The following is a 144,179-nucleotide window of genomic DNA, read 5'->3' on the forward strand; positions in this document are numbered from 1 at the left end:
TTTGTGGTAGGAGAGGGGGGGGTCTATTTCTGGGTACAAAGGGAGAATTTGTTCCATGGGTCCAATCATCTGCCCAATTTATGTTGTCTTAGGGGGCTGGAGGGGAAAGTGGCAAAAATAGGGCTGACAGCTTCTGTCCCTCTCCCTTTAATAGCAGCCTAACATCAGGAAGATGAGTTTCCCCATCACCCTCTCCGTGGAAACTTCACCTTCTTGTCTTCCAAACTACCAGGTTGCTCTTAAGGAGCAACTTTGCAAATTTGGCGTAACAACCCCAAATTTACTACACCTCCATATTCTGGCATCTTTCCTCTAGACACCTGTTCTGATACAGGAAGTGCTTTGCAATCTTTGTATTCCCCTCCCCCACCCCACAACACCCTTGCAAGGTAGTCCTGCTATCCCCATTTTCGAAACTGCTCTCTCTGTAAAAGCGGGGAGGAGGAAGGTTGCCAACTGTTTCCCCTACAAGGGCGCCTGTCCTTCCAAATAGCTGCGTGAGGAGCAGAAACGCAGGACGCAGCGCTGAAGATAGGTTTGGAGCCTTGAGGAGGAATCCAGAGCTGCATTGCCTGCCACGGCTGATCATTTTCAATATTAACTTTTCGAGCAGCACTTAGGGGTTGCTTGTGATTGCTCTTTTTCTTTCTTTTTTGAACCCGCTTTCCAACAGAGTTTACATTTTCAGTAGGGTGAGTGGTTGCCTGATGGATGGAATAAACTATTTAAAAAAGTGGAGGGAGGCGGAAAAACTGGATTAAACCACCACACTGGCTTTTTTCACTCACCGCAGAATTTTCTCGCCCGCTCTCTGGCAACTAGGAGAAAGCAGAGGCATTATTGTTTTTAAACCATGTAGTAGCGCAGGCTGGAGCGTCTCTCCCGTCTCCCCGCCCTTTCTTTCTCCCCCTCCTTTGAACATAGAGACGCGGTTGGCTTACAGAAACACAAGCATTCTTCATTGTGCTGAACATCAGCCGGGACGGGGGGGGGGGGGGGAGAAGAGGCGTCAGAAACAAGGAAGGATACCCCGGGGTCGAGGGGCCGAACCGAAAACAAGATGTGAACCCGCCCCAGAAGATGGTGCAGCACTGAAAGGGGAGCCCCCGTTCCTCCTCCAGGGAAAGGTAACCCACCCCGCCACCCCCATTCCACGATGCCTGAACGAGACGAAGCCGGGGCTTTGCTTTTTGTTATAGCCTTTGGGGGTGGAGACAGATCGAATCGATTTATTCCAATGCAGCTTTCCCCCCCCCCCGCCCCAATGCGGGGACTGAAAGGGATGGGTGGGGACTGTCACAATTTGGATGGGGAGGTGGAAACAACAGGGCCTTTTGGATCCGGATCAAATGAGGCCATTTTTCCGACTCCCCTCCTGTCCAATCCCACCCCGCTTTTCTTCCTCCCTCCCTCTTCTTCTATGGCAGAGAAAAGCGCCCCCTTTCCCATTCTGCTTGACAGGGCAGTGATGGGTTAATGCCTCCTTCTCGCTGGCTTCCCTTGTCGCGTCAGGGCGAGGGGAGGGGGCGGAATCTCCTGGGTGCAGGTTGCATTGCATCTCTCTCTCTCTCTCTCTCTCTCTCTCTCTCTCTCTCTCTCTCTCTGTGCACCTCCCCCCACCCCCGATAGAACCATCTTCTCCTGGGGATTTATCCCAAGGAGAGCCATTGAATTGAATTACTGGCCGGCAGGTGCCAAGATGAAGCCCTGGGAGCAGGCCCCGAGATGCAGCCATGGCCTCTAAAAGAGTCCGTTCTTCGCTCAGACCTGGACTGAAGGTGCTTCTAGAGTCTGCTGGAACCATGGCCAGTCATCAGTCTCGCTAGGGGGACCCCAAATAAGGAAGAAGGTGCCCTAGGAGAAGAACACTTGGACTGAATGGCACTCAGATGATTCTCTGTTGGGCCCAAGTTCTGGAGAGGGGTGATACAGGCGGCGATTTCTTTTCTTTTTAAAAAAGCAATAAGCCCGGTTTCCATAAGGATTCCAGCACCAGGTACCACCATCACCACTCCCAAAAGGAATGGCTCTGATTCAAAAGCTGGGGTTGGTCCACTCTTGTTTCTTCTGCAACCCTGGGTGGATGTGACTCTTAAAAAAAGAAGGAAAGAAAGGGAAACATCTGATGTATCCTCATGACAACCTGTGAGGTAAGTGAGACGGCTTGACTTGTAACCCCACCCCACCCCACAAGCCTGGTGTGTTTTTAAATAGATGTTGCTGCACCCAATATGGGACCTTATGGTAAAGTGTGCATTGCAGCCTACGGCTGTGAATCTAAGCACACTGCTTGCTAAGGAACAAGTCCTGTTGTTCTCAGAGGTGCTTCCTTCTGAGGGTGCACTGCTTTTCTGTCAGTGTAGGTTAAAGAAAAGTAGGGTGAGGTTAAAAAGGGGGGGCAGGGTTTTCTTTTTTATGTTCAAAGGTTATGCTCATGTGCTTTTACACTGCTCGTTCTACTCAGAGGCCCGGTCAGGCTTAATCCATCCTCTACTACAGGACTTTCCAGGTGACACTGAAGAATTTTATACCAAGTTCCTCCTTGCTGATAGAAACCCCTCAGTTGCTAAATTCTGCCACTTGGCTATGAGAACACGTCATAACCTATTAACCACAGAGGACTGTTAAATCTCTGGGAGATGGGAACTAAGGATCTGTACTACTTTGTATGGTTGCTGTGGCTGAATTGATGTTGTGCTGGTCTCGGACCGTAATAAAGTGATTGATTGATACTATCCAATATAATAGTATCAATTAGGGGTGTGATCCGCTCTGATTAGGAGCGTAGAAGCAGTAGCGGATTGGCCTGCTCCGCCTTACCCAGAGGCGGAGTAGGAGCGGACCGTGGACCCCTAGAAGCAAGGCGAAGAGAAGCGACCATTTTTCGGAGCTCCTAGTTCAGGCGGAGCGCTCCGGTCGCCATCTTGAAAACATTTCGCCATAGGATTGCATTGCGGCAAATAATCACGGATAACTACGTTCTTTTTGAAGCTATCGTTCTGGAAATTCTTGTGCTCAGAGAGTCGTGGATGGGGGTCATTTTGAGACCACTCTCACCTCTCTGCGTTGTGCGGGTCGCGTGCTATCTTTTTTTGAAAATCGGGTCAACCGCGTGGCTCAAACGGTGTTTTCGGCTTTTCGCCCATAGGATTGCATTGAGGGAAAGACTCGGGCATAACTAGGTTGGTTTTTAAGCTATCATTCTGAAAATTCTTGTGCACAGAGAGTCGTGGATGGGGGTCATTTTGAGACTACTCTCAACTTTCTGCGTCGTGCGGGTCGCGCGCTAGAAGTTTTTAAAAAATTGGCAGGAAAAATACCTTTTTCAAAGGGCTGAGGGGCAGAGTCAGCTCCCGGTCATGATCACATGATCCCAAAGTTAGAGGAGGGCATAGGCAAAACAGGTAACTTGGGATTCTGGGAAACTTCTCTTTCTTCATCTGAATGGGCTTTTCCCAGTGTTTTTTAAAACAGTAGCCCAAGCAAATGCACAAACACAACCTGAAATCATATACTAAGCCAAGAATAAGAGATAGAAACACAGCACTGCTCCCCACCCTAACTTTGGGGAACAACTGAAAAGATGTGGTGCAAGGGGATGAGCTCCCCTAGGGCATCTCATCGTGGACGTGCCCCCACTCTCTCCTGCACTGGAAGGCCATTAGAGCCTTCCAAAGAGAGTAAAACGGTGGAGCAATGCCTATTATGAGTTGAAGTGAGTGTTTACTTCTTAATCTCAGAGCTGTTGGTGGCTGTCTTGAGTTGAACTGGCAGCTGCTTCCCCCTCCCCCGGGCACGTCCCCCTATTGCTGGTAAAAGACAGATAGATATAGCCTTTTTAAAAAAAATCTTCTTGCTGTTTATTGAGCAACACTGCTGCTTTTAATTCCACCCCTCCTTTGTTTATTTATTGATTTATTCCATTTTATATGCATTACTGGCTTATCCTTGGCTCACTTCCTTATGCCCCCAGAAATGCCAGCTGCATGCCTGCCTGCCTGCCTTCCCTCCCTCCTCCCCTGCCCACCTCGCAGGGATGTTGTGTGTGTGTGGCTTTGACTCAGGGGAGAAATCCTTCCTGCGCTCACTTGGAGTTTTGGAAGTTCCAAATTTTGCAGGTTTAAGCCCCGCCAAAAAACAGGGGATGATGGGACTGCCTTGAGTCTCGGCGTGCGGCGTATGTATCCCTGGATAAGCTGTCATGGTGGTGTGTTTGAGGGTTTTTTTTAACGTGCAAAATTGACGGAGCTATGGAAAGGGGTGTTGGATTTTCATAAATTCCCCAAAAATCAGGGGATGATGGGACTGCCTTGAGTCTCGGCGTGCGTATGTATCCCTGGATAAGCTTTCATGGTGGTGAGTTTGAGGTTTCTAACGTGCAAATTGACGGAGCTATGGAAAGGGGTGTGAATGGGGTGCCCGATTTTCAAAAATTCCCCAAAAATCAGGGGATGATGGGATTGCTTTGAAACTTGGCGTGCATGTGTATACCCCCATGAGGTGTCATGGTGCCAAACATGAGGTTTCTAACTTGAACAGAAAAAAAGTTGTATAATTTTTTAGCTTTCAATGCAAGCCTATGGGGGGGGGAAAACGGAGCTCCGGATCCGGATCCGGAGCTCCGAGCGGAGCGGAGCGGGGGCGGGGCGGAGCGGCCCGATCCGGAAAATGGCGGATCTGCAAGTGAAGTGCACACCCCTAGTATCAATAGAGCATAGTAAAGTTCTTTTTTATGTTTTGCATCTTATCAGTTCATGCCTCCCGATGGTGAAGTACGTGCTAATTCAAGTGGCAGGTATGTACGGCTAGCATGTGGGTATGGCGTGGGCAGGTTTCATGGCTGAGAGCATGAAACCTACATCATCCCTGAGCTGACCGATTTGTTTAGCTCCACAACGGATAACCCTTCCATCCAGTGCTCACCCTTTCACCTTCTGGAGGGTCAGAGAATCACCTTAGTCCCCTTTCCCTCTGGTTTGGAGTCTGCCTCCCTGCCAGGCCTTGCTCCACCACCACGAGGCCTGGGTACCATAGGGGTTGGGTGGGGTGTTCTCATGGCCTGGCATCTTTTTAACCCATTATCATCCCATAAGGCCTCTTGGCACCCTGCCTCGTCTGTCACTCCAGGCCTCAATGTGCAGCTAATCTGGAAGGAAGTGTATGTGAGTGGAACAGCAGATTGATCTAATGTGTGGCACAGGCTTTCCTAATGGCTGTTACCCTCATCATTTGCCCAATTTGTCCCTGCTTTCCATAGCAGTTGGAAGTTTGGGGCAGCTTTTTCCAGGAGCAGAGTCATTTATATGTTGTCTTTTGGAAATTATGTTTATCTATAAAGTTGCGTATTACATTGAGCTGTGGGCATTGCCTCTGTCACTTAAAGGTTCTTTGGAAATGGGGAGGGTGTTGATGCAGCTACTACCTTTGCAAATAAAAAAAGAAAGGGAAAAAGATCCCACAGTCCTTTCTGTCTGCCCCATGCCCTTTCAACTAACATGCTTTTGGCTTTATGGGGTGAGTAAAGTTCAGTCAATGCTGGAAGGTTAAAATTTAATCTCTGTTGAAGGACTAAAGTGCAATTTTACACAAGGGCTCCACATGGACAACCTACCTATTGGACTGCAAGATCAGAGAGGGGAAATTGTGTGTACAGTTCTTAATTGCACACATAGGTCTGTCTCCATCTGGCTTGAGATGTGTATGCAGAAGCCTTTTTCAATGCATACAAAATGGCCCCTAGCTGGACTGGGATATGTGTATATTTTAATATGCTAAAAAAAAAGAGAGTTAAATATTGATTTAAAACAAATGCACCTGCGAATTAATGATCTGGTTCAAACATCTTAAATTTACGATGAACACTGGGCAAGAAGTGCGTACCTTATATAATATACTGGATATTTTTCAACTATTTTTTAGAAAATGTTACATGGTATGCTGTTAATTAATATTTAACTTTGTTCATTATGTCTCATTACATACTGGGCAGAACTGATTTTTTTCATAGGGAAAGGAAAAGAAGACAAAGCATCCTTGTTTATAGAGAGTAAATATTTATAATTTGAGAAAGGAGCAAATTGAAGAGCTTGGGTAGTTTTAAAGAGCATAAAAACAAGAGTATGATTTTCCTCGTAATATTCAGCATGGCACCTCCTAGAGCTAAGGGCTGGATCTCAGTGCCAATGATGACTTGCCAATCCCTGGCCTCCTTTATCAAGCCCATAATAACAACAGAGTATATAACTAAGGCCGTTGCTAGATGAGGGTTTAGCCCGGGCTGATACCCGGGCTCACCCCTGTGTGTCCAGATGATGCACAGGGGATCCCGGGGTCAGCCCGGACTAAACCCTCCCTTAGCCCGGGATAACCGGTGCCAGTTGTGGCCTGGTATTTCCGCAGCCCCGGGCTGAGCTTGGGGCTCCGGAAGGTCTAGACGGTTCTGTGGCTTTTCCCGGCTATGCGGCTTACTCGTGAGTAGCTGGGAGAAGCCAAGCGCTGTGCACATCGGGCTGGGGGGGGGAATCGTGGGGTGGGAGAAATGGGGGCGGGGGGAAGAGCAGACCCGGCGGGAGAGATGGGGGGAAGAGAGATGGGGAGATCACAGCCGGGGGGGATCGGAGATCACGGCCAGGGGGGCGGAAGGGGCATCGGACATGGCGGGCAGGCGGGGCGAGCGAGCGAACGGGGGTGCGGGCGGGGATCGGACATGGCGAGCGGGCAAGTGAGCGAGCGGGGGTGCGGGCAGGGGATCGGACATGGCGGGGCAGGCAGGTGAACGAGCGGTGGTGTGGGCGGGGATCAGACATGGCGAGCGAGTGGGCGAGCGGATCGGACATGACAGGCGGGCAGGGGGCATCAGACATTGCGGGGGGAAATCAGGGACAGGGGGGAGCGGGGAACTTCTTTTTTTTTACCTACCTTGTCGTTGGTGCGCCCCTGCACACATGGCCCCCTTAAGTTTTTTAAAAAATGGCCAATGCAACGGGGCTTTCCCTTACCCCATCATGCGTAGACTGGGGCGACGGCCCGTGCTAGCTGCAGCGCGGGCTCGCCCCTACTCCCCACCGGATTAACAGGTAGGTCTAGCAAGGCCCATAGTCTGTCATATTTAGAATTCTTGATCTCAAATGTGGGGATTTTCTGGTCTAACAGGATAGGCCTGAGCTAGAGGCGGGTCACTAGATGGAACAAAGCTAATTCCATTGTTAGCTACAGTAAACTGGTAGAAGTTTACATATTGAGAAGGCCATGCCTCTATGCCAGCGCCACGTGCTGAGATGGATCAGGTCAACTTCTAGGATTCCAAACCTGGTATTTTATTTTTATTTTGTACTGACAGAGAGGTTCCTTGATCCTTGCAGTTGGCTCTCCTTTTCTGGAGTGGAGGCATTGGCTGCATTCAGACGACACTTTGGTGTGAACTGCAGCCCACGGACTGAGTGGTGTGGGCTTCTAGCACGTTGCTTTAAGGTGTCATGGTAAAAGTTGTCCATGGGGTGGAGTTCATCCATTGTGTGGGGTAGTCTTCTCTCCCCTCTCCACCCTCCCCACCAAATGGTGGTGCTGGTTCTTGCTTACTTTATCGGGGCGCCACCATTCCATGCGGAGGGGAGGGGTGGACCTGGGAAGAGAGCTGGAAGTCGCAACGTACCTGTTGCCCTAGCAACAAGCACCGCCACTGCACCTCCCTGGAAAATGGATCCATCCACCAAAGGAAGAAGGCGATGGCCTAGGCAGATGGATCCATTTTACAGTGAGACACCACCACTTGCTGCTAGGGCGATGGTTGCATCTGTCACTGATGCAGCCGACGCTGTAGGAAGAAAGGGGTGGCGGGTGGATCAGTCCTTGGAGGAAAAGTGATCTATCTGCCGCTTCCTCCTTTCAGCACAGGTAGAGCAATCTGCAGTGGGATGGACTCAGTAAGGACGCCCTGCTGCAGGTTTTTGTAGCTGCGTTGAAAGGAGGAAGGACATCTCTGGTGGTTTGATGATACACATCAAGCCATAGGAGACATTCTTCACCCCCTGCCCTGCAAAGCATTTGGAGATCAGCGTAAGGGGATGGAACAAACTTGGGCTCTCTCTTGAGAGCATCAGGTAAGCACTTTCCATCCCCTCGAGCTGACATCCACATGGATCACAGGTCTGGGGGAGGGGTGGGCGGGCGAAGGGATGTGCATGTCCCTGGGAACATTTGGGTCATCACGATAACAGCGCCCCACTCAGGGCTCCTCAAGTGCATCCTGGCATTCTTTCCCTTGCCTATAGAGCCCCGCTAGGCAAGAGAGCCCAGGGTTTCTGTCGTTCTCGCCTGGCAACTGTGTAGACATGGGGAAAAGTCCATGGAGCCCACCACACGACACTCAACACAACGGTTGTGCAGGAACTCTCGTCTGCACGGTGTTGATATTCTGTGTGGAGTGTTTTCGGGGGAAAAACCAACCCCTCTACCGTTGCATGGAGTTTTCCCACCAGACAACATGTTTCTCAACGGTGGTGTAAAAACTCCACCACGGAATTCTATTTATTTATTAAAACATTTATATCCCGCCCTATTATCACTGGGATCTCAGGGCAGCATACAGATAAAATCAGAACAATATATAAATAATTTACACAGCTAAGAGAAGTGTAGGAGGGAATCAGAAAGTGTGGAGAGGAGGGAGGGAGGGAGGGAGCACGTGAGTCTGAGGGCTCCTTCATCTCCTGAGCCACAAGCCCACATCTGAAGTGAGCTACTGAGTTGGACAAGGGGTTGGGCAGAGGCAGGCGCAGGACAAAAAAAGCTTAGAGATGGGTGAATAGGAAGGTAAAGGAAGAGCGGATTTGCAGAACTAGAATCAGCACAGTATCAAAGACCATGGTAGAACAGCAATGCCGCATTGCCGCTGTGAGCCCCCCAAAACCCACAGTTTCTCTCCTACGGGGTTGTGCCCCATTTAGCTTCATCCCACGTACCTGTTTCCCTCAAATTATCCCCTACAGCGCTAAGCTGTCGCCATTGTTGTTGTTAGCTAAATCACACCCCGGGCGGCAGCGCTCCTAAGATCCTTTGCGTACTAGGAAAAGGGTTTAAGGGGAGAAATGTGAAAAATCATAAAAAAAATCAACGGATGACCAAATCCGATTCAAATTTGGTATGCTTAAAGCTCTCCTTAATATCTATTACTGTGCCAATTTTGATGTCTTTATCTTTAAAACTTACGCAGATGTAAGCATTTGTTTAATTTTTCTTTAAACATGATCCTGCACACCCAGTGGCCGCTTGGAAAACAACAAATGATTTGCTTGAAAACTAGTAGCTAAATACCTCGATTCTTTTCCCTTTATAGCAGAATTAAAGCAGGATGCATGGGAGTACTTCACAGTCAAAGCATATTATAAACTGGAAAATACTTCAGAGTATTTCACAATAAAAGCAGATTATAAGCTGGAAAACTTCGGAGTCCTTTGCATGCAATTCACAGTGATTGCACAGTATAACCCTGGTGTGATTAAGCTCATTATCTCCATGCCAAAGAGTGAGTGTGCGAGGATCATGTTGGGGGAGAGCCACCACCACTGCCTGTCCCTCCATGGCTTCCCCCCCCCCTTACCTCATGGGGATTAAAGCCAATGGAATGGAGACCTTTCCGCCCAGCAAAAGGAAGACTCATAGAATTAGAATCATAGAATAGTAGAATTGGAAAGGGCCTATAGTGCCATCGAGTCCAACCCTCTGTTCAATGCAGGAATCCACCTTAAAGAATCCCTGACAGATGGCTGTCCAGCTGTATCTTGAATGCCTCTAGTGTGGGCAAGCCCATGAGTTCCCTAGATCACTGGTTCCATTGTTATATTGCTCTAACAGTCAGGAAGTTTTTCCTAATGTCCAGCCAGAATCTGGCTTCCTGTAACTTGAGCTCGTTATTCCATGTCCTGCACTCTGGGGTGATCGAGAAGAGATCCTGGCCCTACCTTTCAAGTACTTGAAGAGTGTTATCATATCTCCCCTCAGTCTTCTCTTCTCAAGGCTAAACATGCCCAGTTCTTTTAGTCACCATCAGCACTCTGCTGCAGTATCTCCCTTGTGGTTAGAAGGTAGAAAGCCAACAGGGGAGTGGGGGCTTCCCAGTGTACTGCACTGAGTGACATATGTTAGAGCAGTATAACAATGGAATCAGTTGCCTGGTGAGGTTGTGGCCTCTCCCGCACTAGAGGCCTTCAAGAGGCAGCTGGACAACCATCTGTCAGGGATGCTTTAGGGTGGATTCCTGCATTGAGCAGGGGGTTGGACTCGATGGCCTTGTAGGACCCTTCCAACTCTGCTATTCTATGATTCTATGTACAACTATCTGCCTGCTGGACAGAAGTCATGGGGGTGTGCTCGATGTAATGAGCTTCTGGCTCTCAGGGAACAAGTTTGTTCCCTTGAGGCCAAGGTTGCAGATGTGGAGAAGCTAAGAGAGGCAGAGAGGTTCAATAATAAAGGAATCCAGCAAGGAAAAGGCTCTGAAGTTATTGCCTGGTGGTCTAGGGGCAAGTGGCAGGCTGAGCAGGTAAGCTCACCCCTATGGTCCCTATGCCTGAGGGATACCACATGGTGTTAGAAGTGGGATATCCCCTTCAGAAAACCACTTGAAGAGGGTTTTTAGTGCCCACTGCCATATTGGAAGACAAGATGGAGCATTTTAAACCTCCTGGAACAGTGACACACCAAACTCCCTGCAGCAAAGCCCACGCCACCAAGTGGATGAAACAGAGGCCCCACCCAGGCCTTTGATGAGGACCTGGAGGCTGCAGGCCTCTTAAAGGTACATCCGGATATCACAGACCGAATAGCGACATCCCACTCCATTGGGGACAGCTCCTTGCAGTCATGGTGAATGCGGGTCTCCAGGAAGGAAGGTGTCATTCTGAGAAAGAGGGAAATGAGGCCCTAGAAGGGATCCATTCCTCAGAAGATGAGCAAATATCCTCTTGTGATGAGGATGTGCCTCTGGGGAGAAGGGGGCTTGTGGTAGTGGGGTATTTGATCATTAGACACATAGACGGGCTCCACTTGAACCAAAATGGAACCACACTGCTGGTACTAAACGTAAAAAGGTGGCAGAGTAGCTTTTAAACTAAACCCTTCCCAACAGGGACTGGGAAGCATCCAGTTCAGATTAAATCATCTGAATGGGATGAAGATGAAAATGTTTTTGATTGTCCAAATATAGAAGGGGAGCAAATAGATCATGAGGGACACTGTGTTTCTATGCAAATGCTAGAAGCCTCCGAGCCAAAATGGGAGATTTGGAGTGCTTGGGTTTAAAGGAGAAGCTGGACATAGTGGGCATTACAGAAACCTGGTGGGATGGAGAGAACCAGTGGAATACTGTTATCTCTGGATATAAACTCTACAGGAAGGACAGGGAAGGGCGTACTGGGGGCGGTGTTGCTCTGTATGTCAAAAAGGGCATAGAGTCGAGTAGGCTAGAGCACCTAAATGGGGTAGATTCTTCCACAGAAGCGCTGTGGGTGACAAAATAGGGCCCCCAAACTAATTTAGTGGTAGGAATGTGCTATCGTCTCCCATACCAGAATGCTCAGGGTGACCTTGAGATGGAAAATGAAATCATGGAGGTCTTCAAATGAAGTGTTGAAATAATAGGTGATTTCAATTACTCCCAGATTGACTGGATAAATGTGTGTTCCAGTCATGACAAAGAGGCTAAGTTTCTTGGTGCCCTAGAACAGCTGGTCAGGGAACTGACCAGAGGGGAGGCAACCCTGAATATAATCCTAAGTGGTGTTGCCCAGAACCTAGATGTAAATTTATTGAACCAATTGGTAACAGTGACCACAGTGCTATCAGATTCAATGTGTGGAGCTGAGCCTTTGTAACGTAACTTGTATCGCTGCCTTGTATACCATTGCTCAGTAGCATTACTTACCTTTTCTTGTAACGTTGCGGAACACACTGTTCGTTGCCCCGTTGTCTGTGTTGTTTCTTCTTCTCGTTTCTGTGATCCTTGCAATTCCCAGACTGTCCTTTCTCTGTGCCTCCCACTTCCTTGTTTTTGTATTTTCCGCGTGTCTCTAGCTAACATTCCTTTATGCACATGCTTTTAATTTCAAATCTTTGTGACGGGAGTTCTTCAGAGAGAGTGGTTTGTGGATTGTCGGAGATGTCTGTCTCTTGAGGAAAGTGTAGGGATGCCTGGTGAACGGAATGTGTTAAATCTTTCTCATTTTTAAAACATTATTTCCGTGGCATTACATGCAACCTACCTTGGGTAAAAACTTTATATATATATATATATATATATATATATATATATTAAAGGATATGCATATGCGCATTGATAATTTAATTTATTTTTATGCATATTTATGCTAATTTAATGCATATTTTTAAAAGACCCCCACCCCCTCCCCCTGCCCATGCAAATCAAGGCCTTTGAAAGGGCTCTTAATTCAAGCATTAAGAGGCTCTTTCAGAGGTCTCAATTGGTGCGGGTGGGGTGAGGAGAGTGGATGTCTTCCTGGTCTCTAGAAAGTGCTCTGATTGGCTACTCCGTTGGCATGGCTGGGATGATATTTGCATGTGCAGATATCGTCCCAGCCATGCCAACGGAGTAGCCAATCTGAGCACTTTCCGGAAGATGCCCATCCTCCTCCCCCTACCTGGTGGATGGAGGAGGGCAGGTGTCTTCCGGGCCCCTCTCCCAGAAGTCTCATGTCCTGCAAGACTTTCGGGATGAGTTGCCTAAAGTCTCATGAGATGAGACTTCTGGGAAAGGATTGGTGCGTGTCTGTGCACCAAAGAGAAAAACGCAAGCTGCTTGCTTGGCTGGCAGGCTGGGTGGCGGCGTTGGGCAACAGGCAGTGCCACCCATGCCAACAGCACCAGCTGTATGTGGTGGTGGTAGCAGTGGGCTGCAGCGGGTCGAACCAGCAGATCCAGCAGCATGCGAATGGGGGGGGGGCAGCAGCAGCAGCTCAGGTACCACGGCAGCCCTTCTGTCAGCTGGGTCAGTGAAGTGGTGATGATGGTGGTGGGCAGGAAAGGGGCCAGGACTGTCCTTGAGAAGGGAGGAGGGAAGGAAGCAGCGGAGCAACTGATATACTAATATGATAAATCTACACTTCTGGACTTCACTATATGCACATCCACAATCCCAGAAGCCTATTCCCCCCCCCGAAAAATTGAAAAAAATGAAGAAATAATGGATTATGGAATGTTTTATTTTAGCATGATGAATAATTTTTTTAAGACAAGGTGTTCAAATATTTACACCTCCAAATGATCCCTAAAAAGTATGTACAGTATCAGATTATTAGAATTTCTGTGCACTGAGGACAAGCAACTCCTTAACAAGGAAGTCCTTGCAAATTGAGTCTACAACTCTCAAATGCAAGAGCAAGATGCATTTCTGCCTCTAGGGGGCACTACCATTGAAGCTGAGACTGAAACTGATAGTGATAGCTATAGCCCTAGGGTGACCAACTGTCAGGATTTCCCCGGATTTGTCCTGGTTTTTGTTCTTTCCATGGTGTCAGGGAGGATTTTCTCTAATTTTCAATAATGTCCTGGAATGACACACCTTCCCCTTTAAGGCTGCCATTAGCATGGCAGGAGGGAGTGACATGCTTTCTTGAGGCACATCATTCCCCCACCCCGAGCTCCAATTGAGGTCTTAAAGGGGAAAGTGGGTCATGCGTGGACATTATAGAAAAGGCCCCAATTGGAGTGGATGGTGGTGGTGCAGAATGAAATCCTTTCCCCTCCTCCACTCCAATCGGGTTCTTTAAGGTGGCGGGGGAATAACGTACTTTCTGCAGGACTCAGAAAGCTGCTTCCCCCCCCACACACACACACACTCTAGGTGTCCTCTTTTTTGGTTTCCCAAATATGGTCACCCTCTATAGCCCAGAAAATGACTCTGATTAAATTTCATGCATATTCATTGAGTCTTGGATCCCCCCCCCCGCCATTTTCTCAATTCTTTTTATGGGAATGGGTGCTTTATGTCTGCTTGAAACTGTGGAGGACTAGCAGAGACATAAATAATTTTCTTTTTTACTAATGTTGATGGTTTCTTCTGTTGTTGTTTTTTAAAATTGCTTTTTGCCTATTCCTCATAAACTTGCAAAACCAAAGAAGTTCCTTATAGTTCAGGAGCTTGTAGCTCCATTTGTTTCCAAAAAAAGTCAAAATTTAAAAAAGTAAATTCAATTTGTAATAATTGTTTGAATACACTGTACTTTTAATATACCAAATGTAATAATTTTATGCCAAACCTACTGGGACATAATTACATTTTATGTTCCTAAAGTAACAAAGAGACTTTCAAATCTGTAAAAAGTGCTAATATTGCATTCCCCCCCCACAATTTCCCCCCAAATTTCCATTTTTTCCCAACCCCCCATGAGAAAAAATGGGTTTCTTTCTTGGTTTCAAAATTTCCAGAAATTTTACATCTCTGTTAATGACTAAACAAGTGCTAACGTCTTTACTGATGATGGCACTTCATGAATTAAGAGTTCTATCTGCCAGGTCTCTGGGTTAGCCAATTCCAGATGAGCCCTGAGTAGTTTGATTAGAATAAGAAATAGGCTATCAGACTTGCTAATTCTGTAGTTCTCATGCTTATATATCAGCAAGGGTTACTCTTAGACCCAGTTTGCATGATCAAACAACCCATGGTTTGTTAACTACAGGGTTGCTTGTGAGTGTGGAGGAATGCCTTCAATTAGTCCAGGAACCCCTGCTTTCAATTAGCCCAGGAGTGTGATATGCGAGCCCTGATTGTTTAGGAATTAAACAATCCAGAGTTAGTTCTCCACCAATTCCATAGTTAAACAACTCTGGAATTGGCCATGACATGTGAATCAGCTCTTAGTGAGTTGTATAAATTTCAGGTCAGGAATTGTAAATGGCAGTGTTCTTTCTGTAGCTGAGGGATTGGCAACTTGTGGCTTTCCAGATGTTTTGACTAACAACTCCAATAAACCCTCACCATTGGCTATGCTGTGCAATCCTAGCTGATACAGAACCCTTGCATCGCTAGGCTTCCTGGACAAAATAGAGATAGAATTAAGGTGTGTGAGGCATATACCTCAAAAAAGCAGTACAGCTGAGCTCTTTGGTGACTCCAGTCTTATTCTTTCGCTGCCCCTCCACCCCAATATTTTTGTCTGCTCAGCTCCCAAATTAGGAGATAGTTGACGTTCATTTCTATGCATGCAATAGAATTAACAGGTGCTGAGGTTTGCAGAATGTTGTGTGGGTAAAGGAATCGTCATTAGGAGCTGGTTGTTGACCTTTGGTTTGCATCCATCCGCTGCTTCCTTGCTGACTTGGTTCTTTTGACCGTAGAACCAAGTCCGGTAGCTCACTTGAATGGGGGAGGAGAAAGGGAATTGCTGAGTGTGCTAACAGGATTTGAATGACAAATATGTTAAGCAAATTGCCTGTTTCTAAAGTTGTTCCTGTTATGGGCTGGAGGAGGAAAGAGTGTTTTGTTTTTTACATTTTCTGGAGGCATCTGGCAAGAATCATGGCTTGAAAATGTTGCAAAATGTATTCTTTGTTGCACTCCACATCTCTCTCTGCTGATTATTTCCTTATGGCAAAAGAGGGCCCCAGTTCTTTGTACTCACATTTTGTTTGCCTTATTCCTTCAGTCATCACTGAGCACTTAGCAGAGACCTTGTGCCTGCACATCTACCTCCTTGCCATACATTGCAAGAGGATTTTTTTTTTCTGGAGGAGTAGGGGCAGTTTTTTTTAAAAAAAAAATGGATTCACATTCACAGTCTTAGACACTGCAGAGAGCGCATGTTCACTACCCCCAAGGGGCGGGGGTAAGGAAAAACAATGAAAAATCCCAGTTGCAGAAACTCACAATGAGCCAGCAAAAGAGAGGAGGGTCTAGTGGTAATTTAAAATGTGCATTGATTGCTTTTGTGCAAATTGTATTCAAAACCATTTACAATCAAAATAAAGCAAATAGGCTCTAGGGTGACCATATGAAAAGGAGGATAGGGCTCCCTTTACCTTTAACAGTTGCATAGAAAAGGAAATTTCAGCAGGTGTCATTTGTATATATGGAGAACCTGCTGAAATTCCCTCTTCATCACAACAGTTAAAGGTGCAGGAGCTATACTAGAGTGACCAGATTTAAAAGAGGGCAGGGCTCCTGCAGCTTTAACTGTTGTGATGAAGAGGAAATTTCACCAGGTTCCCCATATATACAAATGACATCTGCTGAAATTTCCTTTTCAATACAACTGTTAAAGATACAGGAGCCCTGTCCTCCTTTTCATATGGTCACCCTAAAATAGCAATAATAAAAAATGCATTAACTCTACTATCAAATAATGTGCTTGAAAGTGATGATACAGACGACCATCCCATAGGTGTTCATAGCAGTTTTCTACAGAAAGACAGGCTCAATCAGGGATGGCAGTAAAGGGTAGGCATAGTTGGATACCTGCCCAGGGACCCACTGACAAGAGCCCCCTCTACTTGTTCTTCCTCTTCACCATGGCAACCTGGTTGTTCACCTGCCTCTTGCTTTGACCCAGACAACAGTGGTGGTGAGAAGGAGGAGCAGGAAATGCCACTCACCCTGTTCAGAAGACCCCTTAAACCACGGGTTTAACCATGGTGAATAAGGCAAAAAGCCTTATTCACTGCGGTGGTGTGGAGTGGGCAAGACCCCCCCCCCCCCACAAACAAGGTGCTTGCCACCCCAGTTGCTGGACTCCTGTTATAATCACTTGCTTTCTAGGATGGCCAAGAAGGCAGTGGGTACAGGGGTTGATCCGCTTCCCAGCCAGTTCCAGGGCTGCTTGGTCAGCGGTTTCTAGGCAATTAATCATGTCATGGCAATTAATAGGGTTTGTTTTAGGAAGAGGTGGGGCAGGGTGGGAAGGTTAGGGAGTGATTGTGTGCAGGAGAGTGAGCACGTGCCAGCCAGGCTGGGGCTTCCCAAACAATGAGCAGCCTTAGTGAGTGGACACTGCCTACACCTTTCCTTTCGGCATCCCTGGTGGAGTGAGAAGAGAAAAGAAAGCAAGCCAGAGGAGGAAGGAAGGGACAAGGAGGGACCAGGGACCAGGTCTCTGCCTCTGCTTTGCTGCACCGCCAACTGTGCCCAGTTTAAATGAAGTATGTTTTAAAAGATTCTCCCCTTCTTTTCTTTAAGTTACTGATACCTTATTTCATTCCTTAAAACTGTCTGCTGACTTAACCTAGCATTCCATTTATATTTATTTCTCTCCCTTATAAAAAACACTTCCTAATATTGTTGGTCAGGAACATGCTTAAGACACTATTCAAATCTTCTGCACTGAAGAATCTTTAATTAACCCCTTGGGTTCTGTCAACCCACTTTTGCCTTTTTGTGAATTGAATCTGGTTGGTAGAATATTTCTGTGCTGGTTGCAAAAAGCTTTTAATGTTCAGCACATTGTCTTCCTTTACATTTTTTTTTTTTTTGGCATGTTGCTTTTTGGTATCAGCCTCTTTTGCCCAGTGTTTTGCCCAGTCTTTTAAGTTTTACTGTTTACTGTTTAACATTTGCCTATCTGGCCAGCTCAGTTTGAGCGAGGGTGGCTGGGTGGGTGGGGCGGCGGTGGGAGGCAGTTTTAAGAATATCACTATCCTCCTTCTCCTCCTCCTGGTATGATCTTATTATTATTTTTTAAACCTTTTTTGCTGGTGGAGGTTGCTGATATCCTTTGTTCATTTCTGGGTGGGTAGGGGATCATTTTTCTGCAGTGGTGGGGCATTTACCTCAGCACAAATACTTTTGTTTTAACAAAACCCATTCACATCAGAGTCCAGAGATTCATGTAAAAATGTTTTAATGAGGTTGTGACTTGTTAGAAATGCGATTTGAAATAAAGATTCAAGGACAATGGTGAAAGCACTCTGTTCCTTTTATTGATACAGAATTGCAAGTCTGGGTGCTCTAGCAAAGTAGGCACACCCTCCAAGCACATGTCAAGACATCTTAGACCCTACACCCGGCCGAAGAGGTCCCTCCCCGTCTCATTATTGGTCAGAGACTTGTGGGGTTACAGCCTATCCCGGCACGCAGCTTTGTTTACTTGCTACGCCTTTGATTACTTGCTTTTTCATTTCATTTAATATTCCACCCACCCCTATTTACTTATGTCCAAATATGGGTTTGATTGGTCTGGGCCTACCCACTTTATTGCTCTTTATCATCCCTCCACCCATCAGGTAACCACAAAATCACAAGTTAAGAAACAACAGATGTATGTTTCAGTTTTGTCACTTCTTCTGGCCACTAGTCTAACCACAAGTTCCGTATTTTTTTTTTTTTACTGTAACTGAATAGTCTAATGGCTAAAACTTCTGTCTGAGCAGTTTCCTGTCCCTTAACGATCTTTCAGTAAAGGTAACAGTACTTTAGCCTGGCTGCTATTTAGCTACATATTTTTAATTATATTATATTTGATATATATATATATATATATATATATATATATATATATATATATATATTTTAGCATAGCATTAATGAAAAAGTAACATATCTCTTTATTTCTCACAGACTGAATACAGAATGCATTTAAGTCTGTGCTGCCATGTTGTGTAAAAAATATTTGGGCTTGTGTGTGTGTGTGATTTGCAGATTGAGAAGTGTGTGTGTGTGTGTGTGTGTGTGTGTTTCGGCCTAGAATACATTTTGTTTTGCTGTATAATGCATCTCAATTATATTGTGAACATGTGGTTTTTAAAAAATCCTTTTTTTCCCTTTTCGTGGTACAAGTTAACACATATTCCTGGCTAAATTCCTCCTGTTTGATGGGGCACATCCCCCCCCCTTTAAACATGTGATTATGTAACCCAAACTCTCTCCCTTGTAGTCATTGACTCTTATTTGCCTGCTGCCTCAGTTTTCATATGTGTGAAACAGGTTTCCTTGTCTCCCATCTTCCTTTAATTTAAATGTTGGAGAAGTGGTCTCATCTATAAATGCCTTTCTCTGTGTTGTGACATACCCTGGATAAATTGTGTTTTTTCTAAGATACTTAAAAAGCCTGATCTCTATTGGTTCTGGGAACATACTGTGCTGCAATTATGTAACCGAAACTCACTCCCTTCCAGTCATTGACTCTTATTTGCCTGCTGCCTCAGTTTGCCTGTGTGTGAAATGGCTTTCCCACCTCCCTTTGCTTTCAATGAGTAGGCTCTGCCACAAACTGCTTTCTCTGTGTTATTTTGAAGAGGTTTCTGGGAAGAGGGTGACCCCCCTTGGCTCTGCCTCCAGTGAACCCACTTTCTGCCCCACCAGTTAGGGTTAGGTAACTGAAGTTTGGGGTGGGGGCACTCATAACTGCATCACACTTAAAACCCCTGATGCCTAAACTTATTCTTGGCAGTTCTCCAAACTATACTCCGGCACCATCAGCCAGACCCCGCTAGAAGACCTTTAGAAGAATTAAGCAGAACTCAGAGTTCCCCCCAAAGTTCTAGAGAGGTATGAATGAGGAAGACAAATAAAAATTGACAGTGAACCAAGTGCTTACTGTTCTTGAAGAACTGAAACAGTCTTTCAGTGAACTCCATAGACTGTGCCATAGCCATTACAATACCTCCAACAAGTGCTAGATGTGAACAAACATTTTCATCTCTGTGGCAAATTAAGTCATACCTGAGGAGCAGTATGGGTGATGAACATCTAAGTAATATTGCTATATTGGCAATTGAAAAGAAACTGTCACAAGCCCTAGAACTTGAAACTGTTGTCAGTCGTTTTACAGGCATGCGTAAGAATTGGCACATTTCCGCTTCTTTAGATCTACATACTTCTCCATTCCCTCTCAGTGAGTGACAATCTAATCACCCAGTGATGGCTATAAATTAGATACACAACAACATGCATTGGGTTTCCTAGGTGTACAGGGCCCAGGTGTCTCAGTTTGCTCTTACTTTCCATACACTAAAGACTCTACCTTCCTGGGTCTGCCTGCACTGGTTGAAAAGTAACTGTTTTCCAAAGAAAGTGTTCTGTCTGTCTAATCGGTATGTCAAGGAAATGCTTATGAAAGCCTTTTTCATAAGCATTTATGAAAGGAAATGCATTGAAAGCCTTTTTCCTTATTGCAACTTGAATTTGGCTAATACATGCTATATTTTTAAAAAGTAAATTAATCAATGTATGATTTATTTCAGAATATATGGTTAGGATGGCAGTTGTAGTGTGAGATATACTGTTATTTTTCTTTCAGAGATCTTAATGTGTGGGGCACAGCCCACCCACCTAGAAATATTTATTTATAGACTGTTAAAATGCTGGGAGAATAAAAAGGTCTTCACCTGGCGTCTAAAAGCTTATAACGTAGGTGCCAAGCGAACCTCCTTAGGGAGCTCATTCCACAGCAGAGAAGGCCCTCCTCCTGGTAGCCCCCTGCCTCACTTCCTTTGGCAGGGGCTCACGGAGAAGGACCCCTGAGGATGATCTTAGGGTCTGGGCAGGTACATACGGGAGGAGGCGTTCCTTCAGATAGCCTGGCCCCAAGCTACTCACGGCACCTTTTAAAAAAAATAATCCATGATGCCCCGCCACACAAGTGGCTTATTAAATTACTTGTGGGTAGTTTATTGAACAACTGTGCTTAATCTGAGTCTCTTGTCTCACTGAACAGTGGCGTTGTTTCACCCATTGACAACATTCCAGCATCACCCTGACTGGGTTGGGGTAGGGTGGGGTTGTGACTTTTTAATATGTCCTGAATCTCCTGGGCTATGCAGGCAGCGTGTTTCCCAGTTGCCCTGCACAGTGGGAGGCAATGAGTCAGTGTTCTGCAGTAAAAAACGGCACATTCTGTAAGGCTAGTTCAGCCTGGCTGACTGGTGAAAAGAGCTTGATAGTGACCCTGTTTAGACAACACACTAAGCCACGGCGGTTAAGCATTTTGAGCTAAACATTATGGCTTAGCGTGTTGTTTGAACCATGGCTACCCATGTTGTGCTGTGTGAACCATTGACTACACATGTCACACTCACTAATTTACCATTTGCTGCAAAAGGGTTAGTGGCCTAGCCATGGCTTTTAGTGGGCACGCCCCCTTGGGGGCGGCCATGTTGTCCTCCTTTTTGGTTTCTAAAATATGGTCATCCTAGCATGGTAGTCATCTGCTGAGGGCCCACACCCCAGCAGGGACCCACTGACAAAAGTTTCCTGGAGTTTATCCTCTTCACCATGGCATCCTGCTTCTTCACTTGCCTTTGGATCTGGCCCAGACAATGGTGGTGGTGATAAGGAGGAGGAACAGATGCCATGGCCTACTTGCTGTCTGGCTCTCTGCCTGTCAAGAAGGCAAGTGGTAGCAGTGATGAGGAAGGAGATGAGGAAGAAGACCAGCTGGTGAGAAGAGAGACTCACTGAGGGAGAGCGAGCGCCCAGCGTGTCTTGCCCAAGGACCTTCAAAAACCTGGAACCAGCACTACGTTGTGGTATTTTTTGGACAACTTGTACATGTATTTCCCTGGCATTCTGTGTGGAAGGAGGGGCTGATGCTTGCCATCCTTTTTGTCCTCCTCTTCCCTGACTTCACCTCTGAGATTCCAGTTGAGCAACAAGGCCAATTCTCCCTAGCCATCCATATCCTCCCTTGAAACATGGCATGACAAGTTATAGAAGCTCCCTGCAGCATCCACTCCTCTCCCAGAGCAGCTAGGGTTTTCACCTGGGGCTGCAGCATCGCGTTCTCCTTGGCTACCAGGTTGCTGTGCTCCTCCTGGTCAATCACCTTAGCTTCTGGCATTGGTTGCCTACACAGATGGGGCAGTTGCCACAACTAACAACACGGTATCTCCTCCCCACCCCTCTCCCAGGGATGAAGCATTCCAGAGTCACGTGCATTCCAGGGTCCATGAAGCATTCCAGAGTCACATTGTCTCAGGACTGGGATTTGCCAGGCATAGGAGAAAAAGAGAATGGCCCTCCCCTCTACAGTACAAGTACACGATGCAAGCTGATTTTGTGTACATGATGTTCTTTTCCACCCTGTGGTTCCTTGGGTCACTGGTGATAAAATTAATGCTCTTCCTGTTGTGACATGTGTCTCTTTCCCTCAAAAATGACTTTTCCTCATAATTGTGATGGGAGGAAAAAGAAGTTTTACGAAAGCAGACTGCCTCAAGTGAGAGGAAAGAGAGCCTTCCTCTTCTGGATAAGGTAAGCAAAACTAGCGTGGGGGACCAAAGCTCAGTAGCAGAGAGTCCTATGTTCAATTCCTTTCACTTCTAGGTTTGTACGTAGGGATGTGCTCCGCTCCGATTAGAAGCGGTGAATCAGAAGCGAATTGGCCTGCTCCGCCTTGCCCAGAGGCGGAGTAGAAGCGGACCGGGGACCCGTAGAAGCAAGGCGAAGAGAAGCGGCCATTGGCAGAGCGCTTCTCTTTACGCAGAGCAATCCGATCGCCATTTTGAAAAATTTCGCCCATAGGATTGCATTGCGGAAAAGAATCAGGGATAACTGTGTTGTTTTTTAAGCTATCTTTCTGAAACTTATTGTGTTTAGAGAGTCATGGATGGGGGTCATTTTGAGCCTACTCTCAGCTCTCTGCATGCTGCGGTTCGCTTGCTAGAATTTTTGGGAAAGTCGGGTAAACAAACGGACAGCTGGTAAACCGTCGGGTGGTTTTTGTTTTGTTTTTTTTAAGCGATGACAGGCACATTCAACTCCCAATCCTGATGAGAATTTATCACCTCATGAAGCATCCTCCAATCCCAGCGTTGGAGGGGGGGACTAAGGCAGAGGCACCCTCAGAGCTTTGAGCTCTCAGCGTCTTGTGGGTTTTGCGTTCGTGGGGAGAGGAGTTAGTTAGGTGCTGCTGCTGTGTTTGGAGATAGATTAGATTTAGCTTGGCATGTGTGTGTGTTTGTTTGCTTCTTTCTGACTTTTTGCTTAGTTTGCTCTGTGTTTTTCCCTTACTATGATTTAATATAAACTTTATTTTTAAATTTTGGAGTGTTTGGTTGGTTGGTTGGTTCCCCCCCGTTCCCTCTCTTAAAGCCTGACTGTGTTTCATCCTTCTTTCTTCTAAATACAAAAAAATACCAAAAAAAAATTATTCTCTATTTCTTCACTCTGTTACTTGGACTGTGTGTGTGAGACTGTGTTATTGTGTGAGTGTGCTGTGTGCACTGTTTGTGAAGTGCAACAGCCACAGATTGAGCATTTCAAATCCTGTTTGGCAAAGCATACACACTTCTTGTCCCATTTCCCTACATATAGTATTAGTAATATTCTTATACATATTATTATTAGTATTAGTATTATATTCTTATACATAATATTATAATTAGTATTAGGGTGGCATCTGGGAGGGTGCCCGCTTCAATTCTTTTTATCTGTCAAACCGTCAGAGAACAGCCCATGTCTGCAAATGGGGTGTCCGATTTTCATAAATTCCCCAAAAATCAGGGGATGATGGGACTGCCTTGAGTCTTGGCGTGCATGTGTATCCCTGGATAAGCTATCATGGTGGTGAGTTTGAGGTTTCTAACGTGCAAATTGACGGAGCTATCGAAAGGGGTGTGAATGGGGTGCCCGATTTTCATAAATTCCCCAAAAATCAGGGGATGATGGGACTGCCTTGAGTCTTGGCATGCATGTGTATCCCTGGATAAGCTGTCATGGTGGCAAGTTTGAGGTTTCTAACGTGCAAATTGACGGAGCTATCGAAAGGGGTGTGAATGGGGTGCCCAATTTTCATAAATTCCCCAAAAATCAGGGGATGATGGGATTGCCTTGAGTCTTGGCGTGCGTGTGTATACATCCATGAGGTGTCATGGTGCCAAACTTGAGGTTTCTAACTTTAACAGAAAAAAAGTTGTATACTTTTTTAGCTTAATACAAGCCTATGGGGGGGAAATGGAGTTCCGATCCGGATCCGGAGCTCTGCAGCGGACATAGGCGGAGCGAAGCGGCCCGATCTGCAAATCGCGGATCTGGAAGAGAAGCGGAGCGGGGGGTCCGTGCACACCCCTAGTTTGTAGGATCATATAGCACAGAGGGGTTCAACTTATGGCTCCCAGATGTTTTGGCCATATTTATTTATTATTATTGCATTTATATCCCACCTTTTTTCCTCCAAGGAACCCAAGGCGGCGTACATAATCTTCCTCTCCATTTTATCCTCACAACGACAACCCTGTGAGGTGGGTTGGTCTGAGAGTGTGTGACTGGCCCAAAGTCACCGAGTGGGTTTCCATGGCCGAGTGGGGACTAGAACCCAGATCTCCACACTCCCAGTCCAACACTTTAACCACTATAACACACTACACCACCTAGCCAACATAGCCAACCAATTGTCATGCTTTACACAATCAAACAACCTTTCAGATATTTATTTTTTTAGAATCAGCCAATCTCTCAGAAGAGAATTTAGCTTTGTGCGTTGCAACATTTTGACTAATAATTGGTGTGTCTTCATATTTTTGACTAGAATGAAATTCAACGTAAACACTACATGGACTCAAAGCATTTATGATTAAATTGTGAAATTGTTAAAATATTTTAACAGTTTGCTCTATGTAGACTGAGGTCTGCTTTTATGCATTGTTGTAATTTCCTGTAGCCTGCCCAATCCCAAGGCCTTGAGCTGGATATAATAGTATTATACAAATGTAAAGATGCAACTCTCTGTTCAGAAGATCACATATACAATTGGATAATGGACATAAGAAAATGGGACAACATAAGGAGCAGATAATACAATGGACAGAAAAAACACTCCCCTGTTGGTTAGATTTAACCCATCACTTGAATCCAAAAGCCAAAGGCCATGTTCTCGCATCCTTTAAACGGCTCCTGAAAGCATTTCCCCCCCCAGACAGGCTTTCCCTGGGCTATATTTTAGTTTTATATGGTGTAGAAGGGGGATTGTTTTTGGTTTTGTTATTTTGACTTGTGATATGTTACGGTTTTAATTGTAAACTGCCCAGAGAGCCTTGGCTATTGGGCAGTATAAAAATATAATAAATAAAAAATAAAAATGCTGCCCTGCGCTTTGGATAGCTCCTTTAGTTTTCTGACTGAAACTAGGCCGGGATTCATTGCCCCACAGACACCAGAACCACCGGCCTCCACTGATGAGGGATCCAAAATATCTGGCAGTTGCCGACTCTTCATACAGCAGGCGATGGGAAAAACTCTTCTCTGCCTGAGACTGTGCGAGCAGCTGCTGCTTGGGGTAGATGGATTCACAATCTGATTTGGATTAAGGCAGCAGAGTGTTTCTAAAGTGGATCGTAGGTTGGATCAATGACAATCAAGGTGTCATTTTTTTTTAATGTGGAATGCAAAAAATAATCTGGGAGGTGAAGGTTATAATCCTATGCACTCCTGGGAGTAAGTCCCATTGAACTCAATGTGGCTTCCTTCTGAGGAGATGTGCTACTGTAACTCTGTTAATTTGCTAGAAGTTGTGCTTCAAGCATCAGTTGGTGACTCAAGGTGAGTAAGGGGAGACATGATAGAGGTGTACAAAATTATGCATAGTGTGGAGAATGTAGATAGGGAGGCATTTTTCTCCCTCTCGCGTAATACTAAAACCCGGAGTCATCCCAGGAAGCTGTTTGGTGGGAGATTCAGGGCAAATAAAACGAAGGACTTCTTCACACAGCACATAGTTATTAGGGTGATCATATTTTGGAAACCAAAAAGGAGGACAACATGGCTTCCCCCCAAGGGGGCATGCCCACCAACATGGCCGGCCCCCAAGGGGGTGTGCCCACCCGAACATGGCTTTGGTCACATGTCTGATTTCACATCACACAGTTAAGACAAACCTGTTCTACATAACAGCTTAATGCTAAAATCACTGAAAAAAGAACAAGTGAAACATTCAATGTATCTGAAATTAACTTTACTCACTCTCCGTACTTTCCCTGCACTTTAAATTCTCCTTTTTCCATTTTTTGTCCATTGTTCTAGCTGTAAGGCCTCCATCCAGGAATTTTTTCTCTCCCTTACTATCTCCTTTATTTTCTCTTTATTATTCATCGTTTCCATCCAATCTTTTAATTTATTTACTTCTCTTTCCCTTAATTCTTTTTCCAACTCTAAGTTGTCAGGGAAATTTTGCACCATTACTACTGGAGTTAGTGGGGAGATCTTTGGCATTAATTTTCCCTTATATTTGGCCCAGATTTCTATAATATTCTTAAGTTAAAATATTCTCAATTTCCTCCAGATCTTTCCCCCCAAAATTATTTAAAAAAATATTCTCCAATTTATACTTCCTTTCTTGCATCTCCCACTCTAACCAATCTAAATATTCAGATCCTCTTATCCCCTCTATCAAATATCTTAATTGATTTGCAATATAATACCATTTTATATTTGGGAGCCCTAAACCTCCAATCTTTTGAGGTTCATACCATATCTTTTTGATGACCCTTGCTTTTTTATCTCCATTGCAATAATTATTAATTACGTTTGCCAATACTTCAATTCTATTTCCGACATTTTAATTGGTGACATCCTAAATAGGAAATTGATCTTTGGTAAAATTTTCATTTTAATAATCACTATTCTACCAAACCATGATAATTTTAACCTCCTAAAATCCTCTATCTCTTTCTTAACTTCTTGTTTCAACCCCTCAAAATTTTTCTCTCCCAAATCTCTTACATCCTTAGTTATATATACCCCGAAATACTTAATTGATTCCCTTACTTTGATCTTTACACTCCTTCTTAACCCTTCCTGTACCTGTTCCGTACTATAGTTAAATAGCATCATCTCTGATTTGGGCCAATTAATTTGTAGCCCTGTCATCCCTCCAAACTCCTCCAGATATTGTTTTATTCTTTCCATTCTCTCTAAAGGCTCTTCTATTGATAATAAAGTATCATTTGCGAATAGACTTATTTTATTCTTTTCCCTATGCCCAATTCCTTTAATACTTTCATCTTTCCTGATCACATTTGCTAAAAATTTCCTTTACTAATACAAATAATATCGGAGAAAGGGGACATCCTTGTCTTGTACCTCAGGTTAGGGAAATCCTTCCTGTCCATCCATCGTTAACCTGTACCCATGCACATTTTTATATATATATATAGTTGATTTATCACTCTCTTAAATCTTTCTCCAAATCCTAATCTTTCGATTATCATCTTTAATGCTGGCCATTCCATGCAATCAAAGGCTTTAAAAATATCCAATGCTATTAACCCTTGTTTAACCTTATTTTTCCTAATTATATTTGTTATATTTATTACCCTTCTAATTATATTTGACATCTGTCTCCCTGTTACAAAACCACACTGATCCCTTTTAATGTAACTAGATATAAACTTATTCAACCTTTTTGCCATAATAGCTGTGAATATTTTTGCATCTTGATTCAACAAGGAGATGCATTGAGCAGGGGGTTGGACTAGATGGCCTTGTAGGCCCCTTCCAACTCTGCTATTCTATGATTCTATACGATCCTGGATCTGTCGGGTCTTTATACGGTTTTAAAATTAATATTATCAATGATTGTTCCCAAGATGGCGGGATCCTTTCCCCTTCTTGTATTTTATTATATAATTCTTTTAGTTTTGGTATCAACATTCCCTTATATGTTTTATAATATTCCGGCCCCAGCCCATCTAATCCTGGGGATTTACCCCCTTTTAACCCATCAATAACCTCCTCTATTTCTCTACTCGTCACTTCTCGCTCCATCTCCTTTCTATCCTCATCCTGAATCTTCAACCTCCAATGTTCTTCAATATACTTCTTAATTTTTTCCTTAGAAATACTTTCCGACGTATATAATGTCTGATAAAATTCTTGAAATACTTTCAGCTTTTCTTTCATCAAATTACAACTTTTCCCCATTTTATCTTTAATCACCCCAATCAAATTTCTCCTCTTTTTTGATTGCGTGGATCTAGCCCGCCACTTAGAATTCTTATTACTATATTCAAAGAAATTTCTTTTTAAGTATATTAAATTCCCCTGTACTTCTTCAATACTTTTTTCATCCCATTCCTTCCTCTTTGCCTGTAATTGTGCATAACTTTGCTTATCTCTGTTTTTAATATACTTCTCCTCCAGTTCTTTAATCTCTTTCTCCAGCTTCTTTACCTTTTCTTCCTGTTGCTTCTTCATTGTATTTGTTTCCCGTATAAAAATCCCCCTCATAACTGCCTTCATCGTATCCCATAATGTTGCTTGAGTACATTGTCCCATATCATTAATTTCCCAAATCTCTTTCATTTCTTTCTCAATTTCCCCAACTTTCTCCCTATAATTAAACAATCTAGTATCCAATCTCCATCTTCTAGCAATTCTATAATCTCTTTGTCTTTTAATTTCTACACTAACTAAAGCGTGGTCCATAATTTTAATTAACCCTATTTCACTATTTAATAACTCCGGCACTAAATTTTTCTACAAAAAAATATAGTCTATTCTGGAGTAAGTTTTATGCACTGGTGAGAAATATGTATACCTTTGTTCTTGCCCCATAATCCATCTCCACGTGCCAACCATTTCAATTCTTTTCATAATTAATTACATTTAATTATATTTACATTTTATATACCGCCCCACAGCCGAAGCTCTCTGGGCGGTTTACAACATTTAAAAATAGTAAACATTAAAAGTATACAATTTAAAACCACACACACACACACACACACATAAAAACAGTATAAAAACAACAGTATCCATTTAAAAACAACAATTGTGGGGTCCATTAAAAACAAACTTAACGTTGTTAAATGCTGTTAAAATGCTGTTAAAAATAATTCTATATAACTGTTATATTTTTTCATTTTTCTTGTGTTGTGGGATTCGATTTATCTTTTAATTTATCTAACACCATATTAAAATCCCCAGCAATAATTGTTGATCCACCTTGTATACCCCCCATCTCTTTCAGTACTTGTTCAAGAAATCCCACCTGGTTCTCATTCGGAGCATATATATTTACCAGAGTGTAAAATGTTGTAACAGTCCAACCTCCACTCCCATGGTTGTTAAAATATATAATGGCAGAATGTAAGGCGATGATTGCCAGGGAAACCCCTGCCAAACCTACTGCTCCCAGCCACCAGGGCCCTTTTAAATTGGATTGCAGAGAAAGATTATTAAATCTCTGGGGGAAAGGCTCAAATACTCCAGTAAGAAGTCACCTTCCTCGGGTATTGGATTTCCAAGGGACTCCAAAACCTGGGCTCTGACAGGGTTCAGGCCATACAGGACTTCGCCGAGCCCACCAACCCACAGGAGTTGAGAGCCTTTTTGGGCCTCACAGGGTTCTGCAGGCTATGGATACCTGACTATGGGGAAACGAAGGAGACAGCCAAACTCTCCTAAAGAACCACAGAGTCTTCTTGTCAGGTACAACACTTCTTTATTCTGAGTTACCTTCAGCTGATCGGGTGTCTCCTTCTAGCTATGCGCCAGGAAAGGAGATCACACCACTGGTTATTTTGTAGCTCCTTATATAGTAGGGCACAAACAATTTACATCGTGATTTTGTGTCTGTACATTTCCGCAATAACAGGATGTAGAACCAGTTTGAGCTGCCTTAGTGGTTAGCTCATGGTGGGGGTTATTTGTCATCTCAGCAACTGAAATTTTCCAGACAAAAGGTTACAGAGTGAACAAAGATGGAGTTACTTTGGCTAACAGTTCCCCCCTTAAGAGTGTTACAAAGAGCATCAAGATTAACATTTGTCTATGCAAAAGCAGCGTCCTGTATACGTGAGTCTAAGCTAGTCTTCTCTGAGGCAGGGTGTATGTACAACTCTAGCACCGGGGTCCATGTTTGTCTCTTTAAGTTACACATTTCCCTAATACAAATCCCTCTTGTTACAGCCTTCATGGTGGCCTTGATGTACGGCAAGGCAAACTACTGGCCTTGCCGTACATCCCTTTTCATTAATTTTCCAAGTTTCTGACAATTCCCTTTGCATTTTCCCCACCACTTTATTATATTTAAATATCTTTGTATTCAATTTCCACCTAAACGCTTCTCTATAATCCTTTCTAACTGTAAAAGCTAAACTTACCAGTGCATGATCTGTTACCTTGATTACCCCCAATTCCATTCTACAAACCTTAGTTGCAAACTCCTTAGAGACAAAGATATGTTCTATCCTAGAATACATATGATGAACTGGAGAATAATATGTAAAACCAGGGTCCGCCCCTTTAAGTAATCGCCACCCGTCAACAAAATCTTTTTCTTTTATCAATTTATTTAATATGGTAATATTATTCCTCTTTTCGGCACTGGTGGGGTTTGACCTGCCCAATCTATTGTCCATAACCATATTAAAATCTCCAGCTAAAATAACATATCCCTCCTTAATTTCTTCTATTTCTCTAAATAATTCTTTATAAAATTCTCTGTCTCTCATTTGGGGCATAAACATTGACCAACATATGCTTTACCTTCAATTTGACCCTTTATCAAAATATATCTACCTTTCCCATCCTTTTTTATATTCTCCAAAGTAAATCCACTTCTTTTTTAAATCAAAATGGCCACTCCATTTTTTTTTGAAGTCCCCAATGACTTTTCATAATAGACTGACCATTTCAAACGAATTTCATTTACCCCATCCTTAACTTGGTGGGTTTCTTGCAAAAAAATAATGTCAGATCCTTCTCTATTTAGCAATTGCTCAATTCTCCTCCTTTTCACAACTGCCCCCAGACCTTTGACATTGAGCGTTGATATCCTTATGTTCTTATCCATATTCAGTTTTTTTATATTCTTTCCGGTCCCTTGTGCTCTGAAACTCAAATTCACATACATAAAAACATAAATCCCCTTTCAAACCCCTCCCTCCCACCCAACCATAACCCTCCACCCCCCCACCCTCCCTCCCACCTCTTTTCCCCCCACTAAATCCCTGTGAGTCTAACACTCCGGCCATATTTTACCCTTGGGGGGGGGAGATGAAGCCCACAGCCCTGAACCAGTAAGCCTTCTATTTAAAATTACTTCTATATTATCATCTCATTATCAAAAGTGTCACATCTTGGATGTTCCAGCTCCTTCTTCCCTTCCAGGTGCTTTCTTTGGACTTGCGCCAGCATTCAATCCCAGACTTTTCAACAACTCCTTGCCCTGATCCAGAGAGGTTACTCTGTGTTGCTTCCCACCATGCATAAACCTCAAAAAGACAGGGTAACCCCAGGAATAGTTTATTGCATTCCTCTTAAGTATTTCAGTAATTGGTTTGATGCTGTGTCTCCACTTAATTGTTTGCTGACAGAGATCGTTGTAAATTTGAACTGGAATGAATTGAAATTGTATCAGAGCCAAAGACCTTAATTTCTTCATAATTTGCTCTTTTTTGAAATAATTACCAAATTTCATCAGGACATCTCTTGTTACACTTCTGGATCTTATTCCTCCCACCCGGTGAACCCTATCCACTTCGTAAACATTTATTTCCAAATCAGACATCATTTCTTTAAACCAACGAAGAATTACTTTTCTCAAATCTTCTCCTAACATTTCCCCAAAGTTCTTAATCCGAATCGTAGATTGTCGGTTCTGGTCTTCTAATTGAATCAATCTTTTCTCATGGGCGTCAAACTCCAGGTTGCATTTAAGTTCAAACAGCTCCTGTCGCTTCTCCAATGAATTTACTTCTGCTTTCAGTGATTTTATGCTCTTGTCATTTTGAACAATCCTGTCAGCTAACTCATCCATTCTTTTCCCCGCCTTCTCTGCGTGGTCATCCATTTTTTAAAAAAGGACGTCGTTGTTGCTACGTATGAACTCCTTAATTTCCTCCATGGTGGCTGGCTGGCTGCCAGATTTTGCCGCCATGTTCGTGTCGCTGTCGGAATCCTCCTCCGAAGACAAAGACAGTTTCACGAGCCTAGCTGCACTATGATTTAAGGGACGATTGTGCCTTTGCCAGGTGAACTTATCTGGTTTCTTTTTTGATTTCCTAATATTCGGCATAAGGCATAAATCAACATTTATTTAATGTTCAGGGTAAGGATCAAAACAATTTTCAAATCCTTCAACATAAAAACAAACTTCTCTCTCACTGCTTCCCGGTGGTTAGATTTATTGCCAATTACTTGAGCAGCACTGATAAGGTGAAATAACCTCTGCTTAATCTCAGTTGTCGATGGAAGAGTTCCAAAAATAATACAGCTCAAACTCTTTCTCTTCTCTCCACTCCAACAAGCTGCTGTACTGCCCTGCCAGGCTGCGTTATTTACACCGCTCCGTGTACAAGCTATACTATCACAAACAACTCCAGTTCTTTCCCACCATTAGCCGAGAGAGTCATAAACAAGTATGTTACAAATTCTTGCCCATTTAATTGAGATAATTATGATTTCGGCTTCCCAATCCAGGAGCCTAAGAAGAGTTCCTACTGGTACATTTGGCTGTCAGGCTCTGCCCCCCATGGAACCTTATTCTTATATATAACGGCAGCAAGGCTAATTTAGGCACAAAAGTGGAAATGATCAACATTACCTACAATGGATGAATGGCTGTTGAAGATGCTGGAGTTGGCGGAGATGGCAAAACTTATGTCAATAATTAGAGAAAAGTCAACATCTAGGTTTATAATAGAATGGAAACCTTTTATTGACTTTTTGCGGAACTAGAAAAAATGATATTTTTTCCTGTGGATTCAATGAAGAAGAAAACTTTAAGATAATAGAAAGAGGGGAACTTTGTTGTTGTTTTGTAACTACAGAGTAAGAGAAAATATTGTTACGTATCTTTGCTGTGAAGAAAATCGGAAGCACCTTCATGTCCATATTCCCCAGCTTACTGCCTCTGATACAGCATCATGACTAATATCCATTAAGAGGCTTCCATTCCAGGAATTTGCTCAACTCCCTTTTTAACCATTCAAATCAGTGGCCATCACTATATCTTCTGGTAGTGAACTCCATAGTATAACTATTAAGGTGACCATCTGTACAGTTTTGCCCAGAAAGGTCTGGGAAATGGGGGGTGGGGATATTTCAAAAGGTATTATAATGTCGGGGAAATTTGACCTGTCCAAGCCCTTCTGGTATGGCCATCCAGGCCTTTTCTTGGCTGACGCCATTGCGCTGGCCACGAAAAAGCCCAGATTGGTGCGGGAGAGGACCTTGAAGGACGCATTTCTGGGCTTCAGGGAACGTGTCCCCCAGCCCTTCCCAGCTTCGATCTGGCCTTCTTTGTGGCCATTGAGATTGCGCCAGCCAAGAAAAGGCCCGGATCAGTGCGGGGAAGGGCATTGAAGGACTCATTTCCAGGATTCCAGAAATGCATCCCACAGCCCCTCCCAGCCCCAATCTGGCCGCCTTCCTGGCCTGCATCAACCCAGAAAGGATGTGGGAAACAGAAAGCCCTCCTGGTAAGGCAGTAAGATTTTTATTTTTTTATTTTTTTATTTTTACCTGAACTATCCATCGACCCTTTCTCCAACAATATTCTATATATTTCACTCATTAACCCTTTTGACGCTGTTCTTTTTCCCTTATCATTTTCTTTTTTAACTATTAATTCCTCAAACTTCATCAACTCTCTACAATCTTCATGGAGATTGAATAATAATAATAATAATAATTTTAATTCCAAAGCCGGATAAGGATTTGACTGTCCCTGATTCATATAGACCTATTTCGTTAATACATCAAGATGCTAATTTTTTTTCAACTATTTTAGCAAAACGATTAAATAAATTCATAGCTAAATATATAGGGGAAGACCAATGTGGATTTGTAACAGGTAGACAAATGCATAATTTAGTGGGAAGAGTTTTAAATGTAATACAGGTGATAAAAAAAAGTCAGTCTAAAGCGGGAATTTTAGCGTTGGATAGTTTTAAGGCTTTCAATTGTGTGAGCTGGCAGGCATTAAAGATGGTTTAAAATAAAATGGGATTTGGAAACAAATTTAAAGCTATAATAGAACAATTATATTCTCAAAATACAGCCGTAGTGGTAGAAATTATGGAGTTACTGATCAGATACGACTAGCCAGAGGGACAAGACAAGGATGTCCACTCTCGCCTGTCCTGTTTGTAATGGTAATGGAATTATTGGCAAATGCAATAAGAGATGATGGGGAGATAGAAGGGATAGGTATTATTAAGAAGATAAAATTGAATATGTTTGCGGATGATACTTTTTTAACTATTTAAAACCCAGTAGGAAAGATGGAAAGAATTAAACAGCAGTTGAAAGAATTTGAAGAAATTACTGGATTAAGAATAAACTGGTCAAAATCAGAGTTGATGTTACTTAATTATACTAAAAAGGAAGAGAAGGATTGGGAAGGAAAAGAAATAGAAATGAGAGTTAAAGAGCAGATTAGATATTTGGGAATTAGAATTACAAAAAATTTGGAGAGTTTAGAGAAGGAAAATTTAAATAGTTTGAAAAAAGAGATTTTAGTAAAATTGGAAAAATATAAAAGATTGAATTTATCATGGTTTGGAAGAATAGCATTAATTAAAATGAAGATTTTAGCAAAGATCAATTTTATTTTTAGGATGTTACGAATAAAAATTTCAGAATCAGAGTTAAAAAGTTGGCAGAATATTATAAATAATTATTGTAATGGGGATAAGAAAGCGAGGATAAATAAGAATAAATGGTATTTAAGCCAAAAAAAGGGAGGATTGGGTCTCCCAAATATTAATTTATATTATGTAGCTAATAGGTTAAGACATATTGCAGAGGCAATTTTAGGTGTAGGAGATTTAGATTGGATGGAGGATAAAACGACAAGTAATATAAATTTAAATCTGAAAAATGTATTTTTTAGGGAAGGAAGTAAAAAATGGGCTGAAAGTATAGGTAACCCACTTTTGAAGTTCCACTGGGAAATCTGGAATAAATATAAAGGGGAGTTGCTCTCGAGCAGCTCCCCTTTGTCACCGGTAATAATGTTAAAGAATTTCCCTGGGAACTTAAAGAGTAGATTAAGCAAAGTTCCAATAGAGAAAAATAAAATGAAATTAAGGGGATGGTTAAGAGGAATGAACACAAGAGAGGAGTTGGAAGAGGTTTTAAAAGATAAAAAAAATAACTTGGTTAAATTATTGGCAATTGGAACAATGGACTAAAAATTGGGTAAGAGAAAATGGAGATTGTAGAGAGTTGACGAAGTTTGAGGAATTAATAGTTAAAAAAGAAAATGATAAGGGAAAAAGAACAGCGTCAAAAGGGTTAATGAGTGAAATATATAGAATATTGCTTGAGAAAGGGTTGATGGATAGCTCAGGAAAATTGGTTTGGGAGACAGATTTGAAGGTACAGATAGGACAGCAGAGTTGGGAAGGACTATGGAGACAAAGAGTTTTGAGAAATATGTCAGTGAGAATAAAAGAATTATTATAAAATTATATGGAGGTGGTACCTAACCCCGATTAGATTAAATAAGATAAATAAGCAGCTCTCAGCAAATTGTTGGAGAAGTTGTGGGGAAAAAGGAACGTATTTACATATGTGGTGGGAATGTAAATTTGTGCAAAAGTTGTGGAAGATGGTGTTTTCTGAGATTGAAGAAATTGTTGGAATCATTGGCGTGCAGACAGGGGGTTCAGTCTGAGATGTAACTCTTGGGTTTTTTGCAATATCTCTGAGCATTGCACGGTCTGACCTTGGGGTGATTTTGCTATTGTTAGAAACACGATTTTGAAATGAAATTGCTTGGACAAAGTGGTGAAAGTTTAAACACTCTGTTTTATTGAGCAAACTTGCAAGTTTGGGTTTCTAGGCAGGTAGGCACACCCACCAGTTAGTGCATAGTCTTTTTATCCCTTAGCCCGGCCGAAGCAGTCCCTCCCCAGTCTCTCCATTGGTCAGAGACTAAAGGGGTTACAGCCTATCCCGGTACGCCTTGTAACTCCTCCCTTGCTTACTTGCTTTTTCATTTCATTTGATATTCCACCCACTATTATTTACTTATGTCCAAATTTAGATTTTATTCTTTCTGGGCACACCTTTCTTTATTCCTCTTCATCACGTCCCCCCCATAAGGTCATGAGTTCAAACAACAGATTTGTTTCTCTTCCCCTATCATAACCTCAAAAACATAAATTCTGACAGTTCACATAGTTATTTAACCTCAAAGTCATAAATTCTGAGGGGGCTCCAGTAAGTCTAACACACAATTCCGTTACTCATGTTATCTCTGTTATAATAATATGACCTTCCCTCTGCTAGGTCTTCTCCCCTTGCCCTTTGCCATCTTCACCATCCCAGCTGAAAATACCAACATTCCTTTTAGCTGACCCATTTCAGAAACTCTCACAAAATGTTTTAATAATGCATTATCTACTATATTTCCCTTATAACATCTATATAATCCATTGGTTATATCTCATCACAATACACTCATAACCCTGAAAAAGCAACATATTTTTCTATATATAACAATCCCTCCTCTTTTTTTATTCTGTGTTGTCTTTTTCACATTTGTATATAAAAGTATATTTTTGTCTGGACCACATGTTTGTAGGAACATTTCTCATTGCTGCGTACACGCTCTCACTGTTAAAGAATGCACACATGAGAGTAAATGTGCACAGAGTTGTTGCTATGGCGTTGTCTTAAGTTGTTGTTGTTGTTGTGTTGTTGTTGTTTTTCACTGAACAGCGGAAGGCGTACATTCAGACTTTTTCGTAGCGAGGATTATTATGCCTCGTTATCTCAGGAATATTTCTGATCCGAGTTTACAAAGACAGCCATGCTGATTGACTAGATGTCGTTCCATGGAGGGGGCTCTTCAGCACTCTCCTTCCACTGGACACCTGTCTTTAGTGCTCACATGGGGCTTTCCAGCTTCTTCCTGGCTGCTTATTTTGTCTTTTAACTTCTCGAACAGATCTGGACAATTCTCAGTCTCTAGTACAGATGGGTCATCTGGATCACTTCTATGGCATCCAAAGTTCAGCTTTTCACATGTGCCGCTTGGACCTTGGGCTAACAGTCTGTGTAGGCTTAGAACACAACAGATTATTTCCTCCTTGGTAAAGACAGTCTCATAGCTATAGACTCTCCAAACACTTTGTATATGTGTTGGGACAGTCAAATACTTGCCAATTGTTCATGTACTCGAACAATCACAGTGGTCAGTCAGGAACAAGGGTCTAAACTCTCTTGCTTCTAGCTTCTGTTGTCTTAGTTTGGCAGCACGTAGCAGACCTATGGAAAACTGATTTTGCTAAAAAAATTAATTATGCAATAGTCTTTGATTTGTTCACCACGTGACAACAAAGCTGTATCTGTATTAGCTTGCTCACTTGATTTGAGCTGATGAACTTCTTCTCTAGGTCTGTTGCTGCGAAAAACCTGTGAAGAAACTTTCTTATACACTCATTAGTTTGGGGTTTCTTATCAAATAATTTCATGGTTTTAATTATAAATCCCTCTGTTTTCTATTCAGTCTATTTCTAAGACTCATTAATACTCAGGGAAGAATTAAGACTAGTTCTTTAGATTCAAGGTAGTACTAAAAATGTGGAATTCCATTCTAATTCTTAGCAAGGTGATACTAAAAATCTCTTTGTACAAAGGTCCCTCTCCCTTGGCAATGTAAGGGAAGAGGCTTAGAGCAGAAGTTTACATTTCATTCTATACAGGGGGAAACATTGTGTGTAAATATTTGGTTGCTTGCTCAGATTGTCACAGCTGATCTTCCTCCCTGTTTTCTTGACATGCCCAGATGGGTGAGAAACCCTATTGACTTTGCAAACTCTATTATCACATGATTCTTCGTATTGAATCCTGGGACTTTCTTATCACATATTCTATTGTCTTTAACTAATTTCTCTGTTCACCACTATTTCTCTGGTTCCCCTCCCTTTTGGGGCTTGACATTCCTTTCAATGGGTGAGTTTCCCACCTCTTATTTCTCACCCCAGTTTCCCACTGAACTGTGGGAAATGAGAAACAAGAGGGGTGTGTGTGTGTGTCAAGCGCCCAGTGATTTAACCAGTGGTTAGGGCTTGTCTTTACCTCTGAGCAAGCAACCTTACCTAAATAGGTAAATGGGACTTTTTCTCTCCTACTTAGGAGTAGGGAGTCTATTCTACTCATCTAAATCACTTAGAAATCACCCAAGGGTGGCATTTTGGGAAAGGGAAATGAGGAATTTTTGGAAGAAGGACGGGAGAGAAGAGATGGGGCAAAGGGAGTAGTGGGAAATCAGTTATTTCCCTTTTAACAAAGGTAGCCAAGGTAACTGCTTCTTTTATTAGACATTTTACATTAAACTCTGCAGTCACGTTATTACAGGCTTTATAGGAAATGCATTAGTACAGATGTTTAGCTCTACAGCATTAGAAATTTCAATTACTTTTGAAAATTCTATACATGTTACACAATGATGCTTAACTAAGTCTCAGGGTGCAATCGGCTTAGTACTATAAGACATCCACACTTCATTTTTCAATTTTTTTTCTTTCTTTTCTTTGACAGCTTTATTTTTGAAATTAAGGTGTGTGGTTTTTTTTTTCTTCCCCCCCAAACAATTTCTCAATGAGAGGGCTATGTGGCTACTGGGCTTCTTATAGCTGTCATGAAATTCCTAGGTTTACAAATCAGTCTAGCTTCGCAGCAAATTGAAAAAGGAACTCTGAACACTAGTGTGGATATCCATAGATAAGCCCTTTGCTCATCAAAACAATCTATTTTATTCTTCATACCTGGACAGAACAAACACAGCTTCTATTAGAGAGGTTGTGGGCTCTCTCACACTAGAGGCTTTCAACAGGCAGCTGGACAACCATCCATCAGGGATGCTCCAGGGTGGATTCCTGCATTGAGCAGGGGGCTGAACTTGATGACCTTGCAGGCTCCTTCCAACTCTGCCATTCTACGATTCTATGAAAACTTTCCTATTACAAATATTTACTTCCTCTTTTCTGTTGGTTTTACATAAAATTACAACAACTTCTTGTTAAAATCCACCCCCCCCCCCCCCCGGTATTCTTTTTGTAATTTAGAGTTGTTAAAGCAACTGGGAGTGGCTAACTCCTGAGTTTCAACTTTTCAATCACCTGGATCTCAGATATGTTGTCTTCAACAAAGAAAACAAGATACTTGGATTCAAGGTATTCTCTATGCAACATTTATTCATATCAAGTCAATCTTTGATTTGATAGATTCTTTTTGCACACAAAGCAGATGCAGCACCTGCTCTGAGAACACTGTTCTTTCTCTCCCCCCATGACATTCCAGCACTTAGGCAGGATTTACAGCACTGCTTCCAAAGCGCTCTCAAAGCAGCAGTGCAGATTTCTCTCTAAATTTCACTGAGAAGCTCATTCAGTAGCAAATCAGTTATTTGCCAGTTGTTTGCCAGAACAGTTGTTCTGTGGATCACCTGATAGCACATTTCATCTAGATGTTTTGTAGGAAAAATAAATAATAAAAAGCACCAAATTTGAAACATAAGAACATAAGAAGAGCCATGCTGGATCAGACCAAGGGTCCATCCAGCAGCACTCTGTTAACACAATGGCCAACCAGCCATGAGCCAGGGATGAACAAGCAGGACACGGTGCAACAGCACCCTCCCACCCATGTTCCCCAGCAACTGGAGCACACAGGCTTATTGCCTTGAACACTAGAGACAGCACACAACCACCAGGGCGAGCATATAAAATATATGTTTTACCTCTAGGAACCCACCTAACCCTCCCCTGAAGCCATCCAGACCGGTGGCCATCAGTACATCCTGTGGCAGTGAGTTCCATAATTTAACCATGCTCTGTGTGAAGAAGTACTTCCTTTTATTAGTCCTGGATCTCCCACCACTCAGCTCCGTGGGATGACCCCACTGGGTTCTAGTATTCTGAGATAGGGAGAAAAATGTCTCCCTATCCACACCCTCCGCAACATGCATCACTCCGTACACCTCTAACCTGTCTCCTCTCAGCCTCCTTTCCCCCCTTCTTTTCTAAGCTAAACATTCCCAGTTGATGTCACCTTCTTTCGTAGGGGAGATGCTCCAGACCCTTCATCATTCTAGTTGCCTTTTCCTGCACTTTTGGCAGGAAACTTACTGGGGGAGCAGGCATTTCCTTAGTGGTGCCTGCCTCTCCTTGAACACCTTAGAAGGGAAAAGGGGGGGCTCTACATTTCCCTCCTACCCCCTACCCCTCCTTAAAAACAGAAAGAGTCACGGTGAATTTCCCTCACTCCCTAGAAAAGAATCTAACTCCTCAAAGTCTTGCTCTCAGGGAGACTGACAAGGGCAGGGGTGTCGGGCAGTGCCAGTCCCTTTGCCTTCGATCTCCGAAGGGGGCGTTTCCTCGGGAGCAAGCCCCCAGACCTGGACAGCCCTTGTTCCCAAGGAGACCAGCCTAGGCGTAGAGGGCAAGTGTCCCTCGCCATCCTGTTTCTTGCGCGCGCACACGTGGTGCCTTACGCGCATCTCTCCTCTTCCTCCTCCTTGTCGGATTGAATCCAGTGAGTTCCCCCCTCCCGAGGAGGCAGAGACGTGCAGCCAGCCAGCCAGCGTCTGCCTTGCGAGCCCCCCCTTCTCCTGCTGCATGAGAAAGGGGGCCAGGCTGGTGCACACAGACACACAGCGCTCCTCTGAGATCTGCTGCTCTAGGTGGCTGCTTCAGATCATTCTATCTTTCAACTTTCTGTAATTTCTTAGCCACGTCTGGCCAATTCTAAGTGACAAAATTGATTTTTTTTTTTTAAAAAAAGACCCTGTGCTACTGAATCATCTGGAGACAATCCAGAATATTGTCTCATTCTTTCTCTCAAACGCTGGAGAAATTTTGGGTTTTAGGTGTGGCATTTTTATTCTTCTTTTCACAAACCTGACAACTGATTTCTCTTTCTTGTCTTACCACGCTGGAGGTCTGCCTTTATTAAAGCAAGTTCTCCAGTGGGGAAGGGTTTTCTAGCTAGACCATAAGGCCTAAGTAATCTCTGTTCATAATTCTAATTATTAGCTAAATTCTAAAGCTGGTAAGCTCTGGCTGGAGCTTGATTTGGGGCAGCAAAATTTTAGCACAGGAAACAATTTACAGGGAGCATTTTTAATGCTAGAGTCTAGTAAACTTCTTACATGTTTTCTTTATAGTGTTTTTGCTGTTTCTGGACAGCCTGACTTTAACCTGGTGCTTCCCATTAATCTAGCTGTGATGTTCTCATGACCACAATCAAATCACATACAGGGCTTTTGTACATGGCAATTTCCAGGTTTTGGCACAGGCACACAGAATTTCCACACAAGGACTTGCTAATTAAAGGGTGTTTGTGCTTCTCTCGCTCCTCTAGCGGCTCTGTCCCTACTCAAGGGAAGGCACAAAAGATAGAGATTGATCAGCACAACTCATGATTGGAGGGAAACAGGAAAGGAGGTCCACTCATTCAGGGCAACTCATTCAGACATGTCACACTACACACAACACGGGTATGGACCATATAGGAGTCCTGTTATTTTACTTTTTCTTTGGCCATTCAACACAACACGACAATAGTTAATCATCATCATTCATTTCTTTTTATCCTTTCCCCTTGTACAAGATAAATATTCCTAGGATTTTAACATCCTCCCCAATGAACTATCAAGAGGTATGTTCAAGGACTCATCACTAGAAGGTCCTTTTCTATTCTTGGGCACTTTATTTCCCATTGTGGAACCCGGGGCTAAGCAATTATTACAAAACGTCTACCAGGGTTGTGGATTCTTCTTGGGGCTAAGTGAGAACTGCCAAATGTCTACCCAATACCTGGGGCTAAGCATGAACCACAAAACGTCTACCCAAGATGTGGATGTGTCATTCAATCAGTCAATTTCTCAATCACTTCATCTGTCTCCGCTGTCCTCCTCGCGGAGAAACAGAAACGCGGATCGAGACTACATTCGCTTCGTACCTCTTGGGCACGTCTCAAACACCAGTCAACACACCCCATTCCACAGTCCACCCCCCCGACCACCAAGGCAATACTTAATAGTCAATTTTCTTACCTTGGTTCGTGCACGAAGTTGCCTGGTCGGATCCAGTGCCTACTTGTTAATTCCCTGAGTGGTTTCACCAGTCCAAATGATCCAGGAATTTTTGCCAGTCACACCCTACTGACAGCCGGTGTCCCCAAGAGACTGCCAGAACTCGGCAGGACGCGTCTTCCCTGTGTCTGGCACCGGCTGCCAGCGGCCTATGATGGCTGGACGAGCCCCCAAATTGTTAGAAACACGATTTTGAAATGAAATTGCTTGGACAAAGTGGTGAAAGTTTAAACACTCTGTTTTATTGAGCAAACTTGCAAGTTTGGGTGTCTAGGCAGGTAGGCACACCCACCAGTTAGTGCATAGTCTTTTTATCCCTTAGCCCAGCCGAAGCAGTCCCTCCCCAGTCTCTCCATTGGTCAGAGACTAAAGGGGTTACAGCCTATCCCGGTACGCCTTGTAACTCCTCCCTTGTTTACTTGCTTTTTCATTTCATTTGATATTCCACCCACTATTATTTACTTATGTCCAAATTTAGATTTTATTCTTTCTGGGCACACCTTTCTTTATTCCTCTTCATCACGTCCCCCCCCATAAGGTCATGAGTTCAAACAACAGATTTGTTTCTCTTCCCCTATCATAACCTCAAAAACATAAATTCTGACAGTTCACATAGTTATTTAACCTCAAAGTCATAAATTCTGAGGGGGCTCCAGTAAGTCTAACACACAATTCCGTTACTCATGTTATCTCTGTTATAATAATATGACCTTCCCTCTGCTAGGTCTTCTCCCCTTGCCCTTTGCCATCTTCACCATCCCAGCTGAAAATACCAACATTCCTTTTAGCTGACCCATCTCAGAAACTCTCACAAAATGTTTTAATAATGCATTATCTACTATATTTCCCTTATAACATCTATATAATCCATTGGTTATATCTCATCACAATACACTCATAACCCTGAAAAAGCAACATATTTTTCTATATATAACACTGGGATGTCCTCTCCTGGGAAGATTGGCAACAGTCTTGAATGTTTTCCACTTTTGAATCATCTTTCTCACTGTAGAATGATGGACTTTAAATTGTTTGGCAATGGCCTTATAACCCTTCCCAGATTGATGGGCAGCAGCAATTGCTTCTCTAAGATCATTGCTGATGTCTTTCCTCCTTGGCATTGTGTTAACACACACCTGAATGCTCCAGACCATCAAACTGAAAAAACTTTGGCTTTTATAGAAGTGGTCATACTTGTGAAGGACATGGGGCTTTGCTGATTTATGGGCTGTACTGGCTCTTTAAGCGTACTGGCTTTTTAATTGTATTATTCTTTCTGCTTTGTATCTGTTCTGGTATGTGTTGTGTAGCCATGATGGCATGTTAAGTGGAGGTGGGAGTTTGGAACTCTAGGCGCCAAGACTCCAAGAGACTCCAAGGTCAGATTGGGCCTCACACCTGCAGGTTATCTCCATGGTTGTTAGGATAATTGGGTTTAGTTGTGAGAGAGAGGGCGAAGCCCTCCCTAAGAAGGGAGGGTCATTAAGAGCCAGGCCGAGCTAGGGGTTGGTTCAGTGAGGTCATGGGGCCCTATAGTCAAAAGGGGATAAAAAGGGTATCCTGTTTGGGAGGAGAATCTTCTGCTCTGGTTTTGGAGGAAGAACATCAAAAGCAGCCTAGGATGGCTGCTTGGAGTAAGCTAGGGTCTTTTTGTTTATTTTAAATGTCTGGTTTTCCTGAGACAAAGCTAGCCACTTTTATGGCTAGGGGTGGGTTGTGTCTTTGCAGGTTTTAAATGGAGCGCTGGCTACTAGTATCTTATTCCTTTGTAATCTCTCCTTTAACCCCCCTCCTTCCTCCCCGCCCTTTTATTCCTATCTGCTGCTACCTCTGGCCAAAACCTTACGTGTTAGTTTTAGCTGAATGGTATTAAACTTGTTTTGGCCCTTACTCTGAGTGTGTGCGTGTTTTATTCCAGGAATCTCTGGCTCATCCCGATTGGGAAAGGGTTAGGGCGAGGGGTGGCCGGGGACAACAGGACGTTTGGTCCGGGGCCTACCTTGCAGGAAGGTTGGATTGACTCCAGCTTTCGTCTACAATACTTGCTGATGATCAATTAATCACGGGCATTTGATTAGCAGCACCTGTCCGCTACTTAGCATCTTTTCCTATGGAAGCAGTAAGGGTGTACTTACTTTTTCACACATGGCTTCTCCATTTTGGCTTTATTTCTGTTAAATAAGTCATGACACGGTGTAATATGTCATGTGTTGTTGTTCATCTGAGGTTGTATTTACCTATTTTTTAGACCTGCTAAGGAACAGATGATTGTTATTATGTCCTGATATGTAAAATCATACAATTCCAAGAGGGTGTACTTTCTTTTTCACACGACTGTACTTTCAAAATATTTTTTCAGATTTGCGAACTGTTCAAAGCAATTGACATCGTTGATGACCACTCCTCTCTCTGTCAAGTACTGCACGGTAGTCTCCACATCAGCCCATTTTGGTGCCTCAGTCAGGGCAATCCATCTGAATATAGATAACTCTTTTAGGGGTCTCGTCCACTTCTGGAGATATTTAATGCACCTCTTGTACTGCTGTTTTATTTGGGCACAGAATGAGTCACACTGTGCATCAAGTCCCTCCTTGCGACTTTTCCCCAGGAGTTCCTTAACTTTAAGAGACAAAAAATTGTTGGTCTCCCGTTCATGGAGGACGACGTACATGACAGGGTCCAAACATTTCAACACTTCCATCACGGAGTTGTTCTCACGCTCCAGCTCCTCGATGTATTTTTGGAACATGCTCAAGAGTGTGTGCATGTGCCAGAGGTAGATCTCGCTGAAGCTGTCTTCAAAGAACTTCTGGAGCATAGGAGGTGGATTGTCTTGAGAAAGAAAGAAGGACTTCAAGGCTGGAAACATCTGTAGTAGCCTTGTGATTCCAGGGAATAAGGATAGCCACCATGTCCTGCTGTGGGAAAGCATCTGTCTATATTCAATGTCCACAAACTTGCAATATTCCTTCAGACTCTCTGTTCTCATTGTGTAAATGCTCAAGTATTGGTATATTTTAAAAATAATAGTCTCCACATCCACATCTAGTTTCTGTGTCCTGTGATGTACACAATTGTTCAAAATGTGTGCTGGGCAACCCACATCAATCAAAGTAGTCTTCTGCAGCAGCCTTTTCAAGTTTGCAAAGTCGTTACTCCCACGTTCAGCCCACCGTAGTCCACCAAACATGGTATTCCTGCCCGCCTTGGTCCGCCACCAGGCCCCTGCCGCGCTGCTTGTTCCACTGCTGCATCTTCTGCCGCCGCCACCTTGCGGCCCTTGCCGCTTGTTCCACTGCCGTATCTTGGCAGCGGCGGCACAAGCGGTGGCACAAGACACAGCGGAGGAATAAGCGGCAGTGCTTGTTCCGCCACCACATCTTGTTCCGCCGCCTCCGCCTTGCCGCTTGTTCCACTGCCGCCGCCTTGCTGCTTCTTCTGGAACAAGCGGCAAGATGGCGTCAAGGCCTGCGCCTTGGTCCACCTCATGGCACGCCACCTCTTCTTGCTCCGCCGGCCCAGCGCAGCTTCCACGTGCGAGAATTGCGTGCGTTCTCGGCTGCTGGCTGGGTCTTGTGAGAGTTCCCAGACCCAGCCAGCAGCCGACAACTTGCGTGATTCTCACGAGAGTTCCAGCTGTAATCAAGATGGCCACTGCTGCACCCGAAAAAAATGGCTTCAAGAAGAAAGTAAGGCTGGCTGAGTAATCTGCAACCCCCCCCCCCCGGTATTTTGGTGTCCCACTCCGGTTCCTCTGGTTCCTGCATGCCCCCGGAGGTTTCCGGAATTTTCTAGTGCCAATGGTCACCCTAGACATACTATATTATTTAAGGAGATTTTTTTTATAATTAGGTAAGTCCAGTGAGCTCCCTGGAAATTATTTCTAAGTAAACATGCATAAGTTTAGGTAGCTAAATGTGTTTAATAGTAGCTGGATCGTGCCATTATGTGTTCAGACATATTTAAAAGGCTACCCACCCACCCCTTCACACATTGTAATTCCTAAATGGGCAACCTTTTGTCCCACAAGGCCTGAGGGGGTAGGAGGAAATGAATCTGGGGAAGGCTGAACTTGACACAAAAGGAGAGCGGCTTTGGACTGTAAGCTTACTGATGTTACCTGGTTGGGCATTGAACCCTCTGGGAAAGGTAGTGGTCCTATAGTTTACTCCCCTGAGAAATCAGGAAAACGAGATGGTTGTTATGGAGGGCTTGGACACGCCAGTCAGGAAGCTAGAAGAGAAGAGGACTTCATTGCAAGCGTGGGCCAACTTTAGGCTTCTGGAAACTACTTGGTTGGCATTTTTTTTCTAGAACCCTGAAATTCACGAACTAGAGCCTGGTGCAGAAGACATACAATTAGAGTTAAAGAATTTCTGAGCCCAGGAATTTGTGTGGCATACCAGAACTAAACTGAATTAACAGTCCTTCCACTTTTGGTTAACCCAACCCTTTTTTGGCAGTTATAATTTGTGGGGAGAGGATAGGGAATCATTTTGTTGCTGCAATTGTTGGACAATTGGCAGTCAGAAAACCTTGCAGATCTACTACTGATCCATAAGAAAAATCTAAGAACATAGGAAGAGCCCTGCTGGATCAGAAGAAGGTTTAATTCAGCATTTTGTTTACACAGTGGCCAACAAACTGCCCATGGAAAAACCCCAAGCAGGAGGACATGAGTGTAACAGCACCCGTCCAGATAGATCCAGATCTACCTTCCACCCATCCCTGCTTCATTGTCTCTCTTAAAAAGGACAAAACAGCAACAGGACATTCCTGGCTCCATTTAGCTACAACTAGCCCCAGTGCCAGTCTGTGCCTAAACTATATGATGATATTATTCACACAGACGTGACAGAGTTGTTGGGTGTGGACTGGGGTTGTGTATGGAACAACAGAGAAAGCAGAACTGGAAAGACTAGCCTGAACCAATATTTCAAGGTGAAATTGGAGGTTTTCTGATGGTCTGAGAACTGTAGTGGGAAACCAAAAGTAGTTTTAAGACTTGTGAAATTTCTTGTAGGGGTGGGGTAGTGGTCCATACCTCCCTAGCAGGGGTGAAAGAAAACAAGAACCCACACTGAATGGAACAGAGAGGAAATGGTTCAAAAGGATAAGACGCATCACCAGGGAAAAGGGTCTCAGACAGCAGCAGAAAAGGATCTTGTGTGATAGGGTGGCAGGTCAGGAAAAGATACCTCTCCACTTGAGATCCAGTGTCTGTAGAGTAGGTATATTAGGCTAGACAGACCAATCAATTGTCCTACTTGGTATAAGGCAGGTTCGTGTGAGATTTGAATGTTTCTTAAACGTCTTAGCTGCCTTTCTCATAATGTTTTGACATGGTTTTGCACCTTTACCGTGGATTCCCCAGGATGTGCCTCCAAAGGTGATTGGCATTGTCAATATTTGAAACATTTCTTGGTCGCCTTTCAGGACAGAAGCCGTCACGAGGTGGCTTACAACAATAAAATACATAAAAACTGTTTAAAACATTAAAAAGCAGTAAAAACATACCCAGTAAAATAGCAGTTAAAACCATTATCAAGAACAACAATGGCAATAGCAGCAAAACAGTACTCCTCATGAGGCCACAGTAGAATAAAATGTTTTTCAGGCCTTCTTAAAAGCCTGCAAGGATGGTATTAACATTTAAAGCTCTAAACGGCTTGGGGCCAGGTTATCTGAAGGAACGCCTCCTCCCGTATGTACCTGCCCGGACCCTAAGGTCATCCTCAGGGGTCCTTCTCCGTGAGCCCCTGCCAAAGGAAATGAGGCAGGTGGCTACCAGGAGGAGGGCCTTCTCTGCTGTGGCACCCCAGCTGTGGAATAAGCTCCCTAAGGAGGTGCGCTTGGCACCTACATTATATGCTTTTCTCCCAGCATTTTAACAGTCTATAAATAAATTTTAACTTGGTGATTTAAATTTGTAATTTTGCATTGCTGCTGTTTTTATCTGGTTGAGCTTTTATATTGTATTTTATATTATGGTTTTATACTGTTGTTTTATACCTTGAATGTTTTTAATTTTTGTGAACCGCCCAGAGAGCTCCGGCTATTGGGCGGTATAGAAATGTAATTAATAATAAATAAATAAATAAATAAATAAATAAATGGTGCATGGTGGACCTCCAATGGGAGTGTGGGGCCACTGATGAGAAGCCCCTATCCCATGTGGACACCCACCTAATTTCTCTCACAGGTGGGCAAATGAGACTGATGGAGAGAGTGATGAAGAGCAATAGATGGAGAACTAGAGTGGTGGAGAAGTGCTTCACCTTTTCTGTCTATTTGCTTTTTATCAGATCCTTCTTCCCGGGAGCTCAAGGCAGCTAACGTGGTCCCCTTCCATTTAGGCTATTTATTATTAAAGTTTTTTTCTGCCTTCTCCATTTATTAGTCCAAATAACTTCCCAAATGGCTTACAAATATCAGTCGTAGGATGGTCCCTGCCCTCAGGCTTACATCCTAAAAGCATAGCCACCAGAAAAAATGGAGGAAGATGGGGACAAAAAGCAAGCTCAGGCATCAGTTCTTAAAGTTACACTTCTTATCATGACCAGCTGGGTTGGAAACAGTTTAGGTAACCTGATCAGATTGCTTGCTGGTTAAGTGACAGGTGGGGAGAGCCAAAGGGATTTGGTGTCTCAGGAGAGGTGCTGGAATAGATCCCTCTGCTCTGAAGCTTGGTGGAATAATTAGGCTAAGAGATAATGACTGACCTAAGTCACCCTCTCCAGATACTAAATGTGCCTTAGACTGCAAAACTATACACACTTACTGGGGAATAAGTTTCACTGAGCTAAATAGAATTTACCTCTGAATAGACATGCATAGGATGTATTTGCACTGTTAATGTATTTGAACTGTTAATGTATTATTATTATTATTATTATTATTATTATTATTATTATTATTATTAATTTGTATCCCACGTTTTGCCCAATACTGGGCCTCACAAAATAATTGCATTTGCACTGTTCCTCTTCAGTGCAGCTTGCAAAGTTAATGTATTTCAGTTGCACCTCTTCCATAAAAAGCACCAACCAGACCCATTGTGGAGAACAATCTATCCAATATTCTTAGAAGTAAAAGGATGCATTGACTAATGCATCCTGCAGTCCAGCTAGGTGACAGTGGGGGAGAGCCAAAGGTATTTGGTGTCTCAGTGGGGAAGAGCCAAAGGCAACTGGTGTCTTAGGAGAGGTGACAGAGTAGTCCTGCTCCTTTGTGCTCTGCAGCCTGATGGAATAATTAGACTAAGGGTTAACGATTCATCCGTCAGATTGTGGCTAAGTACTCTTTCCTTGCTATCCCATACAGGACATTTCTCTTTTTTTAAATGCTCCTTCTTCCCCCCCCCCTTTCCTCTTCTATACCCTGCAGGATGCGTCCAGTCCAAAAGTCCTTGTGTGTGCTGATGGTGCTGACGGCATCCCTGGCTTTTCTCTACCTTCACGTGTGGTCACCAAAGCCCTCCAATACAGTGGACCTGCGATATCGGTCTGACCGAATGCCCGAGCAACTGCTGAATGACCACCTCTTGGTGTCTGACAAGAAATATGCGCACGTTGCTTTCCAGATCAAGGAAGAGATCCTGGAGTAAGGGCACCCCCCATAGCAACTGCTCCCCAAGCCCCTATTTTCTAGTACCTATCCCTGATAAAATACTGCCCATTTTGAGAAAGTGGTGCATTATATGTGCTTTAAAAATAATAATTAGTGGGCTCTGGAACAGGGAGAGGCAGATTTCTGGCTTGCAGGATCTACTTTGTTTTTTACCAGAACCCCAACATCTGTTCACCCATAGGAGCTGGTGCAAAAGAAAGACACTTAGTAAAATTAAAGAATGCAGAACCTGGATATTTGTTTCGAGGCCCAAAACTGAGCGGAGCTCACAATGTTTGTGAACTGTCCAGAGAGCTTTGGCTGTGGGGCAGTATAGAACATAATGAATGAATGAATCATTCCACACAAAATTCCACTCCTGTTTACCCCAGGCTTTCTACATTTCAGCAATATAATTTGGAGCAGGGGAGTGTTGCTGCCGCTATTTTGTGTCCATTTTATTGCTGCCCTTGAGAGTCAGAAATGCTTGCTGGTGTACTACGAATTAGAAACATAGAATAGTAGAGTTAGAAGGCCATCGAGTCCCACTCCCTGCTCATTGCAGGAATCCACTTTAAAGCATCCTTGATAGATGGCTGTCCAGCTGCCTCTTGAATGCCTCTAGCATGGGAGAGCCCACGACCTCCCTAGGTCATTGGATCCATTGTCATACTGCTCTAACAGTCAGGAAGTTTTTCCTGATGTCCAGCCGGAATCTGGTTTCCTGTAACCTCAGCCCGTTATTCCGTGTCCTGCACTCTGGGAGGATCGAGAAGAGATCCTGGCCCTCCTCTGTGTGACAACCTTTCAAGTATTTGAAGAGTGCTCTCATGTCTCCCCTCAGCCTTTCTTCTCCAGGCTAAATTACGCAGAGATCTGTCGTTAGATTTAGCTGTACCCTCTGCCAACCTCCGCAATAGACTTCTAGGGGTTCTTCTTCGTGGTCTCTGTGCATCACACACTATGGGCTTCTGCGCCTGCGCAAGACCAGTGTCGGGAACTTCAATAGCTGAGTATGATTTTTGGCAGGATCCCCGCCCACCATCCTACTGCGCATGTCCAGGGGGGTCCCGCCATGTTCCTCAGTTCTCTTTCGACCGCGCTGTTACCAGCACGTCGGGAGCTTCGCTCGTCCTTAAAGAGAATATTTAGCTGAGACTTCGTCTATTCTTATCTTTATCCTCCTCCTCCTCCTCCTCCTCCTCCTCCTCCTCCTCCTTTCATTCTTCTCCTAAAAAACACACAAAACACTTAGTGTTTGTTACTCCTTTACTTTCGTTTTCCTTTCTAATGTCTAACAACGGCCCTTTTAAAAGATGTCTTTCCTGCAATGGAAATGTTCCTCTTTCTGATGGACACTCCTTGTGCTTCTTATGCTTGGGCGAGTCGCACGTCGTTGAATCCTGCCATGCTGCATGAAACTATCCAAACAGTCTCACCGCAATAGAGCTGACCGACTGAAAGCTCTTCTTTGGAAAAAGGCCCTTGAATCGGTTCACGAACGTATTCCGCAGGTCTCGACATCGACTGCCCTCCCTCGATCTCCTATCATGGAGCAACGGGCACCTTCGGGCAATAAATCCCACACCCTTGTAGCAGCAAAAAAGCTCTCAAAAAGGGCAAGGGATCATAAGGCGGACAACGGAAAGCAAAAGAAAAAACCTCGCCGAGACAAGGAGCCGCGCCCTCCATCTCGCCCTCCAACTCCGCAGCCACAACCGATACTGTCGGTACCGTCGCCACCACCACCACCGACAACGCCACCACTTCCCTCGGTACCGTTGCCTACGGCATCGATATCAGAAGGTGAACTCCGGGATTCTCCGTTATCATCTAGAGCCATTCCATTGGCACAACCAATTCCTCCCCAACAACCTTATGAACAACAAATTTCTACTCAAGGGGCTACCCGCCCTCCTTCTTATAGATCACGATCTCCACTCCGTGACTGGGACTCCGACTCTAACTGGTCCATGCTAAGACCCCACGACTCGCATCGACGTCGAGATCGAGACCCTGACCGTCGTCGAGACCGAGAGTTCACCACGGCATACCACCGTTCTCCGTACCGCGAACGCACAGCTCCGCGCGCTCCGTGCTCTCCAACACCTCCACCAGTACCTCCTAGGTTCACATCACTGCAGCGTTCCCTACAAATACAACAATGACGCCATGATCAACGGAGATCACCTTCTCCTTCCGACAATGACTATCGATCGGATTCATCTTCAGTTGTATCGGTACCGAGATCGGTACCATCACCAACTGACGCTGTCGACACAACCGAGCACACATCTCCTTCCGATGACACTGACCACTTAACTAAACAAATCCTTCGCATGGCCCAGTCCCTTGGCATCGATGCTCAACAGCCCTCCTAGGAAATCTCTGATCTTATTTTTGATTCCGCCTATCCAGATAGTACACCTCCGGTGTCGATACCATTCTTTCCGAGACTCCTGCATATTGCTCGCCAGTCCTGGAAGGTACCAACCGCCCTCGGACCCACATCTAGGCGACTCAAGAGTCTCTATAGGGTACAAGAGAAGGACGCCTCCTTCCTCTTTAGCCACCCTAAACCCAACTCCGTAATCGTAGAATCCTCCCAGGGCCGCTCTACCAAAACCCACACTACGCCCTCCGACAAGGAATCTCGCCACCTTGACATAATAGGCAGACGTCTATATTCCTCTGCTGCTCTCACCATTAAGGTAGCCAATTATACCGCCCTTATGGCGTGCTACCAAATTTTTCTCTGGGACAAGATGGCTTCTCTTACATCTCACCTTCACGATGACCAAAGGGAGCTTGCCCAACTTTTCCACATCGAGGCAGCTAAGATTTCCCGACTCCAGCTCAATGCTTCTCGTCATTTGACCGACTGCGCTTCCAAGTCTATGATTGGTTCTGTTGCCCTTCGTCTCCATGCTTGGCTTCATGCCGCTGGCTTGACCCCCGAAACTCGCTCAAGGATCGAAGACCTTCCATTCGATGGTGACGGTCTATTTAATTCCACCACCGACGAGGCGATGGATACCATTCAGAAGGCACGCCTCACGGCACGGAAAATGGGAATTTCTCAATCCTCTTTCCTTCCATCCTATAAAAGAAAATGGCATTGCCCACAAGGCTCCTTTTCATCAAAGTATCAACACCAACAGCAACAGCAACATCACGACAGATTCAATCATTACCAACAACAATTCAATCAACCCAAGCCGCAAATATCTTCTCCACGTTTTCATCAACCTCGTTCCAAACCAGAGGCATTTCCTAAATGTCGTCTTTGACAACTACTCTCTTCCACTAATACCAACCTTCGGCTCCATACTAAAACCCTTCTATCATGCCTGGTCCAACATCACAAATGACACCTGGGTTCTCACCATTATCCTAACAGGTTACCGCCTCGAGCTTCAAGACACTCCACCTCTCGGTACCGTAAAAATCACTTCTCCGTCACAACTTCTCATAGACAAATCACGCCTCCTCCTCAGCAAGGGAGCCATTCGAAGAGTCTCCACCAACACCACCCAAGGATTCTTCTCCCGATACTTTATGGTACCGAAAGCCGACGGTGGACTACGTCCTATATTAGACCTCAGAAACCTCAACACATACATTCAACTAAGAAAATTCAGAATGACCACCTTGGCTTACATCCTTCCCCTCCTCCGAAAAAACCACTGGTTCACCTCCGTCGACTTAAAGGACGCATATTTTCACATTGTGATCCACCCGTCCCATCACAAACTCCTCCGTTTCGCCATCGGGACCGACGTTTTTCAATTTACAGTTCTTCCCTTCAGACTCTCCTCTGCCCCAAGGGTATTCACAAAGTGCATGGCACCAGTGTGCGCACATCTTCGCACCCGAGGGGTCACAATCTTTCCCTATCTGGATGATTGGCTTCTGACAGCCCCATCTTCCTCAACAGTCCTCCGGGACACCACATACACCCTCGACCTCCTTGCCTCTCTAGGTCTTTGTGTCAACAACGAAAAGTCAAACCTTCTTCCCTCACAACGCATCTCGTTCATCGGAGTCGACATAGATTCAAGAACCGCCACAGTGTATCTACCTCAAAAACGATTACTCACCCTCATCGCTCACACACATACAATCCGTCGTCGCTCCTCTCCGACAGTCTGGACCATCCAACGCTTGCTCGGCCTCATGGCTTCCACCGTGTATGTTGCACAGTGGGCACATCTGCGAATGCGTCTTCTACAAGCATACCTCATACGCGCTTACAACGGCACAACCAATCCGCGTCGAACTCACCTCATCATCCCACCAGAGGTTCATTCCTCCCTGCGGTGGTGGACTCGACCACACAACCTTCTCCAAGGAATGCCCTTTCGGCAACCTCAACCATCCATCACAATCACAACCGATGCGTCCAACCTCAGTTGGGGCGCCCACACCGATCATTTCAACACCCAAGGTCGATGGTCCACCAGCGAGCGCACGCTACATATCAACGCCCTCGAACTCCTGGCGGTATACAAAGCGATCGTCGTTTTCGAACCCAACATCCAACACAAGCATGTCTTAATCCTGTCCGACAACACCTCAGTCGTGTGGTACCTCAACAAACAAGGAGGGACACGCTCCCCTACACTCCTCAACATAACCCTCGACATCTTCAACTGGGTAATCCCCGGGAACATTTCTCTGATCGCCATCCACATTGCGGGGAAGTCCAATCAAGTTGCAGACACCCTCAGTCGCACCTTCTCCCCGACCCACGAGTGGGAACTCTCCCGGACCATCCTTCTCAAACTTTTTCTTCGATGGAGAACTCCATCTATAGACCTCTTCGCCTCTCAGACCAACACTGCTTGCTGACTCTTCTGCTCCCGAGCTGGGCACAGAAAATCCTCTCTCGGAGATGCCTTTCAGATTCAGTGGGCACACACCTTTGGTTACATATTCCCCCCCTTCCCTCTCCTCAACACAGTCATTGCCAGGCTACGGACAGAACCAATGACTGCAATCCTCATAGCCCCGTGGTGGCCCCGCCAGTCTTGGTTCGCTCCCCTCCTCTCCATGTCGAACCAGACCTACATCCGCCTGCCCACGATACCGAACCTCATCACGATGGACAACGGACACATACACCACCCAGATCTCCGAACACTTCGACTAACTGCATGGAAGATCAACAATCATCGTTAGACATCCCCCCCCCCAATTCAACATATATTACGTTCAGCGAGAAAACCATTGACCCAGAAAGCCTATCGAGCCAAATGCCGCCGATTCAGATCCTTTGCAAGGCAACACAAATTTGACCCTCGAAACTGTTCCATCAAGGATGTTCTCCTTTTTCTTAAACACCTTGTGGACTCTGGTCTCAAGAACTCTTAGCTCCAGGTCCACTTAGCAGCCCTGTCCGCTGTTCATCCTCCAATCCAAGGACATTCTGTCTTCACTCATCCTCTTATCAAGCAATTCCTAAAAGGTGCCAAAAATTTGTTTCCTCCAACAAGACACATCACTCCACAATGGAGCCTATCGGTTGTCCTAAAAGCTTTAACGGCCAAACCCTTTGAGCCCTTAGCATCCATCAGCATACGCCTCCTCTCGATGAAAGTAGCCTTCCTCGTGGCTATCACATCCGCCCGTCGGGCATCTGAACTCACAGCCCTTCGTGTCGACCCCCATATCTGTCTTTTCACCCTGACAAGGTCACACTTCGACCAGATCTACAATTCCTTCCTAAGGTTGTAACATCCTTCCACCTCAACCAGGATATTATTCTTCCCACTTTCTTTAAACAGCCCTCTTCTCCATTGGAAACAACTTTGCATTGTCTCGATGTTCGCCGAGCCCTGGCGTTCTACAAAGCTCGAACCGAAGCGTTCAGAACTACTCCTCGCCTATTTGTTTCATATGGTAAGCCGAACCAAGGCTCACCTGTATCATCGCAAAGGCTTGCAGTATGGATCACCCAGACAATCCGTCTTGCCTATCAACTACAAAACCTACCTATACCTAATCCTCTGACGGCACACTCTACCAGAGGCATTGCCACCTCTATGGCCTTTTCCAGAGGAATTCCTATTCAAGAACTGTGTAGAGCAGCCACCTGGGCTAGGCCCTCTACTTTCATCAGACACTACCGACTAGATGTCAGAGCCAGAGCTGATTCCAGTTTCGGTAGAGCTGTCTTATCCTCACTCCTGTGACATCAACGCGACCAACGAGACTACCCTCCTCCGGTAAGTCAGCTTGCTACTCTCCCATAGTGTGTGATGCACAGAGACCACGAAGAAGAAATGCAGGTTGCTTGCCTGTAACCGTAGTTCTTCTAGTGGTCATCTGTGCATTCACACAACCCACCCACCATCCCCACTTGTCTCGTTGAGGCTTGAGGTATATTGCACTATACAATGTGACAACTTATCACACGTGTACATTGCTTCATCCATGGTTTGAAGATATGTATAGACATGCACGTCTGTCTCTCCACATACCATGTATACACACACACACACACACACACATATATATATATATATATATATATATACATTATAATGCTAGGTATATGTGTAATATATATATATATATATATATATATATATATATACTATCCTTGGTTCTATTGACTGCGGTCTCAAGGAACTGAGGAACATGGCGGGACCCCCTGGACATGCGCAGTAGGATGGTGGGCGGGGATCCCGCCAAAAATCATACTCAGCTATTGAAGTTCCCGACACTGGTCTTGCGCAGGCGCAGAAGCCCATACTGTGTGAATGCACAGATGACCACTAGAAGAACTACGGTTACAGGTAAGCAACCTGCATTTTCTGCAGCCCACATCACCCTTGGTATTGAGAAGCTACATATCTGAATGTAAGGATGGATGCATCTTTACACATTAATGCACATGCATACAAACAAGACAGGAGACTGTGTGTGCTCTGGTCGGGCACCTACTCGATTAAAATAATGCAAGCAATCCATCTCCACGGTAAATCAGGAGTAGACAACCTGGTACCCTCCAGATGTTTTGGACTCCAACTCCCATCAGGTCCAGCCAGCAATGGCCAATGTTAGTGATAATGGGAGTTGTAGACTGAAATATCTGAAGGACACTAGATTGCCTACCACTGATGTAAATTAACCCAAATTCACACCAATGGCTAGTACACTATTTCCCTTCAATTCCCCTCTATAATTGCATCTCCAGATGCTAAATATGTCTTAGGCTGCAATCGTATGCACACTTACTTGGGAGTAAGTCCCACTGAATGCAATGGGACTTACTTCTGAGTAGACAAGCATAGAATTGCGCTATTAATGCGTTTCAGTTGCACCTCTTCTGTAACAAGCAACAACCAGATATATTGTGAAAAATATTCTACCGTATTTCTTCAATTCTAAGACGCACTTTTTTCCCCATATAAACATCTCTAAAAATGGGGTGCGTCTTAGAATCGCGGGTGTGTCTTGGTTTTTTTTTCTGTTGGTGGTACTGAAATTAGTGTGTGTCTTACAATCGATGGCATCTTACCATTGAAGAAATAAGGTATTAAAGATTCTTAGAAGTAAACCATCATTATTTGCTAATCCATCCTGCAGTTTAGGGTGAGCTGTTATATATTCAATGAATTTGCAATACAGCAGGTGGAGAAGTTTCTTCAGCAATGTTTACTGACTTTGCCCCCATCCCTTCACAGACTCCTTCCTAAGAATTCCTGCAAATGTGTGGTGGAACCTAGTATGAACCTCCCCTTCCAGAAGCAGCTCTTCGGCAGTGTCTATTCTCGGGAATTTGCAAGCGCCTTCAAGCCTTCCGAACTGCCAGATATCAACATCAAGCGAGAACAGGAGTACCGCAGTTATCGGCAGAGGTTAGCTCCACCTGTGGCTATGTGTATTTGTTTGTTTGTTCACATGCATTGCACAAGCACAGAAGTTAGAAAGATGACTTAGAGCTTCTCCACACCAGTCTTTTTATCCTGTAACTTTACAGGGGCTTCTGCTTCCAGATTCTTTGCGGGATTAAGATCGACTTTTTACACGCTTTATCTGCAATTTCTATAAGTTTCATTATACAGCCACTAGATGGTGCTGTGGTTATAGTGCAACTCATGTTTACACGTTGAGATTCAAAACGATTCAAATAACTCATTATCCCTATTACATCAAAGCCGCAGAAATGGTCATAAAACAAGGTGTAGATCTGGCCAGGAAACAACCCCCTCCCCAAACTCACAAAATGTGGCTCTTTTATCCACCATAATGGTAATAAGTAATGTGAAATGAAGACACTAAGGATGCAATTTTATGCATGTCAGACAGAAGAAAAGTCCTACAACTCCCAGAATTTCCCAGCTAGCCACGCTTTCTGGGGCATGCTGGAAGTTTAAGAACTTTTTCTGCCTAGGCTGCAATCCCTATCCACACTTACCTGGGAGTAAGCGCCATTGCACTCAATGGGATTTAATTCTGATTAGATATGTATAGGATTGCGCCATAAAGCTGCCATCCTGTACACACTTAGTGAGGGTAAGCTGCTCCACTGAGCTCAATGGGACTGACCTCTGACTAAACATACACCTATGCTGTAAAGCTTTAATCCTAAGCGTATTTCATGGGGAGTAATTCCCACTGAGCGTAACAGGGCTTACTTTTGAGTAAACATCACATTTAGGGACTTACTTCTAACTGAACATGCATTGGATTTGGATTTTAGCCACCTGCTTACTGAGAGTCAAAGCAAAGTGGCAAGTGAAGGCACCAAGGAGCTGAAGAGTGGGTTTGCTCCAATACCTTCAATTGCCATGGCAAGGCAACGGTTGGCAGGCACAACTTTGAGTGTGGGAGCCTTTGTGCTTGTCATGTGTCCCTGCTGTTTAGCTTTTAGAAGCCGCCTTGATCCTTCTTGCTTTACCCCCTCCCAGGTCCCAGTCCCCAGCTGACCAGCTCTTCATAGTCCGAGCCAACTCGCCGCTGGAATATCCGGCCCAGGGGGTGGAAGTTCGGCCCTTGCAGACTATTCTCATCCCAGGTGAGTCTTTCTCCCTCACCTCCCGCCAGAGTTTCCGAGGAAGCAGTGAGGGGGACGGGCAGGGCTGTGGAATAGGGTGCCGTGGTGGGAGGTGGTCTGCTTGATATGGAGATTTCTCCCAGAGGCCTAGGGATGGTGAAAACTCACTAACCTCCTTGTACCTTTTTATTCCTCAGGCCTGAGCTTACAGGCAGCTGAAAGGACACTGTACCGGGTAAGCAGTCTAAGGCACAGAGATTTGAGGGCTGGATAAAAATGCTGTTTTTCTTCTTCGTGGTCTCTGTGCATCACACTTAATGGAGCTCTGCGCCTGCGCGGAGCCTCAGTCGGACTTCTAATAGCTGAGAACTTTTTGGGCGGGAACTCCTCCCTCAGTTCCTCTTCGACCGCTGTCGCCTTCACCTCATCAGGACTAGAGTGATCATACTCACCTTGCTGAGATCCTCTCTTCTTCTTTTACCTTTTTTCCTTCCTCATCTTCCTCTTATTCCTAAAAGGCAAAGAACAAAAAACAAACTAAGGAAGTTTAGCATCGCTCGTAGTGTCCTCTCGGGTGCATGGCCTCGAAGGCCCCGTTTACTAAATGCAGCCAGTGTGGCAGTAAATTTCCACCCTCCGACGGACACACGCGCTCTGCCTTTTGTGCCTCGGAGAAACCCATGTTGTCGAATCCTGCAAGCATTGTATGTCCTTTTCTAGGCAAGCTAGAAAGAACAGGGCAGATAGATTAAAAGCTCTCCTTTGGCAAAAAGCGCTCCACGCAGTTGATTGCAACCGACAAGCCAACATGGCGTCCATGGACGAGCCCACCGCGTCCACCTCAAAAACCCCACCCTTCAGCCTTCCAACCTTTGGGGGCTCCACGATGCAAGGAAGCAGCAAAGAAGCTGACAAAAAAGGCAAAAAGGCCTAAAACGTCAGCTGAACTGTGGCCCAAAAAGAAGAAGGTCAAGACTAGGAATCATAGCCCGCCAAAAACAACGCCACCACCTCCCCCTCTACTCGACTCTCTAATTCGAGTATTGGTGCGGTCTCCCTTGCCTCCACTGGTCATCGAACCTATTTCAACGGCCTCAGAAGGGGGAATTGTGGAAATTCCTCCCCACGCCCGACTCTCCCCTCTGACCGCTTGGGCCCGAGAAGCTTCCCCGGACCATCCAGTACCGCCTAACCAGGCTGCGTACACCGCGCCACCTTGCATCTGACAAACCAGTCCACCAAGCCGCTCGCCTTCACATCCCCACTCTAGGGATAGGGAACGGCAGTCTTGCCCACAACCAGAGTGCGATCCATACCGTGCTCGCTCCAGGTCACCACATCGAGACTGGGGCTGCTTCTACGAGTATTATCGCCCACCTAGTCATCACTATTATGACTATTGGAGGGGCTATCCAGAACGCTCAAGCCCACAATACCATGACCACTACTACGATCCCGCGCCACGTCCACCACGACCCAGGTGTCCTCCTCCTCCTCCTCCACCTGTACCACCCAGGAGAGCGTCTCTTGCCATTTCGCATAGAGAACAACGATCCTCGCCTCGGGACCGACCTCTCCCACCTCCACCGGCTGCAGCCCGTCAACCCGCTCCAATCCGAGCCACTCGACAAGTTTCCCCTCCTTCGGAGGAAGACTATTGGTCCAACTCATCTTCGACCTCGTCGCCCCACACCGTCCATGCCTTCTCCCGTCGACACGGTACCGACAAAGGCAGAGCATCCCTGTCCGAGGAACTCGGAATTTTCTCTCTGACCAAGTGCTCCGAATGGCCCAGAATCTCGATATCGAGGCGCAACAACAAGTTGAGTAAGTAAGAAGACCCGGTAAACGATGCAGTTTATACAGATTCCGCTGTACCGGTATCGATTCCATTCCTCCCAGCCTTGCTGCAGACCATCCACCAGTCCTGGGATACACCCTCAGCTATTACCTCGACATCAAAACGGCTTGAATCCATGTACAGAGTACAAGAGAAAGATACTTCTTTCCTATTCTCTCACCCTCGACCCAATTCCATAATCGTGGAATCAGCACAGGGGAAAACACACAAGCAACTTAGCGCCCCTGTAGACAGAGAAGGTTGTAGACTTGATGCCCTCGGGAGAAAACTATACTCAACAGCAGCCCTGGGCCTCCGAGTTTCCAACTATGGAGCGATGATGTCCAGATACCAACTGTTTCTCTGGGACAAGATAGGATCACTCTGTGACTACCTCCCAGAACACCAAAGAGAACTGGCCAGAGTATTCCAATCAGAGGCAATGAAACTTTCTCGCCACCAAATAAATACAGCCCGACACCAGACCGACTGCCATGCCAAATCCATGGTTGGTGCAGTAGCATTGCGCCGACATGCCTGGCTACGCTCAGCAGGATTAACTCCTGAAGCCAGAACCAGGATCGAATAGCTTCCCTTTGATGGAGAAGGCCTCTTCAACTCTAAAACAGATGACCAAATGGACTCAGTACAAAAAGCACGGTCCACAGCAAAAAAGATGGGAATCGGCCATTCACCAGCGCAAACGGCTACCAGGCCTCGCAGATGGTTCCGACAACAGAACCCCTACTACAACAAACAGTACACAGACCGCCCATCACGGTACCAACCACAACAGCAACGTAAGCAGTACGAACCACCAAAACCATGTCCAACTTATGGCCGCACTAATACACTCCAAAGACGTCACCTTTGACAACCACCCAGTTGCGCCTATCAGGTTCGGCAACAGGCTGACCCATTTCCATCAAGCATGGACTTCCATCACTACAGACGCATGGGTACTCAACATCATAACAAACGGTTACCGCTTAAAATTCACCAGCCTTCCCCACCTAGGCATCGTGAAGATCATCCCCCCTACTCAAGTGGTCACAATGGAGACCTTAACCCTCCTCCAAAAGGGAGCAATAGAGCACATTACCACCAACCCATATACAAACGGATTCTTCTCCCGATACTTCACGGTCCCCAAGCACGATGGGGGACTCCGCCCCGTCTTGGACCTTCGCCCCCTGAACAAATTCATCTCGACCAAGAAATTCAGGATGAACACATTAGGAACAATTCTACCCCTTCTACGACAGGGAACATGGTTCGCATCCGTCAACCTCCAGGATGCATACTTTCACATCCAAATACATCCCAATCACTGCAAATATCTCTGCTTCGCAATTGGTTCGGAAGTATTCCAATTCACAGTCCTCCCATTTGGCCTCTCCTCTGCCCCCAGGGCCTTCACAAAATGCATGGCCCCGGTATGTGCATTTCTCAGAACCCAGGGCCTCGAGATATACCCGTATTTAGACGATTGGCTGATCATTGCACCCGAGAAACACAAACTTCAAGCTGATTTGTGCTACACCCTTCGTCTTCTGGATACCATCGGTCTCTGCGTCAACATCGAAAAGTCCAACCTACAGCCTTGCCAAACCATCCAATTCATTGGAGCACAACTGGATTCCCAAAATGGGAGACCGTATCTCCCCAGAGACAGAGCCATCAAACTCGTCTCTTTGGCTGCTTCAATTTTCTACAAAAAGCGCACGACTGCGCACACTATCCAGAGACTTCTAGGCTACATGGCAGCAACCATAGCCATTGTGGAGTGGGCGAGGCTCAAAATGAGACCCCTCCAGTTATGGCTAACAAAAGTTTTCGATTTCGCATCCGACGGCCGTCGGATCTGTCTCTCCCTCCCACACACCACAGCACGATCCCTACTCTGGTGGATGGACATCTCCAACCTGACTCAGGGCACCCCATTCCTAGCTCCCCGCCACACAAGTACCATAACAACAGACGAATCCCTCAAGGGATGGGGAGCCCATTGCGGCAACCTCCAAGCACAAGGTCTCTGGTCCACTTCCGAGACCCATTCCCATATCAACAAACTAGAACTCCTCGCCGTATGGAAAGCAATGATTGCTTTCGAGCCAGACATTACAGGCTGCCAAATCCAAATTCTCACGGACAACACATCCGTATTATGGCACCTAAACAAGCAAGGAGGCACCCACTCACCACCACTTGTCAATCTTACAATCACAATTCTTACTTGGACAATGTCCAGAGACATACGCCTCACTGCGGTTCACATCGCGGGCGTCTCCAATACTTTAGCAGACTCTCTTTGCCACTCATCAAAGACATGTCACGAATGGGAACTAGCACCCGACATTCGCCAATCCATATTTCTCAAATGGGGACAACCTACGATAGACCTATTTGCCTCCCCACAGAACACTGCCTGCTGCGACTTTTGCTCCAGAGGAGGACACCACACATCACTCGGGGACGCATTCTCCATACATTGGTCAGGGACACTATTTTACCTGTTCCCACCTTTTCCCCTCCTAACGAGGGTAATGGCAAAAATTACCAGAGAGAACACGGATGCTATTGTCATCGCACCGTGGTGGCCATGCCAAACACGATTCCACACACTACTCCGCCTAGCACAAGGACAATACATACATCTCCCATTGCAACACAATCTCATATCTCACAGCCACCGCAGGGTTCACCATCCAGACCTGAAAACCCTAAAACTCACGGCATGGAAAGTACACCACCCGCCTTAATACCTAGCCAAGTCCAGAGAATACTCGATGCTTCTAAATGACCATCCACGAGACGTTCATACACATCAAAATGGACAGCCTTTCAATGCTTCGCAACTGACCACAGATTCGATCCAATCCATGGCCCAGTAACAGACATCCTCCAATTCCTGACAAACCTCTTCGACACAGGGCTTAAACCCTCATCGATTAGAGCCAAATCGGATTCTCGACCGTCCATTGACGGCTACACTCTATTCTGCCACCCACTTGTCAGGTCCTTCCTTAGAGGCTTGAACAATCTTGCACCACCTCTCAGAATACAAGCACCTTCATGGGACTTACCCTTGGTACTAAAAATCCTTACGGCTGAACTCTTCGAACCTATGGCAACTTGCACTCTCCAATTTCTCTCTTGGAAAGTCACCTTTCTAGTTGCCATTACCTCAGCCAGACGAGTCAGTGAACTTTCAGCTCTAACAGTTGACCCTCCTTACCTGATGTTTCACAAAGAATCAGCGTCATTGCGCCCAGACATCTCCTTCCTTCCAAAAGTGGCATCCGACTTCCACATCAATTAGACAATATCACTACCAGCTTTCTTCCCCAATCCGACTTCCAACCTGGAAAGACAATTACACTCACTGGATGTGCGCAGAGCATTTTACAAGGCTAGAACCCAATCCTTTAGGTCCACACAGAGACTATTCGTCTGTTATGGAGAACCTAGGAAAGGCACACCGGTATCTAAACAACGTATCGCCACCTGGATCCGTCAGACAATCCAGCTAACATACCAAATCTCCAAAAGAGACCTTCCAACCCAGGTCAAGGCTCACTCCAAACGAGGAGTAGCAACCTCCACAGCATTCGCCAGAGGGATTCCCCTCTCCAATCTGTGTAAAGCAGCTACCTGGTCATCACATTCCACATTCATTAAGCACTACAAGATGGATATACACGCCAGATCCACCGCTCGTTTTGGGAAAGCCGTGCTCTCGTCGATATTGCGATGAGACACCTTACCCACCTCCGGTAAGTGGGCTTGCTAATCGCCCCATTAAGTGTGATGCACAGAGACCACGAAGAAGAAATGCAAGTTGCTTACCTGTAACTGTAGATCTTCGAGTGGTCATCTGTGCATTCACACTACCCCCCCCCCACCGTCCCGCTTCGGTGTCAGTAAATCTGTCAGTACCTAGGCATGGGTTCTCCAGAAGCCTGGGATCGACTTTCGGTCTCGAGGAACTGAGGGAGTGGGTGAGAATACCATATATATACCACATGACAGTGGGGGAGGAGTTCCCTCCCCAAAAGTTCTCAGCTATTAGAAGTCCGACTGAGGCTCCGCGCAGGCGCAGAGCCCCATTAAGTGTGAATGCACAGATGACCACTCGAAGAACTACAGTTACAGGTAAGCAACTTGCACCACTTCTTCTTCTTCTTCTTCTTTTTCTTCTTCTTCTTTTTCTTCTTCTTCTTCTTCTTCTTCTTCTTCTTCTTCTTCTTCTTCTTCTTCTTCTTCTTCTTCTTCTTCTTCTTCTTCTTCCTTATTTATTTATAGCTAGCTGATGGGTCCCAAGAGCAATTTGAAATGAAAAGGACAACTGACAGTTCAGCTGGAATTCAAAGCATTGTTGTGTAGGCATTATTGTGACCTCAGAGATTCATACATGTCTTTATTTTAAAGGGATATACCTTTCCCCCCCCCCCCCCTCAACAGCCTGCAATCCAATTTACCAACATGAAGTAAAAATTTCAGCGATAGATGATGTCTGATTTTGGCTGGCTTGTTGCTAGGCTCCTGGTTGCCTCCAGTGCAAAAGCATTGGAGGGAAGAAGCACCTCAGTCCTTGAGACATGTTTACAAAGTGTTTTTTTTATATTACAATGGCTGCCAAAGGCCAGTAATCTGGTCTTCCACCCAAGGCATGCTGGGAGTTGTAGTAGTAAGCCTATGTTTTTATTAAATTCTTAAAAAAAAATACTTTAAGCCAAATAATTCCTGGTTTTAGATTTTTCTTGTACATTGTACAGCCAAACCTATCAGCATGCCAAATTTCAAGTTTCTAACTCATCTGGAAGTGGGTAAACATTTCCGGACATACAAATCCACATAACACCGGTCTTAAAGGAACTGCACTGGCTGCCTATATGCTTCCGGTCGGAATTCAAAGTGTTGGTAATGACGTTTAAAGCCCTAGATGGCTTGGGACCTCGATACTTGAGGGAGCGCCTCTCCTTATATATGCCTGCTGAAGACTTGAGATCTGTTAGAGGAGCCCTTCTCTGCATCCCACCAACGCAACATATACGCTATGATGGGACAAGGGAGAGGGCTTTCTCTGCTGTAGCACCCAGACTGTGGAATGCCCTCTCCTTGAAGGCCCGACTGGCACCAACATTGATTTCATTTCGACGCCAAGTAAAAACATGGCTTTTTAACAAAGCCTTTGATGGTTAAATTCACTGGCTTCATTGGCTTCCAATTCACTTCAGAATCCAATATAAACTTCTCCTGTTAACCTTCAAAGCTTTTCACGGTCTAGCTCCTTCCTCTCTCTCCTCTCTCATCTCACACTATTGCCCCGCTCGTGCTCTTCGCTCCTCTGATGCCATGTTTCTCGCCTGCCCAAGGGCCTCTACTTCCCTTGCTCGGCTCCGTCCATTTTCTTCTGCTGCCCCTTACGCCTGGAACGCTCTTCCAGAACATTTGAGAACTACAAGTTCAATCGCAGCTTTTAAAGCTCAACTAAAAACTTTTCTTTTTCCTAAAGCTTTTAAAACTTGATGTTGTGCGGACTTTACACTGTTAGTTTTACCCTACCCTGTGCCTGCTTACCCTACCCTGTGCCTGTTTGCATTCTCTTCCCCTCCTTATTGTTTTACTATGATTTGATTAGATTGTAAGCCTATGCGGCAGGGTCTTGCTATTTACTGTTTTACTCTGTACAGCACCATGTACATTGATGGTGCTATATAAATAAATTAATAATAATAATAATAATAATAATAATAATAATAATAACTAAGATGGCACATTGTTTTAACTGTTTTAACTGCTTTTAAATTATATATTGTTTTAACTTGGTTCATGGCTTAATTTGTTTGTAACTGTGCATATTTAGTGTTTTATACTGTATGCTTTTATCTGTATGCCGCCCTGAGATCTTAATGATATAGGGCGGGATACAAATGTTTTAAAGATATACGTACATATATACTTTCAGCTTTACAGGTAGAGATACTTTTATACCATAATATAATAAAATCCCTAAGTGGTTCACACTAACATGCTTCTCTAAAACAATATAAAATAAATATAAAATAGGAAAATATAAAATATAAACTCAATATAAAATATAACAATATTGATATAAAATAAATATAAAAACAACGCCCTGTGACTGGGCAATGTCATAGTCCCTTACAGTTCAGGGAAAGCCTGTGTGAACAAATATGTTTTGAGTTGCTTTTATTTATAGCTGATAGCCTTGTATTCTAGTTGGGACTGTTTTTTATGTGTGATCTATGGTGTGTCCTAGAAAAAGTTCTGTTCTGTTCCCAAGTAGACAATTGGCCAGCTTGATCCTAAAAGCGGACGCTGGCTTCCTTCGCACTTGACCCTGTCATTTTTTTTTTACTCCTCTGGCAGGTCAACCTGACCGCTACAATGGGCACCTTTGATGTGGTTGCAGAAGTAGAAGGTGTCAAGGTGGAAGGGGAGGGAGGAATGCACCTCACCCTGTCAGGATCCCAGCTGGACAACCTCAACCGGCAAATGCAGTTTGTCACCTACACCAACACGCTCTTCCATCCCAACACCGCTGATACAGGTGGGTATGGGGGCAGTCTTTGCAACCCCACAGCATTGGGACTTGAAGGCGGAGAACTGGAGGGACACAGCAGGCATTGCTGAGAGAGTTTGCACAGAGAACCGAGGGAATCTGCATCAAGGCAGGAGCCCTTGTGGGGATGTAAGCAAAGGCTTTGAGGCAGGGTTGTTCTTTAGGGGGTGTGTGCAGCAGGTGTATCCTTTGTAGGCCTCTGTCTTGGTGGGGACCCCCAACAGATTTGCAGCATAATGTAGTAACATATTAATAGCATGGACCTAGAAGTGTTAAGCTGTGAGCCAGCAAGTCCCCAGTTCAAACCTCTGCCATTACATGACCTGAAGCAAACCACAATCTCTCATCCTCAGTCCTACCATCTACTGTATGGGCATAACAATTAAGAGATGTTGCAAGAAATTTGACTCCTCATAAGTGAGCAGTAGCCTGACTTATGAGGAGGAACCCGGGGACTTGCCTGTAGTGGTGGTGGTGGGAGGGGGAAGCAGCCCAGGGCACCTCTGGCTCTCCTGGGGGCTGCCTACACAGTGGTGGGTTGTCACTGCAATAAGCAAAAATCTATGCTTTTGCTGTGTCAGTTGCTAATCCTGACACACAGCGAAAGCGTGGCATTTCTGGCAGCAGGGCCTGCCCCCTGCCCTCTGCCCGGATGGACTGCGACCAGCCAGGGGTTGCCATCCGCCCGGCCATGCCTCTGCATTGGGATGGAGTGAGGTTAGATGGCTGAAGGGCCGTGTTCTCCTCATTCCATCCTGAAAAGTTGGGGTAAGTCCCTGACTTTTAAAATGTGGAGATTCTCTGGAAAGCCCTGCAATGACTTCTAGGTGGCTGCTGTGTTGTATAATCGATGCAGAACAACTGCAGGGCCACCTCGGGGCTTCCAAGCATCCATTTTCCACCAGGGTGAGAACTGAAACTACTAATCTCAGCGACCTCAGCAGAAATTTGCATCTTTTCCACTGGGGAGAAGGCCCTCCGCAACCAACTCCCCCTTTTCTGCCCCTGGTAAGTTTTGTGGGCTCTTGTGGAAAGCAGGGGTACGGAAGAGACGGCAGGCGCTTTGCGTGCCCATAAGCGTTTTGCACATCCTGGCATGGAGACGGTGCAAGACATTTTTACCTTTTGTGCATACCTGCATGGAGCAAGTACAAAAGTTCAAGCCTCTTGCAGGATAGATATAGGGGTGCTTGTACATCCGAAAAAGCAATAATTGGCCTAATTCACATTAATAATGACATCAGCAATAACAGCCAGCCCCATAGTGGTACTCTAAACACCTTGAAAAGACTATACACATCCCTCCAGATGTGTTGGACTACAACTCCCATCATTATGGGAGTTGTAGTTCAACACACATTGGGAAGGCTGCCATAGAGCCACACAGAAGGCATCCGAGTTCTTCTGGGCTGACAACTGTGCGAGTGAATAATCTGTGCCGGCTGTTCAGGCGGTCCTGGGAGGGTTCGTTGCTGACTTGCCCCTGGGACTGAGGCTAAACAATGCGGTATTGACAAAATCATTGAGGCCCTTGCAGGGCGATGTGGAAGACCAGAAATAGAGGCCCAGAGTCAGCAAAGTAGGCTTGAAGGTTGTGATCCCAAGCACACTTTCTAGGAAGTTAGTCCCATTTAAATCACTGGGACTTGTTTCTGAGAAAGCCTGCTGAAAATACTCTGTTTACACAGGGACTCTTGTAGCCAGGATTCGCTGGAACCTGTACTGCCAGCATGTCTTCAGGATCTTGACAGAGGTCCTACCCAGTCCTGCAGAGCTGGCTGAGTTCCTCTTACCAGGAATCTGGGATGTGGATTTATTTATTTATTTATTTATTTATTTATTTATTACATTTCTATACCACCCAAGAGCCGGAGCTCTCTGGGCAGTTCACAAAAATTAAAAACATTCAAAGTGTAAAACAACAGTATAAAACCATAGTACAAAATACAATATAAAAGCTCAACCAGATAAAAACAGCAGCAATGCCAAATTACAGATTTAAAACACCAAGTTAAAATTTATTTATAGACTGTTAAAATACTGGGAGAATAAAAAGGTCTTCACCTGGCGTCTAAAAGCATATAATGTAGGTGCCAAGCGAACCTCCTTAGGGAGCTCATTCCACAGCTGGGGTGCCACAGCAGAGAAGGCCCTCCTTCTGGTAGCCACCTGCCTCACTTCCTTTGGCAGAGGCTTGCAGAGAAGGAAGTCACCTCGTTTTGTTGGCAAGTGTTGACCCAACAGCAAGGATCCCTTTTTAAAGGGTTAGAACCTCTTAGGATTCAGTCTTCTTGGAAATGATCACACAAGAGAAATTCTAGAAGAGTAGGTGGATTGTTTAGAACAGCCTTGCCCAACCTGGTGGGCTTTAGATGTATTGGACTACAACTCCCATTACCCAGCCTGCTGGCTAGCAATGATGGGAGTTGTAGTCCAACACACCTGGAGCATGCCGGATTCAGCAAGGCTACTTTAGAAGAATGAGGGTCATAGTATCATAGAGTCATAGAATGGTTGAGTTGGAAGGGGCCTATAAGGCCATCGAGTCCCAACCCCCTGCTCCATGCAGGAATCCCACCTTAAAGCATCCCTGACAGATGGGTGTCCAGCTGCCTCTTGAAGGCCTCTAGTGTGGGAGAGCCCACCACCTCCCTAGGTACACTTGAATGATATTCTCACAAAGGGCAGAGAAATGTAAAATTTATAAGTTCCAATCTGATTTATATTTAAGGCTGGGCTGAATTTTTATGGGGGCTTTCTTGTACGGCAAAAAGTGCCAATTTCTATGTAGGGGTTGTTTCCCTAAAAGAGCATCACTCCCCGGGGGTGGGAGGTGGGTACCCTTTGTTGCCAAATCACCATCTGAGCCCACTTACTTGGGGGGGAAAACAGTTGCCAAGTGAAGAGAGGACTCCCACTTTGGAGTGGCTCCTGCCACTTTAAATGAGGCAATCGACAGCATTTCCCTGTGGAGCCGAGGGCTTTGCCAAGAGAGGGGAATGATCACACTGTGGATTTCCTCCTCCTCTGAAGCAGTGTCAGTTTGTCTGTAGCTGTTTGAAAGGAAGCCGTCTGCTTTGTGGTGCTGCCTCCTCTCTGCAAAGCGCTAGTGACGGGGAGGGAGCCTGCTACAAATGGCCTGTTTTCCTCCTTTCTCCTCCCTGCTCGTGTTCCCACCCGCCCACTCCCAAATGACTGAAACAGGAGGATGGACTGTTTTGCTAAAAGGGGCCTATCTTTTGACTGGGCTGCAGTGTGCTTTATACCATGCTAAAACTACCTTGGTTCATTGCAGAAGAGCAGAGCAGAGCAGAGGGGATTTTCTTGTCCGAGGTGACTTCCAGCACAATCTTATGAGTAGCATAGGGATGTAAGAAGAGCCCCGCTGGACCAGACCAAGATCCATCTATTCCAGCACTCTGTTCTCACAGTAGCCAACCAGCTGCCCCAATGGGAAGCCCACAAGCAGGATGTGCACCAAGAGAGCACCCCCTTAACCATGTTCCCCAGCAACTGGTATTGGGTGACACCCTGCCTTTGATCCTGGAGGTAGAGATTTGAATGAAAGGATTGCAGTACTGGCCATTTTATTTTCAATTCCTCTCGCAACACACCCTAATACAGAATTTTTCACAGTTGTCGCACACTGGATCGATGATTTCATGGAGATCAACCACAATCCTGATCTGTCCCCTCCAGCTCAGGCCCTCCTCAGTTTGCACAATCACGGAGGGAAAATAAGCCACGGTGACTTATTTTCCCTCCCCAGGTGTGTCAGTTGTGAGCTCCCTAATTAGCATAATTTCCCTCATGGGGTTTGAATGGGGGTTGTCATGACGTCCAGTCCCAGTGGCGGTAGATGGCCGGGGTGGAATCCAAATCACCCTGAAAACCATGGCTTGCTCTAGGGTTTCAGGATGGTTTGTAAACTGCCCCAGCCACCCATCATTAGGTCAGCCCTGCCTTAATGTAATAATACTTAGCGTTTATTATAGAAAGTGCCAAATGTTCAAAGTGCTTCATGTACTCTTATTTCTGTAATCCTTACGTCAGCCCTGTAAGGTAGATTAGTATTATTGGGTTTTTCTACACAAGGTATTTATTGTGCGCTCGTCATTCCCTGCTCACGGTTGTTTACGTGTTCTTTAGACAACATTGTGACCCTCTAAGTTCACATCTGTGTCTAATCAGCACTTTTGGCAAGTTCTTTTTATATCAGGGAAAATGTGGCATTAAAATGTGAAAGTGAAAGAAGGGTAATTTCCTCTTGTGTATTTGCACTATTTATTTATTTATTTATTTATTTAAGGATTTTTATGCCGCCATTCAGCCAAAAAAGGCTCTCACGGCGGCTTACAAAAGTATTTCTTGACAGTCCCTGCCCACAGGCTTACAATCTAAAAGACATGACACAAAAGGAAAGGGGATTGGGAGGGAGGAGGAGGGGGGGGAAGGAAAGCAAATTCAGGCACTACAATCTTAGTTGTAAAGTTCACCAGTATACTATTCTGGTATACCACAGTGCCACCTTGAGGTTATGTAGCAGAAAAGGAAACGCTCCTCATGTCGTGCTCGGATCTCAGTTCTGTGATGAAACCAAAAGTAGATACAGTGAATTAACAGCCAGTTAACAGCTTCATGTAGGCAACCTCATTATCCCCATATTGCAAAGGAGAGGTGGGTGCTGAGGATGAGATGGTAGGTAGAGGTTTGGATAAAGCTAACGAGTAAATTCCTGGCTCAGGTGAGATTTCAAACTGGGGGGCTTCCCACGCCAAACTCTTAGCCATTATGGTACACCTGTTCCGAGAAATATGATCCTCTATGTGAGGACGTTTGCTCATGGGCAGCAAGTATTTGTGAAAGGTAGAGGAAGGTGAGCCCCTCAAGCTAGACTATGTTGGCTATCTGTTTAAGTAAGTGAATGCAGTCCTAGACTGGTGTTCTGCCTCCTCTGTTTTCCAGTGCAGTTTTCTACTGATGAGCATCATGCATCTTTCATCATTCGCATACGCCATGCGCCCACCCCCAGGCTCTACAACCCAGGATCCCCCAGCGGAGGGGCCAGTGGAGGTGAGTGCAACGGATGGGGTCCACGGACAGACCACTCATGGGGAAAGCTGAGGAAACATCTGAGCTTTGGAGCCTGTTTGCTGTGGCCAGGCTCAGACTTGGAAGTCCAGAAGTAAGAGTGTCCCTGAGCATGTGCAGGGTGTCACCCCACCCCTACCTGGACCCCTGAGTTCACCGCATTCTTAGAGGTGCTCATGTCCTTATAACACTGCTTGCTCCAGAGCTGAGCTTTGGCTTTCACAACAGGCCCTGGGGAAGAGCCCAAGTCAAGGCTTAGATGAAGCCCTGTACAGATGTACCTTTTAACCATTGCCTCCTACTGCACCCATTGTTATGAGATATGAACAACTGCTTATCATCGTAATTTGCTGGTTTTAATGGCTGTTTTAATGAATTTTGTACACTGCCCTGGAATGTGTTAATGAAGGGTAGTATATAGATACTTAGAATAATAATGCTGCTGCTGATGATGATGATGCAAGCATTGTGCTTAACTGTGTGTCTTTCCAGGGTGTCTCTTGCTCTCTAGTGGCCTATTTGAGCACTGCACCATAGTGAGATGCTGTGGTGTCCTGCTGATGGAACACAAGCCGCCCTGGGCCCCTTGAGAGGAAGAGTGGGATATAAAGCAAATAAATTAATACACTCTTTCCCCAGGACTGAGGTGGCTCACCTACTGCCCACTCTGTTGCTGTTTTGGCACCTGGCAATGCCCTTCTTCCTTGTTAAATACCCTGGAAATATGGTTGAAGTGCAGTGTAGAAATCCTCTAAATATCCTATGTAAATAGATCTTGTATATGTTGTTCTTTTAACCTGGACTTTTAGCACTGTGAAGAATGTGGGGTTTCCCCCCCCCTTTGATGCGTCCCATCCCTCAGAGGCCCTGTCAACCTCTCCTGTTTCTTCTCCCCAGCAGAATATGACATCAGTGCCCTGGTCACCATAGCAACCAAGACCTTCTTGCGCTATGACAAGCTGCGAGAGTTGATCAACAGCATCCGCAAGTTTTACCCTACAGTGACCATCATCATTGCTGACGACAGTCTGACCACTGAACATGTGCAGGGACCCCACATTGAACAGTACTTCATGCCCTTTGGCAAGGTGTGGCGAGACTGTCAGAAGGCCTCAGGCCTGACAGGGCCACCTTACTAAGTGCTCTGCAGGGTTCCATGTGATGGGTTCTCTAAGGGCATGATGGGAACTTCTCCTTGGGCTCCAAGCTCCTGAAATGGGGCGAGGGAAGGGCCTGATGGACGCTTGCTAAGACGGGCAATTCTATTGCCTGCTTGTGTCATGGAATATTCGATTTTTATGACCCAAAATTCTTGATAGGGCATGAGTGGTAATCCAATTGATAGAGGCAGGGAGAGATTTCATCTTGCCTAAGAAAGTTATGTGCCAAGGGTTAAAGATGGCTTCTCTGCCAAAGGGTGGCTACAGGTGGCTACATGCCAGATTTGCATTCCTTAATGGTGGACATCATGTGCTAGCAGACAAAGAGGAAAACTTTCAACCAATGGAGCTTCAAATGTAACCTATTGTTGCAAAAATTGCTTGTTCCCTGGTGTAGCAAGTCCAATACAGCACACAAGGAGGAGAGGAGATGAAGTATGGGTCAAACAATGTTTATTCTGCAGAATAAGAGACACAAGGAGCTAATTGCTGCAAAGCATGTGCCTACCTCACAAGGGAGGTAGCTAGGTTTTATATACTATCTTCACTGGTGTCAAATACGTAGGCACCATCTAACAGGAAATTTCTAGCTGAAAAAGAGAAGACATGGCATGTTCTTTTGGCAGGCATCAATACAAAGAGATAGGTAGTAAATGTTCTTTAAGAGAACATTCCCTTGATTTTGCTTTATCCGAAGAATGGCTTCTCATAGACATTTTGCAACATTTCGTTAGCAACTCTGCCTCAGAGAGGGCACTTTTCCAACACTATGACTCACTGAGATTGCAAATCGAATGTAACTTAACTTGCTAATCCAGAACTGACCAATAGAAGGGTTAGAAAGAGACTAACATTCTCTTGTAGTCAGGGCCTATTTATTTATTTATTTATTTAAGGATTTTTATGCCGCCATTCAGCCAAAAAAGGCTCTCACGGCAGCTTACAAAAGTATTTCTTGACAGTCCCTGCCCACAGGCTTGCAATCTAAAAGACATGACGCAAAAGGAAAGGGGATTGGGAGGGAGGAGGAGGAGGGGGGAAAGCAAAGCAAATTCAGGCACTACAATCTTAGTTGGAAAGTTCAGCAGTTACAGGTGACAGCAGGAGGGAGGGGGCTCTGAGCTGGAGCTGGACCCAGGCACAGTGGAGAGGTGCCTGGCTGCTGCTTCCTCCCTCACTGGTGGCCTCTCCAGAGACAGTTGGTAGCAGGAGGGAGGGGGCTCTCAGCTGGAGCTGGACCCAGGCACGGTGGAGAGGTGCCTGGCTGCTGCTTCCTCCCTCACTGGTGGCCTCTGCAGAAACAGTTGGCAGCAGGAGGGAGGGGGCTCTCAGCTGGAGCTGGACCCAGGCACGGTGGAGAGGTGCCTGGCTGCTGCTTCCTCCCTCACTGGTGGCCTCTGCAGAGACAGTTGGCAGCAGGAGGGAGGGGGCTCTCAGCTGGAGCTGGACCCAGGCACGGTGGAGAGGTGCCTGGCTGCTGCTTCCTCCCTCACTGGTGGCCTCTGCAGAGACCGTTGGCAGCAGGAGGGAGGGGGCTCTCAGCTGGAGCTGGACCCAGGCACGGTGGAGAGGTGCCTGGCTGCTGCTTCCTCCCTCACTGGTGGCCTCTGCAGAAACAGTTGGCAGCAGGAGGGAGGGGGCTCTCAGCTGGAGCTGGACCCAGGCATGGTGGAGAGGTGCCTGGCTGCTGCTTCCTCCCTCACTGGTGGCCTCTGCAGAGACCGTTGGCAGCAGGAGGGAGGGGGCTCTCAGCTGGAGCTGGACCCAGGCACGGTGGAGAGGTGCCTGGCTGCTGCTTCCTCCCTCACTGGTGGCCTCTCCAGAGACAGTTGGTAGCAGGAGGGACCTTGGTGCCTCCATTTTGTAGAACCAGAGAGCACCCCCATACTGCAGTATCGGAAGTAAATGGATTAAGAGCATTCTCCAGCCTCGTGTGTTTGATTGGCTACTAACGTGCCGGGGTAGGGAGCCTTTAACCCCTGGTTGAGAGGCAACACTCTCATCTTGGTTTAGTTACTCCTCATCACACTTTAACTGTGGCCGTCTTCCTTGTTAAGATGCGTACCTTTTCCATGCGTTCTTATGTATGATTCTAATCCGCTTTAAATGATTGCCAATTCAGCACCAGGAAGTAGTTCAGTAAACGTTGGGTGAATTTAATATGGAGTTCAAGGGTGCTGTCTTGTATTCATGGTACAAATGGGGTGTGTGTGGAACAGTGCTTTAATAAGGCCACAGTATTGGGGCAGCACCTTAATAAGAGTTAGTAATAAAGTTGGTAGGAAGCAGTAATGGGTCAGCAGCTGGGGGCCCATGAGTCAAATCTGGGGGACCCTTAGTGAATTACCTGGCACCCTAGTTGCTAATGCAGAGACAAAAGGGAGTTGCTGACCGGGGATCTAGGTGTTTGTGGGTGGAATGGGATGGCAATACTTGGGTCCATGGGGCCCAATAAAGAGGTACTGTGCCCAGTGATTGAGCTGATGTTAAAGTGGCGGAATCATCCATTGCTTCGTGGCAAAAGCAGCAATATGTGGCTGTGAGGCAATGGGATTGACTTTGGCAATGGCCTTGAATGGTGTTTTCAGGAACTGTACTCTCCCTTTCTAGGGCTGGTTTGCCGGCAGGAACCTGGCCATCTCCCAGGTGACCACTAAATATGTCCTGTGGGTGGATGACGATTTCATCTTCACACCCCGCACCAAAGTGGAGAAGCTGGTAGATGTCCTTGAGAAGACTAGTTTGGACCTGGTGAGTCCTAGAACATTTTCCTCCATCAGCCACACCTTTGGGGGGGGAGGGGCATGGGGCGTGAGACAATATGGCATCAAAATATCATATCAGGAGGTGGGAGAGATCCCTGTAATGGAGCCTGAAGCCATGATGTGAAAACCTGATAGCCTTGGCAGTAGAGGAGACAGACAAGACCCATCAGGCATGGGTTAGTGGTACATGCTGGGCCCAAATCAGAGACATGTTGGGAGAGCCAGGGATAAAGGAACCTCACGTGGGCTGAAGTTGCTTCCTAGTTTGTTAACTGCAGCTTCTAGTTTCGCAGTTAGTTCAGAAATCAAAATACAGCCTTATCAATGGAACGTGAAAGACAAATATAGATCTCCAAGTAAAACAATCCAAAATGGTGGTGGTGTATCCACAATAAGATGATTAATATCTGTAAACCGCCCAGAGAGCCCTGGCTATGGGAGCGGTATATAAGTTTAATAAATAAATAAAATACCTTGATTAGGACCGACCAAAATGGGGTGGTTATTTGAAGAGCTCTGCCTACCATCCTGAGGTTTGAGACTATTCTGAACTCCAGATGCTAGGAAGAACAGGAATGGTCATCATTTTTCATGCCTCTGGGAAGAAGCGGGGCAGCTGGCTAGCTGCTGTTGAGAGAAAGAATGCTGCATTAGAAGGTCCTTTGGTCTGGTCCCACCAGGGCAGTTCTCATGTGAGTCCCATGGCCATGGCCATGTCTGGCCCAAAGCTTTCTTTGAGATCCAGAATTGTTTGCATCCTCCATTCTTGATCCAGGCTTCATCTGCTTAAGGATGATGTAATTAAATAAGGAACAACAAATATGTGTCAGTTTCTTCATGACCAACTGGTGGGAGCACCCCAACCCTGTTCTGCTCCACCCCAAATGTCTTTTTTTTTTAATTTACAAAATATGTATACCACTCCATATCTAAAACAGATTCCAAAGCAGTGAACATAAGAAGCAAAACAGTAAAAAAGAAAAGGGGGGGGAGAGTGAAACACCATATTAAAATTATACTTTTTAAAAACAGAATACCAATAAAAACTGTAGCTGTTAAGGAATTCTTCCTGGAATAGAACTGTTCTCTGGAGGCGCCAGAAGGAACACAGCGTTGGTGCCTGCCTCACCTGCAGGGGTCACCACACTGAAGGCTCTTCTCTTGATGGACTCCAGTCAGGCTATAGGTCTATGTGGAACCACTAGGAGCAGGCCTATTATACACATGATATACCATCATGTGTATGGTATACATACACATGACCTCAGTGACCAGGCAGGTTGGTAAGGGAGAAGGTACTCTTTATCAGGTATCCTGGTCCCAAGTTGTTTATAGTTTTGTACTCTAGTATCAAAACCTTAAACCTGGGCTTCAGTACAAATAGTGTAGTTCCCTCAGCAAAGGAGTTGCATACTGAAAAGTGGCAGGTCCCGAAAACAACCAAGCTGCTGTGTTCTGCACTAGCTCAGCTTCCAGAGCAACAGAGTGCAGTGTGGTGGCCCCTGGAAGTCAGGCAATCCAGTCCTGAGGTTACTACCGCCTCTATTACTGTGGCCAAGCTATCCCTGTCCAGGAGAGATTGTAATTGGTGAACCAGCCAAAGCTGGTAAAAGGCACTCCAAGCCGTCGAGGCCACTTGGGCTTCCAGACACAGTGATGGATCTAGGACTACTCTCAAACTACAGACCTGATCTTTCAGAGGGAGTGCAACCCCATCCAGAACAGGCATTGAGCCTATCTCCTGAACTCAGGAACCATTCACCCATAGGGCTTCCATCTTGCCAGGATTCAGTTTTAGTCATCTCTTATCCCTGGCAGGTGGGCGGAGCAGTGCGGGAGATCAGCGGCTACACCACCACGTACCGTCAGCAGATCAGCGTGCAGCCTGGTGGCGAGGACGGAGATTGCCTGCGAACCCGCCAGGGCTACCACCACATCATCGAAGGCTTCCCGGACTGTGTGGTGACTGATGGTGTGATCAATTTCTTCTTGGCGCGTACAGAGAAGGTGCTGCAGGTTGGCTTTGACCCTCGTCTCAGCCGTGTTGCCCACCTCGGTGAGTGATGTTGGCAGCACAGATGATACTTAGTGTGTGTGTGTGTGTGTGTGTATGTGTGTGTGTGTGTGTGTGTGTGTGTGTGTGTGTGTGTGTGTGTATATATATATATATATATATATATATATATATATATATATGGCATGGGGTAGCACTTCCCCCTTCTGTACAAGGAAGCTAAAAAGAATCCTGTGGAATATACTGAATTCATAATGCACTAACATGTCTACATAATCAGGACTGAAGGCAAGTGCTGAATGCATCAGTGTTAGTAACCTCTGAACTAACCTGGTGAGTTCCAGCAATCACAGTCATACGTAAATGCAAACAGCAGGTGCTTGTATGGATAAACAGGGAAGGCTGTCAGCTACCTAGAGAGGAATCATCTGGTCCCTGGCAGAGCGTCCAAGGACCGTAGGAAAAATTGGATTCTCCCTGCTATGAGGCTGGAGACAGTGATCTGACCCTCCTCCTCCTCGTAGCTGGCATAGAGAGAACCATGCTGGCTGCCCTTCGAGGTCGGAAAACCAACCTCAAGAGAGGGTGAAGAGGCGGTATTCCAATGGGCAGGGACAAGAGGAGAAATGAGAAGACACCATATGAGTTATACTCAGCTTCTTCCAGCCTCCTTCCCTCCCCATCCAAAGTTACCTTTTTAGAGGGGCTGAAAGCCCATCTAGCAAAAGTCATGGAAGAGCTGAGGATAGGGTAGTGAAGATCTCCCTCCTTCCATCCTGCTGCTGGCTTCCAGCCAGCGAGGGAGAAATTGACAGGATTGAGCCCTTAGAGCAGCGGTTCTCAACCTGTGGGTCGGGACCCCTTTGGGGGTCGAATGACCCTTTCACAGGGGTCGCCTAAGACCATCGGAAAACACATGTTTCCGATGGTCTTAGGAAACTGTATTGACTGAACTATGTCATGTATCATCTTTTGTATTATTAAAGCTATTGTTATGTATTATTTTCATTTGCAAACCATCCCATGACAATGGATCGTGTAGAGAAGAACGAAAATAATTTTATGGTTGGGGGTCACCACAACATGAGGAACTGTATTAAAGGGTCGCGGCATTAGGAAGGTTGAGAACCACTGCCTTAGAGAGTGGCACACACAGGAGAACTGTATCCAAAATGTAACAATTTGTCAGTTAAACAGTAAACCTACACAGCTTTAATGACCCGTTAGGCCTTCCTGTTTTAGGGCTTTCTCCCAAGAGTCCCAGCGTTGAGTTTGGTTCAACCTGCTAAAAAGAATCATCTTCACCCCGTCTCTTCACTGGTGTTTCATCAGTCCTCACAGACCTGTTCCAAGGCTGTAGTCCTTTTCCTCTGTGGCGCTGTTAAGACGTAACACTAAGCCACCATGGCTTAATTTCCCTGTGGGGCTTAGCAGAGTGTGCTAGCCGCTATTTTGAAGATGCAAGCAGTGGTGCGGTCATAGCTTGCAGTGTCATGCAGACCCAGTGTCATAGGTTGTTTGAGGGGGTAGACAACTCTCAAATAAGCCATAGCTTGTTTTAGGGTTATTGAAGGTTGACTACCCCCTTGAACAACCCACGACGCAGTAGCTCCCATGGCTAACTTAAGCTAAGGTGGGCTGTCATGTCATGTGAATTGGGTCGCTGTGTATGTGTGTGTTGCTCCCACTCCTGACTGCGTTTCTTCACCTGCAGGCAACACCCAGAACCACAGGTCAGAGCAGGGGCTGTTGGGAAATGTAATGCTAAGAAGTTCTAAGATGCCCACAGACCCATTACAGTACAAACCGAGTGATGTGCTCAGGATCCCTTCTGGTGATTTAAAGCTTTGTCACACCAGCATTATACTGTGCAATCACGGTGAATTGCATGCAAAGGACTCAGAAGTTTTCCACCTTATAATCTGCTTTGATTGTGAAGTACTCCCATGCATCCTGCCTTAATTGTGCAATAAAGCAAAAAGATTTGCCGTATTTAGCCCCTACTTTTTGAGCGTATCTTCCGAGCTGCCGCTGGGGTGCAGGAGCAGGATTTAAAAGAGTAGGCTTTAAAGATAAAGCCACCAAAACTGGCACAGTAATAGATATTAGGGAGAGCTTTATGCGTACCAAATTTGAATTGAATTGGGTCATCCGTTGATTTTTTATGATTTTTTTACATTTCCCCCCTTAAACTCACTTCCTGGTATGCAAAGGATCGCTGTCACCTGGTAGCAAAAACCACAACAACCACAAAAGCTTAGCACTATGAGGATAATCCGAGGGAAGTAGGTACGTGGAATGAAGCTTCAAGTCACAGAAGATGGTTGGAACACAACTGTGAATATTGACCGGGTCTGAATTAAGGTGTGGGATTCTTGTTCGTTTTTTATTCATTGTGTTAGTAGCCCGATTCTCAAGTTGATGTACAATAATGTACAAGTAAAATCCAAAAATGTACGTATGTATGACGGCTTCCTGCCTAAGGCCCCGAAGACAGTGTTGACCCCCTTCCCTGCCCTTTTCTTTCTTGTAAATATAGAATTCTTCATCGACGGCCTGGGTATTCTGCACGTGGGCTCCTGCTCCAATGTAGTAGTGGACCACGCCTCCAAGATCAAGCTGCCCTGGCTAAAGACGGAGAGCGAGAAGCAGTATGCCAAATTCCGCTATCCCAACTCCAGTGACAGCCTGATCCTCAAGCAAAGCCTCTTCTACTTCAAGAACCGTTTCAAATGCATGACGGGCAACTAATCTTCGTCGCTAGGGGCACTTAGCCCTGCCCCTGACCACTGGCTAAATCCTTGGGCAATCCGGCCTAGCAATCTCAGGCAGCCTGCTCTGGCAACTGGCCACAGCCCTGGGCCAATGGTCTTGCCTGTCAACTAGCCAAACCCCGCAGGCCTCAAGGAGGCTTCAGCATCCTCAGGCCTGAAGAGTGATTTGAGAAATGGGACAACTGCTCCTACTTTTTTTTTCTTTAAAAAAAAGTATTTTCTAGCAGGCTGGAGAGGCTTTACTATTGCTTGTTTTGCGATGGAGATGCTGACGCATTGGTTTTACTCCTTTTGCATACAAATTGGAGAATCCTAGATGGGGAATGATACTGGTGAACTTCACCGTGAAGCCCTGGGAGTTGAGTGTTTGTTTTTCTTCTTTCCTAGTTGGGAGTAATCTTGTTTCTCAATCATTTCTGGGCTCCCTCAGCTTCCGCCACCCCACCCCACCACCCCACACACATGTACCCTATCAAAAACCTGCCAACAATATCCCAGCGTCCTCTGCTTCCATTTAATCTGAATGAGGGGAACGTGATCAGAAAGAGACAATGCCTGAACTGTGGAGCTTCCTCTAGTGCCACAACGTTTTGTGCCAAGTCTTTGCATGAGTGCGCCTCCCTTTTGCCAGAGTCTTCCCACCACCCACCCTCCAACTGGTGCCATCCTGGAAGATTTTGAAGTGCCAAATAGTACAGTGATGGAAAACTACCACGAGGGACAAGCCTTGAGGTCTGCCCTGCAATGAAGTGACAGGAAGGCAGGGCAGGGCACAGTCCAACCACAAGGCAGTTCCAGGTTTGCCCTCTCCCCTGCAGCCAAAGCGGCCTGCGTGTTCACGGAGTGTGGCGGAGGTCAGGCCAGTTTCTTTTGTAAATTGGCGGATTTTTTTATATGCAGAAGCAGAAAGACTGTCCACCACAGACTGCAATATGGGTGGTTTTTTTTTTAAATTTTATTTAAACCAGATCCATTTGCCAGGGCTTTCCCCATATCCTCAAACTCTCCTTCCTTTGCCTTCTTGATCCTAATCCTGCAACGTTCTGCATTTGCTGCTTTTCATACAGCTGCTGTTTGTTAAAGGGAATAAATATTTGTACACCGGGGCCGCGTTTGGTTTTTCCTACGTTTAGATCCAATGCATGGGGGTTGGTCCATAGGGTAAGTCACAGCAGAGGCTGCAGCCAGTCTGGCCACCCTGTTATATGCCACGCTTTCCAGCCCCAATATGTTTTGCACAACCTCCTGGCAGTCCAGCTACAAACTGTTCTCCTGCAAGCACTCTGGGAGGTGAGAGTATTGGAATAGGGGTAACCACAGCAGAGGCCTCTCAAGTCTCTGGACGCTGAAGCAATCATAGCGTGGCAAGTGACACCATGGTGGGATAGATGCGGTAGGTTTCAAAACTCTGCATGGCTCGGACAGCACTGAGGGCACCGTACTAGGAGTTCCGGGGCACGTCTACAGAAAGGGTTTGCCCCGGGGTGGCACGTCATCTAAATGAGGCAGCTGCTGTTGAGAAGTCGTCCGGGGGCAAACCCTGGAAACTCCGCTTCAAAAGAAGTCGGGCACTTACCCTGACTTTTTTGGCAGCGGAACCCATGGCGCTTCCTGATTAGTCGCCATGGGTGGCCCTGCGCCTCTGGAGAAGTAAAAACAAAACATGGGGGGGAGGAGAGGGTTAGGGTTAGGGCTCCCCCCTTTTAATATTTTTTTATTGTCTATACCTGCGGAGCTCCACAGATACAGATAATAAAAAGAAAAATAAATGGGGGTGGGTGGGGAGGAACAGGCAGCCAGAGTAGTTTGCCCAGTCCTCTGGCTGCCTTCTTCCTCCCCCCCCCATTTTTATTATTTGTATCTGCAGAGCTCCTCCCCCCTTTTTTAATTTTTTTAATTTTTCCAGAGGTGCTGGGCTGGAAAATTCACACTTGCCTTCCTTCCTGTGCAGATGCTGAGAAGCAACGCACGTGCGAGTGCAAGGCACCTCGTGGTGCCTATGGCTGCCATAAAGGCAGGGGCCCAGTATATTTGTTGTGTGCTATTTAATCCTTGTTCATCTCTGGGCATGTCAATAGAAAGAGGAATATGTGCTGCCTTCTTGAGCGCATCCTTGTGCTTTTCCACCACCGTCGATAAGGAGAGCAGGGACCCCAGCAGGCCAAGCATCGTATTCTGCTACACCCAAATCCTTATATTTTCCCCTTCTCCTGCCCAACTCACTCCCTTTATTTCTTAGGATTGTTTCTTAGAGCTCCATCAGATGAGGAAAATCGTGTTTGCTTAGCGTTGCTTCTCTGCCCGTGTGTTTGTCCCTCGTTACTCCCTCTTTTGAAAGAGGAAGTGAACAACCTGCATGTGGCCCATTTGATCTCGCTGCTTCTCCTACACACAGTGTTCTCCCCATGTAATGGGGGAGATTAGTGCATATATAAAAACTATCCTATAAAGTGGATTGGTTCAACCTGGCATGCTAATTTTGCTATGTCTGGGTACGTTGATCCTTTATTTATGTATTTATTTTTCCCAGGGATTGGTGGGAGCATGCAAAGTTGCCACTCCCCACCTGCATCTTGAATTGGCACAGGGAAATCTTTGCAACTTGATTCTGCTATCAGTATAAACAGCTTCCGGTCCCATTTCAGTAGCTTTTAGTGGGACTTAGCTGTGTTCAGCGTGTGGCCTGGGGGAAAGGCAACACTGTTCAACATAAGTGACATGGGAGAAGCCTCTACATTCCTCCTCCAATTCTCTCCCAACAAAACTAAGGGCCATTCATTTCCAGGTGTCCATTGTTGACGTTTTGATGCGGAAACAATGCTGGAAACTTTATAGCCTAACTCAAGCAAATAAGTGCTTAGGCTGCTGCACACTGAATGTGGTGCAAATTCAAATCGCGATGAAGTCAACCATGCCGGTGTTACTGCATAGAATGGAGAGCTAAAATTGCAAGCTTCCTAGCAGGCACACTTCATCTCCCTTTTTGCCCACTGCCCAACTGGCATGGAGAGGCAAGGGCAAAGTGCCGTCTTTAGGGCAGACTGCTACAAAGCGACCAGGCAAGACTTCCATTGATTAGGGAGGAATGTCCGCTTTCTCCAGAGCAGCGTAAGGAATCTATGGGGAACACATGGCCCTCTCTACAATAGGTTGCATTGGAGGCTGTGTTGCTTATGACAGCAGTGTATACACATTGTTGCCCCAATACTGCTGAGGACAGTATAGGAGGAGAGAAACCCTGTTCAGGCATTATAAAAATGGCGACACCACGCGAGCAGGAACAGGGCTGTGCTGAGTCACCTCCCCACCCCACATCACGTCATAATGAAACTAACGAAAGAGGCCTTTGGGAAGATCGCTGCAGGCTGTATGTGTGGATGCCTATGGGAAGAGCTTCATTACGATGTCACATTGGGGAGTGGCGCTACTCGGCATGGCCCCACTGCTGCTCACAGGGTGAGTTTCACTACTTTACAGAGAGCCTAAACAGCGCTAGAGTCTCTTCCTGCTTACCCATCCCTGCTACCCCTTCTTGCATCCAATAGGCTGGGAGGAGGGTTGGGACTGCTCCAGCTGGAACAAGCGATGGCGCAGTATTGGTTACCTTTCGTTCCAAGCTCCCCGCAAACACACGGTCTCAATCCCGCCTTGGCCCTATGGGCTGAAAGCCTGTCTGCCCCTTTCCACTTGGTTGCAACGACACTTCCTGTGATTACATCAAACAGATGTTTGTTTTTCTGTAAAGGGAACCATTTGGGGGAAGGGAATAAAAGATTTTTTTAAAAAATAATGTAACTCTCTCGTTGTTTTTGGCTATTGCGCATGAGCAATTTCTGAGAAGGATCCAGCGAAGAGGGAGCTAGGACTGGAGGGAGTGCAAAATGAATCCTCCCTCTGCTAGGGCAGCGGTGGACTAATTCAAACTACAGCCGGCCAGCCAGATCATGGCAAAAGGAGGAGCTGCTGCATCCAAGGGCTCTGCTCATCTCGGACTGCTGCCTCTTTCTTCTGTGTGTCCTTTTTCCTGAACAAGCCAGTAGCAAGCAGGGCCTCCAAGGCAGCCCGCTGCCTTTAGCACGACTCTGTGTACTCAGATAGTCCTTGTCCTGGTACGCAGGGCTTCACTGACACAGTCCTTGACCCTTGGCAGGCAGGCGAGGGCTATACCCAGATGGTGGGGTCCTTCTGTTCCATGCTTTCCTGAGCAGAAACCAAAAAAAGTTATCCATGAGGCTCTACGCAGCATAACAGAATCACACCTCTACCCACCTGATCCTCACTACGTGCCAGTCTTTCCCCTCAAGCCCACATCTGCAACATGGGGAGGAGGAGGAGGAGGATCTACCTTATTGGGTGGTTGTAAGAAATGACAAAGCTAATGTATGTGAAGTGCTTTGAGTACTCTAAAATGGTTTTTGGAAGATGCTGGGGAGCAATAAGCAGCAGACACAATGGAAAATGGTTTACTAAGCACTAAGGACCAAATTTCATTTTCAGGGGCTGCATTCCAGTGGCAGATGGGGCCAAAAATAACAGCATATTTTTGTTTTAAAGTTGTTACTGCCAGTAATTCAGCCTTAGCAGAGGAATTTCAACCTTTTAGAATGGGGGGGGGGGATGCACAGAAGCCAGGAAACTACCAAATGAGAAGTGGTTGGGGAGAGGGGAGGGGCCAGGAAAAGGAGGTGTGGCCATCTGGAGAACCCCAGGGGACTAGACTAGGCCAAGTTTGGCCTCCAGTCCTGAAGTTCTGCCCCCTCCCTGCTCTAAAATATTCCAACTCCAGCTCTGCACAAGCAGAGATCCCAAAGGTGATGCTGCATGGAGAACTCAAATACATGCTCTCTCACTAATCTCTCGAAAAGATCTCTCCTTTGGCCAGCACATAGTGAAAAAGGCCTGTTAAGCCAACACTGAATGAGCCAGAATGGCTTGTTCCTGAAGAGAGAGAGAGTGGCCCAGTCTCCCAAACAGCAGATAAAGTGATGAACCTTTGTCTGAACTGGAGCATTTAAGGCTTCAAGTACAGGTTCACTGCTCACCCATTAAAAAATAAATAAATTCCCTAACATAGAAAACTAGCAAATCAGGGAGAAGCCTAGATTAGAATATTTCTATCTGTAGAAAAGTGTTTCCCCCCCCCCCCATAGGGGGTGCAGTCTAAAGCATTACAACCTTGGCACTGTGTTTGCTATTTGGGAGAACTAGGCTACAGTGTCCCAACCCATATCATCACCACCCTTAGATACAGGGGGGTGGATCAGGAGCAACAAGCACAAAGGCTCTTCAGTGGTTTGTCTGCACCCGCTGCCTCTTACCGTGGTCTGCTGGAGGTAGGAAGCAGCATCATGAACAGTGACAAAAATCTGTTGTGGGTGTAGGTGATGCATGAGGCCACAGAAGCTCAAGGTCTGTAAGACATTGGCTAGATGGAAAGGAAGAAAGAAAGGGAGGTAGTGAGGTCTAGAATCCAGGTCTCCTGAGTCCCAGTCCCGTACGCAATCTGGTGTACCACACATTGGATAAAATCTTTACGTACAACCTTAGATTAAAACTACCAGCAAAGTCAACTGGAGGAGGCCTGATTTGACTTCCGGTTTCACTCACCATTACAGGCAGCCAGATGCATCTGCACGCCTGCTTTTTGGCATTCCACGCACACCTGCAAAGCAAGGCAAGCCATTGGTAGGGTATCTTAAACAACATCTCTTAACTACAATCCGTCTCAGTGGGTCCATAGCAGCAATTCTCTGATTACTTAGGAGCCCTGATGACTTAGGAGCACTGCCACTGATATTTGCAAAAGGAGTCTCTATATTCTATTGTAGGAGCTATCAAGTTTGCACTCCAGTTTTTCATTCAAACATTCAAAATCCTGACTTCAGATTACTTAGCGGTAAATTGCTTAAATAATCATTGGCCTCAATACAGATCCTGGACCCCACTATTTATTATAGTGTGTGTTCTCTCCCAGTTAGTGTTAATGCAGCAGACAGGGGTCAGAGTTTAAACTGTCTTAGCGTTATAGAGCCTGCAAAATTGGCTGACTGATGCTGGGCTCATTTCTGCACAAGGTGAGATTCAGGCAAAAGGGTCTTTTATTTATGAATAAGAACATTCCCTATTCCTAACTTTGAAGGTAAAACACAGCCTTACTGATCTCTTGACGGCCTTACTTGGATCCTGAAACCCTTATGCCTAAATGGAGGGTGCTTTTCTCTACATCTGTTTAATAGATAAGAGAGGACAGCACCTTTGAACAGCTACTGATGCAGGCGTGGGTAACCTGCGGCCCTGGGGCTGCAAGCAGCCTTTGGCCTAATTTCAAAAGCCTTTTGCAAGCAATCGGTTCAAAAGTCTGGCAAGAACATTCTGTCCTTCCCCTGGCAGCCTGCTAGGAGTGGTGTAGTGGAGCCAGGCCTCTCAGGGATGTGGGGCAGGCACATTTTTATTAGCAGGGATGCTGATATCATCTGCTGACCGTCTCAAAATTCCTAGTTTCCTATGACCTGAGCAGCAATCTTCATAGCAGTTGGTGGGGAATGAATTTCCCCAGTAGCAACATATTGTTCATTGTTGTAATGTAAAGTATTTCAGAGTAGGCAATTAAGACCCATTAGCTTCACCAAAGGCCTGGTGAAGATGGAAAACTTCTAGAACTGGTTTGTTGGTATATGCATCAATGCAGCTGCCTGCCTTTTTGGACTCTCCTTGGGGGTGTGGCTATGGGACTGTCATGATGCGCACCTTTACTTTAAAATGGACCACTGCCTGTTGAAAGGGAGGAAGAGGTGGGGAGAGGGAGAGAGAAGGGGGCGCCGGGGGCGGGGAGGGGAGAGAGACAGAGGGCCTTTCTATACCATGCGGGTGTAGAGGGAGGGAGGGGGGAGGATCTCACGATATTCTTATCGCGAGATCCTCCCCTTAGTCCAAATGCGCGCACGACATCCCAGGAGGAAGGAGGGATGTCGTGCCCGCCATATATTTTTTTAAGGAGATCCTCCCCTTAGTCCAAACGCACGAGCGCTCCAACTAAAGGTAAGATTTTTAAAAAAACATGCTCCCCCTCCCCCTCCCCCCCGATGGGCAAAGAGCACCTTAAGAGCTCTGTGCCCATTTCCTGCCTACTCGCGAGGAGGCAGGACGAAGCCATGATGGGCACGCACACACCTCCCATGATGTCGGGACAATCCCAAGACTGCGGGAAGAATCAATTTCCCAGGGATTATTTATCCCTGGGAAAACCCATGCTCATCCCCACTCGCCCCCGGGAGTCCCTGTGCGTCATTTGGATGCTCAGGGACTCGGCTGTGACCAGACCTAATTTTCGGGCTGGTGTAGAAACAGCCAGAGAGAAAGGGAGGGAAGAATGGGGTTATCCAAATAAGATGTACATTGATGGTGCTATATAAATAAATAAATAAATAATAATAATAATAATAATAATAATAAGAGGAAGAAAAGGAGTGACCAAACCCACTTTGAGCTCAGGGTTTTCCCACTGCTGGCATGCTACCCCTGACAGATTAGTGAATTAACACCGCCCATCACAGCCAGCCACTATGCACTGTGTTTAGAGGGCAGGGAGCCTGGATTCCAGCCTGGCTTTAGTCTAGTTTACACTCATTCTTTTTGACTGTAAGTACTCCATCATCACCACTGCCACCCTCCTGCATGTTTGGTACCTGAATAAGGAGGCGGGCCCCAGCTGAGTCAACAAAGGACACTCCACTGCAGTCAAGAATCACTGCTTGTACTGCTACGCCTGGAGGAGCAAACAAGACAGGCGTCTCAGCCCGAATCCACAGTGGATCCACAGCAGCTCCAATTATGATTATGATTATTAACATTTCCATTTGGAATTAAGGATCCTCTGCAAGATTCAGGAAAGGAGAAAACAGATTTCCCCACCACAGAGTTCAAAATGCAGGCTTACTGAGCAAAACCTTCCAGGAGCTGGAAGGGAATGAACATTGGCTTACCTGAGCTAAGCTTCTTCTCCAGGACAGAGACACTGCTCTCCTAGGGGAGGGAAACCAAGAATTAACTTCCACTTAGGAGAGGTGGGAATTTACTTTGTCAACTCTAGACAAAGTAAAATCCCTTAGTCTGAGCTTGTTAGACATGTATTTATTTAAAATACATTTATCCTGCCTCATCAGAGGATATTTTGAAGCACCCTGGATGGTCAGTTATCACAAGGTAACAATCCCCAAACTCATCTCAACCTTTGTTGTTGTTTTAAACCCACCAGAACCCAATCAGAGGGTGAAATACTGAGCTTTTCTACACAAGGCTGTTAATTAGCTGCATCTGTTTTCACTTTTGTCGGAGAGTTGAGACATGAGGAGTGCTTCCTTTTCTGCTACATAACCTCTAGGTGGCACTGTGGTATAGCAGAATAGCACAAATATGCAAAAGGAAATCACACCTCGTTTAACTTTCACAATTAAATGCTGCATTTTAACTGCTCTAAAGTACTGTTTGGACACGGAAATGAAACTGGAGGGTCATGACATCGTCAAAAGGACCTGAAACCAACCGACAAGCGCACAATAAATGCCTCATGTAGAAAAGCCCACAGCCAACAAGCTCAAACTATACTGGGTTCCCGACTCATGTCAGGGATAAGATCTCATAAATAATAATTGCTATGTAGAATAAGGTTCACTAAAAAATGTACAGTGTTTCCTACAAATGACCAAACAAAATCTCCAAGAGGGCTGGGCTGAAACACCTTAGGATTCATACAAGCATATGAAGCTGCCATACATTGAATGAGAATAATGAGTAGGTGCAGGGCCCCCAATCTGTATCTGTATGGGGGCATTGTAGGGGGGTGCTTTTAAGATTCTAGAGTATAAATGAAAAGAAAATGTAGTTGCGCAATTCACATTGAATGTAATCTGTTTTGGCCCTGATTCTAACTGAATTCAACCCCAGTATTCCACTCTGGATCACCCACCTACCCCAATCACGATCCCATCTTAGCCTTGCACCAAGGAGATGATTACCACAGTGCTGATGTCCATCTTGATTCTGCTCTCTGGACTTAGGTCCTTGGGACACTCATTTTCCTGGTCCAGCCCCACCAGTCGGCTCAGAGCATCACGGAAGAAACTGCGGTTCCCATAATAGATGGGGGCCTGGTAACTTAAGATCTTCACACCTGGGATCTCAAAGCACTGAGAAGAAGAGGTGGGGAAGATAAAAAGGGTACAGATCCATCAATGGACTCAATGGGGTTTACTTCTGAGTAGTCATGTAGAGGCAGCCTTCCTCAACCTAACGCCCTGCAGAGGTTTTAATCTACAGCTTTAATCTACAACTCTTTTCCAATCATTAATAAAAAAAACCCATCTTATTTCAAAGGTAAAGCTCAGCCTTCCCCAACCTGGTGACCTCCAGATGTGTTGGACTACAATTTCCAACATCCCCTCAGCCAAGTTGGGAAAGATTGCTATAGGTTCTGCTCTGCCTAACTAAAGGCTGAATCCTGTCTGTGTTTAGATGGGGGGAAAGTTCTGCAACTCCCAGCATTTATTCTGTCTAAACGTGCCTAGGATTGCACCCAAAGTTCATCAATTTACAGTACAATCCTCTACATCCTCTATGTGTCTACTATGAAGTAAGCCCCATTGAATTTGTGGAGGCTTACCCTAAGGCAAGCAGGCATGAAATTGGAAATTGGACAGTGGCAGGAAGGGGAAGGGAATACGATAGAACAAGAAGTAGCTTTGCTTCCTCCCCTTAATTTTTGGGGTGTTGAGCTAGCGTGGGTTGGGCGTTGTGGTGGACCACCAACAGTTCCAAGTTTTACTGCTGAGATGTATTCCCTCTGTAGTAGATGCTTTGGGGGCACAATTTCAAATATGCCAGATTTCATTTCTCAGTCTCAATCATGGCTTGGGACCACAATACCTGATGGAACGCCTCTCCCAACATGAACCTACCTGTACACTGCGCTCAGCATCTAAGGTTCTCCTCCAAGTGCCTACTCTGAGGGAAGCTTGGAGGATGGCCACAAGGGAGAGGGCCTTCTCGGTGGTGGCCCCCCCCCCGACTGTGGAATGATCTCCCCGATGAGGCTCGCCTGGCACCAACACTGTTATCTTTCAGGCGCCAGGTCAAGACGTTTCTCTTCTCCCAGGCGTTTAACAGCATTTAACAATGCTAAGTTTGTTTTTGAATGGACCCCAGAAATGTTGTTTTTATAAATGGATACTGTTGTTTTTATGTTTTTGATGGTTTTAAATTTTGTATACTTTTTAAATGTTTACTGTTTTAAACTTTTGTAAACCGCCCAGAGAGCTTCGGCTATGGGGCGGTATATAAATGTAATAAATAAATAAATAAATAAATAAATAAATAAATCATAGGAACATAGGAAGCTATGTTACACTGAGGCAGACCCTTGGTCCACCTGGCTCAGTATTGTTGACACTGACTGGCAGCAATGTCAACATGGAGATGCCGGGGCTTGAACTTGGCACCTTCCGCATGCAAAGTAGTTGCCCCACCCCTGAGCTTCACCACCTTGATCCTCACCACCTTTACCTTGCTGTTGTACTTGACAGGCTTGTAGATTTCTGTGTCAGCTGCCCTGCCCAGCACTGAGCATTCGGTTCTGTAAGACGAAAGAAGCAACAAGAAGGATACATTAAGCTGGGCTGAGATTCCCCAACGCTGTTCATAGCCGTGACTTATCAGTATGGACAATGGGTGGAGAAGCAGCAGCTTGAACTTCTTCTATTGGGTGTATTAAAAATATAATTAATGAAAATAAAAATAAATATACTGATCCCCTTCCCTCCTGTGTAAGGTTGATACTGCCTCCATGGTCTGGCCAGCACCTCCTAATCCCAACAAGGGGTAGGATAGCCATGAGTTCTCTTTAACAGAGTTCTTTATTTGAAGGGATGTCTGGTCCAATAATACATTAAAAAAATTAAAAAACAAAACATAGCTGTTGGCCAACAATAGTTATCACCTGGACAGTAGGCTGAACAGGTAGGTACATAGGTCACTGCCATTTACACCTTTAATGAGATTATTATATTCCTATTTAAATTATAATGATAATGTCTTCCTTTAGGAAGCTATACATTGCTAATCCATATGCATTTTTATGCAATTCTTCTTTTTTGTGTAATGTATTTCCTCTGTTGTTGACTATTCAAAAGTAGGCACCCTAACAATGAGGCATCTGTTCCAAGCAGTTGGGCTTGATCCAGTATTTAGCAAAGGGAGTATGCAGAGGAAGAGGGCCGATATGTGAGTACCTCTGTGTGCGGCAAACAACAGTCATCATGGAAAACACAACCCCCACGGCCAAGCCAAGGTCCACGTTGAGCACCACCACAGAGAGCCACGTGACCACCCACACGGTCTGCAATGTATAAGAAAAGATGGTGGCAGAATGTCAACAAATCAGGGAAGAGGGCTTGCGTATTGACTGGGGGTGTTGGTCTGAGGTGCAACCGCCTCTCTAGAGTCCATTACCACTGTCACAAACAGTGACAAGGGGAAGGGGAAAACATACAACTTGTACGTTTTCCCCTTCAGTGACCTGGTTCGCACAATCAAAACAGTCCACCATGGGTTATTTAAGCCACGGTAGGCTGTGGCACGTGCCCGGCAGGTTTTGAATGACCCAGGGACTGTGGGTGCCTGAGGGCTAAACAGCCCTTCATAACCCTCGGTCTCCATGTTCAGATGCCTCATACCAGCACGCACACATGCACAATAACCTATCATGTGAGCCATTTGATCTTGTAAACCGGCCCACTGGCTCTGTCTTTCCTTCTTGCCTGTTGCCTACTCAGATCTGATAGAGCACATTCTTCTGCTGTGCAGAAGCTCTTCAAAATCTCCCGTGGTGAAGCCCACATGGAACATGGCCATATTCAAGGCCACATTCAAGGGCAGTGATTCTCAAGCTCCCAAATAAAGGCGTTTTAACTCTGAAATCCATAGAGCGACATGTGTCCATTGGGCTGCACCAAAGGGAGAGGTGAAAAGGTGAGGGCCCTCCCATTGGCCAAGCCAGGAGGACAAACGGCCAGTTGGCTTCTCCCTCCCCAAACTGCTGAATGCGGCGTCCATGAAGTTGCTTAGTTTCTTCCTCTCTTCCTCTCTCCTTTTTTTGTATTGCGTCTATTAAATTCCAAGCCATTGTTTTACTCCAGCCTTCTCCAACCTGTTGCTCTCCAGATGTTTGGGCTTCAACTCCCATCAGCCTCAGCCAGCCCAGCCAAAGGTCAGGAATGCTGGGAGTTGTAGTCTACAGTGTAGACTATTTTACACTGTAAATTGCCTTGAGAGCATTGTATTGGCAGAATCTACAAGTATATACACAGAGAGAGAGAGAGAGAGAGAGAGAGAGAGAGAGAGATGCAAGAATGTGACAGCTATGTAAACGTTTTTGGTAAGGTAGAAGCATATACAATGCTAAATTTCTAGCCATTAGATTAGAAATAGGGCCATTCCTAGCCGCTGTTACTGCTTACAAAGTCAACATGGCTGATCCTCCACAGCTCAGGCAGGTCCTGGAATTGTAGAAACATCTGCCGAAGGCTGGTGACATTGATACAAGCCAAGACAGCCTAGAGGGGAAAGAGAATCCCGGTGTGAGACACATACTGTCCACCAGCAAGATAGGAGAAGGCTGACTATGGGTAGTGTAGAAGAGAGAATCTGCAGCCATGTACAAGGGGGCCTCCACCCGTGAAACAGGTTTGGAGCCAGCAGTTGAGAAATGGTACTCTGTGTCACACCTTCTCAGCCCTTGACACACAGGGTCACCTGAGCTCCAGTCCTTGTTGATGCCTCAGAACGTATAGAGTTAGGTGCACCTAAGTCCATCAAAAGGAATGTCTACCTCTGCATAGGTTTGGGCTATTAGAAGTATGGGTGCCACTTCCTCATGAGAACCTAATAATAACCCGACTAGCAACTGTGGTTGCTTCCAAACTACAGCGTAGTTTCCGCAACCCTGCTGCGGAATTGCTTTTCTACAATCAGCTGAAAGTGGAATTAAAATGGTAGTTCCACACACTAATTAATATAGCACTATATAGTCTAGCGATACCCATCCACATGGCCATTATTCTCATATAATGTTTACGCAGAAATAAGCCATTTTGCAGTTCCCCCTGAAGCTTTAATTAGAAGCTTCCTCCTTGTGACTTCTACCCCTGTAATGGCTTCCTGTTCAGCAGGAATGTGGCATTACTGAATTGCTCCTTAATTAGTCCTTAAGTAGTCAGTTCCTGCACTTGGTGAAAAGAAGGTTTTAGTTACACATTTGCTCTCATTAATGTTTTTATTTTATTTTATTAGATGTGAAATAGTGCTAGTTTGCAGTTAGAGAGGGGGGAGGGGAAACCATTATTTAAAGCTTACTCCTGCCATTGAAAGCTGAAAGTGACTAGTTAAGGGGCAATTCATCAGTAATTCCACAGCCACACTGAACAGGAAGCAATCAGAGACAAAAACCACAAGAAGAAAGCTTTTCACTAAAGGCACAGTAGCCCAAAGAAGCTTCAATAGTACTTTGCCAGTCTACGCTGGACAAGGTGGTTCTGCAATGGCATTTTACATTTTTAAAAAGAGCTCGGATGCAACAGGTTAGCAACAATGGCATCTGGATTCTCTATAAAAAACGAGAGAGCTAAGTGTGCAAATTTCAAACTAAGCAGCTAATATGGAAGCAAATCTGTCTAGTAAAGGTGTATGTGTACATTTTACTTCACTCTAGGAACCAAGTGTCGCAAGTAAGTAGATAATCAAAAATATCCATCAAGAGAACCCAAAATCTGCATGGAATAAATTATCAGAGTTGATCAAAATAAGCATATAGTTATCAATTATCATTTATACACATCATTTATCCTTGTTTCAGGATTGGCTGGGGGTAATAAATGGCCCTCTGGATTATCCCTACTCACATCCCTCTGACTGGCTTACCTTGGGCAAGTAGTAGAAGAGGGGCCCAATCCATAGCAATACAACCAGGACAACAGCACTGGTGAAGAGACCAGAAAGCTGTGGGTAAGGAAGACTGGTTAGCCGTGGCAGAGTTAAATGAAGGTACATTAGGCCCACTGGGAACAAAACAGCATTGTGCATTCTTAGTACTACACAGCAGTTGAAAACACCAGTCATACCAAATAAACGAGCAGGTCTTTATTCACCATTATGTTAATCAGGCTAAAGAAGGAGTGGGCTAAACAAGCAGCCAGTCTTCTGATGCCACCAAAATTTGGCAGTACGGGAGCAGAAAAATAATAAACCCCAGCAGTTTGCTGCCAAACTTTGGCAGCAAACCACTACAGACTTTTAAAAAGCCAAATTTAGTGGCACCAGCAGGAGGGCAAGAGGTTGAAAGTAGCCCCCAGACACCCCAAAGTTGCCCACCCCTGGTCTAAAGAATAGAATTCCAGCTAAATAGGGGCTCTTAGAGCTTTGTCACACCAGCGTTATACTGTGTAGTCACTGCGAATTGTATGCAAAGGACTCAGAAGTTTTCCACCTTACAATCTGCTTTGATTGTGAAGTACTCCCAGGCATCCTGCCTTAATTATGCAGCCCCTACTTTTTGAGCGTATCTTCCGAGCCACCGCTGGGGCACAGGAGCAGGATTTTAGAGAAATACTTACATCTGCGTAGGCTTTAAAGATAAAGACACCAAAATTGGCACAGTAATAGATATTAGGGAGAGCTTTAATCATACCAAATTTGAATTGAATTGGGTCGTCCGTTGATTTTTTAATGATTTTTTACAGAATGTTATATAGAAATGTAATAAATAAATAAATAATTCCCCCCCCCCGCCCCGTTAAAGTCACTTCCTGGTATGCAAAGATTCGCTGTCGCCCGGTAGCAAAAACAACAACAACCGCGAAAGCTTAGCGCTACGGGAATAATCCGAGGGAAGCAGGTACGTGGGATGAAGCTTTTTGCCAGCTCAGCCTTGAATATATGAACATAATTAACACAACATCAAAATGATGTGGGAATGCCCACAGCATTGTAAGCCTATGCGGCAGGGTCTTGCTATTTACTGTTTTACTCTGTACAGCACCATGTACGTTGATGGTGCTATATAAATAAATAAATAAATAAATAAATAAATAAATAATAATAATAATAATAATAGCTATGCCTTGCTCATCAGCAGCCAAAGCTCACAGCCTCCCTCTTCACATGGAGCTTTTTTTCTGGACACAGGCTCTGTGCCTTTAACAACTGCATGAGAGGCGGATGACTTCCCCCCACTCCCCGGCCCCCCAGCATGGAGATACAGTGATAGTAAAACCAGCTCAGAACACAGTTTACCACCTGTTTATTTTCCAGTGGGGCTCCTCTGCCTTTAACAGCAGCATGGCGAGAAAATTCTACCAGCTGAAGCTTGTCCGTATCTCTTTGCCAGGGGGACTGGTCTATGCTCACTGCACAGCTCTTAAAGGCAAAAGAGTCCTGCCAGGAGAAAAAAGTTGTCTGCTTTGATCCCAAGAGGCTACTGCTGCCGCTTATGCCTCAAATCTAGCCCTAGGCCTACACTTTCCTTCCTGCTCTCACTTCCTCACATTTCTCTAGCCACTGGCCGTTTTGCACCTTGTTTTTCCAATAATTTTAATATGGCGTTTTAATCTTTTTACTTTGGTAAATTATACATTTTCTGTTCACCACTCCAGAATTTGTATAGATATGGAGCAGTAAATAAATAAATAAATGGAAACCAAAAGTACCATGATAGGACTAGGCAAGGTGACGCTAGTTAAAATGCACCTGAGGCATCTGCATTAGGTGCACCAGCTCAAGACAATTTACTGTCTGAGGTAAATGACAAAATGGCATTCTCCCCACACCCTGAGGCATCTGCCTTATATAGAGCAAGCTCAAGTCATTTTGCTGTCTGAGGTACTCAACAGGATGGTGGCCTGTCCTCACTCTCCTTCAGCCAGCTCAAGTATTTTGCTGCCTGAGGTAAATGACAAGATGCCATCCTCCCCACCACTCCTCATATACAAGCCAGCTCAAGACATTTTGCTGTCTGCAGTAAACAACAAAATGGTGTCCTCCCTTCATTCCAACCTCCAAGCCTCATGCAAAAACCAATCACAGCGGCAGCTGAATTTTACTTCAACACTTGTGACAGGCCAGTGTCCTCCAAGCAGCTGAGGGCAGCAGGCTAGCTTAGAGGGCACAGGGACGGCTGAGTGTCATGCACCCAGCTCTGTCCTTCCTCCGACACCTCACCATCACTCCCCGTCCCCTGGCATGTGTTGCCTGAGGCAGCTGCCTCATTCTGCCTAATGATACAGCTGTCCCTAGCCTTATACCTGCGTGTGTCCACCGGCACTCTCCAAAATGTTGGTCGTAGCCAGTGTGGCTGAGTTGGGAAAACAGGTGAACAGGGACGAAACCAGATTTGAGAGGCCATGAGCCAATAATTCCTGTGGGAGGAGAGAGGCAAGGTGAGAGCAGATTCTGATCTGGTTGAACTAGAAGCTGTCCTGATACAAGGGAAGGGGTTGGGTTAGGGTGGGGTGATGGCTAGATGAAGAAAGGAAATGGGGGAAGAACGCTCAAGCTAAAGTCTACACTACAAATAGAGACCAGCTTTAAACTGGTTTACTGTCATGGCTCCCCTCTCTCCAAAGAAAACTGAAAACTGTTTGTGGGGGTACTGGGAATTCACAAAGATCCCCATAAATACCTCGCAGAATTATAGTACCCAGGGTTCCCTGTTGGAGAGGCTGGTGGGAGTGGGAACACATGGGAGTTACAGCAGGTAACTCAGTTTAGCTTTGCTTGTCATCCTGGATCTACTACACGGGGCTGGAACTGAGGGTACAAGTGACATTGCTGATACTTGGAACACCTCTGCCAAAGACCATTCAAGCAGAAGTGAGTTGTATGATGCCCTTAGAGCAGCCTTACCCAACCTGGGGAATACAGCAGATCCCCAGGACACCACATTGGGGAAAGCTGCCTGAGCGGGTGCAGAAAGCAGGTTTGGGGATCGACGGCAGAAACAGCATCAATTTGTCCTCCTATGGTACCTCAAGAATGGCTGAAAGAATACATGCCATCACTGATAGTACATGCATTGCAACCTGGTTATTCCCCTGTCTCTTGCTCTGTCCCAGACAATGCTGATGGTGAGAAGGAGAAGCAGGAGATGCCATGGTCTACTTGCTCCCTGGCTCCCTGCCTGCCAAGCAAGCAAGTGGCAACAATAATGAGGAAGAGGATGAGGAGCAGCTGATGACAGTGGTGGTGAGAAGGTGGACTCACTGAGAGAGGGGCCCCATGGAGGGTGTCTTGTCCGAGGGCCCTCAAAATCCTGGAGGCTGGGCACACACCTGGTTGGGGTCAATGACATAGTGGTGCTTCTCAGCGTAGATCATGGCCAGGGACACTGAGATGGCGTAGGCCACGAATGTGAGGGCCACTGTGTCACCCAGCACTTGGGGCAGCAGATGCAGGGCTGGGAGCTGGGGTTGTGGGAACCTGCATGAAAGAATGGTGGAACAGGAATCACTGTGTGCTGGGACGGAGGTCATCCCCTGCCCCTCCCCAACATTCATCCCCAGGGTGGGCTTGGCCGCCATGTTAGGCCAACAATAATAGGGTCAGCAAGGCAGGAAGTTGCACTCCTGTTGCCTGCCAACAAAGCACCATGGCCCACAGGCGGCATGGAGCATAAGGGAAGAGAGGCCGAGAAAGGGGGTCTTACCCTGCCGGGAGGTGTCCAACGATCTGCACGTTGTAATGAGTGTTTAGGGAGGAAGCAAAGCAGAGCCCAGTGGCCAGCAGTACCTGCCAAAGAAGACGCAATACAAGAGAGTGAGTCCAAAGGAGCGTAGGCTGCGTCGCCTTTCAAAGAAGCCCCTCAGTGCTGGCTCAAGGTTTTGAACTTTCCTTAGGCTAGACACCCTCCATGGGCCCCCTCCCTCAGCGAGTCTGTCTTCTCACCGCCTTTGTCACCAGCTGTTCTTGCTCACCCTCTTTCTCATCTTTGCTACCATATGTTCACCTGACAGGCAGAGAGCCAGGGAGCGCGTAGGCCGTGGCATCTCCTCCTCCTCCTCACCACTACCGCCAGAGGAGCAAGAGGCAGGTGAGCAAGCAAGCTGCAAAGGTGAAGAGGCAGAGCAAGTCCAGGAGCCCGTCTACACTTGTCTAGATGAAACGTAACAAGTTGGCAGAGATGACGTCAGCAGTCACGTGATGCTGTTGTTGTTACGTTTCTTCTGACTTTTAAAACCGTTCCACTTTCTGTTAAAATCGTTTTAAAACTAACAATGTGCCCCAACATTTCGTTGTTTTCAATGCCGTCTTTCAAAGTCATGTCTCGTGACCATGGTCTTTGCTTCCTGATTAGGACAAGTGAGGGCTTTTCTAGACGAGGGGAGGGAGAGCTGGCACAACGCGATGAGGGGGAGGGGGAGGGCGGGTGGTGAAAGAGGGGACAGAGTCTTAATTTTTTAAAAAACCCGCTTATCTTTCGGGGCGCACGTGGCCCCTTTAAGACGCTGCAGGGCTTCCCTCGTCCCTACGCGTCGCCCCACCTCCCTGCCGGCTTATCCCGGCAGGTCTAGCCCAGAGTCACCGGAAGAAGGAGGTTTACTTCAGAGCCGGTATGAGCATAATGAAGAACGTTCTAAAGAAGAGTGTGCCGGGGTAAAACGATAGAAGAAAAGGTATTTCGGTTGACTGGGCTCAAGTTGCATTTTGTAACGTAGCAGGGGAGGACGCAACAATGCACTTAAACAACGGTGTAATGAATAGTGTAGATCCTGTCCAGGGGTCTTTTGCCAGTGGGCCCCTGTTGGGCTATGGGTCTTGGCAGTTGCCCAACCCGGCTTACCCTTGACACCAGCCCTGAACCCCCTCATCACCTTTGAAAGCATCTGCTGTAGCTGTTGTGACCTGGATGCCCCGAATATGAAACCTCCCTAAATGTGCTGCCATTATCTCCCAAATACCCTTCATTGTGAGGGGACACCTCACATTTGTCAAGGCTTCCAAATATTACAAGAATTAAGGTCGATTTGAATTAATGAGGGGAACTTTTATATGCCAACCACCGCAAGTAGGTGTTGTTGTTTATTTAAGGGGAATCAAGTTATATATAAAACAGCCTGGGCAGGTTGCAAAGTATAAATGCAGAGTTTCCACAAGTATGGCTTTCCTTCAGTGGAGCTTGGGTGTGTAGCCTATTCTATCCTCTCTTCTTGGTCTCTGTCATCCCTATTTATATCTGTACAGCAGGGGTGTTAAGCCTCTTTCTACCCATGGGCTGAATTTTGAAGAAGCTCTTGAGTGCCATATTCCAGCAGTGGGTGGGACCAAAGGCAAAAGGGGCAGGGCTAAAAGACCCCAAATACTAGCATGTCAGACCTTAAAGCTAACTAAGTAACTAAGCCTTAGGAGAAGCATTTCAACCTCTAAGAAGGGGGCGGGGGAACGGCACAAAAGCAGGAAAACCATCAAATGATTGGTGGCCAGGGGAAGGGGTGGGGCCTGGGGAAGGGGTGGGGCCATCTGGGAAACCCCAGAGGGCTGGATTGGGACCCCACGTGGGCCAGATTTGACCTCCTCCCCCCAGGTCTGCACCCATTACATCATACTGGATCCAAGATCTGCCTTCATGAAGACTGAACAGAAAGACTCCACTCATGGAAGTTGCCTTTGCTCGATCCGCTTCACCTCCTCGCACCACAGCTCACACCGTTCAGCACGGTCCCCGAACCCCTGTGCAGCATTTTTGGTGGGCTGGAGGGTCTGCTGTGGCAAGGAGAGGGTGGGGAGTTCTGCTTCCACCAGCCCGGTCGTGCCTGCCTAAATCTGGGCCTAATCTACACCATATTGCACTATGAAAGCCGTATGAAAGCAGTATATAAAAGTCAGGAGCCACACCAAGCAGGACATAGCGGTATGAAAGCGGTATATGGCAAGTGTCAATGGGTCCCAACAGTTGTCAGGGCACTTCAATACTGCTATAAAGCAGTCGTGTGGCTCCTGCCTTTTATATACTACTTCCATAGTGCAATATCCCGTTTGGGGTAGATGAGGCCCTGGAACCCACCCATGATTTCCAAACCTTTTGATGACCTCAAACATGAAAATGGAAATATGCAAAGGAAATACAAACAGGTTGATTGAAGAGACACGACGTGTGAGCATCAAGTGTGAATTTCCTCCCCATGGGCCCCCCACCAAGTGGCTGGATGCCGCTGCAAGACATCATGGAGCTTCCCCACGTACCATGATGATCTCTCCCGGAATGGGGACCCTCATCCGGCTACGGTAGCGGTTGTTGATCTCCTTGATGGGTACCAGCACAGCCAAGCACAGGCCTGAGATGAGCAGTTCTGCTATGTTGGTTAAGGGCAAGGCTTCCGCGACAGATGCCAGCGTCTAGGGAATAACACACGAGATGTGAACCTTCTAGCATGGCACTCACAAAGGGAAACCAGGTCTTCTGGCAAAGGCATAGGTTGGAATGCTTTTAGCAGCCTGGGAAGAAGGAGTAGCGACGCCTCTTGACAGCTTCCAGTTTCAATCAACATGGGCATTGGCAGGCAGTTCCAGCATATCTGATCAACCACAAAACTTTGTCTAAAAGCCCCAAGCTGAGACATGGGGAGGGGGGAAAGGGAGGGGCCATATTTCCAGCTATCACAGAATATATATTAGCCCAGAGAACTGATATCTCCCATGTTTTGTATTCAGGAACAGCTAGGAAGAAGAAAGACATTCACCCTCTGCACTTATACTTCCTGTGACTTCAGAAGTAGATCCACATACCTTGAAGATGGCGAAGCAGCCATCAGGTCGTGGTAGGGGCAGGCCCAGTAGGCTCTGGAGCTGAGACACCACCACATGCAGGGCAGCTGCGCTGGTAAAGGCCTTGACAACCGGCTCCGAGAGATAGGTGGAGAGGAAGCCCAGGTGAAGGGTAAACATCACGATCTAGGGAAGAGGGGCGGGGGCATGTTAGTGCTAGCTACGCAAAGTGTAGACTTCCCTGAACCGGGGCTCTATGTCTGCTGAAATTCTACAGGTGGAAAAGATGTAGAATATGTGGAACCTTGTGTATAACTGTGCTTCTTCAGCTTGTGTTGCTGTTCTATATTTTTAAAGCAAGTTTCTAGTCCTTATGGTTACAGGCGTTAAGCTTGAAAGTGTGTGGGCTGGGCCTAGTAAAATCTCAAAGTCAGAGGAGTTGCTGAATAAGGTTCCCAGAGGGCAATACAACAAGGTTTAAGGATACCAGCCCTCGAGGTCAGGAGACAGAACGTTTACAGAACAGACAAATTAAAACAGCTCTTCACACACTGCACCATTAACTACAGGACTCATTGCCGTGAGATGCGGTGATGGTCACCAGCACAGATGGGTTTCCCTAAGAATCAAGCAACATCGTGGAGGGCAATAGCTGTCAGTCAAACTAGCTTAGCACTTTGGCAATTTGGAATGGACAGGCATCTTTTATGGCTGATAAAAAAATCTCTACTCAAATACCTCCATGCGGGTAAGAGTAGGTAGAGGTGGACAATTATCCAATGAAATAGAAACATCTTTAGGAGTTACACAAGGTTGCTTGCTAGCTCCAACTCTATTTAATATATATGTAAATAATATCATTGGTGAATTAGTAAATAAACAGAATTTCCCTGTGGCAGTAGGTTCAAGAAAACTGAACATTTTTTTATACGCAGACGATATGGTATTATTATCAGAAAAACCTAGTGGGTATGCGAAGATCACTCAAAGCATTTGGTGAGATTTGTAGGAAGGAATTACTAACCATTAACTATCAGAAGACAAAAGTAATGGTTTTTGGGAGAAGCCCACAAATACATAAATGGACATTAAATGGACACCGTCTGGAACAAACAAATCAATTTAACTACTTAGGTATATTTTTTAAACAAAATGGTGCATGGACGAGTCATATGGAGGCAATAAAATTGAAAGCAAATAGGTCAATGCAGACAGTGTTAAAATTCGCCAGAATAATAAGAGGAGGACAAATGATAGCCCCAGCATGTAAAGTTTTTGCGGCAAAGGTTTTGCCGCAGTTATTCTATGGGGCAGAAATTTGGGCCAACGCTAATATAAAGCAACTTGAGGTGGTCCAAAATAAATTCCTACGGATATTGTTGGGTCTTCCCCCTGACACACCCATTTGTTATATGAGGGTGGAAGTTGGGATGCTTCCAATAGAGTATACCATCTGGAGGAACATGTTTTTTTATTACCTCAAAATGAAAACATCAATAAATAACCTAGTTAAGGTGGTGGTGAAAGATCAGAGAAAATACCCCTCACATGGCAACTGGATAGAAAGGTGTGAAGCCAAGCTAAGACAATTCGGAATAGATCCTAAAACGATATTAGAAGGAAATATAGACCAACAACGCATGGCGATTAGACAAACATTGAGGAATTATATTGGTAAGATGGATTTTAATGGAATTAAAGCTTCCAAATTCTCCAATATTTATCCTTTCATAAAATTAAAGCCTAGAGAAGAAAAATGCCTAATTGAAATTACGAATCCAGTCTTGCGTAAAGCTCTTACAAGCCTGAGAATGCAGACCATGCAGACGAATTTTAGAGAAGGTAGATTTAATAATATACCCAGAGATCAAAGAATTTGCTGTTGTGGAGAACAAGAGGTGGAGGACTCTGTTCACTATATATTATACTGCAGATTATACAACAGCCCTAGGAATAAATATTTAGCCCCTATGGTGCATTTAACAGACCAAGCGAAATTAGGCTACCTACTAACGGCAGAGAAATCGACCCTACTGAATTTGGCCTATTTTGCAGTAAGAGCTGCAAAAATTAGGAAGGAACACGTTCAGGTGGATGATTGTAAACAGTAGATATACCGTAGATATACAGAGTACAAGGAGAAATTAGGATGTGTTTACTGTAGAAGATGTGTGCTGATGGGAGTAACTGCTGTACAGAGTTCGGCTCATTTTAATTTTTTATGTAATAATGTGTGATAATATGTGTTCGGCTAAAACCCATTCAGGGTAGCCATGAATAAGATTTGTATAAATAGCTTAGCATGAAGCCTCCATGTTCAGGAGGAGTATACCTATTACTTATCAGCCCTTCTTTTCACCGGAATGTAGCCTCTCACAGCATGACTCTCTTTTGAGGAGGATAGCCTTTTCTTGGTCTACTAGGCCTCCCAAAAGCCACTCAGGCCCATTGGGTTCTGGCAGCACCGGCTGACTCACCATGAGGAGCCCCATGAGGAAGGCCATGGCAGCAGCCACACCAATGCGCTGGCCTTCGAGCAAAGCCTCTTCATCGGGGACTGCCGTGCTGTTGGACTGCTGGGATGAAGGAACCAAACGCTCCACCACAGAGCCAGTCATCAGACTCACCACAGCAAAGGTGCCTGCAGAGTAGGAAGGGGTAGAAAGGAGAAAGGAACTAATTAAAACCCTGTGTTACAGGCCACGGTAACACCCATTCATAAGCCCTGTGTTGCTGTATTGACAGCAACAGTGCCACCCGTTCCTACTGAGAGACGGCAGCAAGGTCATTCCACCAGTCCCACTGACAGATGTCCCCCATGAAGGCTCCCTCAACTGTCACCACCACCAGCCATTCCAGCAGGCCAGATGGAGGGAGATGACAGGGGGAAGCAGGGCCGTTCCACCAGCCCAGCTGAAAGAATTGTCTTTTTCCTCTTACCTCCCCATTCCTCCCCCCCCCCCGGCATGTAGTGTCTTTTTAGATTGTGGGTGTTCTCTTCATTATAGAAAAATCCTGCAGGCTTACCGGGGCTTCCTGCTTCTGTGTCCGTGGCATGATTAGCATGGGCTTCTTTAGACAACGAACATGTGCGGTGGAATTAAAAATGCCCTTTCTCACCAGACTTATCAGCAGCCTTTCTATATGTTCAGTGAAACAGCGCTGTCTAGTGACCGAAATATAGCACTATGCTGGCATTTCATACTGCCGATATATCGCAGGGTTTTTAATTCCAGCTTATCTCTGATCTTTTTGAAAGCAGGATAAATGGGGAAAAGAGCAGGAGATGTCCTGGAGGTTGACAATGTCATGTAAAAGACAAGCGTGCGACCAATCGCTCGTAGAGAGATGCCCTGTAAATTGGGCAGAGAACCCCTGCCTGTCCCCCACTCACTTGTGGTAGAGATTTCCCCCCGCAACCAGTGTTTTCACTGCTTCCAAGTGCAACATGTAGTCTTCTCCTCTACTCAGGGGAGACATGATAGCACTCTTCAAATACTTAAAAGGTTGTCACACAGAGGAGGGCCAGGATCTCTTCTCGATCCTCCCAGAGTGCAGGACACGGAATAATGGGCTCAAGTTAAAGGAAGCCAGATTCCAGCTGGACATCAGGAAAAACTTCCTGACTGTTAGAGCAGTACGGCAATGGAATCAGTTACCTAGGGAGGTTGTGGGCTCTCCCACACTAGAGGCATTCAAGAGGCAGCTGGACAACCATCTGTCAGGGATGCTTTAGGGTGGATTCCTGCATTGAGCAGGGGGTTGGACTCGATGGCCTTGTAGGCCCCTTCCTACTCTGCTATTCTATGATTCTATGATCCTCTGGCAATCTCAGAAGAATACCAAGCATCTGCCCTGGCCTCAGCCCCAATGGACACAAGCAGCCACTGTCTTTTTCTGTAAATGTGCCCAGTTTAAATGGAATAATAATAATAATAATAATAATAATAATAATAATAATAATAATAATAATAATTTAATACCACTTCTCCCTCTGGATCGAGGCAGGGAACTACCAAAACAACCCATCATCATAACAAACTGTATATGTGTGTTTGGCAAAAAGGATTGTATATTGAAACCCTGAGAGATGAGACACATTGCAAACTCCTACATCAGGGATGGGGAACTTGCAGCCTTCCAGATGCTGTTGGACAACAGTTCCTATTGTCCCCAAGCACTGGCCGTGGGGAGGGGCGCTAATGGGAGTTTGGAGCCCAACAACTTCTGGGGGGCCAGCATCATCTTCCCCACCCCACATGTAGTGCCGGGGGAGAACAAGTGTGGCTCTCAATGCAACAGTGTCTTCAAATGCCAGGTGTTATTTTTCCTTGAAGAAGTAAATAGCAGCCATTCACCTATCTTGGAGAAAATAAAATGGGGTACTCAAGAGATGTTAATGGAGCGGGGATGGAGCTAACATTGCTTCCTGCCCTTGGTGATCCCAGTTGTTAAGAATTAAGCAAGCACCTATCTGGGTAGCCCCACCTCTTTATTTGCATATTCCCATCCTGGTTTCTGTTCCTTGCAGATACTTCATAAGAGCAAAATAAGGCACGTTTGTGACTGGCCACTTACAGAAGTTTGCAGATCCTTCTGACGTTGTCATCAACCCCCTGCACATCTCCCATGCTTTCACAAGGAAATCCTGTTCTAACCCCACCCCCTGGATATCCTGATTCTTCTGAAATATCGAGGGATTTCCTACCGTGTGCCTCTGAAATTGCTCTACAAAGCAGCCACTAGAGGGTGTAGTCCCATTCCAGGCTATGAGCACCGAGAGGAGGAGAAGTTTTCAATTACAGACCACGTGGTTGTCCCCCTCCACCCGTGTAATGTAGTCCATTACAACTGTGCAAGAGAGGCAGGAAGCAAAACCCGGTAAGGCAATTTAATTTCCTCTTAATCTAAAGAAGCCCTTGGACATGCTATAGTGACAGAAGGCTGGAGAAATACATTTCTCAAGACAGACTGATGTTGGTCTCCCCCATCCCAAAAATTGGTGATCAGAGGTATTTGAGAAACTCCCTAATAAGCTGCCATGTGTAAAACACGTTTATTTATTTATTTATTTATTTATTTGTATTATTAATCATATTTTATGGGTGTAGATCTGTGGGAGTACATTACAGCTGGGAGGTTGAGAAGAGCGCCCCCACAGGCCACAGGGGTTACTGCATCCTGACTGAAACTTGTAGCACTCTTACCTGTGGACACATGGCGCCCGGTGCCAAAAAGCATGTACAGCAGGGCAGGGAAGAACGATGTGTAGAGCCCATAGACTGGTGCTACTGAGGTGAGCAGGGCAAAGGCCATTCCTGTAGGAAGAGCAAACAGAAAGAGCTATATAATCCCCACAGGCTGCGAGGCCAAGTGTAAACAATCGGTTGGGAATGGGAATGCCGACCTCTAAAAACACAAGCTGTAATTATTAGGCTCCAGTTCCCTGACAAAGGACTACCAATGTCATTGGTGCCTATGAGACAAGAGAAGTGATCATGGGAAGAGACTGGGCCATATGCCCTTCCCCGGAGTTGAATTCATGGGTGGGCATGGTCAGGCATTTGCTAAGGGCCCACCCCCAGCAGGGGCCCACTGACAAGAGTCTTCTGGACCTGCTGCTCCTCTTCACCATTGCAGCCTGCTTGTTCACCTGCCTCTCACTCTGGACCAGACAACAGTGGTGGTGAGAAGGAGGAGCAGAAGACACCAAGGCCTACTTGCTCACTTGCTTTTTGCCTGTCAGGTGAGCAAGTGGTAGTAATGAGAAAGAAGGGGGAGGGGGAGCAGCAGCTGGCCACAATGAGAAGGTAGCCTTGCTGAGGGAAGGCCCCCATCAAGGGTGTCCTGCCCAAGGGTTCACAAACTTTGGAGCCTCCTCCCACATGGGTCTCCTCATAGCATTAGTTACTGGCCCAGAGAGACAGCACTTGCTATAACTACGTGGCAACGATGCTGCTCAAGGTACAGAGGATCCAGCCCTGAATTAGAACTGTGGAGTAATAACCTAAAAAGAGCCCTCTCAAGCCCACCTGTCTTGGAGCATCTATGGAGAGTGTTTCCCTTACCACTAAACAGTCACATCTGGAATCAGGAGTGAGGGCTTCAGATCATAAGGATAGTCTCCTGGGCTTCCTAGCACCTGCCTCTTCTGGGCTTCAAGAAGGACTTATTCTGGTCTTCTGAGACCTGGCTCAGAAGAAGCCCTGATGACAGTGAAGGTCCAGCCCCAAACATTTCATTGCCTGAGGCAAAGGACAACACGGCAGGTACATCTGATTTTAATGCTGATGATAGGACAGCATCCTTTGCTGTACCTGTGGGCAGCAGACTAGCTTAGGCGGCACAGAGCAGGTTGACATGGCACGTACAGCCCTATCCATTCCATGACCTCAGCATTGCTGCCTGAAGTGGCCACCTCACTCTGCCTCATGGCAGGGCTGGTCCTGTGACAAGGCTACTTCACAAGCTTCACAGATGCAGATCTAAATGAAGGTCTTCCACCTCCGTACCAAACCCTTTCACCATGCTACAGGATACTGCATGGAATCTGAACGTAAGTCTCCCCTTCTCTTTTGGAATAAGGGAGAGAAATCCAGGAATCCAAGTCCTGCTCTTATTACGAGTCCAGGCAACCCTGAAGTCTTGCTTGACTCACTCTCAGACAACAACCTGCACTTTCCTCTTCTAGTCATTGAGCCAGAACGTGTGTTGCAACTGTACGGAACATACTGTTTGATGAGATCCCAAAGATATGGTCCCTGAATTACCCACTGTGGGTACAAGTTTTTGTATACACACAGAGCCGAAGTACTTGTTAATACAAACACATGTTTTTAAGAAGACAACATGGCCCAACCATGATGGATGGTTTTGCTAAGCAAAATGCTTTTGGAAAGAGCAGGTTGGAGCAGAAAAGTGATGGGAGGGAGAGGGTGCTTAACCCTTTAACACCCCTGTTGCTTCTCTGCTCCAAATCAGCCCACCTTAAGCTGTTTGTCCTTCTGCGGGTTTCAAAATGTATGTAAACCCTCATCAGGTTCTCCCAAAGCTGCTCTTGCTTAGAAAAAGTAGCCATCTGGAGTACATTACACATATTTAACTATAGCTAATACCCAAAATTACTTGGCAACCACTTCATTTTGCTGGTACAATGCACTCTATGTTATTTGGGCTAAGTCCAGGCAGCTGCTCATTTCTCTCTAGTAGTGCCAATCCGGAAGTAGAGGAAGGGTGAATTTTTACAAAGAGGTACCAGCTAGCACAATGCCGGCCCAACCATGAGGCAGGAAATTGGGAGGGGGGGGGGGATAGGATTTAAAGGTGGCAAAAGTTGGACAAGAACAAGATTTTATCAGATCATTAGCGAGCATAGTATAGAGATGTTTGGGTTGTAACGGCATTTTGCAGGGTGTTTGTTGGGTTACAGCCGCCTTTCCCCAAACTGGTGCCTTCCAGATGTGTCAGACTACAATCCCCATCATCTCCATTGGCCAGCTTGGCTGGGGATGATGAGAGTTGTGTTCCAACACATTTGGAAGGCGGCAGGTTGGGGAAACCCAGGACAGAGGAATCTACAAAGGGGGAGCCCTGACCTCATAGAAACATGTGCCATTGCCTTCCAGATAGTGCCAGTCATGGGCATTCTGTGCTGGTTTCCAGAAACACTTGCTCTAGGGTAGCACCGTCTCTTGTCTATGGAGACACCACCTTAGGAAAATTATCCAAGGTGCCCTGCTGCTGCTCCTGGCATCCTCTTGAAGCTCTTCTCTGCCCAGTTTCCCAGCACTGTATTTCAAGGAGAAGGTTTCCCTGATAAGGGATGGGGGGAGGGAGTAGGAGGCAGCTGACCTAGAGGAGGGTGGAGAAGGAGACCCACCCAGGGTAAGTGGCAATGTAGCCTTTTTTTTACCCATGTGGTAAAAGGAGATCAACCAGGTAGCTGACTTTGCTGGTCCATCTGGACCAGGTGGGTCGAACATCAGAAGAGCCCTGCTGGACCAGACCGAGGGTCCATCTAGTCCAGCATTCTGTTCCCACAGTGGCCAACCAGCTGTCAACCAGGGATCCACAGTGCAGCAGCGCCCTCCCACCCATGTTCCCCAGAAACTGGTATATATAGGCTTACTGCCTCTGATACTGGATGTAGCACAGAGCCATCAGGAGCTACAATACATCTGTTAAGTCTGTAAGGCACCACAAGACTCTGTGTTGTTTTTGCTGCAGCAGACTATAACACGGCCACCTCTCTGGAAGCAGAAGCAAAGCAAAACAAAACCCTGCAGGATTTCAAAAGTGCCGTCTCAACACGAAAATGGGCTCTTAGACAGCTAGAGATTTGATATGACTATCTCCAGTCTGCCCCGGACGTTTCTTTGTTTGTCTTGATCAACAGTCAGAGGAGAATTGGCAACAGCAGCTCTGGCCAGGAGCTCAGGAGCCATGCTCCATTCACCCCAGCTGCCTAAGGCTGAGGTGGCGATGAAGGAAAAGGAGCTCTACCTTAACAAGGCCAGGCAGGGCAGGATTCCAGGCAGAAAGACATCCAGGAGCTCAGGGTTGTTTCCCCTCTCTCCTCCTCCTCTGTTCTACCACCCTGCCCCAGCAAGACAACCAGGCAGAGCAGAGGGAACAATTTCTGGTGCAAGGCAGACTGCCCAACTGTATGCAGGTTTACTTAGAAGTAAGCTCCACAGTGCCCATTGGGGCCTTTCCCCAGGTAGGTGTGCACAGGATACCAACCTCCGAAAGCCAGACAAGAGGCTGCAGAGTTTCAAAAGGAAGCTGCCAGGCTGTTGAAGGATCTTAAAAGTATGTGAACCAAAGAGAGGGTAAAAGAGGGGAGGTTTCTTTTGGAGGAGCAGAGACTGGAATGACAAGGGAGGGAGGGAGGGAGGACTGGGAAGTGAATTCCTGGGGCCAGACGAAAACTAGGGGGAAAGAATGAGGGAAGGCAGACATCAGAAACCCAATATGTGGGGGGGGGGGGGAGAGATGGAGTCCAAATCCCCAGGAAGAACATGGGGGTGGGTGGGATGGGGACAGAGACGCTTCAAGCCTCAGAGAGAGCAGGGATCCATCAGAACTTGCTTTGAAGAGCAGGGAGAAAGACAGAGATCTGAATTTCTGGGGGAGTGAAGGGAAGTCCCTGATGATGTTGCAGGTGGGAAGCAGAAATCAGGCAGCTAAAGATGGGAACAAATGGGATAAAAACGTGTGAAGATCAAAGATTTTTGGGAGACTAGGAAGAGGAGAGATTATAGATCAAGAGAAGGACACGTGTGGAGTACCAATGATGCCTAGCAATGTGCCCCTTCCCCACATTTCCCAAATAATCCCCTTTTTGCTACCCAGTGCAGGAGAGGCTTCCAGAAGGGAAGAATGACTGACCCACAACTATTCATTCTGCAACAAACATAGGAATGGAAAGGGAGGGGGAAAGGGTTCCTCTTCAGCCTTTCGCTGTGCAGTGTGTCTCTTAGGGTCGCAGCTGGCATTCAGTGCAGCTGCATCCCTACACCCACCCACGCACTCCCACGCAAACTCACCTTGTGGGATGTGTACAATGCCCACGGTTAGCCCTGCAACCACGTCACCCAGGAGCCACTTCTTGGGCTGGTACCTGGGCAGCCAGCTTGCCACAGGCAGTCTGCTTCTAAGCAAGTGCAAGGCGGCAGCCCTGGAGCACCGGCAGCCCCGGGCCAGCTTGCCTTTCAGCATCCCTGCCAGGTTGCTTTCGGGCTCTGGCGGCGCCCCGTAGCCCTGCTGGAAGCGCTCCTCGGTGTAGATGCCACGGTACAAGGCCAAACTGCTCATACTGACAGCTGCAGGCAGGCAGCGAGACAGGCAGGATGCTCATTCTCTGTCACCTTTTATTCCTGACTGGGCTCGATTTTCCTGGCCAATCGCAAGGCTTGGGTGGCTGGGTTTCTCCTCCCTCTGGGGTCTGGGCAGGAAGAGGGAGGAAGCTCAGGGTGCTAAGGGTCAAACGCAGGCCACCAGTCCCCCCCCCATGCCTCACCGTGCCCTCTGAGTCAGCTCTCTAGCCTCTAGACACCTTGTCACTGACCCTGATTACCAGATATTTCCCTAGTTAGAACAATCTATTAAGTGGTCCCCTTGTTCTCCTTGCATTTTCCTTGGCTCCCCTGTTATGAAAGACTCGGGTTTTATTTTTATTTTTGGGCTGCTTCAACATAGGGAAAAACAAACAAAGGGGCCACTGTAAACGTTATACCCCCGCAACATAAATCAAATCAACGAGTACCCCAAAAGATGCCAAATCTTGATGTCACATTTTGAGCTTAGGTACATAGGAACCTGCCTTACCTTTGGTACTGTTGGCACGGACAGGTGGTGGATCCCCAGGGTTTCAGGAAGGATTCGTTCTCAGCTCTGCCTGGAGATGCGGGGTGTTGAGCTTGGGGCTTTACGCATGCGACACAGGGGCTCTACCGCTGTGCCACAGCTCTTCTCATCGGTGGATATAAACAACATTCAACACCCTGTGACACATCAAGATGAATGCAGCCCATGAGCTGTGGGTGGCAGGCAGCAAGGGGCTTGATAAGTTCTCCTGGTCTTGCCTCCTGCCTTGACTTGCAAAAGCAGGGCTTATACCTCACAAACCTAGCAAGCCACTCTACGTGCATTCAGCTTGGTGGATCGCTAACTGTGCAGTCCTGCTCAGGACAGTTTCTGTCTTTAGACCGTGGGCATCTTATCTGATTTGCTACAGTGTATTAAATTATTTTCGATAACCACATATCGCACTCCTGTGGCCACTGGTAGGGAAACCACGCCAAGATTATACATTTCTAGCAGTGGTAGACATATGCATGGAGAATCTCCTCTGGGGGGCTGTCTATACATGGGGAAAGACCAACAGCGGCTGTGGATCTTCACCGCAACAGTTAGATGACACAAGTGCAGGTTCGCAGACACCGTGGAAATGTCAAACAAGGAAATGTCGGGGGGTGGGGGCGTGTTAGGTTTCCCCCGACCTCGAAGAAGGCTGGGAGATAATCACATCAAATGATTATTTCCTACGATGCTGCGTTTTGAAAAGATTGGGGATTTACCCTGATTTTTTCAAAGGGAGCAATGTTGACATGGCACTTCCACGGGGGTGGGGTTAAGCTTTTCCACCTACACCATGGCTCCAATCCAAATCACCCCTCAAAGCTACTATGGCAGAGGTGCAGAACTTCTTTCTGACTGAGGGCCAAATTGTCCTTCAGAGAAGCTCGGGGGGGGGGGCACATTCCAGTGGTGGGTGGGGCCCAAAACAAAAGGGGTGGGGCCAAAAGGCCAGCATATTTGCGCTTCAAGCTCTTACTGCCAACAGCTAAGCTAAATATAACTAAACTAAATATGGCAAAGACTGAATTGCTCGTTTTTCCGCCTAAACCTTCTCCTCATCTTTCATTCTCTCTCACTGTCAACGATGTCACGCTTACTCCAGTCAAGGAAGCTCGCAGTCTTGGCTTCATATTTGACTCCTCGCTCTCCTTTATTCCGCATATTGAGGCAGTAGCTAAATCCTGTCGTTTTTTCCTGTATAATATTGCCAGGATTCGACCATCTCTGTCTGTCTCTTCCGCCAAGACGCTTGTTCATGCGCTGGTTATCTCGCGGTTGGACTACTGCAACCTTCTTCTCTCTGGCCTTCCTTCTTCTCACATCAGTCCATTGGTTTCTGTTCACCACTCTGCCGCAAAGATCATCTTCCTGGCTCGCCGCTCTGACCATGTTCCTCCACTTCTGAAATCTCTTCATTGGCTTCCAATTCACTTCAGAATCCAATATCAACTTCTCCTGTCGACCTACAAAGCTTTTCATGGTCTAGCTCCTTCCTATCTCTCCTCTCTCATCTCACACTATTGCCCCGCTCGTGCTCTTCGCTCCTCTGATGCCATGTTTCTCGCCTGCCCAAGGGTCTCTACATCCCTTGCTCGGCTTCGTCCATTTTCCTCTGCTGCCCCTTACGCCTGGAACGCTCTTCCAGAACACTTGAGAACTACAAGTTCAACCGCAGCTTTTAAAGCTCAGCTAAAAACTTTTCTTTTCCCTAAAGCCTTTAAAACTTGATGTTGCTTGGACTTTATACTGTTAGTTCTACCCTACCCTGTGCCTGTTTACCCTACCCAGTGCTTGTTTGCATTCTCTTCCCCTCCTCATTGCTTTACTATGATTTTATTAGATTGTAAGCCTATGCGGCAGGGTCTTGCTATTTACTGTTTTACTCTGTACAGCACCATGTACATTGATGGTGCTATATAAATAAATAATAATAAATAATAATAATAATAACTTTAGGAGAGGCATTTCGACTTTTTAGGATGGGGAAAATCCTGCACAATTACCAGGAAAAATGCCAAATGATCAGGGGAAGCCCAAACTCGGACCATGTGGGGCGGTTTAGGCTCCTGGGTCTAAGGTTTTGTACCCCTGACCTATGCAGTCCCTTGCTAATGCAGAAGGTAAAAAATTGTCTGTGCTAATAGAATCTTTTTTGGGTGTGTGTGTGTGTTAGATCAGGGAAATGACAGAGGGGAGGGATTAACACACAGCCCAACACTATGACCTTGATTTACATCAGGGGCCCACATGGCTGTATTTAAGCAAAATAAAATTAAATATAAAACACACACTTAGGATCTCTCATGTCCCTCCTAGTTATGTCCTGAGGTGTACAATACATGAATGCTGTTAATCGTGTGGAAGGAGAGAAAGCATTTCCCCCCCAGAAGACTGGAACTTGGGATCATCTGACTGAAATTCTTAGCAGTATTTTATTTATGTATCAGGCTTGCATCCTGCCCTCCTTCTCCAAGCCTGTCAAGCTCTCCCATTCGATCCTCACAATCCGCCTGCGAAGCAGCTTGTCGATAGAGCATTGCCCAAGGACAGGCAATGAGCTTCAGCAGACGTTTCAACCCACGTTCCCCGTGGTCCAAGTCCGTCCCACTCTCCACGGCTGCACCACAATGGCTCTCAGCAGGGGTCAGGACAGAGCAAAGGAAGTTATGCTTTCGCACAATATGTCATTAACTTATGGAATTCATTGCCACAGGATGTTGTGATAACAACTAACCTATGGCTTTTTGGAAGGACGAGTTCAACCCATGGAAAATAGATTCGTCAATAACTGATGTCAGATAGGAATGGAGCAGGCATGATCAGAGGCGATATGCATAAGATCACTGGGCGATACAGATAAACCTCTGAGGATGGCCTCTCACCATGATCCTTCTCTGCCTGTGAGCCTCCTTGGGGCGTCTGGCAAGCCACTGTTGGTGTGCTGGGCTAGGTGCACAGTGGGAAGCAGCTCACTGGCAGGAATTGCTGGTTCATACTGTGGGACAACCGAAGGGAAAGAGGAAAGCACCCTCTTATCAGTAACCATTAGGAGACAGCAGATGAGGCAGGGGTGTCTCAAAACCATCCATGTATGTGGTTGCTGATTGACTAGTCCAAGCTGCTGTCGGTGGGGGCTGCTAGTCAGTTAGCAATCACACACTTGTGCTAGCCAGTTAGCAATCACACACTTGTGCTAGCCAGCTAGCAATCACACTCTTGTGCTAGCCAGTTAGCAATCCCATGCTTGCAGGGGCTGACTGAGATATTCATTGACTCCATCATTGCCTGTCGTCAGTTTCTTATAAAAACAGGCTTTTCCTCCCACTTTAAAAACTGCAGCAGATTTGACCAAAGTACAACAAAATGGGGGTGAGGGTGGGATGGAGAAGGGAAGCCTGGTGCAGTGCTTAGAGCAGGGGTGCAGCAACTCAGGCCCAGGGGTCAATCTAACTCTCTGGGGTTCCCCAAACAGCAGACCCCCCAGCTCTTTTCCCCCAGCCACCAAATGTTTGGTGGTTTTCCAGTTTTTGTGCAGTTTCCCCCCATTCTAAAAAGTTCAAATGCCTCTCCTAAGACTTAGTTACTAGCAGTAAAAGCTTTAAGGTAAAATATGTATGTCCGTTTGCACACACACACCCCTTTGGAATTCAGCCCAAGAGCTTTTCTGGAATGGAATTCGGCCCTTGAGCTGAAAAAGCTTTTACACCACTGGCTTAGAGTATCAGGCCAGCCCCGGGTTAAAATTACCATTCAGCCGTGAAGCTCCCTTGGGGGCTGCCTTGGCCGCACCAGATTGCTGCTGCTTTTGCAAAAACCCTGCACTTTTGCTGCTGGGGTGGGGAGCACAACAGCTAATCCTCGTGCAGAAGGCAGTGTGGGCTTTCCAGCAACCAATCAGGGGTCACCTTCTGCCCAGGAACGCCTCCGCCTCAACGATGGAGTGAAGTTAGACAGTGGAAGGGCCATGTTTTCATCACTCCAGCCTAAAAAATCAGGGTAAGTCCCTGACTTTTTAAATGCGGAACTTAGCAGCAACGCCCTGTGGTGGCTTTGAGGTGGCTGTTGCGTCGTATAACTGACATAGCACCACTGCGCAGCCACTGCAGGGCTTTTAACAAGTATAGACAGCCCCTGTGTGACCTTGGACTGTTCCCTAGCTCCCAGCCTAAGAAACCTCACAGGCTTTCTGGGTCAAGGGAAATTTATTCTACAGCGAGTGTGGTAAGGTACATAGATTGGCTAGACAGTGAACATGGAGGCTATTCAAGATACAGGGTGTGGGTGGGTGTGTGGAGACAGCATGGCAACAGGCACAAAATATCCACCCGCCCATGTTTTTCTAGTTCTATGCTGCATTGATCTTTTCACAGCTAGCGGGACTTTTGACTTATTAACACTCTGTTTGATCACTTTGAGGGCTGTGTTAGGTGGCCAATTGTAGATAAAGGAGATCCTGCCAAGAAATCTAACCTGGCAGACAATCTAACATTTGCATGAAAATGCATGTCACTTAGAAAGAAAGAAAGAAAAGTAAATCTCCATAAATACATATATGGTCTTAAGGGGGCTGGGTGGGGACAATGAATCATCTCTTCCAAACTGCTGTGTAACAATGGTCAATTTAGTTGCACCTTAAAGACAAACAAGTATACATTACCGAATAAGCTTTCGTGGGCTGGCGCCCACTTGGTCAAGAGGGGCTGTAACTCAGTGTGATAGAGCAGCTCTTTGCACGGAGAAAGTCCCAGTTTGATCCCCAGCATCTCCAGGTAGGGCTAGGAAAGAATCCTGCCTGAAACCTTAGAGAGCTGCTGCCAGTCTGTGTCGACAATACTGGGCTAAATTGGCTGATGGTCTGAGTTAGTATAAGGTGCCTTTCTATGTTCTTATATTATCCGATGCACAAGTACGACCATTCATTCCCATTTGGTTTCTTTGACAGTGCTAACTGAAGAAGGGCGATGGGTGGAGCAATGGTACATTTACCAGCGGCTTTGGGATTTGTTCTGCCTCTGCCAAGGTGGCTGACACCGTGCAGTGAAGCTCTTGTAAGGAAAGTTCGCCTCCCCTTTCCCCCAAATTTGCACGCCATCATGCAATAAATGATGTACTGACAACTTTCATTGGCTTCAAATCAGGACCGGGGTTGGCACAGCTGGGCACCTCCCAAGGTCCAGTCCCCTGCAGGGCCCCAGCAAAGAGCCCCCTGGCTTGCTCAGCTGCCCTATTATTATTATTATTATTATTATTATTATTTTTATTTATTTATTTATTTATTTATTTATTTATTTATATAGCACCATCAATGTACATGGTGCTGTACAGAGTAAAACAGTAAATAGCAAGACTCTGCCGCATAGGCTTACAATCTAATAAAATCCTAGTAAAACAATAAGGAGGGGAAGAGAATGCAAACAGGCACAGGGTAGGGTAAGCAGGCACAGGGTAGGGTAAAACTAACAGTATAAAGTCTGCACAACATCAAGTTTTAAAAGCTTTAGGAAAAAGAAAAGTTTTTAGTTGAGCTTTAAAAGCTGTGGTTGAACTTGTAGTTCTCAAATGTTCTGGAAGAGCGTTCCAGGCGTAAGGGGCAGCAGAAGAAAATGGACGGAGCCGAGCAAGGGAAGTAGAGGCCCTTGGGCAGGCGAGAAACATGGCATCAGAGGAGCGAAGAGCACGAGCGGGGCAATAGTGTGAGATGAGAGAGGAGAGATAGGAAGGAGCTAGACCGTGAAAAGCTTTGAAGGTTAACAGGAGAAGTTTATATTGGATTCTGAAGTGAATTGGAAGCCAATGAAGAGATTTCAGAAGCAGAGTAACATGGTCAGAGCGGCGAGCCAAGAAGATGATCTTTGCGGCAGAGTGGTGGACAGAAACCAACGGACTGATGTGAGAAGAAGGAAGGCCAGAGAGAAGAAGGTTGCAGTAGTCCAACCGCGAGATAACCAGTGCATGAACAAGCGTCTTGGCGGAAGAGGCAGACAAAAATGATCGAATCCTGGCAATATTATACAGGAAAAATCGACAAGATTTAGCTACTGCCTCAATATGAGGAATAAAGGAGAGCGAGGAGTCAAATATAAAGCCAAGGCTACGAGCTTCCTTGACCGGAGTAAGCGTAACATCACTGACAGTAAGAGAGAATGAGAGATGAGGAGAAGGTTTAGGAGGAAAAACGAGCAATTCAGTCTTTGCCATATTGAGTTTCAAACGACGATGAAGCAGCCAAGCTGAGATATCTGAAAGACATGCCGAGATACGATCATGAACATCAGGAGAAAGTTCCGGAGATGACAGATATAGTTGTGTATCATCGGCGTACAGATGATATTGGAGGCCATGAGATTGAATAGGCTTGCCCAGAGGGAAGCTACTGAATGGATGCTAGCAGTGAAAGGAGACTCCAACTGCTCACTGACTTTTCAGTTCTTCCCCTGGTAAGCAAGCAGGCAGCAGTAGAGAGAGGAGCAATGTCCATTTCAAGATGCACAGTAGATCCCAGTGAGGGTTTCTTGCTTGAGGACCCCTCAGGACCTGAAGTCAGCACTGCCTCAAACATACACACAACCTGAATGCCACATGACTGAGTTCATACCGTTTTCTGCCAATATCATTAAATTGAATTTGGGGGCTGCCACTGGTTGCCACTGTGATAAGCAAAAACCTGTGCTTTTGCTGTTTTGGGGTGGTAGTGGCATTATTATTATTATTATTATTATTATTATTATTATTATTATTACCCGCCTTTTTCCCAGTACTGGGACTCAAGGCAGTTTACAGGATTAAAACATGTACAATTAAAACATATAAATATAAATTTACAAAAGTTAAAATAGAATTAAACCTACAGTAAAATTAAAAACATGTTAATTTTTTTTTTAAAAAAAAACTGTAACAGATTAAAAGGGGGGGATAAAATGCATTAACACAGGTCCAGTATAGTTCCAAAAGCCTGCTGAAACAAAACAAAAAATTCCTGCCTCCACAAGTGTAGCACAGAGGGAGCCATCCTAGCCTCCCTGGGAAGGGAGTTCCAGAGCCTTGGAGCAGCCACCAAGAAGGCCCTCTCCCGCATACCCATCAGGTGTGCCTGGGATGTTTGTGGGACTGAAAGAAAGGCCTCCCCAGAAGATCTCAGAGCACGGGCAGGCTCATATAGGATAATACGGGCTTTCAGATAACCTGGACCCGCCTTATAGGTGTTAACCAGCTGCATTGGGGTGATAACTAACCTCAATGCAGCAGCAAAAGCATGGGGTTCCTGGCAGCCAGGCCCACCCTGGCATGCCTTCTTCTGTAGGGTGACCATAAGGAAAGGAGGACAAGGCTCCTGTATCTTTAACAGTTGTAAAGAAAAGGGAATTTCAGCAGGTGTCATTTGAATATGTGCAGCACCTGCTGAAATTCCTTCTTCATCACAACAGCTAAAACTGCAGGAGCCCTGACCTCTTGACCAGATACAAAAGAGGCCAGGGCTCCTGCAGCTTAACTGTTGTGATGGAGAGGAAATTTCACCAGGTGCTGCATGCATACCAGTGACGCCTGCTGAAATTCCCTTTTCTATACAACAGTTAAAGATACAGAAGCCCTGTCCTCCTTTCCATATGGTCACCCTATCTTCTGTGACTCCAGAGCAAGGGTAGATGGCAGATGAGCCATACTCGCCTCGCTCCAGAGAAAAAGTCAAGGTAAGTCCCCAACTTGTTCTCTTCGCAGCTTTGCGGGAAAGCCCCACGAAGGCTGCAAGGTGGCTACTGCATTGTATAATCGACACAGCAGCACCGCACACCCATCCTGGGACTTTCCATGCATATAAACATCCACTAAGTAGTATAATCTGTTTAATGCTGACTTTTAAAATCATCTTCCCTATGTTTTTAGCTGCTCAGCTATTTATCTCTTTTAAATACTGGATTTCTGTTGCTGCTTTTAAAACATTATCTTCTAATACGTTTTAGTATTTGTTTTTATTATTTGCTTTATTATTTGTTTTTATCATTGGCTTTATTGGTTTTGCTTTTATTGCATACATCACCCTGAGAGCTTCGTCTATACGGCAACTCATAAATCAAAACAACAACAAATAACAAAACAGGGTGGTAAAACAAACGTAGGAAGGGTATGTGGTCCGTGATGGGCTCTGGAAAATAAAGTCTGGCTTTTTCATCTCCGTTTTTTGCAGGCAACCTTGCATTTTGTTCGTACTGCTAGACTCAGAACCTACCAGAAGCCTTGAACCCACCTCTCTTGGCAGCTTGCTTAACCAGAGTCCCTAGGTTTAGCCCTGCAAACTTGTTTTGTTTCCTACAGGGTAGCCTGGCCTTTGCGTAACCTGCACTGGAGCAAATCCCTTTCTATAAACAGAATTTTCTCATTGAAACAGCATCTTGGGCCAAGAGCTGCTATCAAAATAAATGCTTCCTTGGGCAGCCCGTAGTCCCAGCTCAGCACAGGCTGTCCCCAGGTTTTCTGTCCTCCTGCCCCCGCTCAGCTCCAGTATACCAAACACAGAAAGTATTATTTGCTTGGGTGCAAGCTGAGGGCACACAGCATTGGGAAGCCGCTGGGGTCCAACAGGAGCCAGGCAGGGGCCCAGACAGAACAGCTATACGGCGCCAGTCAGACTCCCAAGCTCTAGCTTTCCCCATAAGGTCTTTTAGTGGGGATGGAGATGAAAAGGGGGAGGTGTAGTAGAAAATGCACTCTAGCATTGGGGTATTAACGAACCATCTCATATTTATCGCATCTAGCAGCGCTTCAGCGTTTGCTTTGCTTAGTTACCAACAGCAATTATGTGAACTGTTTGAATGTGGCCAGAGGCGCATCTAGTCCATATTTATTTCCTCCTGACCCCACAGCAGTCTACAGGCAAAATCCTACCAGGGGCTTTAATTATTACTTAAATTATAAATCTGGCCTTGCTTCAATTAGCATCTCTCTCCACCATTCAGAAGTGATGCTATTCCTGCCTTAAATGTAGGGTTGCCATATTCTGAATCCACAAAACTGGGACAATTTTTTTTGCGGGGGTGGGGCTTGGTTTTTTTTTAAAAAAAACACACTGAGCACTATATAAAGATCTAGGGAAAGCCCAATTTTTCAATTAAAACAACTACTGTAAAACCAGACATCTTAAATTCACTGCAACTTACTTCCAAGTAGCAGATTTGAGGCTTACAACCCAAATCCAAGGAGGTGGATTTTTGAAGGGTGATTTTTGGGGGGAGTGATTTTTCTTTCCTTTCTCCCCTCTCTCCTTTCCTTCACCCCCTCGTCCCCCACTCGCTCCCTCCCTCATGTCCCCCACAAAACTCTCTTTCTTCCCCCACAAATAACCCAGCAGCTCCGCCCAGCGCTTACCCTAATGGTCTGACCACAACCAGCCAAGCTCACCAAACTCCTTTGCATTGCATGGGCCTCAGGTAGCCTGAGGAGAGCCCGTGTGCCTTTCCTCGATGTTGTTCCTCTTCTACACATCTGCAGGCGCAATAAGGTGAGTTACACTGAGTGACTCAGATGAGCCTGTGAAAGAGCGGTGATGCTCTGGAAAAGGCACCAGATTGATGCGTTTTTTTCTCTGCTGCCGCCGCTCCACTGAACAGGCTCAAGGCACCATTTTGGAGGTCAGAATTTCTCCGGCCAGCTGGACCAGGAATCCGGGATTCTTGCCCAGCCGGTCAGGACATTTCAGAATCTCCTGGAAATCAGGACATTCCCGGTTTTCCGGGACATATGGCAACCCTACTTAAATGTCAACATGGCCCCTCCAGTTAATGCAAGGTAAGACAGTTCCCCCCACCCACCCTGCAAGTTGTCCTATGCTGCGCTGAAAGACGAACGCAGCCCCCTGCCCTATGGAACTCCCTTCCAAGAGATGGCTCCATCTGTTGTTAAGAGAGTTTGTAAAACAGATTTGTTTTCTTTGGCCTTTAATCTCTATATGCTGCTTTAGTTAACGGTTCATTTTTAAATTGGTATTAAAATTAACTGATGGTTTTATGAACTTGTTATACCGAAACAGAATGGTATGTTGTACATTGTACGATGCCTTGGGAAGAATGCAGTCTTGAAAGGTGGCTAAGAAATGTACCAAGGGTGCAATCCTGTTCATGTTAAGACAGTAAAAAGTCCTACAACTTCCATGTTGGGAGAACGTTGGGAATGTTGGGAGAATGTTTGAAGTTGTAGGACTTTTTTCTATCTGAACTTGCACCCTAAATTAAATAACTAATAGATCTTAAAGTATCCCCTGCACTGTTTCCTTCACATTCCAGCTACTCCACATTCCCCCATCCCACCCTTTGCTCTCTGTTGAGAGGAGAAGAAAAGCCTTGTCAGTTTCACGGAAGAGAAGAGAAAAGAAGGAGAGAGTGGTATCATCACTCAGCACTGATGAAACTGACAAAGACTTCCACTACTTTGTCAGTTTCACCACATAGGGAAGCTGGAAGTGGAGGAAATTGACAAGTTTTCCCTACCAGGCTTTGGCACAGGGAGGAAAAATTAAAATGTGGGGAAAGGGGATTCCCGAATGTGTACGACTCTTTGGGAAAAAAATATTGAGTATGGGGCTTCACTGGTGCCTTAAAAAATGCAGGAAGATTAAAATGCAATTGTAAAATTGTCTTCCTACATGGCCATGCATTGATTTACAAAACAGATCCAAGCACATGTAAAGTTGCATTTCTGTCTTTCACACATTGGATCCAGGATCTGCCTTCTGCAAGAGGAAGGGACCTTATGCAAGAGGAAAGTTCCTGTGCCTGATTTTGGGGGATACCCCACTCCTTCCCACCACAGTTCAACCCATTCAGCAAGATCTGTGTAGCCAGTACAGTTGGTTCAGCTTAACTCTGGATCAAAACCATGCACTGAAATATCAAGATAAAGGCTCAAAGGTGTTTCAATGGCACATGTGAAATCTGTATTCATATACTGATAGCTTCAACCCAGACAGGCCTCTCCTCTGTCCCACTCAATCTGGGAAGAACATCTTCATGAAATGCACAATTAGAGCATTGCTACATGAGTTTTATTGCATGCTTGTGATTGGCCACTCACGGAAATGTATGGGTCTTTTTACATGAAGTCGGCAACTGCACTTTCCCTCCTTTATCTGGCTTTCAAAAAGATCAGAGATAACGCTATAAGCAAAGATAATCTGAAATATTGGCAGCACCATCTAGTGCGTGTATAATGAAACCTATATCAAACATACAGAATTTACCAAATAAGGACATCCTCGATTCAAAATTTATGTCCGCCTGTGTAAAGGAACCAATTTTTATCATGCAAATAATCTGGAAACAGAAGTCCCAATAAAGATGCTGGATTTTAGCCTGGTGTGGGAAAGCTAGTCTATGGGAGTCAATGCCACATGCCATTGTGTTGGCTGCTGGTTATAAGTACCTTTTTAAAAACAAAATCATGGAGGTTAGCCATGGAACCTGGAACTGAACCTCCATATACAGAGACTATATAACTGTGATTACTAATGACAACTGTTGGGGAACATGGTGGAAGGTTACAAATATAATAAACTATATGGAGAAAGAAAATAGAGACCCCCACCCCCAGCAAGAAAAAATAATACTAGAATTCAAGGTCACTGATTGATATTATTGGCCATGATGGCTGCAGATTGTGGTAGTTGTCACTCTAGCTCTTCTAGAGTGTACTAGAGTTGTGATGAAGAGGGAATTTCACCAGGTGCTGCAGCCATACAAATGACACCTGCTGAAATTCTATGGTCTGATCCAGCAAGGCAGTTCTTACATCAGTCCAGTTCACACACACACCTACACGCTTAGAAAAAGTGTGAGAAATGCCATTTTAAAGTCCAAGGCTGACTCCTGCAGAGAATCTATGAACTAGGTCAGAACGTGAGCTGGCCCTTAAGAACCAAGCAAACCTCAAATATTAGCAGACTTACACAGCTTTAGCCTGCCTTTTCCCAACATGACCCCCTCCAGATGTTTTGGACTACAATTCCCATCATTCCTTACCATTGACCACGCCAGCTAGGGCTGAAGGGAGTTGAAGTCCAAAATTATCTAGGCAGTGCTGGCTCCAAGTTTCCGTGGGCCCTTGGGCAAGACACCCTCCATGGGACCCCTCCAGCAGTAAGTCTACCTTCTCATTGCCATGGTCATCAGTTGCTCTTGCTCCTCCGCCTCATTGTTACCACTTGAATGCAGGGCCAGATCTACACCAAGCAGGATAGGACACTTTGAAAACAGTTTGAAAGCTGTATATGGAGTGTGTCCTGGGTCCCAGCAGTTGTCAATACCATTATAAACTGGTTTAAAGCAGTAGTGTAGATCCTGCCCAAGACAGGCTGAGAGTCAGTGAGCAGGTAGGCCTTGGCAACTCCTGCTCCTCCTCCTCACCACCGCTATTGTCTGGGCCTACAGGAGAACTAGAAGGTTGCAGTGGTGAAAAGGAGGAGCGATGGCAGGGGGCACTTGCCAGCTGCCCACCCATGCCTACCTTTGATGCTGGCCCTGCATCTGGAGGTTACCAGCTTGGGGAAAGCCGGCCTAAGCTCTTGCTGTACTGTGCTACTTCGGAATGCAGGTAAAGGATCAAATTTTTGAATGCCCCTCCATCAAATCTTACAGTCCTCCTCCTCTTCATTCCTTCTCACCCCTCAATGAAAGCTTTGGTCCCAAAGAGCTGCTCAGCCCCTCTCCCTGCCAGTGATGGCCCCTGCAAAGGGCTTCTCTGTGCAGCTGCCTAGGTGTGGCCTTCGTGCCACATCCCCGCCTTCCTTGGCCTCTCTCTAGCCAGCCCCGGCCAGAGCCGGCCGCTGCCGCAGCCCCCAAAAACCCATTCTTCAAAGTCTGGGTGGTGCTCGCTCCAGAGCGAAGGCATCCAATTCCTTCTATTGTTCCCAGTGGCGTCTTATCTCGGCGGCTGGCCGCCTGGCCTGCTGGCTCGGCACGTCCTGTCAGCCGTAATCCCACCGCAGGGAGCTCCCGCTCAGTCTCTCATTGTTTGCGGGGAGGATCACTCCCGGATGGGTTCCTGTGTTTTGGATGGGCCTCCGAGGATTAGCCTTGGCCACCGTCCAGTTGGCAGCTCGCAGCCTGCCAGGGTGACGGCGGGGTGTGGGGTGTAGTTGGGCCTGGACCTGGGTGTCGTCTTCATCCCCCCCTGCCCCCCGCCTCCCCGGGCTATTGTCTTGAGGGCAGGAAGCCGGACCAAACACGCGACGAGGCCAAAATAGATCGTGATGTGCCCGGAGGGATGTGGTGCTGAGCCTCCAGCCTGGTACATTCAACACACACACACACACACACACACACACACACGAGAGAGAGAGAGAGAGAGATGGGCAGCAGGTTTTATTGCCTTCATGACGAGAACAAAAGGCAAATGGGGTTAGGTACACACAAGATCAAGGGAGAGCGCTGGTTAACGCATCCAAGCGCATCTCTTGATTATTATTTACCATTCGATGACCGGCAGCTGAATGATGTGGGATGCCACTGCAAAGAACTGGCTTTGATGTGACATTGGGGGGGGGGGGAGATACGGAAATCCCTTCTGTGGTGTCACATAGGAAACTGCTGTGTCAGACTCTTGGTCCAACTAGCCCAATATGGACGACACTGACTGGCAGCAACGGCTCTCCAGGATTTCAGGCAGGATCCTTTCCTACCCCTACCTGGAGATGCCAGAGTTCAAACCTGGGACCTTCTGCATGCAGAACAGCTGCTCTACTGCTAAGCTATGGCCCCTTCTCTTGCGCATCACTCAGTGCTGGTGCGGACATTGTTCGTCTCTTGATGGTGACACATGCGAGTCATCATCAAGAGATGAACCAGGTCTGTACCAGCACTGAGGTCATCACCAGCATCCTTATTTGTTCTGCTTTCTATTGGGAAGCAGGGTCCCTCTCCATAGCGCAGACAGAGGGAGAGCGGATGGAACTCCCGAGCCTAGTAACATTCACAGGAACAACACTCCTCTTTAAAGATGAGCCCGCATTTGTTTATGCCAGCCGTGTTCCACTTCTTTTAGCCTGAGGGCTGAATTCCATTTTGGAGAAGCACTTGAGGGCCACATTCCAGTGGTGGGTGGAGCCAAAGGCAAAATGGGTGGGACCATATTTTAGCTTGAAGCTCTTACTGCCAGTAACTAAGGCATTTCAACCTTTAGAATGAGGAAAAGAACTGCACACAGGAACCACCCTGGGGATGATTCCACTACTTCCACCAATATATCCTGCTGTGCACTCTAGGGTGACCATATGGAAAGGAGGACAGTGCTCCTGTATCTTTAACAGTTGCATAGAAAAGGGAAATTTCAGCAGGTGTCATTTGCAGGCATCACCTGGTGAAATTCCCTCTTCATCACAACAGTTAAAGCTGCAGGAGCCCTGTCCTCTTTTGTATCTGGTCACTCTAACTATACTTGAGTGACCAGATGCATAGAAATGGCACCCTTTTCTATACAATTGTTAAAGGTACAGGAACCCTGTCCTCTTTTCCATATGGTCACCCAAATCTATCTATCTATCTATCTATTATTACATTTATATCCCACTTTTTTTTCTTCTTGCAAGGAGCCCAAGGTGGCTTACATGGTCCTCTTCTCCATTTCATCCTCACAACAACCCTGTTAAGTAGGCTAGGTTCAGAGTCAATGACCAGCCCAAAATCACCCATAGTGAGCTTCATGGCTGGGTGGGGACTAGAACCCGGATCTCCCAAGTCCCAGTCCAACACTCTAACCACTACACCACGCATTGCATACAACCTATACATGCAACTTTAGATTAACCTCCACCCCAGTAAAATTAACTGGAGGAGGAGGAGGAGGACTGATTGACCACCTATTTCACTCACCTATTTCATTCAGCCAGCCAAATGTATCCTCAGGCCTTTTTTGGTATTCCACATACTGTTGGATCCTGGATTGGATCTGGTTTTTCTTTTTCCACTGTTTTTACAAGTACCTAGAGACCTGAAGAAAATGAGGAGTCAGCAGAACATGTATTCTCTTAAATGTCAAGGTCTCAGCTGGACAGTTATTGAATTATTGCATGGAAGCATTTTCTGCAATTAATCAATTAGTGATTGCATCATTGTACAGGTCTACCCTATATAAGTAGCTGTGTTCTGTATGCTTTTACCTTCCCTCCATCTTGATGTATGCTGCTGTATAATAATCGTCTGTGAGTATTTGTGTGTGCTAAATTATTTCAAATGCCAGTAAAGGATTTATTTTAACTACAAAAATCCTTTGTCTCTTTGAGTCTTTGCTGCGTCCTAAACTAGAGCTGCTGCTACTTCTGCTCAACTCTGGTTCAGAGTGTGATTTGCCAACACATACACCTGCAAGGCAAAGCAAGCCATTAATAGGGGATCTCAAATTACGCCTCTTAGCTACGTTCAGCTTCAATGGATCCAAGGCAGCAACTCCATGTGAGCTTTATGGCTGAGTGGGGAATAGAATCCAGATCTCTAAGTGTAACACCCTAACCGCTACACCACACTGTCTCCCACTGCACCTAACCAATGTAGATTCCAAGTACCATTGGGCAGGGCCTGTTTCACTTCTGCGACCTGTACAACACAGGAGGGCAGACTTCAAGCATCCAGAACCAATTCTGAGGACCAGCAACTAGAGCCAGGGGCCAAATAGTGGCTTAGTACTTAACAGCCCATGAGTTAATTGGGTGAACCCAAGCTTTTGTATTTTGAAACTGTGTGGGTAAGGTTTTGATTCAGCTTTCCACATCACTCATGAGTTTTTCAAACTTCTATACTGTTTGCACCTCACCTGTTCCCCCCATCCCCTAAGCTAAACATCCCTTAAGTGTTAAAGTTCAACCAGGGACAACCAAGGCAGCAGGAAGGAAATGATGGTTTAAAGGGCACAGATTTGTGCCCTATAGTTTAGTACTTAAGATGGTGATGACAGAAGCCCCCAACAGACTAATTAGATTAATACTTCAGCCACGTGCAAAAATCTCAGATAACACAGAGCTGTGCAAGGATAGAGACAGTTCTTCTTTAGAAAATATAAAGATTAGGCATTTATGTGAATCTGCCTTGGGCATTTATCAGGACTCAAAGCTCCCTTGTTTAATCAGAGTACAGAAGAAAAGATAACTTGGTGGTGCCTATTTTTATTTATTTAATCAAAATATTCATATCCTGGCTTTCAGCTCTGAAAGTCCCCCAAGAAAACGCAAGAGCTATTAGCAAGAGTGATTAATTTGATTAAACAAACGAACGCTAGATAAAAAATCAATAGAAGCCACACCGGACTGTGCTACTTAGCAGTTGGAGGACTATTAGGGGTTTTATTTGACTGTATTGTCATTAGGTAGGGCTAACATTACTCTAATTTGGCTCCATGATATAGCAAAATCTGATTGGCTACATGGTGCCATGACATCATTATGTGGGTTTATGTGATTCCTTGTTGAGAGTGAAGAAGAGCAAAATGGCGTGAAAAGAAGAGGTGTGTTTGGGATGTCTGCCTGATCTTTGCCATTTTGTCTTCTTTTCTCCCCACCCCTCCTCCTCCTCCTCCTCCTTCAAAATGACCTCCAAGTGTCTTCTGATCTGTAATCTTCTACAAGTGGCTTTCCTTTGCGGATGAAATCAGGCATAAATTCTTCTTGGGAACTGATGTCAGTTTTGCACTGGTCACACCAAAACATTAGACCAGCTGTGGCAATACCCACCTTTCTGTCCCTTAGGTATGTCTGTCTTTGTATGTCTAGTGAGTGCGGAATGGTTGACTGAGTGGGTGTGGCTAGTGATGCGGTGAGAGAGGGGGAGGGAGGAGTATTAATAGGTTGGCTGAGGGGATTGTGAGTTTTAGTTTGGTGTTGGTTTTAGTCTGGGGTTTTTAGTCTGGCTTGTGCTTCAAGAGAGTGTTTGGTGTGTGAGGAGTGAGAAGAGATAGGATTTTAAGGGACGGGATTGTTGTTTTAAATATAAAAATATGCAGGTTTGATCTAAATTGAAATACTAAAGATCTGTTCAATTTCAATAAACCTTACTCTGTGTTCTGTTACCACAAACCACGTGTCAGCTCGGATTTATTACCTGCTATATTACAGAGTGTAAAAACATCTAACAATACACCTGCAGTTCAGTGCCTCAACAATAGAACCTATTTTCCAAAACCCTTTACCTTGTTCCCTCACATATAGGGGAGAGGTTGTGTTGGTTTTACCCTTTCCTCAGGCTTTTCAAGAGGTGGCGCTTGATTTGAGAAGGGTGTGCTATGCAAGGCCTTCTGTGTGAGGCTGGTGCCGTCACACCAGCCTTCTTCAACCTGGCGCCCCCAAATGTGTTGGATGTTGTAGTCTAAAATATCTGGGGGGCACCAGGTTGGAGAAGGCTAGGTTAGAGTGGCATCACCTATTGGATTCAACCATTGGAAGGATACCTTCTTCCTCACCCACAAACTCCAAATTCTGGAACAGTGAGGCACATAACCCTCTCCCTTCCTCTCCACATTCTATCCCCCGCCCCTCTGATTGCAACTCCTCTTGTTCCATTATAAGTCAAAGGGAAAAAAATGCACCATTCATTTATATGGGACAAAATGAAGATAGAAGCTACCTTATACTGAGTCAGGTGACCATTGGTCCACCTAGGCCAGTATTGTTGACACTTATAAGTCAAAGGGAAAAAAATGCACCATTCATTTATATGGGACAAAATGAAGATAGAAGCTACCTTATACTGAGTCAGGTGACCATTGGTCCACCTAGGCCAGTATTGTTGACACTGAGTGGCAGCAACGGCCCTACAGAGGCTGGGGACAGAGGCAGTTCATAGCTTTGTGTGAATAGGAGAGTTTGAATCTGAATTGGTCCCCGTGTGCTTCAAGTAAGAAAGGGAGAGAAAGAGAGGGAGAGAAAATGAGAATGTAAAATAAAACGTACGTGTGTGTGTGTGTGTGTGTGTGTGTGTGCGCGCGCGTGCGTATAAAAAAGAGATCCACTCCCCTGCTTTGCATTAATGGTCTTGAAGTTACTTGCCTTTGCTTCTCTTCTATGGGCAATGAGGATTGTAGCTGAAGTAGAAAAAGGTTGTTCTAAAGGAATGTTGCTGTGTTGCTTTATGGATCTCCCACCAACGCACCCAACGGCTATTAGCCCTGATGGTTGCGTGCTATCTCCAGTATTCGAGGCAGTAAGCCTGTGTGCCCCAGTTGCTGGGGAACATGGGTGGGAGGGTGCTGTTGCACCATGTCCTGCTTGTTCACCCCTGGCCGATGGCTGGTTGGCCACTGTGTGAACAGAGTGCTGGGCTAGATGGACCCTTGGTCTGATCCAGCAGGGCTCCTCTTATGTTCTTAATCCTCTGCTTTGCAGGCATGGTTTCAAAGTTAATTTCCCTTAGTTTCCTTTTTCCGTGCAATGAGTTGCTGTAGTGGATAGCTGTGACTCCTTGGCTCCACCTACCATTGATTGCCCTGCCCTCCACCCACCAGTCCCAATGGGACCTTCTGCATGCAAAGCAGGTGTTCTACCACTGAGCCAGGGCCCCATAAGAAACCCCTAGTCTAGCAGCAACTGGCTGCATGTGGCTACCATGGCTGCATGTGATAAATTATGTGCCAGCCCTGCTGGAACTAAGCCATCATTCACATCTATTCCATTGTCAAGGCCGATAATTTCCTATTGAGGTTTAGGCTCTCAGCGGCCTTTTCCCTCTGCAAGGGTGGGGGACTCATGATTTGTATTTCTTTATTTACAGTCAACAGACCAATATAAAACAAGAAGATACACCATTATATAAAACAATACAGAGTAGGGATAAAAAAGAAGGAGTGCTACAAAATCACTTAAGATACTAGATTGTTATTTGTTGGTTTCTGAAAAGGGAACAGAATTGGGTTATTGGGGCCTAGCATAGTGAAAAAGGGAGGGATATATAGATAATAAAATTGCTAATCTGTGGATTTAAACGCAATCAACATCCATAAGCGATCTGGTGCGGATGGCCAAATTCAGGAATTTGGCCACCTGCTCAGTGGTAGATTTACTGGAGCCCTGAAGTAGACTAATCAGGAGTGACTCAGGGGATCGTCCAGGGAGACGTTGCATAATAGGACATAATAGGTCTTTTCTTGCCTGTTGGTAAAAATTGCAATGGAAGAGCACATGCAGAATGGATTCCACCTCGATGTTATTACATGGGCAGTATCTGTTTTTGGATGGAACTTTCTTATATCTGCCCTCCAGCAACTTGGAGGGGAGGGGGACTCATTAAAATGGTTTGCCACTGGAGGCGATTGGATTCCAGGGGGCTCTGGAGGAGTTTCCTGGCTGGTGCTCTTGTCAAAGCCCAGGTCACTCTAGAATCAGGGATTATTTGGGCAGGTGCATGAACACACCCATGTGCCCTCACCCTCTGAGCAGAGCCCAGCCAGCTCTTTGCTATACACCTGTGCTGAGGGTAATGAAGCAAGATGGAAGACGGCTAGAACACAAGCGGAGAAAAACGTGTGCTGAGTCTGACCAAACACAGGTTAGTGCTCATTGAGCCTATTCTGTGGCGGTGATGGTAGCAAAGGGACAGTTCCACCAGTATCATCCAGTGGAGCTTTTCCAAGTGGTTCATGGACTGCTACAATACGGCTCAGGAAAAGAAATGGCAGCACTCTGTGAACAGTTTGCCTGGAACTTTGAAGATAAAGCTGCTCAAATTCTTTACGAACTGGACACCACAATTAATGCAGTTCCATTACTAGAGGAGCCCAGAGCACCGTCTGGTCCAGTTTTATTGGGTGAGTTTCAGTTGCTGAGGCCTGAAGATGTGGACAAGGTGCTTGGCCAAGTCTGATTGACCATACATGTGCTTGATGCTTGCCCATCATGGCTTATTACATCAAATAAGGAGCAGATATCCGTCTGGTTCCAGGAGGTTGTAAATTCCTCCTTGAGAGATGGGGTGGTCCCAGCCTCTTTAAAAGAGGCGGTAATCAGACCACTCCTGAAAAAGCCTAACTTGGACCCGGATGCTGTTAACAATTATAGGCCAGTAGCCAACATTCCCTTCCCATGCAAGATGCTTGAGCGTGTGGTTGCCTGACAACTCCAGGCACTCTTAAATGAAACCAATTATCCAGATCCAATTCAATTGGGCTTCAGGCCTGTTTTGGTACAGAAACTGCCTTTGTCACCCTGTGGGATGACCTTTGCCGAGAGAGAGACAGTGGGAGTGTGACCCTGTTGATTCCCCTGATCCTCTCAGTGGTTAATGATACCATTGACTCCGGGCTGGGAGTTGCAATGGTTCCGCTCCTACTTGAATGGCCGATTCCAGAAGGTGGGGCTGGAGGATTATTGCTCTGTGCCTTGGCAGCTATGCCATGGTGTTCAACAGGGCTCTATTCTATCCTCCATGCCATTCAACATCTACATGAAACTGCTGGGGGAAGTTATCCATAGGTGTGGGCTGAGGTATCATCAGTATGTGGGTGGCACCCAGCTCTATCTCCCATTTTCATCAAATCCAAGTAAGGCAGTGGATGTTCTGAATCCGTGCTTGGGCATGGTAATGGACTGGATGAGGGCCAATAAACTGAGACTCAATTCAGATAAGATGGAGGTACTGTTAGCGAGTGGTTCATCTTCCCAGCCAAGTGATATTCATCCTGTTCTGGAGGGGGTTGCACTCCCCCTAAAGGATTGGGTTTGTAGTTTATGGGGGCTCTTAGTTCCAGAACTGTCACTTGAGGCACAGGTGAACTCAGTAGCATGCAACACCTTTTTATCAGCTCAGGCTGATATACCAATGACAGTATGTCCCTATCTGAACAGAGACAACCTAGCTACATTTGTCTATGCTCTGATACCCTCTCATCTGTATTACTGCAATGCATTATATGTGGGTCTGCCTTTGAAAACAGTTCAGAAACTTCAGCTCATCCAAAATAGGGCAGCAAGGTTGTTAATGGGGATTGGCGCATATGATCATTATGCCAATACTTTTCCATCTGCACTGGCTCCCAGTCCATGTCTGGGCCCAATTCAAAGTGCTGGTATTAACATTCAAAGCCCTTAAAGGCATGAGGGCAGGTTATCTGAAGGATCGCCTCCTCCCATATACACCTGCCCAGACCCTAAGATTATCTTTAGCAGTCCTTTTCCAGGGAACCCCGCCAAAGGAAGTGAGGTGGGTGGCTACCAAACAGAGGGCTTTTTCAGCGGTGGCACCCTGGCTGTGAAATAAGCTTCCTAGAGAGGTTCGCCTAGCACCTACATTGTGTTCTTTCCAGCACCATGTGAAGACCTTCCTACTTTCCCAGGGATTTTAGTCTTTTAATTCTGTTGTTTTTAATCTTTTCACTGTATCTTAAATCTTTGCATTGCTGCTAGGTTTTATCTTGTTTTTTACTTTTATTTTATAGTGTAGTTTTAAACTTCTGTAATGCGCCTTAAGTGGTATTTTATGGATTTAATTGTTGTGAACCACCCCGAGAGCTTTGGCTCTTGGGCAGTAGAGAAATGTAATAAATAAATGAAATGATAATGATTAGAGTGAAGAAAGCATATTTGCTGGGGATTCACTGTGGGCTTGTGTGAATGTGTGTCTGGAGGGGGTGGGGGGTGGGGGGGGGCGGAGGAATATTTGTCCATGGTCACTGGTACATCTAGGGGTGATCACATTACACCAGTCTTAAAATCTCTTCAGTGGCTGCCAATTAGTTTCCACGCGAAGTATGAAGTGCTGGTTATACCTTTAAAGCCCTACCTGGTTTGGGTCCAGGCTACCTGCGGGATCGCCTTCTCCCGTACAATCTGCCCCGCATGCTCAGGTCCTCTTCAGTGAGCAAAGACTAGGCTCCATTCTCTTCTGCTGCTCCCAGACTGTGGAACAGCCTGCCGGAGGAGACTCGTCAGCTTGACTGTCTTTTAGCATTCAAGAAAACTATCAAGACTGATCTCTTCTGGCAGGCCTATCCAGTAGAATTTTAGGAAGCTTTTAGGATGCTTTTAGGATGTTTTTAACAGTGTATGCTATGTTTTTAATCAGTATTTTATGTATTTTATGATTGCTGTTGTTCCCCACCTCGATCCAATCGGAGAGGCGGGTAAGAAATATATTATTATTATTATTATTATTATTATTATTATTATTATTATTATTATTATTATTCCCTGGCCCCCTTTTGCTTCCCCCTCGCATCATTCGGAGATCTGCCCGGGACCCACAGCGATCCCTGTTTTCAGTCCACGCTTCTTCTTCACCGTCTTCTTCTCTAAAGCTCAGATTCCATTTGGAGAAATGTGACCCCAAGGGAGGTGCACAATGGGCTCTTTTATCCGTTCAAAGAAGCTCTTCCAATGCCAGCCGCCGGAGCCTTTGGCCAAGGAAAGTCTGCCAGCTACGGGAATGGATGGGAAGCAAGGGGCCGCAGAGCCATCCTGTTCGCTCCTCGTGGGCAGTTCATCCGGGCCTTTAGCATGGTGCCCCTGAGTCCAGTTTCGGCACGTAGCCTTTCCCAGCTCTGGAGCCCCTCCCTGGCCTCTTGACCCTCATTGTCACACTCCCTCCCTTCCCCTGCCCTCCATGAGCTTGTGAAACCCTTCAAGGAGCAAGCAGCCTGAATGGCTTCCTTTACAATAGGCAGAAAGTTCTAAGACGAGGTAATTTATCAATGCGTCCAGCGGGACACCCACAGCAGATATAAATAGTACTGTAGCTGGGACCGAGCCAGAGGCTAGAGCCCCTCATGGAGACCTTAGCAAGAGGGTAAAAACAAAATACCCAGGAATCGGAAGAAGTGGGGAGTGGGGAAACCTCCCAAATTCTGAAGGTTAGCCTGCTTCTTAGCGCCCCTCAGCCGGACCAGAAGAAAACTATTAATAGGGATTTATTAGCAAAACAGGAAACCTGACCCAAACTAAAATATGTCCTTTATTAGGAGGGTGGCGGGTTGGATCCAGACCCACTGACATCAAGGGGACAAGTTAGTCATGCCTAACTTGAGTCCCATTGATTTCTGTGGGTCTGTTCCCAGGTAGGGAACCCTTTTTGGGCCATGGGCACGCTGGGCAATTTGAGAAAGCGTCCTGGGCACCACCACAAAATGGCTAACGTAGGAGGCATGGCAAAGGGCAAGTAATCCGCCTGAAAGATGGAGTGCAAGGGAGAGGTGGGGATTCTCTATATAAGGCAACTCTGTTGTAAGTCTCACTAGACTTTCCAACAGATTTAAGCCAAAGCGATTTAATCTTGGCTATCTTGCGTCTTAGTTATCTCCCACATTTATTTATTTATTTATTTATTTATTACATTTCTATACCGCCCAATAGCCAGAGCTCTCTGGGCGATTCACAAACATATTCTGTTCTTTTAAAATGTAATTTTTAATGATGTATTAATTCTGTTTTTATTCTCTTACCTCAGTTGTTCACCGCTCCGAAATTCTCAGATAGGGAGTGGTATAGAAATATTGTAAATAAATAAATAAATTTAGAGGCCCCTCGTAAGATGAGTCCCTAAGCCATTGCCTACTTGGCTTGTTCCTAAATCTGGCACCAGCTGAACGGCCTTTATCCTCTTCTTCTCCATGTAGCCTTAAGGTCCCCAAACCACAACATTTCTGGCTACAGCCCTGGATAGACCAATCGCCAGTAGGCAAGGAAATTAGGGAGCAGATTGGGGTACTCCATAAGCAGAAGTGAGCAGACTTTAGGCTTACAAGATTTACTTTGTTTTTCCCTTGTAGTATCCCAAGATCTACCAGCCAGAGACAGCTACAAAATCATGGTCCACAAAGGTGGGCCTAGAATTTGCAGAACAAGGTACCTCTGAGCACAAGCTTAGGACTAGAATTGGCACTTGTGCTCAATTGGTTTCACACACAAACCTACTCCTATTTTGTCCCAAGCTTTCTGATTTCAGCAGCCTAATTTAGAAGGCGGGGAGGCTTTGTTCTTGTCGCTAATGGCAAGCCATTGGAAGTTGGAAAACCCTGCCAAAGTACTGTAAATCAACCGGAGATCTACCAGGAAATCATGACCTACCTTCTGCCCGCCCCTGTTGTAAAGTACCCAAGCAGAAATAAACATTCTGCCCATTGAGAAGGGCCCATTTGCTCCATACAGGGAGCTGTCCCAACCAGTCCAGTAGTGTGCACTGGTTCCAAGTACATTGCCACCAGGCCCTCCCTCTTCCTGATTCATCAAAGCAGGAGAGGTGCGGAATGGGTGTGTGTGTGTGGGGGGGGGCTTTTATCACCCATTGTGGGGAAACAAAGCCTGTGTACAATGATCTCCATGTAATTATTTCCACGTAACACCTTCCCCCTCGTATCTACCATGGCACAAGCCCGGCACTGCAGGAAGCAGAACCAAGAACAACACTGGGATATCCCTGCGTGACTTCATTGAACACCGTCCCCTTAAAGCAGCCTTCCCCAACCTGGTGCCCTCCAGATGTTTTGGGCATCATCTCTCATCAGCCCCAGTCAACATGGAATTCTGAATGTTGTCAGAAATGCTGGGAGCTGTGCCCCAAAACATTTGGAGGGCACCAGGCTGGGTAAGTCTGCCTCAGAGGAAAAACAGAATCTGTGCCCTCCTGTTCTGAATGCATGTGGGAACAGTCCACTCGGCCCTGCCCTTGTAAATAACCCCTATAGAAGAACAGAAATACCAAATATGGCATAAGTAATGATGAGGCCCTTCTACCTGCCACTAGCGGTCTTCAGGTAGAATGAAATTTTAGGTTTGTTTAAGGATTTGCCTTCAAAATACACCCACTTCATAACACAGTAGAGACACTGACGTGGATCCCACATCATCAATGACCCATGGTTTGTTAACCGCGGGTTTTTGACATTTCAGCGGGAGCGAGCAAGCAAGCGTGCCGATTCCAGCTGGCCCTGGGTTTATTGTGACATCCAAAACCCTGAGTTCGGGGTTCGGACATTATGATAAACAACCCAGGGATGGAGAGTCCATAGGTTGAATAATTGAATGGTTGTGGCATTCAACCATAGGTTGAATGCCACACTAGAGGCCTTCAAGAGGCAGCTGGACAACCATCTGTCAGGGATGCTTTAGGGTGGATTCCTGCATTGAGCAGGGCGTTGGACTTGATGGCCTTGTAGGCCCCTTCCAACTCTGCAATTCTATGATTCTATGATTCACCAGGCAGCAGTGGGAGCAGGCAGGCAGCTGGGAACTAGCTGGCTTGTTCACTCACTCCTGATGAATTTTCAGCAACTCAGTTTGTTAACCGTGGGTTGTTGTGTTGTGCGAGTGGAATTATTGGGTTGTAAAGATTGCTATGGGATCCCTCATACCTGCAGCAGCTTCCACATTCCAGTCACTTTGGAAGCACAAAAGCACTAGCTGGGCTCACAGCTTAGGCGTGCATGGAGGTGTTGGGCCGATGAACCAGTATGTGCACATGTGAACATGGGGAGCACATCTGCATCAAGGCAGCTTTGGCTTTTCACAGAAAGGGTGCCTCCCATTGGGTCTTGGCCAGGCTGCAAGTCCAGCAGGAGGCATGCTTGTTCCCAAAGCAATCACAGGGAGTGCTGCTTGAAAGAACCAGTCCTATTCAGTTGATGGGAGGTTGCAAATGTGGAAGACGGTGGAGAGCTTCAACCTTTCATCCTAGCCCCCTCTCCCAAAGAGGATGGTGGGAAATAATTGCTATTGGCTGTGGCTCAGTGGTAAAGCACCTACTTTGCATGGAGACAGTCCTACTCAGGTTCAGTCCCCAGCATCTCTGGAGAGCCGCTGCTGCCTGTCAGCATCGACAATACTGGGCTAGATGGACCAAGAGTCTGACTCAGTATAAGGCAGCTTCCTAGGTTCCTAGGTATGAATGGGGCTGTGGCTCAGTGGTAGAGTATTTGCTTTGCATGCAGAAGGTCCCGGTTTGATCCCCAGCATCTCCAGTTAGGGTTGACAAAATTACTGCCTAAAACCCTGGAGAACTGCTGCCAGCCAGTGTCGACAATACTGGGCTAGATGGACTAATGGTCTGGCTCAGTATAGGTGTATGAGCTGAAGCGCAGGATGTAACTACCAACTATCACTATTATCAATGCCTGTAACTCTCATGGTGGGCGAAGAATCATGCCTCTTTAGAACTACTGTAGTGTTATGGATGGGGCAGGGTAACGTGAGATCCTAATTAATAGAGGAGCAAATGGATGCTTCCCTGAGGAAGTTACTGTCCTAAGATGCCCCCAAGCCCTGAGTGGCCTTTGAAACCCTTGTTGGAACTGGTTCATGCATCACAAGAGTTCTTGGGAAAGAGAGAGAGAGCTCCCTCACACCAGAGATTTATCGCACTCTCGCCACGCCTGGCATGTGTTTTTGCAGAGCGGTACTCACACGACGATGTCCCTGTCCTGCGCTCATCTCACCTCTTCTCCTTCCTTTTCCATCTTATTTTAGAGTGGGGAAGTCTTTTTTCCCCCTCCGTGTGCAATAAAGCCTCTCCTCTGTCCCATGTATTGCTGTCCTTGTGCTATATCGGACCATCCTGGTTTTTTTGGGGGGGGTATGAGTGTTGAAGGGGTCTCACTGACAAAAGAGGAGGGTGGGGCAGTTCTCCGCTCAACTACTCAACCATGCAGGGGGAGGAATAGAGGGCGGACCACCCCGCAGAGAAGGCAAGCGAGGCCATCGTCGCCGTGCCAGGGACTCAGTTCCCATTCAATGCTATGATTCTTACTCTTGAGTAGGCATGTCTAGGTTTCCTGATCAGAACAATGTCAGCTTCCCATTGCCATGCCAACATTGACCACAAACTTCTCCAAAAACTAATTGTGATACTTTCTCTTCACTTATATTGTTTAATGATCTATGGGGAAAGCATAGTGTATTGTTTTACTGTGATTGTGCGGTTTCAGGTTGCCGTACTATTGTATTTGTGCAGAAATTATTGCAGGGGGAAGGAGAATGTAGGGGGTGGAACAGAAGATTTTGCCGGCACAGCAGCAATACAGGTAAATGAGCTGAAATAGCGCAACAACCCGCAGACGTGAAAGTGCCCAGCACTAGACCCGCTAAAGAAACGGAGGGGGAAACCAAGGACTCAAAAGGGGGAGTGTGAGTAGGTGTGATAGAGCTCAGAGAGAGAGAGGGAGAAGCAGAAAGCAGCCATTGCAATGAAAATATACAGGGCCAGAATTGGAGTAACAATTATGCTGAGTGTGTTACAGTGTAGGGTTACAGACATAGCATAAACAATGAAGAGTTTTGTGGCACCATGAAGGCTAACCAATTTATTCTGGCATAAGCTTTCATGGGCACTGTTCACTGCATCAGATGCACGCATTGGAGAGTGCCCACAAAAGCTTATGCCAGAATGAATTTGTTAGTTTTTAAGGTGCCGCAAGACGCTTTGTTGTTTTTGCTGCAACAGACGAACAGGGCTACCCTTCTGGAAATTAACGGAGCACAATGACGAGAAGACCTCTGTCAACATCGACTCAATGTGCAGAGGCTGTGAAAGGGCAAATTTCATGCAAAGGGATTGAAACTCAGGTGGGCAGCATTGAAACGCCTCTCCATCAATCTATGTTGAACACATATTTGGAATACTCTGTACAGTTTGGGTTGCTGCATCTCAAAAAGGGACATTGCTGGGAAAGGTGAACATTTTCCTTTCACCTCACTAGTATTCCCAAGTGCCATAGGAGTGAATGGCAGCCATTTACTTGCTAGAAAAAAAGTAAAAGTAACTCTATCCAAAAAACACCAAAACAAAAACCAAAAAAAACCACTGCAGCACATGACTAACACCTCCCAGCCTTATTCTCCATGCCATCATTTAATGATGGAATTATATTCCTTGTATAAAAGCCATTTATGCCAGTGCTGATGTCAACATCCTGTGTCAACAGGTTCCAAAGGCTGTTTCAGGAAAGATTTCCACTTCCTAGCCTGCAACCAGCAAGCCATCATTTTCACTGGATGAAGTCAGGTATCATCTTTTGAGAGAATATGAATAATTCTCTTTCCCTCACATACGCACACAATTTTCTTTTTCTTCACATGGTTTTACAAAACTCCCATCATAGATCTAACCTTCCCCCACCACCACCTAAGCTAAAAGCCACACTTTCATTCTCCCTTCATCAAACCTGATCATTTGACTCGGGGTTAGGGAATGTGTGTCCCTCCAGATGTCCTTGGTCTGCAACTCCCTCACTGGGCTGGGGGTGGGACACATCCCCCATTCCGGATTTAGCTGCCTATTGTTGAATACCATCTCCAGAGATTTTGTTGTTTACTGGTTGCCCGAGATCAAACTCATACAATTTGTGATCGACCAAACCAAACACAGCCCATCAATGATGTATTGTTGAGGGCCAGCGTGGTGTAGTGGTTTGAGTGTTGGGCAGGATCTACACTATTCATTACACCGTTGTTTAAGTGCATTGTTGCGTCCTCCCTTGCTACGTTACAAAATGCAACTTGAGCCCAGTCAATCGAAGTACCTTTTCTTCTATCGTTTTACCCCGGCACACACTTCTTTAGAACGTTCTTCATTATGCTCATACCGGCTCTGAAGTAAACCTCCTTCTTCCGGTGACTCTGAGCTAGACCTGCCGGGATAAGCCGGCAGGGAGGCGGGGCGACGCGTAGGGACGAGGGAAGCCCTGCAGCGTCTTAAAGGGCCACGTGCGCCCCGAAAGATAAGCAGTTTTTTTAAAAAATTAAGCCTCTGTCCCCTCTTTCACCGCCCTCCCTCGCCCTCCCCCTCCCCCTCGTCGCGTTGTGCCAGCTCTCCCTCCCCTCGTCTAGAAAAGCCCTCACTTGTCCTAATCAGGAAGCAAAGACCATGGTCACGAGACATGACTTTGAAAGACGGCATTGAAAACAACGAAAGGTTGGGGCACATTGTTAGTTTTAAAACGATTTTAACAGAAAGTGGAACGGTTTTAAAAGTCAGAAGAAACGTAACAACAACAGCATCACGTGACTGCTGACGTCATCTCTGCCAACTTGTTACGTTTCATCTAGACAAGTGTAGACGGGCTCTTGGACTGCAATGTGGGAGACTTGGATTCTAGTCCCCACTTGGCCTGTTTTACCCTACCCAGTGCCTGTTTACCCTACCCTGTGCCTGTTTGAATTCTCTTCCCCTCCTTATTGTTTTATTATGATTTTATTAGAATGTAAGCCTATGCGGCAGGGTCTTGCTATTTACTGTTTTACTCTGTACAGCACCATGTACATTGATGGTGCTATATAAATAAATAAATAATAATAATAATAATAACTGGGTTGACTGATATATACAGTTTGTTTACCCCAACCTAAATGCGCAGATTCACATTTCAGGACACATGACGCAGCTGTCCAGTCGCCATAGCGCCAGGTTTTTAAAGCGATAATGCGCATATTCGCATTCACCATTTACAGCGACTTTTGGAGCAATGTCTGAGTTTGCACCGCTTTATGGTTATGTGTCGTTGGGGGAGGTAAATTCCATTTTGACATGTGGGCAGAGCATTGAGGGTAGGACAATGTGATTGGCCGCTTTCCCACCAATCGGCTGCCTCGTTCCTTTGCACTGTTTTCAGTTTGAATTCTATGATTCTGCGGAGCTCCGCAGATAGAGGTTATTAAAACAAACAGGGGGCGGAACGGGCAGCCAGAGGGAGGAGACGTGTTCAGCCCCCTCTCGCATCCTCCTCTGCTGCCTCATTCTTTTCCTCCCTCGCTCCCGGTTTGTCTGTTATATGAATCTGCAGAGCTCCGCATATAAAATTTATAGCTTTCATCATCTCCTCCATAGTGTCATATCATGGTATATGCGATAATGTGCAGGTGTGCATTTATAACTGCACTACAAAAAAATATATCAGGAGATAAATCACTGTTGCAGCTGCAGTGTGACACTCTTTACCTAGATTCGAATCAATGAAAATTCGGGTTTATATTCAAAGAGGAGCAATCCAGTTGTCGTATAGACGGTGGTTGGGTGACTTGGGGCCAAGTCACTGACTCTCAGTCTAACCTACCTCACAGGGTTGTTGTTGTGAGGATAAAATGGTGAGGAGGAGGATCATGTAAAGCCACCTTAAGCTCCTTGCAAGAGGGAAAATGCTGGGATATAAATGTAAGAATGAATGAATGCACGAACAAATGAATGAATAAGGAGTTTGATAAAACTCCTTTTTGCTGTCTTCCAGGGCTGCAAAAAGCAATGGGGCTATAAGGTGATGGGCAGCCACCATACATGGCTGGTGGACTACGCTCAGCTTGAGAGCCTGCCCTACACATTACATTCTCCCCAGTTTTGATACTGCAATGGGAGACTCATACTTGTCATAGACAGGTTGACCCACAAGCTCTGTAAGAACAGCAAGAAGTTATCACCAAGAATGATTCCCTCTGGGGGAAGGCTAGGCACGTGCTGTGGCTCCTCTTAAGGGGCAGCAGACCTCCCATGATCCCAACAGAGCCCAAGCGGTTCTGATCTGTCCCCTGTGTTCACATCAAACGATTTCCAGCTGCAGCCTGGTTGCTTTTTCTTCCCTTCCATGAATATTCAAGCATCCTCCGTGTTTGCCAGCAAAGAGAGTCAAGAGACCTGTCTCACATTTGGAGGAGACGGCGGGGGAGAAGGGGAGATTATTCCACATCTGATAAAGCAATTTGGATTTTGACTCCCAAAGGAAGCATGAGATTCCAAAAGGGAGAGAGTAACATAGCAGGAAGTGAGCCAGCCGGTGAAACATATGATGGGCGTAGCAACAGCACCCTACCTCCTGGGATTGGGCAGTGGCTCAGTTCAGGCATTGCACCAAATCGGGGTTTGTACTAATCATAGTAAAGGATCTCTACCATGGTTTGAGCTTCCAGATGTGCCACAGGAAACCATGGCTTCTTTTCCCATCTGTTCAGCACTCATCTCCATACATTCACTCTCACCTCCCTAACACAAGAGACTCTTAAGACAGCAACTGTGGGATGGCCAGATGCAAAAGGGGACAAAGCCACAGAGATTTCTTACTATTTTCTGAATTAGCGAATAGGTATAATTTAGCGGCTGCAGCAAATTTACAATATTTGCAAACCGTTAACTATATGCATGCCCCCTCGGCTCCTAGTACTTCTGCAACTCCTGAAAACAACTCTTAATCCAAGAAACCTTCCCCCAACTGACTAGCCTCTTTTTTTACCTGGTCCTTTATTTTAAATTGAACAATTTTGTTGTTTTAATCTTCTTTCTTTTTACTGTTTTATACCTACCTTCACCCTTCTGGAAGCTTTCAGATATTAAGCGGTATAGAAATATTGTAAATAAATTGTTAGGGGAACTATTAGTCTATCCCAGGGACAGGCAGCCTGCTCCCCTCCAAATGTTTTTGACTACAACTTCCATCCGCCCCAATGTTTTAGACTACAAAAAAAAAAAAATCTGGAGGACACCAGGTTGCCCGGCCCTGGTCTACCCCAAGCAATTAAGCACACCATACAGCATTAGCGCAAGTCTGGATTTGTGCAATCCCCCCCACACACACACACACACTGCAAAAGGAAAGAACTGGTCTGCTGCAGAATTCATGGAAATCTGAACTCATCAGAATCCACTGTGGATTTTTCTGACATCCCTAGTCCTGTTGGAAGTTTGGTATCCTCTGAATAAAAGCTTTTTTATCGGGACTTGCCTAGAATCTGTTTCTTCTGCCTCGAGGAATTTCCCTGACAAAAGACTTATCCTTCCAATGCTGCAATACAAATTATCTTGCTCTAAATTAAAAACACACACAGGAGGGTGGGTGTTTGGCCAGCATCTTGTAATGTCATCATTGTTAACAAGGGATATTTAAAAAGTAATCACAACAAATGCTCTTAATACACAGGGGGTTGGAGTTTTTTGTTTTGTTTTGTAGCTTAATCTTGAATGTATCCAAAAGCAGTTTTGAACCTTGCTGTGAATCAAAATGCACGCGCACACAGAGAGAGAGAGTAAAATCTCTTTTCCTCTCTGCTCTCACCATAAAATTTGAAATGGCACCCTTGGTTCAGAATTGAAAACACTGATCATCTATGGGCCCATGGGATCGAGTACACACCACAAGAGAGGTCAGACAAGATCCAAAGAGCTTCAGTTATTGGATGGTATAAAAATATTGTAATTAAATAAATCCAGTCCCCCCCTCCCGCCTCTTACAGTAGCCCTATGCAAGCCATCCCCACCATG

At 45.9% G+C, this 144,179-nt stretch overlaps 2 protein-coding genes across 8 annotated transcripts; one reads left to right on the forward strand and one right to left on the reverse strand.

The window, feature by feature from the left end:
* Nucleotides 1-928: 928 nt before the first annotated feature.
* B4GALNT1 (beta-1,4-N-acetyl-galactosaminyltransferase 1) lies at nt 929-81,941 on the forward strand. 7 transcript variants are annotated; one of them, XM_063119201.1, is made up of 12 exons: nt 929-1,127; nt 1,630-2,150; nt 49,377-49,592; nt 57,290-57,463; nt 58,517-58,623; nt 58,800-58,837; nt 66,839-67,019; nt 71,997-72,104; nt 73,020-73,210; nt 75,893-76,033; nt 77,866-78,103; nt 80,601-81,941. In XM_063119201.1, exons 3-12 carry the CDS (start codon nt 49,378-49,380, stop codon nt 80,810-80,812), a joined length of 1,605 nt encoding a protein of 534 aa, XP_062975271.1. In that variant the 5' UTR covers nt 929-1,127; nt 1,630-2,150; nt 49,377; the 3' UTR covers nt 80,813-81,941. The 7 variants fall into 7 exon arrangements, with proteins under 7 accessions (XP_062975271.1, XP_062975270.1, XP_062975268.1 ...); XM_063119200.1 differs by having other exon boundaries at nt 1,692-2,150; XM_063119198.1 differs by lacking the exons at nt 929-1,127; nt 1,630-2,150 and adding an exon at nt 4,707-4,795.
* Nucleotides 81,942-84,840: 2,899 nt separating this feature from the next.
* LOC134396526 (solute carrier family 26 member 10-like) lies at nt 84,841-111,453 on the reverse strand. The gene is made up of 18 exons (XM_063123037.1): nt 111,186-111,453; nt 106,845-106,955; nt 104,115-104,278; nt 101,659-101,823; nt 101,116-101,268; nt 98,582-98,664; nt 98,208-98,355; nt 97,182-97,295; nt 94,804-94,881; nt 93,345-93,440; nt 92,118-92,224; nt 91,393-91,462; nt 89,850-90,020; nt 88,818-88,857; nt 88,521-88,600; nt 86,443-86,497; nt 86,154-86,260; nt 84,841-85,035 (listed from the first exon to the last, which is right to left on the reverse strand). The coding sequence occupies exons 1-18, from the start codon at nt 111,451-111,453 to the stop codon at nt 84,997-84,999; spliced, it is 2,049 nt and encodes a 682-aa protein (XP_062979107.1). The 3' UTR covers nt 84,841-84,996.
* Between the last annotated feature and the right edge of the window lie 32,726 nt (nt 111,454-144,179).

This window comes from Elgaria multicarinata, chromosome 3, assembly GCF_023053635.1.
Source record: "Elgaria multicarinata webbii isolate HBS135686 ecotype San Diego chromosome 3, rElgMul1.1.pri, whole genome shotgun sequence".
NCBI lineage: Eukaryota > Metazoa > Chordata > Lepidosauria > Squamata > Anguidae > Elgaria > Elgaria multicarinata.

Excerpts from the sequence above, each read along its gene's own strand:
- B4GALNT1 (XM_063119195.1), top strand. The coding sequence starts at position 22,074 with ATGTGTCTCTTTCCCTCAAAAATGACTTTTCCTCATAATTGTGATGGG. Across the intron at positions 67,020-71,996 it reads TCCCAACACCGCTGATACAG|TGCAGTTTTCTACTGATGAG; the intron begins GTGGGTATGGGG and ends TCTGTTTTCCAG. Across the intron at positions 78,104-80,600 it reads CAGCCGTGTTGCCCACCTCG|AATTCTTCATCGACGGCCTG; the intron begins GTGAGTGATGTT and ends TTGTAAATATAG.
- LOC134396526 (XM_063123037.1), bottom strand. The coding sequence starts at position 111,453 with ATGAGCAGTTTGGCCTTGTACCGTGGCATCTACACCGAGGAGCGCTTC. Across the intron at positions 92,225-93,344 it reads GGATCAGCCATGTTGACTTT|ACCGTGTGGGTGGTCACGTG; the intron begins GTAAGCAGTAAC and ends TATACATTGCAG. Across the intron at positions 88,858-89,849 it reads AGATGGACATCAGCACTGTG|GAGAGCAGTGTCTCTGTCCT; the intron begins GTAATCATCTCC and ends TCCCTCCCCTAG.